Below are 116,252 nucleotides of genomic sequence, written 5' to 3'. Positions count from 1 at the left end.
TGCTCATCAGTCGTAATTTAATTAAAAAATGGAGGCATCCGGAGAACTACCTCAAGATACTGTGTGTGTATATGGTCAGTGTAATGTTTATCAATTCAATTGTGTGACAATTTAAATTTGAAAATAGAAAATTGAGTGTAAAACTCAATTAAACTCCAAACTTACCATTTGGTGTAATATAGAATAAAATACATTTTCATTCACATTTTATTTTTTTTTTTCTGCATCATAATTAGAATTTCTGGAAAAAAAAGAAAAATGAACTCTCTCAATTTTCTAAAGTTGCATTATACTATCAAATTTTGGTTACAATATGCAAAAAAAAAAAGATTTTTTTTCCCCAATCTCTTAGCAAAAGGCAGAAATGGAAAAACTAAAGATTGGAAAAACAGAACATCACCACAGACAATGAAATGAAGTTTTATACACAATTTTCTATGTTCAAATTTTGCCTGAAACGGTCAGAAAATTGATCAAACTGATCAAAGCACACTGACTGTATGAAGAGTGGTTTTTTTTGTCACTACCTGTGCACTTTTTAAGTTCTCACTGCCTTTTATAAAATGTCAGGGCCCTCAGAATTCTACCATTGAAGTGTGGGGCTACTTTGGGCTTGTTAATGGTGTAAACAGGTGTAAAAAGAGCTTTGAGTTCAGGACTTACTCTCCTAACACCTCTAACAAACTAACTACTTCTAATCTCTTTTCCTGCTCCCCCTCTTTTCCTTTCCTTTAGGTCCTGTCTAAAAATGTTTTTGTCTTGAACTTTTATGTCCTCTGTTGGTAATGTACATTATTATTTATAATTCGCTTTGGATAAAAGTGTCCGCTAAATGTAATGTGATGTGAAATAGTGATTTTTTTTTTGTATGGGGACTTCTGTGCCCTTATCGCTAGCATTGTAAGTCTGTTGGGAGCATTGGTTAAAAGCTCTGTATTTCAGAATGCTGGGGGTGAACGGAGGTGGGCTATTCAACAAAAGTTTTTACTTGTCATCATGTTTTACTAAACCCCAAATCCATTTCACACTGGAGTTTTCCTTTAAAAACCTTTCTGCATCAGAATGTTGAGATATGAGATATGCAAGGAGAAATGTTTATTGTACTGTAGACCACTAAAAGACAATAAGTCTGTGTTCACAATACAGGCTGAAGCGACTCAAATCTGATTTTTTGCTCAACGTGGTTCAGATCTTATTTTTTTAAGGCTGTGTGAATGTGCCAAATACGACTAGAGTCACTTTCATATGTGGTCCTAAATCAGATCCATGGACATCCGACATGAATGTGAACTGTCAAATCGGAATTCAAGTGTTTTTTTTTTCCTTTTACGCATGCGCTACATACTTTACTCTGGTACCACACATCTGTTGTTGCAGCTGTAGCTGCAAAAACAGCAAAAGCAAACCACCTGACCTTTTTTCACCTCCTCAACCTGAGCATGAACTTCAGACCAGCTGCTTACTCTCCACTCCAGCAAAAGATGCTCCACATATGAGCTGCCTATTTCCCTTTATAAAGCTACGAGTCAAGTCTCTCAAATATGAGTTTTTGTTGTTAGTGAAGAAGGTGACATTTATACACGTATTAATTTGCGCATGTGAGGCGTTTCAGGGGCGGATTCATTCACATTACACACAGATACAGATCACTTACATTTGTGAACGTGAACTGTCAGGATAGCCCAATCCTATCTGAGCAAAAAATTGTATTTGAGCAATGTGGTTTGTAATGTAAACGTAGCCTAAAACAATGCACATTATGTTTGACAGGCCGCATAGAAAGATTTTCTAATGTAATTTTTTCTTCATTCATGCCATTCCTCAGTAATACTGGTTGGCATCTGATTTTTATACATTCAGCAGATGATTACATACTATTCAGGCATATTATTCAGTAATTACAGGGATATCTGTGTACACCGTTTGAGGCTATTCTTCAGTTACAGGAGTGTTAATGACACCTTCAGCTTGCTGGTGGGCCAATGTTCAGTTGAAGCGTTAGTTAAGTAATCTTCAGAATGTAAAATGGTGTTTTGTAAGATGTTACACCCCAAACTGATTATGTGAAAAACGTACTTTTACTGGTCAAACTGTGGTTTTATCACAAGGAACTTTTACAACATGTTCTTCTGCACCTCTGACCTCTTCTCTCTCTGTGATGTAATAGAGGGGATTTTGTCTTCTGTATCTTCTGCCAAGCAAAAATATTTTTGTCCTTTTTTTTTCCACTCCCAGTTTCTTTAAAATGTTTCAAAAGTTCAGACGTTGTCCAGATTCCTCCTCACCCGCTTCATTTAACAGCTTTAAAACAAATCACAATCTGTTATTTATTAGCTTTTAAGGTACACTTGGCTCTGATTTATTTTTATTTTGTATTTTTTTGATGGACCAAAGGATGCTAATAAACTGATCAGAAAATTAAGAATGAACCAACCTAGGGGTGTTAAATTAAGGGTTCAGTCAGTGGGACGCTTTTGTATGGTTTCCATTTACACCCTGAAGAAATACTCGACCCTCACAATTATCATTGTATATCTCGCACCCTGGCATAGAATTATACAATTTTACACCACTCAAATTTGGAGGGCCCTGACCTTTAAAACAAGGCACTGAAAAAGACCCTGGGTGCAGCTATTTTTGCAGCTCTTTTGTTTAACGATGAGTGTTTAATTCTTGCTGCAGCTGAAGCAGCAGTGGCCAGTTCTGGACGCTCTTCTGAAGATGAGTCTGAGGTTGGAGATGAGCAAAGACAAGGTGAGATCTTTGTTCAAGTATTCAAGGGTGAGCTCCACTCTCGGACCCCCCTTACGTTGGTATGTTCCCAGTTGGCATTTCAATGTTGAATAAACGTTGAATCAACGTTAATCAACGTAGATATAGCAATGTTGTTTCAACATCATATGTTCAACCTTTAATAAACCATACCTGAATAAAATTAGAAAATCCTGTAGTTAACAAAAAATGTAACAATAAACTTACATCATTGTAGTAAAGCTGAGTATAAAGAAAGTTACCCACCACTACCAATCTGATTCAACATCTGATCTCTAAAACAGTAAAACAGTAAAACTATTAGAACATGAACATGATGTTAAGGCCCTGTCCCACTGCGATTGCATCTAAATATCCACTAAAGTACGTCCAAATTTCAATAGACGCAGTTTAGTGGATATTTAGTGGATATTTAGACGCAATCTGGACGTAGTTTAGTGGATATTTGGACGGCACCGTCCAAGTGGACGTAGTTTAGACGTTGCTGTCCACTTTAGGCGCAAAAGTGGTTTTGGTACCTCCCAAAATTTTCGGAATAGACAGCGACTAATATGGACGTAATTTAGTGGATATTTAGACGCAGTACGGACGTATTTTAAATTAAAAGGGCCTTTAAATTAAAAATCAGTTACTGCAAATAGAAGTAAAACACTGTTTCATTCCTCCATCAAACCATTTTTTTAAATTATATGGTGATGAAATGTAAAATGCTGATTCAAAAGGCAGAAGGTTGAGGACATTATGATGATTCAGCGTTAAAATTTCAACGTTAGCACAACCATTGAAGAATTGCTGCCTAAATGCAAGTTGTTTACCTTAAGTTTAAAGTAAGTTATTATTTGGGTTCAGTGCGTGTGCTATATCTACTAACACAGCAGAGCTGAAAGTGAAACTCCGTGCTGAGACTTAATAAATGATCCAACTAGTGATATTTCTCCTGCATATATCAACAATCATGTAAATAGCCTACCAATATCACTGTAGGCTCAAGTGCACACTAGTAATATGTTAAGCAATGAAGCAATTTATTATTCTTGTCTGGCAAAAAGCCTTAGCATTCCAGTGCAGTGCTGTGCTTAAAAGTGATTGTTAATGCTAAATAAACTGTGATCTAAATATCAAACATTTTTTGAATTTTTGCCATACATTTTGCCAGAGAGAGAGAGAGAGAGGTAGGTGGTGAAAAAAGAAAAACAATTAGCTATTTCTCTCCTATGCTTGTAGATGTGTTTGAGAGTAGTGAGGAGGCAGGATGCAGAGGAGTTGTTGTCAGAGGACACAGGACTGTGGCCAGACAAGCTAACTGCTCAGCAGAGAGAGACTCTAGTTTGCAGACTGGCCAGTGAAAGTGTAGACCTGACCAAAGTGGCACCCAAAGACAAGAAATGCAAAGCATTCCCCGACTATCTTATATCTTCAATATGTTAAGTTGGCTAATGGGCGTGAGATTTGATTTGGAATGTACAGTTGTCTCCTTTTCTCCTGTTCAAGAGTAAATGTTTTTAAATCAAAATTTAAAACTTAAAATATATATATATATAAGTGTCATTGTATCAAAACGTTAGTACACAAACCAGATGTAGCCTAATGTTTGCATAAAGTACGCATCAATACAGGTGGTGAATGAAAGAACCACTTATCAATATAATATGATCTGGTTGTAGCTTAAAACTTATTTATGCTCTTATTCCCAGGCTAACAGTGTCGGAAAGCGGGTTGTTTGGATGTTAGCATAGCCAGCTAGCTAACTCTCCTGCTGTCCTTCTTTCTCCGCCCTCCTCCGGCTTTTGGAGGTAGGCGGGCCTTCATAATCCTTGGAGATACCCTGGAGCATATAGCATTAGCTGAGGGAGGCGACCCTGACCCCGCCCCCAAACTGTCAAAACCACCCCTTTCTAAACAAGAGCGCAAAAAACTCACTCAAGCGAAAACAGCTGCAGCAGGTAATTTGCATGGCACGCGAGGAGAACTGTGAATTTGAGAGGAAAATAATCACCCGAGAGGAGAAAAATTAAGTTTGAGAGCGATATTCTGTTCAGCGCGCACACAAGTGCCCTTTTTTTTGCTTGTGACATTGGTGCTCACTAGAAGTTAATTTACACACGCAAAATGTTAAAACATTGTTTTCACCTGTTTATTTTTCGCCCCCGACTTTTGACATTGATAGCACATGCTTTGCGGAGACATTTGAGGGTTAAGGCTTATGTAAAAATGTTGTTAAATCTGTGGTTTCGTTAGTTATCCTTGACCTTTACCCTCATTACTGACAACACTCTGCACACAACACAAACTTGCCTCTGACCACAAGTTCTCATCCTATTGTCCTCTTTAGTCCAGCAGAGGACTGCAGAAACTGAGGGTGTGTACAGTAAAATTGCTTTCTAAGACTCGAGACTCTGTTCTTCCTCCACATTCTGTAAAGAAACGTCCCTTTGTGTGTGTGTGGCGGATCGGAAGCTGTAAAGTTCCTGAAATTGTCTGAACATGAATAGAATTCTTGTTACAAAACATAAATATGGAAATCCCTTAATAGCTGCAACCCAGACAGGTCACGAATCCCTCACTGCAGACGAGTGTGTGTGATCTAGCTGTGCAGTCTGGCTGAGGCAGGCAGGAGCTTGCACAGCCTGATCATCCAGATGTTTGTGTTACGGTGTTTGCAAGAAAGATTTAGATGTTTTATTACATCTGAAGAGTGAAGTTATGGCTCATATTCCCTCATTTACTTTTATGAGCTGTTGCTCAACAAACACTTCAGTGTAATTGTGTTTCTATTTCTCCACAAACTGAAGAATCTAAAGTCCTCATGAACATCTGCTTCAACTGAACAGGTTTAAACACAGGTAGGAGCTTAAAAGTTCTCCTGCTGAGACACACTGGAATATTTCACTCAGGGGATTTTTCAAACATCATACACTAGGTGACTTTAATTAGACTCTGAAAAGACTTTTAATAGACTAAAGTCTTTTTGCAAAGATTTTGCAAAGACTGGGAATCTTGGAGTGTCACTCTTTGCAAGACTGCAACTACAGTGTATCACAAAAGTGAGTACACGCCTCATATTTCTGCAGAAAGTATTTAAGTATATCTTTTTCATGGCGCAGCACTGACAAAATTACACTTTGAAGAGGTGAAAGAGTGAAGAGGGGAAAGAGCGCCATCTATCCACCCAGAGGAAACAAGGCCAATTATGCTCTCTCAGAGCTCCGGCAGCTGATGGCAAGCTGCATGACCGGGATTCAAACCAGCAATCATAGTGACAGAGTTTTAGACTGCTGAACCACTCAGAGCCTGATCCAAAACTGGTTTAAGTGCAAATACAACAAATCAAGACCAACAAAATTCAGGAGTACAAAACATATAGAAGTCTATAGAAAGTCTAAATCAGGTCTAAAACAAATGTACACATATCTATTCTGTGCACCTCAGGTTAGATGCCATATGTGTTGTAGTGCTGTAGTGTTTTTTAAAAATGAGGATGTGGAGAGATATATTTAGATTCAGACATAGCCCAAACTAGCCACCCTTAACCTTAATAACAGCTTCAGAGCCACGCAACATCCGGCAGCAGGAAACCACCTTCCTGCAGCTGATCTGCTTAACTTTTATCTGGAACTGATCATGTTATTAGCTTGCAGTCTGAAGTCATTAGTCATCTTGATTAAATTATATCGGCTGGGGAGAAGAGTTTCTATAATGTGTGGAAATATTTTACAGCATTGTTGTGATTGATATGATCAAATACATTATTTGTCTGACTGCCTTTAGCTTTGATTACGGCTTTTCACGTTCACTGTGGCATCGTTTCCACAAGCATCTGCAACGTCACATTTACTTCTCTCAAGAGCTGCATTAATCCCAAAGATTCTCAATGAGGTTAAGGTCTGGACTCTGTGGTGAATTCCTAATCCATGTGTGAAAATGATGATCTTGTGCTCCCTGAATCACTCTTTCACTATTCCAGCCCCATGAATCCTGACATCGTCATCTTGGAATATGCCTGTGCCATCAGGGTAGAAAAGTGTGAGGGACAATGCCCTTGGCCACAGCAGCATTTAAGGTGGAATGGTAAGTTTACTCAATCTGAGTGGCACGGATACTGTACATTTATCGTAATATTAAACACTATATGTACAAAAAACCATAGGGCTGCAGCTATCGATTATTTTAGTAATCGAGTACTCTACTGCCGAATCCATCCAAGAGTAATTAAAAAATACTAAAGAGAAAACAAGACATTTCACTTAATAATGAATGACCAATTGATTTCCTTATTTAGATAAGTTATATATTTTTAATTCACAACATACATTTCCAAATAAATAAAGGAATAATAATAGTTGAATAATTAGGACTTTAATAAATTAAGTTAAATGGTTTTCAACAAGAATTTCTTATAAGTATCAAAAATTTAGGGAATTAATCAATAAAAAAGGGCATAAACATTTGCATTATGTTGTGTATCTTAGCTTCTGTACAGCAGGCATGTTGGTAGTTCGTCTCACCAAGCCGGTGACATGTATTAGTTTATAAACTGCTCAGTGCTGTGTTCAGCATTAAATCGTGCTGTTGAGGGAGACAAGAGCGAATACACGCTGTCCAGCTTAAAATGCTCCATTATTATTGTCCTTTTTTCTCGTAAGCTGTCGCTCTTTCCCCTCAGCGCTTTAAAAAATACCCTCTTCTCAACTAAAACCTCCGCTGCCTCTCTTCTTCCTGTGCGCGGGTGACGTAACGCTGAGCGTGTTGTCACATTAAGAGCTCAAATTACCGCGCGCTCAGTTTTTTAATTAAATAAACGATTACTTGAGGCACAAAATTTTTTTTTAATCGAGTAACTCGAATTGTTCAAATAATCGTTTCACCCCAGCAAGAAATAATGAATTAATAATGTATAAACTATAGCAAACTTATTGTCTCAACTAATATTATTAATTTTCTTAATTAATTAAAAGTTGACCTAGCTAAATTATTTATGTTTGAAAAACTGCAAAATTGTAGTTGAAGCCTAATTGAGGCCAAGCCAACTATTCTGCACTACTGCACATGCTCAGTCGTGACCCTTTAGTTAAACGGGGTCTACTCAGCAATTCTACAGGGGTTTTGACCTGATGCTGCACTCTAAAAAACAGAAGTACGATATGAGTACTTTTTTGTACTCAAAGGTACACTCTTCATAATTGTACCCTCAATGGTACAATATTGGTCTTTACAGGGTCAGATTTGTTCCCTCTGAAGTACAATGTCTTTCCTGACAGCAATAAGTACAAATTTGTACCATTTAACAAGCCAAAAGGTACATTCAGTATTCTGCATCACTGTACTAATAAACAATATATATTTTAATTGCAATTTTTTTATTTGAAAGCCAGACAATTTTGGATCAAGTTTTTGAGCCATATTCAGTTGATGATGATGTTTATAATCTTTATAATCTTTACTGCCACAAAAAATATGGGTACAAAAAAGGACTTTCACTGAAATGTACTTTTTTGTACCTCAATATAAGGTACAGCCCCAGCGACAAGCTTTGTACTCTTTTAAGTACAAATCTGTACTTCCTTTTCTTAGTGTGTGGTCATGCTATTTGCATATTGGGTGTGTCCTCCCACCTCTCACTCACCATCAGTGTGTAGTCATTCTCCACGGCCTGCTGCTTCTGGGTTCAGCTGGTCATATCTGCATTACCACAAGCTTATATGGCTGACATTAAAACATATTTATAATTGCCATAAATTCTCAATTTCTAACTTAAACTAACAAAAAAATATATGTTGTGCTCATTACATGAGTTTGATTTATGTAAAACATGTGATTGACACAAGATAATTGTTTTAGTTGATCTTAAAGGATAATCAGCAGAACTTACAAAACACTTTTAATAGAACCTAAATGAGGCCAACCAACAACACTTGAATTTTTAAGCTGGTGAGACTTAAAATGTTATTTTTTTACGTATATAAAAAATGAATTAGCTTAACTTTTTTATTTTTACAGTGCTGAAAATGGCCAAATTGTGCCCAAACTCTCAATATTTTTTGGCCACCATTATTTTCAAGCACTGATTTAACTCTCTTGGCCATGGAGTTCACTAGAGCTTTACAGGTTGCCACTGGAAACTATTTCCACTCCTCCATTTTTGACTTTATATGAATCAGGACGTTGCTCTTCAGATTATATCATAATAGGTTTCTGGATAAATGTACCAATAGAATAAAATGTCTCATAATCAAGTCTTTTTGTATTAACTTTCATTGAGTTTTTGTTCTTTTCATGTATAATTGCTATTGTTAGTCACAACGCAGGCAGCGATGCATATCAAACAATTCATAATTTGATTCCTTTTTCTATTTAGATTAAACTGATCAAACATGCAGTTTCTCTTCATACAATTCTCTAATTATGCTCTCATATAATCGGTTAAATATTCAGCATATGCTCAGTATGACCAGTTTCATTCAATTTCCTATGAGCACTTTCATGTTGAAACTTCTGGATGTATAGTAGTGTTTTTATTGTGGCTTATTGTCATACGTAATTAACTGCAGGTTCTGTAGCTCTCGTGACTCGAACACACTCTCTCTCTGACTCTAACATCACCTCTGCTCTCTTGTTGACCTTCAGTCATTTCCTGTCATCAGCTTGAGCAACATGTTTGGAGATGATTTGGAGATGAACTGAACACCTTTTTTCTTATCTCGAAATAAAAAAATGCCATTGATTTTTATTTAATAGATCAAATTTAGAATAAAAAATAAATTATGATTACATTTCAGTATTTGCCTCATTTCATTATTAAGTTTAAAAGAAGAATTGTGTTTTTTGACTCATATAAAAAATATTAAGGGTCCTACAAGGCACGCCACAATGCTCATTGCTATCTTACACCCCACCGATGGTCTAGTTTTATTCCTTCAGCCTGCATTGTTTAAATAGCAAAGCCTTCACAGCGTGAATGCACAGGTCAGTTTCAGAAGAAGCACGGAAAAGTCATTAAGATGCCAATCTGCCAAAGTCAGAAGGCACCTACCTGGCTCTTAAAGGGAATGGTAAGTGACACACTGATTGGTTTATTTCACGTTACGCCCAAAACACATCTATAAACAATTAATAGAATTAGTTCATGACTTTTGCATGTTTTCAGCTACGCAAGGTGTACTTTTCCCGTAGTTACGATAGCAAAGACACACTGACACGCCCTTAATCAAGCTGTTTGGAGGGGTTGAAGGCTCGCCTATAGATTACTAAAAAAGGGCAGAAAAGTGTCTTCCATTCCTTAAAAGGAAAACAGTTTGATAAAGTAATGTCACTGATGTCAAAGGTTACTTTCTTAAAGAGGCAGTCATCCCAGTATGACCCATCCCTCCCTCACATCAAAGAAAAACTGTATAAAAAGTACAGAATATACTTTAAAGTGAAGGTTGGTGTTGCTTTGTATTTGTAATAATGCATTGTTACATAGTATTTCCATGAAATTTAAACAACTATACTGCAGACAAAAACGACATGTTTTATTGATATTGATCTGAAGCCATTTTCTAAAAGCATCTTAGCATTAAGAACATCTTAACATGGAGAGAGAATGCTCAGTGTGAATCTCACTCGACCAAAAACGTCACTAAAATCTGGAGGCTACAGATGTTCCGATTAAAACAGATAGATTTCTCATTGACTTTATTGATATTAGTGGAAAATCCTGTAATGAATGAGAATTATTTAAAGAATGAGAGTAAAGTGTGATCAAAACTTCCAGCACAGTGTGTAAAACAAGACCTGTGAAACCCAGTGGATGGAGAGAGCACTGCTGGGTGGTCGTGACCTCTACCTTTAACCCATCCATGCAGTGAACAGAGCCATTACACAGTAGTGAACACACACATACACACACACACACACACACACACACACACATACATACACACACACTCCCTATTCTTTCTACAGTTTCTCAATTTCATCAATTATTCATGCAAATATAGGCCAGGATAAAATGTATTGGCGTTTGGGTTGGGTTTCTATTTTTGGTGAGGATCTTGGACCGATTTTATGTGGTACACGGAGCTCTGGTATGTATTTTTACATTTTAATTATTTCACTAAAACTGTCACGCTGCCGCTGCCCCTTCGTACTATAGGTGTTGTGTCTCATAACGCTGGTAAAGCGACAATTAAAAGAAAAAACTAAAACGAACTGAAATTACAGATTGAATACCCTCATTTTCATGTTTGTTAATTTATTTAGAATTTATTTATATAAATGTGGTATATCATGATATATATCGTTATCGTGATATAAAAAATTCCATATCGTGATATATGATTTTTCCCATATCACCCAGCATTAGCTCAACGGTAGCAGTTTGCCAAGCCCGGGTATCGAACCTACGACCAGACCAGAGACGTTAAAACGACATCTTTTCTAGGTAATTTTTGCACGTCCAATTTTGGTCTCTCGAAGGTGCAGACTGTGATGCCAGATGACATATTTTTTCAGATGTCTTCCACACCTTTTCTACATAGAAAAGACGTCTGCAACGACCTAATTTGAACTAGAATTAGCCCTTATCTGAAGGTCTGGGGGACGTCAATATTGAACATGCGAAGACGTCGGAAAAAAGACGTCATCTGGCGTCACAGTCTGCACCTTCCGGATAAAGATTCAGGTTCAAATCTGCTGCTAAGTCAAACTATGCTACAGGAAGGTTTACTGGAACACAAAACAGCTTCACCACCTTCTGGTACTAGTTATGCACATTCGTTGCACACCATGTTTTATAATAAATTGCATTTTAATCCCCTCATTTTTTCTAAAACACTTCAATCTGCCAACAACCACTTAAAGCAATGGATAAATTACATTAATTACCCCTATCATACCACTGTGTTGATTGTAAATAGACTCCCCTGTTGTGTAAAAAATATGTATATTAAAACAGCACTTTTTAACTATGGGCAATGTTTAGCTATCCTTAGCTAGCTAGCTAGTTAGCTAGTTCACTAGCTAGCTGCTTGGGAAAAGAGTCAACGGCAGCAGGTGCGGGTGGTTTAAGACTTCAGAGCAAAAACTACTAACACTACAAACACACACATGATCATAAAATTAACCGACCTGGCAAAATGTACCTTACAGCTTGTGCAGACAAACCAAGTCTCCCTGAAGCTGCGGGAGTCTCCCGCATTTCGGTAGCGGCTCCCGGATGCCCGCGAGTCACATATAATCTCCCGGAATTCAGAACGAGTGCCCCAAAAGAGTGCACTGCACACAAACGCGCACACAGACGACAGACTTTTTTTCTCTAACCGCGTGTGGGAAGGAGAGAGAGGAAACAGAGAGGGTTCTTAGTTTTCTTAGTTTTTAGTGTGGGCGGGCAGTGTTTTTCCCCCCTCCCAGACGGGATTTGTTCAGTGAGTGAGAGAAAGCAGATCATGGCGGAGGCAATATTAATAATTATTGTAATATGATATGAAATGTTTTTGATGTTGTGCATTTTTTGTGATATTGTAACTGTCAATTTGGCAAATAAAGGCTCCCCCCCCCCCCAAAAAAAAGGGTAAGCAGAGGCAGGGCCTTCGAAAAAGAAAAAAGATAAAACTCATTTCACCTCTGGGGGGGGGGTGCAAGGTAGTGGTAGGGTAACCTCCCTGAAATCAACTTTTGCAACTTGGGATGTCTGGCTTGTGGCACACGAGTCCTGTCCTGAGCTGAGCAGAGCTGCGCTTCTGCAGCACCTAAAAATGCACATTTCTTGGTGTGTTGCCTCACAGATGAGAGTGGAGTTTGGGTTATGATGACCTGCGGTTACAGCAAATCAGAGTGGTGCTGTCTGGTTAAAATCAACCTAAAAATGTTCCACACAAATTTCCCAAAAAAAAAAAACAAAACATAAATAATACATAAATTCGTCAATTAATTAATTTGTAATAAACAATGCTTAATAATAAATAATATATATATTCATATTGATCAATTATATTGATAACTACAAGGTTGATATATTAATATAAAAATAATAACTATATTCTTTAATAATGTACGTCCCCAGGACGTCCAAAAAAGTTACCTGGTCCGACGTTTAAAATGTGACGTCTAATTAGGGACATAGTTAGACGTCCAAATAGCGGACCTAGTTTGCACGGTGTGTAGAAGTGCAGAATTGGTATTGGACCGACGGACGCAATATAGACATGATCTGCACGTCTATAAGATGTCTAATGTTTAGTGGGGACATGTACAAGGGTGTCAAAAGTATTCACATTCATTACGTTAAAAATACTTCTGTAGAAGTTGAAGTATCAACTCAAACTTTTTACTTAAGTAAAAGTATAAAAGTACTGCTTTTAATACTACTTAAAGTCTGAAAGTGTAACTGTAAAAATGACCTCATAAACAGAAGCCTAGGCCGCACTACAGGGACCTATAGTGCACTACCCCCCGATGACTAGTTAAAGTACTGAAATGGTGCTAAAAAAAAGAGTTCTTTTTGCATCCAACTATTCCGAAGCCACTCGCTGCAGCTGGAGACGCATAATTGGGGTCTTTCTTTCTACCAACTTTCCCACTGGTTCCCAGTTCGGAGCGCAACATTTCGCTCCACTTCTCTCCACTTCTCTCTAGTCTCTTCCATAAGGCTACATGCATCTGGAGTTTGACGTGACGTGCAGGCGGAATGTATCAAATACAAACCAATAAAGAGTCTGACATGTATAAAGTACTAGAAATCCAGACTCGAGTAAAAGTTAAAATACTCTGTCAAAAAAGTGTCTTGAGTATTAGTTGAAGTGTTCTTTAGGTAGAAGAACTAAAGTATTCAACATTTCTTGTACTTAAGTACTGCAAGTAGTGTATTCTAACATTTTCTACTCAAGTAATAAAAGAGAAAAAAAATACAAGTGTTGTATTGTGTTGTTTTTACAGAAAGAAGTCAAAACTTTGTATACATCATTGTCTATTATTTCAGATGTTTAAATAGTTAAAGGACACTCACGATTCCTTTTGCTGTAGCAACACTACAAGAACAGGAGTGTACATTCTTAAATTAACTCTCCAAATAAACTCACCTAAACTGTTAGGATATTTTAATAAATTCAGCATAAAAGGTCACTAGTTGGTCTATCACTATTGTAAAATCAACTAAAACGGTCAAAATCCAAGAGATTAGAGCCCCTTTATCAAACCCTGTAACAGAGATGCAGAGCCTCTCCCGCTCTGGCTTTAGTGATAATGTGGGTTTGGTATCAGTCCTAACATTTTTAGCATTTTAATGAGCGGGAGGGATTCCAGGATCAGAGGTTTAGGGGTGTTGAGCACATGCTGAATCAAATCAGACACACAAACTTTGATGTACAGGGGGCAGGTGGTTTAGTTTTTAAACATATTTTCAGCAGATAAGGAGATAAAACATTGTAAAACATTTATGTCAAAAAAAAACTCCTGATGCTTAATTATCTGGTCTAATTTAAACAGCTAAAAGTGGAAAGCGACTCAAAATTCAGGATCAGGTCATCTTCACACAATGAACAATAAAATATTATTTATTTTATTTTTTTTTTTACTTTTTTTTTCTTTCTGGAATCTGAATATGGTCCTTTATTTTGAAAACCAACCCAATAGACCACTGAAGTTGTGTCGTCATTTTGTAGTCGGCGCCATGTTGTTTATGCCCATATTTGGGATTCTGTGTCTAAGAGGTTCAGGCCTATAGGAAATTTGAATGGGCTTTTTAAAAACTTGCCTCTGTCACATTCTGTGTTAAATAAATACATTTTCCTCCTGAACAACACTGGATTCTCTGATTTTTTTTTTTTTTTCAAGCTTCCGGCACTCAGAGGGAGCACAATAGGCCCTGCTCCCTCCGGGTGGGTAGATGGCGCTCTCTCCCCACATCACTAAAGGGTGATGTCTGCAGCACAGGGCGTCTGTGAGCTGATGTACCGGAACTGAATCGCTGCGCTGTCCTCGAAGCGCGTTGGCTGCTCGGCAATGCAGCATCAGGAGCAGCTCGAAAAAAAGCGGTGGCTGGCTTCACATGTAGTCTTCACCCTCCTGGTGTGTAAATTGGGGGAAAAAATTGGAAAAATTAGAAATAAAATTATATAAAAAAAAGAGTAGTCATTAGAAAAATGCTACTAAATAAATATTATCATTGGCAGTTCCTGAGCCCCTAAAAGGACTGGCGACGCCCCTGGTAACAAGTAACGAGGCAGCACATAAAAAAAGTAAAAAGTATTAAACTCATAAAAAATATGTAGTGAAGTAAAAGAGGAAAGGGGGAGAAAAAATAATAATACTCCAGAAAAGTACAGATACAGCTTTTTAATACTTAAGCAGAGTAGTGAAGTAGTTCTAGTGCATAGCTTGTTTAAAGAGCTAGAGCTGCAGTTAGTGGCTAATGCTAATACTGCTCCGGCCTCCTCTGTAACGCTGCACTCCAACCTGACTGGTAAGATTTATACATACATAAGGTGCACCAGATTATAAGGCGCACTGTCGATTTTTGGGAAAATGACAAGATTTTAAGTGCATCTCATATAATTGTAAAAAAAAAGTATTTTACATCTTTGTTTTATATTTCCCAATAAACTTCAAAACAACTTCATATTAAAATGTGTTAAACTATATAAACAATACATTCTGTTGTCACAGCTTAGCCCATGTCTGTCTTGTGTTTCTCCCTCATTTGGTCCCTTGTGCTCCTGCCCTCTGTTTACCTGTCATGTGTTTCCCAGCCATGTGCTTCTGTTGTGTTTTGGTCCTGTCTCCGCCCTAGCCCCACCCTGTCATCAGTGATTTGGTGTTTCCAGTTTCCTGTTCCCTCCTCTTGTATATAAGCCCCTTTGTTTCAAGTCTTCCTGGTCTAGTCTTTTGTTGGTTTGGTTGCGGTCTGTAGTCTTGTCAGGTTAGTTTTGTGTCTCATGCTGCTTGTTGTTTGGTTCCTGTTTTCAGGTTTAGTCTTCTTTAGTTTTGTATTTAGTATAACTTTGGTTTATCGTGTTTGTTTGTTTGTTTATTAGTTTGTTTATTTAATAAATCTAAATATTCTGCGATTACGTCCATCCCCTCTTATCCGTAACAATGTAATACATTTCAGAGTGTTTAATGTATTTTGGAATAAAATGCAATCTAAAATAAAGATGTATTTCTCATTATTCTAAAGTGAGTCTACTTGTAAACACTGATCAGGTTCAGATGTGGACAGAAACATTTGGTTTACGTAAAAAAATGCATTTTGACAAATTTAATTTATTGATTATTATAACTTAAATATTCAAGTTTACAATAGTTTACTAATTTCATACACTGTGGCCAATCAAAGTGCTTTAAAAATACAGAGAAATACAGAGATCATTCAGAATCAAAATAATAACAATAACAATAATAAAATAAAATAAAAAGAAATATTATAGAACATATTCAACATTACTACATTAAATCAGGATAATCTTGACCACTGGGACTTACAGAGTGAAGAACGTTTATATTAATGTAGTATTGAGTTAAACTGCTTGAAGACTTTATAACGTTATCAGCTTGCTCCCTCTTTTCATTCCACTCATTTTTGACTGAAAGCTTGGAGGAGGAATGCAGGAGTCTGGATATGAGCCGAGATACTAACCTGAAAACGCCCTGAGCTTCTCAACACGGCCGGGGTGAGCTGCAGGTCCTCATCCTGCTCCAGGCTCCTGCTGACAGAATGAACCACATAGTGATCCTTATAGCACTTTTTAAACAGGGAGATCATACTTTAAAATGCCAATAAGACACTACCCACTAAACAAAGAGACGTTGAAACGACATCTTTTCCAGGTAATTTTTGCTTGTCCAATTTTGGTCTCCTAAAGGTGCAAACTGTGACGTCTTTTTTCTGACATCCCCCAGACCTTCTTCTACGTAGAAAAGATGTCTTAGGTCGTTGCAGACTTCTTTTCTACGTAAAAAAGACGTTGGCAACAACCTAATTTGGACTAGAATTAGCCCTTATCTGCTATACATATATATATGTATATATATATACAGATATTCTCAACATATTTAGTATATTATTATTATTATTGAACTGCCAATACTGACAGTATAATACTGGAGCAGTATAACAGTAAATTCCGTAAAGAGTGAACTCTGTAGCTCCAAAAAAGTTAACGTCCAATTAGGGTCATAGTTAAACGTCCAAATAGCGGACCTTGTTTGCACGGCGTGGAAAAGTGCAGAATTGGTATTGGACCGACGGACGCAATATAGACATGATCTGCTGTTTAGTGGGTAGTGTCATATCCCATGACTGTCTTCTTTCTGTGTCTTTAGTGCAGGGGTCACCAACCTTTTTTTAACTGAGAGCTACTTCTTGGGTACCAATTAATGCGAAGGGCTACCAGTTTGATACACACTTGTGAAATCACAAATTTGCTACCTTTAATTACATTTAATTATGTTATTATTAATTATTAATTATATGCATCTATGTGAAGACACTGATCATGTCAATGGTTTCTCACAACAATAATTTAACAAGGTAGGAAACAGATAAATATCAATATGCAAAATTTTATTTCTATAAATCTCTGCAAGTATTTACATTTTCAAATGATCACTTCTACAACATTTTCACTAGCCATTACCAATTTTTAACAAATCATGAACTACGGTGCACCATGTTTGTACAGATTAACCATTGTGTAACATACAAAAATCAACTTTCAGATTTTACTGAACTTATCACCAAATCTGCAGCATTTTTAAAACAAAATTACCATAGTACAAACACATTTAACAAACACATTTGTCACGATTTTTCAATAATTGAAAATGAAAATGAGAATGAGAACATCTGGTATCTGTTTGTTTGTCTGTTAGTGGGAAGCCTGGCATTGCATGCTGGTCACCAGTGTATTGTATTCTGGGGTGTAACTTGACACTGAAACTCTGAGTGAGTCTTGCAGATGTGCATCAGTGAGGCGTGTTCTGTGTTTGTTCTTGATGAAGTTCATGTCAGAAAAGGCTGATTCACAAAGATAGGTTGAACCAAACAGGCTGGCAACCTTCATAGCTGCCATGCGTACACCACTGTACTTTTCTGTGTCAACAAGGCACCAAAAGTTTGGTGCACCCTGATAGGCTTTGAGGTGGAGGTCATTTTGCAATGTCACAATTTCAATTTCCACCTGTCCAGCATCCAAGCTGAAAGTTGCACTTAGTTGCTCAGCAATGCATGTTGTGTCCACGTTCCTGAAAGGATTGGAAATGAATGACACACATGGCTCAAGCTGTTCAAGGTCACAAAACCGGTTCTCAAACTCTTGCTCAAGTCTGTTTATGATTTGAGAGTACTTTTCTGCAACTTTGTCAAAAGTCTCAGAAGCAGAAGCATTGTCTTTCATCACCATCTGCACAGAGGGGAAGTGCAGCACCTTTTTTCTCTGTAAATGTACAGAGAAAATGTTCAGCTGAGCTTTAAACGCATTTAAAGCACTTATCATGTCAGCAACAGCCCTACCTTTGCCTTGCAGCTCACAGTTCAAACGGTTCAGTTTCCCAGTAATGTCCGTCAAAAATGCAAGGTCAAGTGTCCACTCAGTGTCCTCCAGCAGCGAGGTGTCTTCTCCTTTGGATTGCAGGAACTCTGTGATTTCACCCAAAAGTGATAAAAAACGAAGCCCCCTGCTTAGCCATCGGATTTCTGTGTGTAGTAGCAGGTCACCATATTCAGCTGACAGCTCCTCCAATAGCACCTTGAATGTTCTGTGCTGTTTAGCTCTGGAGCGAATGCTGTTTATGATCTTCACGACGGGAGTCATCACATGTTCAAAGCCGATCACCTTTGCACATAACGCCTGCTGATGAATGATGCAGTGGTAATGCAAAAAGTTTGGGAATTCTGGGTCACCTTTACAGTGAGCGATGAATCCTGTATGTCGGCCAGTCATAGCAGGAGCCCCGTCAGTAGTCACTGATACCAGCTTTTCCAGCGGTACCTTTTTCTCCGCAAAAAACTCCTTCACCGCGTTAAAGATGTCAACTCCCCTCGTAGTTGTCTTTAGGGGTAGTAGTGTCAGAAGTTCTTCTTTTGTGGAGAAATCATCAAACACCATCCGGATAAAGATCATTAGCTGCGCTGTACTGCTACTGTCCACGGACTCGTCACACTGGATACTAAACCACCTGCACTTCGCCAGATCCCGGTCCAGCTGATCGGCCAAGTTCCCGGACAGAGCTGACACTCTTCTAACCATTGTTGTTGCCCCCAGTTGGACATCGGAGAGAGTGGAGATTACATCTATTCCATATTTCTTGTCTTCAAGCACGGTGTTTGCGATTATCATCATTGCTTCTTTGAAAACCTCCCCGTCTGAAAATGCCTTCTTTTTCTTGATCAAGAAATGTGTAGCTCTAAATGAGGCTTCGGTTGTTTTTTGTGAGTTTTTTACCGGTCTCGTGAAAAAAGACTGTTGTTTGCACAAAGCTGCCTTTAACTCGCGGGCCTTTTCCTCTCGTAGTGCGCTGCCCGGTGGGTAGTTAGCATCGTAACTTGTGTGACACGTCCTGAAATGTCTCTCCACGTTGTGCCGCTTTGCCGTCGCCACAGTCGCCCCGCAAATGAGACACACGCAGGAATCTTTTACAGTCGTAAAAAAGAACTCTTTCTCCCATTCATTGTGAAAATAATACGTTTTCATTCTTTTTTCTGCCATGTTGTCAGATGCAAATCATCTCCTCACATCTCCTCACCTCCTCACCTACTGCGCCTGCTAGCTGGTCCCCACGGTAACCGCGGGCTATCACTAATCAAATTAGGAACATTTTTTTTACGTTTTTTTTTTTTTTTTTGTAATTTTCCAATTTACACCAATGCAAGTGTGATTTAAAAAATAATAGCAAAAAAATATATAATTATGCAGCTCACTGGTAAGTGTCACTATAATGAGCTATTTTTAGAACAGGCCCGCGGGCGACTCATGAGGTCCTTTCGGGCGACCTGGCGCCCGCGGGCACCACGTTGGTGACCCCTGCTTTAGTGTGTGCTCACACAGAAGAGTCACCTTTTATCCACAGAAGAGAGGCTGAAAATAGCAGAATATAGATTTATAGAACTATAGATTACAATGAGGTTGATTAAAAAAAATAAAAATCTTAAACTTATAATTGACTACATCTGTAGATTCATTTTAATCCTAAATGTTACAAACACACCCACAGGATGAGAAAGTGTCAGTGTGTGAAAGAGAGGGAGAGGGAGAGAACAGAGAGGATTCTGATTGGCCTGTTCTCTGCATAGTCAGCCAATCATTTTTTAGTGTGGGCAGGCATTGTTTTTTTCCCTCCTGGACAGGATGCGTTCAGGAGCATCATGGCTGCCATCAAAACTCATTTCACCTCTGACTACTCTAAAGTATATCCTTCTCTGGTAAAAGTAAAAAATCTAAGAAAGTCTTGCCCATTGTACAGTTTATAATAGTGATTTCAACATTTACCACAGGGGACTAAATGATTGCAAAAGGCATGTTGAGGTGAGTTAATATGACTATATATAATATATAATAGCCAAAAGTTACTGTTCCATTATCCTTTGGTATCCTTTGGTGTGTGCACAATTTAATTTATTTACTTTTTTCTTTGGGGGAACCTACCCATAATTCATTTTTGCAACTTGGGACGTCTGCTAAAGGGATGGAATCACGGCATCCATGCTTACATACAGTCACTGATCTAAACCAGACTAAAACACAGACCCAGTTCTAAAGTATTCACTGTGGATTTATGCACCAGTTCTAAGCATACTCAGTTCTGACACTTATTAAATACTGTTTATTACAAACCACACGCTCGAACATTACTCAGCATTAATAATACGCAGTTGAGGCATACCTTCTTTTTCTTTACTAAGCAACAAAACATAAAAGAATAGAAGAGAGGAAATGACTGCAGTTCTGCAGTGCCTCTCTCTCTCTTTTGCTCACTCTCACTCTCGTGCTATCTCTATTTTGCTGAACGGAAGAATAGAATGCTGTTTCCTGTGAGAATTAGGTGAAGACTCAGACGGAGGAAGAAGAACCAACAGAGCAATGAAAAGCGTTGCAGTGTGGACTTAAGGTTGGGTTGGGTTGGGTAGTCGAGCTTAACGCCACATCAGCTCGTTGGCTATTTCGTGGCAGGATAGGTACTGTTTATTCACAAGGTTCTACGATCTAAGCCATCGCAAGGCAGACAGACACAGACAGACACACACACACATTCACTCACACACTCACACCTAAGGGGCAATTTCAATCAAGTTCCAATTAGCCTGAACGTGCCGTCTTTGGACTGTGGGAGGAAACCGGAGAACCCGGAGGAAACCCACGCAGACACGGGGAGAACGTGCAAACTCCACACAGAAAGACCCGGGTCGCCCCAGCCGGGAATCAAACCCAGGCCATATTGCTGTGAGGCGGAAGTGCTACCCACCGCGCCACCGTGCCGCCCAGGCTTAAGGTAAGTGTTTGGTTGATGTGCATTACGTGTGTATGTTTGAGTAAATCGGGTGCATTAAAAAAGGAGGTTAATTCTGCTTTTGCTGGAGAAATTGTCTCTACTGTCCAGGAAAAGGTTTTTTTATTAGATTTTGGAGCAAGAAGGGACAGACAACGGGGGACAGTGCAAAGACCGACAGAGGACAAGTAACAGAGGAAGTCTATATAACTAAACAGGAAACACACTGGGAGTGGAAACACCTGGGGAAGGGGTGGATCTACAAATGAGACATGAGGTAATGGAAAATCACAGGCAGAACACAGGGGCACGGGTCACGTGGGACAACACAGGCACGAGGACAGACAGGAAACAGGGCCAGGCGTGACAATATGTATGTATTAATGCTCTCAACCCACCCCCAAATTTGACATACAGTAACTGGTCAATCAAATGAATAGGGTAAACATGCGGTGAAGAACATTGGTATTTAAACTGTGGAAAATGACAACAATAAATCCATAATTTCTGCTATTTACTTACTTAGAGGTATTTTTTTCTCTGTAGCATAGTCGCTGTGAAGTGTGGAGAATAGTTTTGCAGTATATTGATTATCGCTGAATCGCAGTTTTGAGATATCACCGTTATCATTAATTTACCACAGCTGAAAGGTGCTTGAAAAACTTAGAAAATAGCCCTTTAAAGTGCTTGAAAAGTGCTTCAATTTTACCTTTTAAAAGGTGTATGAACCCTAAATAATGCATTTGCTATCCATTTGATCAGGGCCCCTGGAAAAAAAAACATTGCTTAGGGCCCCAGAACTTCCAAATCTGCCCCTGAGGGCATCTGTGACATAATCAGAATACACAGAGAAAGCGTTTTTCAAATTTACAGGAAAAATCTCAACATTTCCATATGTTAAAATAAACACACATAAACTCAGATATAAAGGTCTACAAAAGCTTTATAATCTAAAGAGAGAGAGAGAGAGAGAGAGAGATGAACAGGGTGGTTATCAAAGCATCTAAAGTAATTGGTTAAAACATTACTCAGCTAAATGTGATTGGTTAAGTTCAGTCAACAAAATTCTCCCTCCCTACCACGGTCACTATAGGTCGCTTTCTCAGACAGGAATTAAGCCTAGTCCTGGATTTTTCTTTCAATTGAGAATCTTTATTCAGGATTCCGTGTAGTTCTAGACTAGGCTTAATCCCTGTCTTGGAAACCAGCATTGAGAGTCCTAAATAAAGCTCCTCACGGTGACCTCACACCAGTCCTCTACCATGCTCTGTGTCTCCATATCTGGTATGATGGTTTGGAGCCAGGCATAAACAACTCCTGATGTGAATGACCATTTCAAGACTGCTGAAATCCATATACACAGAACAAACACGACCCAGACTTACCACAGCCTTACAGAGAAACACCACACAGACGTCTTCCTAAAAAAACAACTCCTTTACACATATCGTCACTGTCCAATGAACAAGTATCTGAAAATAAGCAACTTTACAGGAGAGAGATAAAACCTTATTTTCTTTAAATCAATGGAAGTCTAAAAAGAGTTTATTTCAAGTCGTTGTCAGGATTTTCTATTGGTCCATTCATCAGTAATTTTGACAAAAAATATGTAATACACTGAAAATCCTCAAAAATAGAGATATTTGTTTTTCATCGGAAAGAGACAATATGTTAAAATGTTTAAATTAATATCAGAACCAACAAATAAGAAAATAAAGGATGCAAAAAATGTAGAATACCTAAACAAGCTTTAGAATGCCTGGAAAGTGACAAACTGGGAACCTCAAACATTCTTTCAGAAGAAATGTATAAATATGTAACTGTTGTAACTGTTATGTCTTAATGCACTATATTTACACCTTTAAAATTGGTGAGCTGTTATGTTAAATTGCAATGGCGATGTTGGGAGAGTGCGGTGGTGTTGATACTAGAGAGCAGCTCGTCACCTCCAGACTTTGTGAGGTTGCAACAGAAACCAGGCTTCATGATTAGAGTCTGCTGATTAAAGCTTAACATAAATTAAAAAAGCACCCTTAAGTTTTTGTGGTAGGAAGCTAACCCTAGGGAAGTGAGCAAGCAGTGGCTAGGTGGGTTCTAGGCTACAATTTCTTCCTGCACACTAAACTGAGAGTTTAATGAGAAGGAAAATAGATTACAGCAGCACTATTATCTGGTGATAATAAATACAGAAAAAAAAATTCAGTGTTCTTGTTTTCAGTCTTAGGTGTTAACAAACCTATTCTATGCTATGCGATGTTACATAGATCCTGTGAGACATCTTAGTAATGTAAACCAGTATATGAATGCTGAGGTAGAGATCAATCTATTTGATGCTGAGGTAAAATAACAGGGTTATAAATGGGCTTGTAAAACTGCTTCTGAGCATTTTTCACCACAGCAAAGTCAATTACAAAGTCAACAACAAATTATACACTGAATAATTGCATTCTTTTGTAAAATATTTACCTCAAAATGACTGTAAAATCAAATCTTGAGAACACACTGTAAAAACTCCTCTTTTTTCCCATAATGTGATTTTTAGTTCAGCCGAAAAAAATATATCTAAATGGCATCATAAACTATAGCAAACTAATTGTCTCAACTAACACGTTTCTTGTTAAACGTTTCAAAAGTCTAAAATTCTAACTAAATAACAGAAAATATGTAATATAGTGTTGCGTCTACTACATGAGTTTGAATACTGTAAAATGTGTCATTTTATTAACGCAACTGATTTTTTTTTTAGTTAATTCTAAAGGATAGTCAGCAGAACTTACAATACACATTTCATAGAATTTAAATTAGGCCAATTAAAAATAAAAGTTTTTATATACAGTCATATGAAAAAGTTTGGGCACCCCTATTAATCTTAATCATTTTTAGTTCTAAATATTTGGGTGTTTGCAACAGCCATTTCTGCAAGCACGCCACAAAGTCGCCTGAGGTGTGCTTTTGTGCTTTTGCATACCTCAGGCGACTCTGTTTGTGGCTTGCTTGCAGAAATGGCTTCTTTCGCATCACTCTTCCATACAGCTTCTCCTTGTATTGTATTGTTGACCGATGCACAGTGACACCATCTGCAGCAAGATGATGCTGCAGCTCTTTGGAGGTGGTCTGTGGATTGTCCTTGACTGTTCTCACCATTCTTCTTCTCTGCCTTTCTGATATTTTTCTTAGCCTGCCACTTCTGGGCTTAACAAGAACTGTCCCTGTGCTCTTCCATTTCCTTACTATGTTCCTCACAGTGGAATCTGACAGGTTAAATCTCTGAGACAACTTTTATATCCTTCCCCTGAACAACTATGATGAACAATCTTTGCTTTTAGATCATTTGAGAGTTGTTTTGATGAGCCCATGATGCCACTCTTCAGAGGAGATTCAAATAGGAGAACAACTTGCAATTGGCCACCTTAAATACCTTTTCTCATGATTGGATACACCTGGCTATGAAGTTCAAAGCTCAATGAGGTTCCCAAACCAATTTTGTGCTTCAGTAAGTCAGTAAAAAGTAGTTAGGAGTATTTCTAGTTAGTTAAAAAATATATAGAGTGCTTTTAAGCTGTTTTAAAATGTGAGTTTTCTATTCCTTTTTACAGTGAATTTTCACTCCAGAACAGAAGTCGTATATTCTGATGTTACAATTTGATCGATATTAAACTTTTATTTTTCTGTTTTAGCAAAACTGAGCTAAACATTCCAATAATAACATGTTTTGGCACTTTATTGATTTCTATCAACATTCTCAGCAGGCTCCAATATTTTATGACTGTCTTCACTGTAATTATCACTTTATAAATGTAAACAGCTCTTCTATTGTTGGCAGGTTTCTTATTATTTTTTGTCATTAATAATTAGAATCTCTTCTCCCCGTGCTTTTCTACCCAGCATGCAGGACCTGGGGTAACCTGAGTTCAGTGACCAGCTTTAGCTGGTGTTTGTATTTAGTGTGAAAAGTAATCGAAACCCTTCAACCCATGTCTGCAGGGTGCTGCTTTCCTGCTAATTCTTTGGTTGTATCCTAGAGGGAATTTGGCTCGGCTGTTGTAATCTTGCTTTTTTTGGGTAATCATTAAATAAACTCATTCAGTCTGACGTGCTGGGTGCTTTAAGGGCTTTAAAGATGAATGAAGTTCAAATGTTTAGTAGTATAAACATGAATATCTGAGCCAAAAGTCATTCAACTTAACCCTTGTGTGGTGTTCGGGTCTGTGGGACCCGTTTTCATTTTTCTTCAAATGATACTAAAAAAATATTTTTTCTAACTCAAACTCATTGGCATTGGCATATTTTTTGTGAAAAACATACATCAAAACACATTTTCGATAAACACACACTGTACACCCCCCCCCCAACCCCCCCCTTTACACATTTATATTATATACAGTATGTTTGGCTAATAAACATTGCTTTATTTGTAAATTTGAAACTAAACAAATTTTCTACTCATATCTTGAGTTTAATTCATTTTCTTTTACATTTCATTAAAAAACTAATAAAAAAAAGAGTAGCACTTTTTGTAAGAAATAAAACATAAGAAAGGTAAAGGGCAAATATTAACCATGCAAGCTGTTTATATTGCTTGCAGTTTAGGTGAAGCAAGCATGTGTAAAGCATTTTAATGTAAAATTGCTTATTTTTGTTGAATTAAATACAAGTAACAAAGTAAATGAGTAACAAAAATATGAACACCACACAAGGGTTAATGGCTACACATAGAAGATGCACAAATATTGATGTTTTTTAATCTTTTAGAAGTCTTTTGTTAAATTTGCTAGAACAAACTGAAGGACTAGGGCAGAACTGGGTATTATATGGCGTGAGATTGTTGGTAGGGGTTCACATACTTGTTCCATCCTGCACTGTGAATATTAACATGCTGTGTTCAGTAAAAATATGCAAACATATAATTCTTTGTGTGGTATTAGTTTAAGCAGACTGTGTTTGTCTATTGTTGTGACTTAGATAAAAATCAGAACACATTTAATAATGACCAATTTATGCAGAAATCCAAGATACGTTTTCTTGCAACTGTACATCTATAATACCACTGACTAGCGGTGTGACGAGACACTAATATCACGAGACGAGACACAATACTTGGTTTACGAGACGAGATTTAAAAATAACATTTTAAAGAAAACGTCAAAAATGAAAAATGGCTTGAAAACTACAGTTTTGTTTGACAAAATCATATAACGCAAACTTAACAGACTGGTTTCTCTCACACATTGATTTTTATAAGAAATAGAAATAATAATAAAAAATAAAAATAAAACTTTTCTAGGTCTTATATAGAGCAAACAATAAGTGCAAACCACAACCAGTCATATTAAGACTATGGTTTGTGTTTTTTCTCCTAAATCTCTTGTAATTTAACTTTGCATAACCATAACCAGTGATATTAAGACTGTGCTTGAAGTGCAAACAGAGACAGAACATGTTTTTAAATGCAGTACAGAGCTAAGGGATTAGTACAACTGCCTATGAAACAGTCACGTGTAGGATTTACGTACAGTATTTATATATGGTTTGTGTCTTGTTGGTCACTCTGTTACCGTTTATTGTTTCCACTGGAGCCAAAATGCAGCCAGACACACAACTTAAAAGTAGCAGAAGCATCTTCTATGCCTGAATTTTCCTCTTCTGCTGAGAGCTGCTCTCACTGCTCAGCCACCACACTCGCTGCTATCGCTACTGAGTTGCCAGATCCCTTTATAAAGTTCACACTTAACTGTGTTTATTCCCACGAGACAGGTTTAATCTTGACGAGAAATATCGTCACGTTTTAATCTTGCGAAATCTCGTGCCACGAGATCTCGTCACACCCCTGACACAGCCACTGACAGTTGACTGTGGAATATTTAGTAGCATGGGGAATTTCACTATTGGACAGCACACTTCTATGCACTATTACTTGCTACAATGTTTTTTTGAGCAATACCCTAGAAAAGGGGTGTCCAAACTTTTTTTGTTGGGGGCCAGAAGGAGAAATATATTTGAAGTCATGGGCCACAGACTCTGTAATGAAACAAATAATGAAATATAACACTTTAAATAATACATTTTCCTGATTATTTCATTTACACACCATTTTACTTGACTAACTATCTTTATCTTTGACAGTGTTGTGTAAACTAAGATTTTTCAAATTGATGTTTCATTTCATGATGTCTCTTAATATTAAACTCCTTAATTACGGTAACTTTTAGACTCTTTGGCCCGTTTTTCTGCACTAGAAACACGCACTCTCTCCACTTTTAGACTCTTTGGCCCATTTTTCTGCGCTAGAAATGCGCACTCTCTCCGCTTTTAGACTCTTTGGCCTGTTTTTCTGCGCTAGAAACGCGCACTCTCTCTGCTTTTAGACTCTTTTGCCCCGTTTTTCTGCACTAGAAACGCGCACTCTCTCTGCTTTTAGACTCTTTGGCCAGTTTTTCTGCGCTAGAAATGCGCACTCTCTCCGCTTTTAGGCTCTTTGGCCCGTGTTTCTGCGCTAGAAATGCGCACCCTCTCCGCTTTTAGAGTCTTTGGCCCGTTTTTCTGCGCTAAAACTTTCTGACACCTAGCATTCAAACTTTGAATCTCACATTATAAAAACCTGCTTAACAGCGGGCCAACTTTCATTCTTTTTCTAAAATACCTCAGTTTGGACACCCCTGACCTAGAATAACCACTTTACGTTCCATAAAGAAGCATGTTTGTAAGTGGTAGGGCCACTGACACTGTTCTTGCACTGTTCTTGCATCACTTCACCTACTTTGTGTTCCTATCAAACGTCCTTCAGCTACTGCAGATGCGCTTTATCTTTCTGACCTCATAAAAGACAGGATGGCCTTGAGGCTAGCCGACAAAGTCTGTTTGAAAGAGTGGCACCACAGTACTTTGACCGCAGATGATATCAGTATTTGCATTGCTAAAACGGTCTTGGCTCAGTTATAAACGTTTGACCAGAATCAGACTGGATATAAGCTGATCAGTGTAAAGAGTGCTGGCTCAAGGATTCTCATTGTAAGAAGTGCAATAATATGTTAATTTGCATAGAAAGCTTATGTGCGCTTTTAATGATAGTCAGCCTGACATTTAACCTCTTAAACACGACCACAGACGTAATTTGATGGGGGACGGGGGGACATGTCCCCTGCACTTTTTCAAAAGCCAGTTTTGGTCCCCTGCAGTTTTATCACTATAGTTTTATCAATATAGTCATGCTATATTAAATAGAGACGGATCAGGCACTAGGACCCAGCAGAAAACGACCGCTCACAAGCTCATCTACTGGCTCTGCCTTTTCTTGCTAACGTGTCATTGGCCGCTGCGGCTGTCACTCCATCCGGTTCTAGACAGCGTGTGGACTTGCAAACTGTTTTGCAAGTTAGTTGTCCAGGAATCCGTGTTCTCCCGCAGCTGTAAGTTGTTAAAATGTTGTGCGTTTTTTTCTGCCTGGGTCATGTCAGCTAGACAGATTTAATATCAGAGGTGCGCAGCAGAATGTTTAAAAAATAAAAAAGGAAAATGAGCATAAGGGACTTCTTTAGACCTCAAAGTGTAAGTTACTCAAAGTTACATATTACAGCCAACCCTCTGGAAGTCCTTCCCCTCATCAATCAGACGCTCATACTCATTTCTCTCACTCCTCAAAAACAAGCTTAAAACCCCACACAACTGACATTTCAGACACTTTTCACTGTGTCTCTTAGTTTTATTGAAAGCTACATTTATTATTATTATTATAACTGTAGAACCTTAACAAAACAAAGACAGAAATGTGTATATTAAATGCCAAAGAAATATTTTGATTATTATTATTATTATTATTATTATTATTATTATTATTATTATTTATTTCCATGTATTATTTGTGTGGTTTTTGTTTAAAAACCCCAACAGCAAAAGTTTGTGGGAAAAATATAGTAAAAATATAGTAGTGGATTACAAATGTGATTTTATACATCCATATTTTTGGCAAATAATTTGCAATAATAATAATCAAACTGAGTTTTTTCCTCAGACTAAAACCATTTAGGCCACAACATCCTGCTGTATTTCATTCTATCACGGAGCCTAATGATGTATTTGTAATTTTTAGAAGCTATTTAATGATGTAAACACATTATCACGACTACTTAGAAGTTTAGAAGGTAGATTACTTTTTACTCATATAAAAAAAAATGGATATTCTCTGTGTTCCCCTTTCTCTCTCTCTTCCTCTCTCACACTTACACACACCCACACAGATTCAGATTGCAGATTATATGAAGCCATATTTCCTCTTTCACCCATTTAGCTCTTTAAAGAGGATTCCTTCTTCAATTTTCACATTTATATTAATGTATTTGGCTTATTTGAAAGTCAGCCGGTACTAAAACATAGTTAACAAATGCGTGAGCTGTGTGTTAAAATGTAAAAAGATACAATCAAACAAATATACATATTTGAATATAAATGAAATCCTATCCTATTGGGCAATTCTTAAGAATTTTTGTAAATGTGTCATAAGAAACTTCCTAAGAACAATCTACACCGGATTCACAACATGATCTAAGCAGCAAAATAGTTCACACCTGAGTTCTTAAGAATGGTTAATCCCATTTCTTCTTAACTGGAACCATGTGATGGTTTTTGTTTTTAAAATTCGCATAGGAACGCCCTGCAACTTTCCATTAAAGGGCACCCTATGAGAGAAGCGGAGGTGATGAATTGCTGAGATATTGGCACACAGGCCAAACCAAGGTAACACGGTAAAGCCAAACAGGTAAAGGGCTAGGCAAACACTGGTTTGGCAGAGCTAAACAAACAATGGAAAGTGCAGAGCAAAAGAGTAGTCAAAAAAAACAAAACAAACAAAAAAACAAAAATGTATCGGCCAAGATAGGAAACAACCAAAGGAAACGCTTAGTAGAAGAGGTCATAAACTAGATAGCTTGTTTTAGATAGCTCTGAACTTGATTGTTGTTGTAAGTTCAGAGAACAGAACAGACAGACTTGTAAGCGTCAGGACTGACAGATATTCTCATTCGTTCTGCCAACTCCTGCTAAAATTGCCAAATTCTAGAGACTGAAAAGCCCAAGGTGGAAAATATCTGCACAGGTAGGGGTGCAGGATTTGACTGTTGGGTATGGCTTTGTAGTGCTGGTACTAAAATGTTGCGTAACATGGTCTTAAAAGCCTTAACCTTGATATTAGGCATTCATAATGTTCTCCCTTCTCAAAGTGAATGAGGCCCACTGTGTTGATCTTACACGGATTCTTTTATTTTACTTTTAAATATCCATTATTAAATGTTTTATACTTAAGAAGGAAAAATGTGACTAATCACAACAAATTGTGCTACAAAATTGCTACAGTTAATTTGTCGCTTATCTGCTAGAGCTACAGTCCAAACAAGCTATGACATGCTTACAAGCACAAAAGTCATTATTTGAAAGTCCTCACATCTCTCTCATCTGCTGACTTGAAGGACAGTAGGTACAGATCCCTCCCTCAGACAAAGTCTGGTGGCTAATCCTGCTGTATACTGTTCACGGTTCTCAACCAAAATTACAAATTACAAATTACATTTCTTCAACTAGTGAGTGGGGCTCTGATGGGGGTTGATGGGTGAGGGAAGGTGCTAGGTTGGTTCTATGCAGGGAGCATGGCATATTACTACGATTACAAATCAAACAGCACCTGATTTTAACCTATTTTCCAGAAAAGTCACTGATGAAGAAGAAAATTACAACATACCCTGCTGTAAATTCCAGCTGACAACCCACTCATGCTGGTAGATGCTCCAGGTCACATGTGTCAAACACAAGGCCCGCGGGCCAAATGTGGCCCGCCACGTCTTTTTATGTGGCCCGCGAGAGCTTGTGCTTAGTGTCTATAATAAATAGGTCAGAAGCGTTCTTTGACCAAAAAATACATTTCCCACAATGCTTGTCGATTGTATTACCTGCAAAGTTACGGCTTACTGCCACTACACGGCAGTGTAGTCATTGATGTGGAAACCCTGCCGGAGGGAAGGTGTAACTTCGCGGGTGGAATTGAGACATGTTTATCCCGTAATATCCAGAAAAAGAAAAGTTGATGCAGACGGACGGCTGTGCTTCAAGACGAAAGACCGGTATGCATTTTGTGTTACTGACCAAAATAAACGCTTTTTAGAAGAGATATAAATTATGTGTAAATATTTATAAGACAATAGCTGATAAAATCTGTTTTAATGAGGTTAATAAACATCACTGTGACATCGCTAGTCGCAGTTTCACCTCAGCAAAGGACGAGGAGGTGAATCACTTATCTAACCAGCCTTTACTGATTTCTGCCCCCAATAACCCTTTCAATAACCTCCAATAGCCTTTAATAGTCTCCAGTAGCCTTCAACAGTCTAACCTTGCAGCCGTGGTGTGTTCTAAACTCCGTAGTTATAAACATCCTGAGGTTAGCAGCGCGCTAACTGACCTGTTTATAATGTAATCCGAGCAGTGACTCCGGGATGGCTGCTCTAAACTGCTGCTGTTAGCTGCTTGGGCTGAAATATGAACTGTAGAGAGCTGTATTATCCGGTTAGTGGGGTTATTTTATTTCATACACAGAAGAACTTAAAATCCTGTAGCCCGTGGCTGGGCTGTAGCTCTGACTCAGTAAAGACTGTGGGCTTGTGCTGCTGCAGCTCCCACTAGTGGTTGGATGAGGAAATGCTAAATCTGTCACAGCTCACAATTTTTGATTTTATATTTATTAAGCCTCTTTTCAGTATCAAACGTTTTGATCAAAGTTAATATAACTTGTATTTTATGTCATTTCTATTCACTTGTATAGTTTCGTTCTTGATTGATGGAGTTTTTGGATTTCATAACAGGATTTATGTTAATAGAGCAACAAGCAAACATTTTTTCCATGCAACTGTAATATTTGATTGAATAAATAATATATTGAGAGTTATTTAACATTAAGGAGTAATTACATTCATTTACATATATTACATTTGGTTACATTTTCTTATATTTATAAGTTACATCTGGCCCTCGGAGGACAGCCAATATGCCAATGTGGCCCTCGGCCAAAATGAGTTTGACACCCCTGCTCCAGGTGGTTTAAAAGCTGGTTGTGAAGTTATGAGAGTGAATAAGTGTGGACATACAGTACATACAGGATGTAAAGCGGGGGTCGGCAATTAAGTTTGGCCGGGGGCCAGACATTTTCCAAGCCATTACGTGGCGGGCCACAAAAAAATATCTGTTTTGGAAAATGAAGTGTAATAAGATAGAGTGCTAAAGACTAGTAGCTCTCCAGCCTAGAAGGTTTTTGAACCCAATTGCTTGTTTCAAAAACACATTCCAGTGGGCTCTGGAATGCATCTTGTTGTTTTAACTGTCCTTACATGCTAAAATTGCAAGAATGTTTTAAACTACTGTGACGGAAAGAGCCTTTGATTGTTGCTGAGCTTAGTAAAGACAACATGAAGGAAATGGAAAAATGCCCTGCTAAAAAAATTCAGCCGCTTATGCTGGTAGCTGGTCCAGTGGGTTTAAAAACATTCCATACAACTGTAAACTCGCTAATTAACCAACTCGCTTTCTTTACCAGCATTGTAAGCTGAAATATTGTCTTTTCAGTATAGTACTGATCTTTGATGCATCTTAAAAACTAAACCAAAAGACTTCTAGCAAGGATCAGATGTGGCGTTGAGTGAAATCCTTTTTTAAAGCTCTGTGAGGCTCTGCAGTTTGTTTGAAGGAGCTTGTGCTAGCACATACCATATGTTCTACAGCAGGGATGGGGAACTCCAGGCCTGGAGGACTGCATTTGTGCTTTATTAAAATAAGCTGCTACAAAAGGTTTTATGAGTAGAGTGGTACCATAAGCTGTCCATAAACTACACGACTTTGAAAAGACTCTGAAAAGTCTTTGAACAGACTGAAGTCTCACACCCTCTCACATCTAAAGCCTTATCACAGACTTTTTACTCACAGGCTGAGATTTTGCAAAGCCTGGGGATCACCAACTGCAAGACTGCAACTAGATTCTTGCTGAGATTATTTCCCATCATGCTTCTGGTGGAGTTTACATACAGTACATATTACATATTAAGTTACAAATAATATGTATATCAATACTGTAAATTATCAGAGACAAAATCACAACTTTTGTCCCTATCAACAGTTTATTTTTCTGCCACACTGTTAGTTCTTGATATTTTCTAAAAGATTACATTTTGTGTTCATCTCTGCCTATAAGCTTCATTACCCCCTTTTTTGCTACACCCTTGTATAGTAAAGAATCACAGTTTCACTGCTGTACATTTGCCGTTGTTTTAGATAAATTTAATGCATTAAAGAACACCATTCTTGCAAAATGTGTATTTATTTAACTTGTTTGTATTAAAAATATCGCTACACAATAAGACATAATAGTGCAAAATAAAATAATTTTAAATATAATGATTTTAAAGTGCTACCGTGTTTACAATACTGTACATATGAAAGTAAGAACCATATAAGACCTATTAACTGCGAAATGTGTTCTTTTTTAAATTGTTTATATGTGAACAGTCACGTGAAAAATCTGTCACGTTACTCCAACAAACGCAAGGTATACTCTTTTTTAATGCAGCTGATTTCAGGAAAGAATCTACCAAGAAAGAAACAACCAGCCACAGAACTGAAACTGAATATATCTGCTGGCATTTGAAGGATACATGAGGCATTGAATGCTTGCAGGATCCCTATGGCAACCAGAAATACTGCTGTATTCCCTGTCGGACCTTTTTTCCCTGTAGACGGGCATGCTGGTCTTTTAGAAAAGGCACAAACACCAGTAGAGCTTAACATGTGTATTTATTCCCATTGAAATAATACAGTTTGTTGTCAGAGCTTCTTTTTCACGTATTTATATTGTATTTATATTTATATTGTATCCTTCTGCTAAAATCAACTTTTTCTTGTTGTTTGTGAAATACTATAGCTCTAGTTTCTAAGCCTCCACTCTCTGCAGTAGCAGTAAAAGAAAAATACTTAGAAATACAAGAAATACTCGAGTCTGACATTAAGTGAAGTTTAAGGGTTAACTTTACCTACCACTCAGTGCTATATATTAACATCTAAGACTGTATCTTTAAAACATTTTGTCCTCTGAGTTTTAAAGCTGTAAAACTGATTGTGGGGAGAAGGAAGGCAGGCGTTCTCTGCTGCAGTGCTTTTAGCCAATCGGAGGCGATATATTTGCATGTTTGAATATTTATGAGCAAGAGCCAAAACCTGTATTTCTGCAGAGACCACTTACATGACACTCTGGCTGAAACTCCACCCTCTTACTAGGTCTGCCTAACAACAGAGTGATCTATATTCTGATTGGCTCAACGAGAGTACATTATAATATGCAGCCGATGGATTGGCAAGCGTGAGAAATACCATGTGTGGCGTGAGACTTGAGAACACACTTTTAAAATTATGGAATGAGGCTTTTAACCTAAGAAAATATCCTCTATTTCCATTTGATTGATCTGCTTGGAATATATTATAAAATGTTATGGTAGTTTATACTTTAGCCAATTACAAACAGAAGAAAAGCTTGGACTGCACAACTTTTTTTAAAATCCCAGATAACAAAAGTTATTATTTCTGGACTGAATACCAGATGCTGAACCAATGCTCCAGTATGAATCTAGTCCTGATTCTGGCCCAAATTCTTAGCAAACAGGGTTTGCAAGTATAATGTGTCTGTTGGCCCGAGACGCATGTGGCAATACCTCGTTTGCCAAGTATGATGGAACAATCAGCCAGGAATCAGGAGCCAATACCCCTTTTACCAAGTATAGTATTGGAATGTGCTTGAGCCGCAACACCTCGTTTTTTGAGAACAATTAAGCAATAATACACGAGAGGCAGTGCCAATATTACACATTATAGCACAAACCTCGAGTGTATTATTGCGATTACACCACAGTTCCATCATCGCTGTTTATTGAACGTTTTTTATTTTGTAGTTAAAGGGGACAAGAAAACACGATCCGTTTGGTTACAAACACTCTGCGAGTTAAAATAGTTCTATGTATTGCTGCTCTGTTTGTAGCTGCACTGTAAGAGCTTGCTAGGTTAGCGTGGTGGACTCTATTTTCAGTAATTTCAGTCAAAATTGTGGAAATCTAAGCTTACTGTAAATAAACTTAAGAACTTTACTCACCCGTTTTCAGGAGAAAAATCTGTGTGGATTAAAGTTCAGTGCTTGTTTGATTGAAAGAAAACGTTTTTTTTGAAGAATAAAAGTTTTGTTTACTTCGGCACCTCCCAGCGGCGAGACCTGTAGAATTACAAGGTTCCCCTATGTTCGTCCACCTTATATTCAGCTTAAAAAAAACATAAATTAACTGAAAATATATATAAACTTAAACTTTTGTTTCAATAATATCAACTCTTAACCTAATATTGGTGGCTGATAATTTGTGTAATAATGCGGATTTTTGAATCGCTGGACTGGTCTTTGCCTGCGCCACCTATTGGAGACATGGCGTTTCTGCACTGGGCCTATGGGATCCAGCGGCTCCTAGGGGTGTTTAATAATATTGAATCTGGTTTGTATTTGTTTTGTAAGTGCTGCATCGTGGCTAGGTTACCTGTATGTGGCGGAGTAATACATGGAGAGCTTTTGGTTGCAGTACATTACCAGCTGATAATGTCACTCATAAAACCAAGCCAATCTCAGCCAATCACATTGCAGGGTCGGAACTAACTGTGGTACCATATGACAATTGTCCTAAGCTGCTTGTGCCAACACCCCAGTTACATAGATTAATATGAGAGTCGGACCGATCCACAAATGCCAACGCTGTGTTTACTAAGTATAATATGGGAATCTGCCTAAACCGCATGTGCCAAGACCTAATTTTCTAAGAATAAAAAGACAATCATCCCAAACTGCATGTGCCAACAACCTGGACGCATAGTTTAATATGAGAATTGGCCCAAGCCACATGTGCTAACACCCCGTTTGCTGAATATAATGCAACAATTGGCCCAAGCTACATGTACGTTTTTACACTAATAACAGTCTTTGCAATGTCATACAAGGGCGTAGGAGCGGGTTTGATATTGGGGGGGGGGGGGGGGGGGGACACATTTGCTAATATAAATCAAATCAAGATTTTTGGCAGAAGTTAATATAAGCGTTAGATAACCCAAACCCTCCTAGTCTGTTAGTATCATGAGGACCAGATATATTCCATTAGTAAATCTAAGAGGCTAAGGGATTTTAACAGGTAAACTCAATAAATAAATATTTTTTAGCTGATCAGATGGATCCTGTGAAAAACACACAATTTTAGGGATCTGATCGTGGTTAAGAAACTGCTTTAAACTACCAACATAACGTTTTGTACTAAATTATGGCTACTACTTCCAGCTTCTAGCTATCTAGTTAGGCTAGCTAAAAGAATTCTCCTTTATTATAGTTTACAGTAATCCTGCAATCCTAGTCTACAAGTCACAATGACTATCACAAACTGTATTTTTTAAGCTCACAGTGGGTTTAATCTGTGGGTTTTGATTCGTATATTTTTAACCAGCTATCAGAAATAAGCTCCGTTAGCTTTCTTTTAGAAAAAATTGCGTATATCCAGATAAGTTTTAATGTCAGCTTGCTGCACCCCGCTGCTAAAAAAAATCTTAAAAACTTTTAAAAATCCCTACTCTCCTACGCTCCGCAAAAACAGTGAGCTGATTGGCTGTTTCTCCTGAGAGGCGGAACTTTCTCTCTGAACCAGCTCCGTGTTTGGCGCTAAGAGATTTCCCATTTACACAGCGTTCTGTCTCCTCATAAATAATACGGCTGAGCTGAGCAAAACGATTCGGTTCTGGCGACGGCCCTTTTCTGCGGTATAATTTTTGGGAGGGACAAATCCACCTGTTTCTGATATCAACCTGTTTTGTTGGCTGAGCTGCAGCAAAGCCTCCCAGGCAGTTAAAAGAAAACCTGTGGTGGATTTTCACTTTCTGGACCTGGATTACCCCCATTTGCTTACACACGATAGCTAGCTAGCTCAGCAACTGGTGTAAACAAAACTGTTCTAAACATACACCTACCTATCTCAATTGTACTTCGCTGGTGGTGTTTCATGAACAAATTCTAACCATTTATTCCATAGCTCTGAATTACTGGGAAAAGCATAAAACACTGATGTGATATTTGCACAAATAATACAGGAACATGAATAATACAGGGTGCTTTTTCTGATCAACTCATTTTTTTCTAACGTTTTACTAACTTCTGCAGAAAATACTGTATTGCAGGTTGAGGAAGAGTTTCATGTGCTATACAATTCAGGGAGACCTATTGTATTTCACACAAAAAAAACAAAACAAGAAAAAGTGTATTTTAGCAAAATATATTTTAGTATTTTAAGAAAAGGTAAATAAAAAGTGCTGTTGAGTTCCATGTTTTCATTGTCTTTAAAATTCTGAGCTGAAATAGAGTCCCTTCTGTTCTCCTACACTCTTAAAAACAGAGGTACAATATGAGTACTTTTTTGTACTCAAAGGTACACTCTTCATAATTGTACCCTCAAAGGTACAATATAGGTCTTTACAGGGTCAGATTTGTTCCCTCTGAAGTACAAAGTCATTTTTAACAGCAATAAGTACAAATTTGTACCATTTAACCTGCAGCCAAAGGGTACATTCAGTATTCTGTATCACTGTACTAATAAACAAGATATATTTTAATTGCATTGTTTATTTGAAAGCCAGACAATTGGATTATCAAGTTTTTGAGCCATATTTAATTGATGATAATGTTTATAATCTTTATAATCTTTACTGGCACAAAAACCATGGGTACAAAAAAGGACTTTCACTGAAAGGTACTTTTTTGTACCTCAATATAAGGTACAGCCCCAGCGACAAACTTTGTACTCTTTTAATTACAAATCTGTACTTCCTTTTCTTAGTGTATACACATGTGAAGGAACTGATTGGTGAGCCTTTAGTTGAGGTTTTATTGGTTGTGTCTGGTCTTAATAAATGGCCCATTCTTCCCAAAAAAGTCTTTTATTTTTTAGAGCTCGCCCTCCTTTATTCTTTTGCTGCGGTTTCTCACGTCATACCTCCCCTGCGTTTGTGCCACTTGCAAACAGCCTTTAAACGCTACTGATGCAAAACGAAAATACGTGTCCAGTATCGGTCATCAATAAGGCCATGACATAGTTGAATTGAAAGTGGAAATGGACCTGTTCTTGGCAGCTTTGCGACATTTAACACGTATTTCATCAGATTTCGTCATAGTGTCACACAATCCATTGACAAAGTTTCTTCCTCTGTTTCTAAAAGCAGCCATTGTGGCACGAGTTCAGACGGTAACTGCAGGACATATTTGAACTGAAACATCCTTATTTTTCTGAGTCAGTTCATCCTGGGTCTGCTGGAAATATGTTGTTGTCTTTGGGTTGATGTCAGACGCTCATGAATGCCAGATCATGAGCTAGGACTTGATGATGTGGCTTGAAGAAACTTGTGGTAGAAATTGATATGGGTACAGTCAAACACGTGGGGAGGGGGTATCAGATAACAAAGGGCTGTTTTCTGGTCTACGTTGGACACAAACCTCATTCAAATTTTATCCTGACACAGATGAGTGGCTTTAGAGAGAGCCTTCACCCATGAACTGCACAGGGTACATACAGGGTTACACTGCTCTAATGCAGCTCGTTGAAATGCCAGGCTTAGCATCACTGCGCAGGGGAAAAAGATACTTGTTGACAGTTTACTGGAGACACTTTATCCCTGAAGTCCTGTCTGTTTTAATAGACCACCCTTCACTATGTGCTCCTGCATGGCTCCTGCATGCCTGGTTTACACTACATTTCGTCAGGTGGATGTGCTGTAATCGCGGGTCTTTCAGTTGTTGTGGCTTTCAGACTGCATGAGTGATTTGTGTAACATGGTCACGAATTACACGATTTTTCATTTTGGAAAATTAGGACTTATCTGGCTGTTCTCTGGCTCTGAAAACACGATTTGTCATTAGACAATTTTTTTTTATGTGATACCATTGGCTGTGAGTTTTTGCTGCTGTTGGCTCACACTCACAGACTGGTCTAGATATTAAACCTGCTAGATGTTTGCCGGGGATCTGTGACTCACTGGCAATCACTTGATAACGGCTCATCATGTGTCTTTCAGCAGTTCACTTTAAACTAATAAACGAACGCAGAGTGAACATGGATTTCCGTCTAAGCAGAGTTTTTTATCAGCGACAAGTGAGAACTAGGCATAAGCAGTATAAGATGACCCTCCCTCTCCTCCATCCATCATTCAGGTAAATGTTGCCAACTCCTCAGTATAGAAAAAAGCTAGTGGTTGTCCTAAAAGTCACTAGAAGTCGCTAAGTGTAGAAAACACCCTAAATGTGTTAGAACTACAAAAGAACTCTGAACAAATGAACAACTTATGTTGCCTTTGAAATAGGCAATAAGTTTATTACTGTAACGCTTTGTATAAATCGTTTTACGTAAATTACAGAAATCAGTTTTTTTACCTTGTTGGTAAATGTTAGCATAAGAGTAGCAGTTAGCAGGAACTGCTATTCTACATTCAACTCTTCTTCTTTATCCGGGCTTGGGACCGGCAAAGTGACCTAAAAAGGCTCACGCTGAGGACAGTAACTGAAGAGCATGTGTGTTCATCTCAGAGTTTCCAAAATTTTCCAATAACATTACAAAAACTCGCTAGATTTGTCGCTAGTCGCTTTAAAAAAAGTCACCAGAGGGTCTGAAAAGTCGCTAAATATAGCGGTAAAGTCGCAAAGGTGTCATTGTAGGGAGACCACCAGTTACTTGTTTAGGGTCTTTCACCTTCTTGCTTCATGAAGCGTGGGTGGTCTTCTTAAGTGTGCCATCAGTCCTATTTAGTTCAGGGGTCACTGACCTTCAAGGATGATAAGTGGCTTCCTAATTTTAGAATGTGCCAGACAACGTTAGACAGATTCTGTAGCCATCTAAGTACAAGTCTGGTCTGTCGAAACACTTACTCAAATAGGAAAATATCTTTAGAAAAATGGGTGGCAAATGATGAAAAAATATTATTATTTGAGAATTTAGAGCACCAATGTTTTTTAAAGATTCCAAAAAATTAAGCTGGATTCAGTCTAGATTAGACAAAAATGTATTTAGGCTGGCAGGCTAAACATAGCCTAATAGCATCAGGAAACACTGATCCTGACTTTTCCCTCCCTTTGACCCAGAAGTGGTGCTGAAGTGGTGCACGAACTTCCCAGGAGGTCATTAGACGCTGTCTTGGACTCAAGACCATCTGTTTCAAGAGCTCACAAGAGCAACATTAATCTGAAGAGCTACAGAAAATGTAAACTTACAAATGTTTCTACTAAAATGGCCAATTGGTTTAGTAAAAGGAAAAGTAGTATAAATGTGCATTCAATAATTGTAAAAGCCAATGTAAAATAAATGTAAAGCCAATGGCAATGGAACCAGAAAACATTGCACACTGTACTAAAACAGATGATATGCGAGAACAAAGAAGAGAAAGGATTAATGAGGTACTGTAGATGTGGAGAGATGAATGGTGCTGTGAGGAAGAAGATAATAAATGAGCTGACAAAGCAGTACTACAGAACAAGGGGGCACCACAGGAACCAGAAAGCGGCCTTTGTGTGGCCCAGGCTCTGCTAACTTGGTGTGTCTATCAAAAGGTCATTTTTTTGGACCCATAGTCTCTGTACTGTTCCAAGACAACAGAATTTCCCAGCCGGCAGTGATGACGCAAACCTGACTCAGCAGCTTGTTAATTCCAAAGGGGCTGATCTTTTTGGCTAATTCAGAAGGTCCAGAGTCTATTGAGTTAGTGATGTCATTGCACTGACAAAGCATCGGAGTTATTATGTCTGCTGAATGCTGTAAAGGCATCCCTGATGACTTAAAACACAACCTTTAAAATAATAAACAAACTCTGAGACAAAAGTGATCCGAGCCAAATGTCATCAAGTAGCTGCCACATAGGAAATAACGAGTCACCTTTGTATTGTCTGGGGTCTGCAGTGTATTGTCTAGTATGTGGAAAGTGCAACCAAAGGTTCTTTATGTCAAACTACAAAACAGGGATTATACCACACATGGCTGCATCACACCCTGCTTCCTGTGTTTAATCATTACCTACCTTTGGACCAGTGTCCCACCAACGGTCAGTGTTCCAACTATTAAAAATATCTGGCTTTCAACCACAGATTAACTGGACAAATATGTTCCACTGTTGACCAACAGTACAAGGCCAGCAACATATGTAGAAACAACACTGGTATGTGTAAAGGACTTCTTCAAAGAGGTAAAATACAATTTCACGCTAACCTTTACATTTCAAAAAGGGGAAAAACAAGAAACAAAAGAAAAAATAACAGGGTAATTCTGCATTAACCTTCACAAAGGAGGAACTGGTACAGAAATGGAAGTGGAGTAATGAGGTGTAAGGAGATGGGAACTGAAATATTGTGGTGAGGGGATGGGGTGGAGTAATAGGGTTTTGAGGAGATGGGAGTTGAGATATTTAGATGTTAAGAAAATGTGGTAGACTAACTGGGTGTTGGGGAGATGAGAACTGAGGTATTAAGGTGTTAAGTTGATGGGGTGGTGTAATGGAATGTTGAAATGGGATGCATTAATGGAGTGTTGAGGAGATGGGGTAGAATAATGGGGCACTATGAGAAGATGGGGTGGAGAAATTGTGTGTTGAGAAGGTGGGAAATTTGATATTGAGGAGATGTTAAGGAATAGCATAGTGTTAAGAAGATTGGGTAGAATAATGGGGTGTTCAGGTGATGGGGTGGAGTAATGGGGTATTAAAGAGTTGTGGTGGAGCAATGGAGTGTTAAGATATGGTAGAGTAATAAGGTGTTGAGAAGATAAAGGGAAAGTAATGTGGGTAAGGAGTGGTAAACAGTTGCGGAGATGGGTTAGAATTATGAGGTTCTCAGTACACCTTTGCGTTTTTTTACAGGGTATTGAGGAGATATGGGTGCATTAATAGGATTTTAAGCCCTGTAAAATTGACATAAATATGGCAGTAAAGTAGTGTTGGCCTACATACAGAGGTTAAAATGTTTAAGGGGCTAAAAGGTCATTAAAAATCCAACCAGCATAAGACATTTAATCTCATTTGTTCATAACAACACACAGAATATCACTCTTATCACGCTAAAAGCCTGTAAAATGTGTCACAGGAAGCCCTTTGGCCTCTTTGGACACGGTGCACCGTAGCTTTCTTATCTTGAAAGCACAGCCTTTTGTACTCGTGCTTCTACTTCAGCTTAGCCTGAGGTGATTAACTGCTTCCTATCTGCCTGGAAACCACACCATATAGCTGGGTATTAGTGTACAGGACATAGGTATTCACTCCCAGGTTTGGGCTGCAGTCTTGCATGGTTGGGAGTTTCTTGCTCAAACACACCTGTGACAACCCCCTGAACTTCCATGTTTAACATGTGTGTTTAAGTAGGGAAATCATCTTGCAGGACTGAGACTCCTAGTCCTCCTATTTATGGATGTAACTGAATTGAACTTTCTATTTGACCTTTGGCCTTCGAGTTTCTTAGATACTAAAGTTGATGTATTCCATAAGGCCAGGTAAATGAGTTCCAATCGACAGGAATTCTGATCTGCACTCCTTTATTTGTTGTTTGTTGTTGTCTTCCAATGTTCCTCCCATTCATTTTCACACACACCTAAGCCATAGGGTTTCTGTGTTTCTACAGATTTTAAATTCAACAGCTATAGTGACCCACACTCCTCTATTGGTATTTTTTTCATTACTTGTTCCTTTCATTCACTATAATGTATTTCCTAAAATTCCCAAAGGCCTAAAATTCCTTTGTGTGTTCCACGGCCACCAAACTACATGCAGTCTTTTAGGAGCGATCGATAAGCTGTAATCCAGAGCTATTCTGACCTGCACTCATTTATTAGTAGTTTTTTATACCGCCTTACTCCCACTTTGGCTGGGCAGCCGTTTAGTGTTTATTTTGGAAAAATACCCCAAAAAAAAGTATAAATGTGCACACAAAATAATTTTACAATACATTTTATTATTAAGCATAGTGTCTTGTACATTGACCTAATTGCAAAAGTAAGATATGTAATTAAAAAAATAAACAAAAACTACGTAGAACAGAAAAAATAGTATTCATTACCTGTCCCCACTCTCTAACAATAAAGTTTACCATGAAAAATAATTATTAAAATCCTTCATTTGTTGTGTGACTCCAAATCCCATTTATCCTTCAAAATTTAAGTTAAAATACACGTTATTGTGCCGCTGGGTTTCACTCATTCCTGTTACCGTAACACATTACCCCATCTGGAAAATGTGGAACATTCTACAAGTCACATCTACAACAGGAAGTTACATCAGTTGGTTCTTCTGAATTTCATAAGAAGACCAAAATTGAGTTCCCTCATATGTTTTTCCGTATATTTGATCTTATTGTTACTATGACTGTTTTTGAGATCTAATGTTAAATCAGATTGTAGTGGTGGGTAACACTCTATATACTCAGCTTTAATAGTTAGTTAACAAGTGGCGTGCAGTGAATATAGTTGGTACCCCTTCTGCAACCACCCCCATACCCCCCACCCCACTGCCGGTCGACTGACACATAGATAAATATTACAATAACTACATATTCTCTGTCTTAACTTAGTTATATTAACTCAACAGCCCACAAATACAACAGCTACAAACTACAAAAGTATACAATAGACCCAACAATAAATGCTTAATTTGCCTACAAGTACAACCGTTCATTTGTATGTCTACAGTACACCAGGACAGCCTAAACATTAATTACACACAAAAACTCACCAGTCAGGCGGCCTGTTATAGTGCATTAGTTTCACATTGAAGGACAGCCTTTAAAAAGGCTTTTTAATATGATATGACACATATATATCTGTCTTATTTGCAGCCGCAATTCCATGATAGTTAGTTAACTATTGAATTAATCCAGCATGAGCTCCGTTTTTTTATTTTAGTTAATTTACAAAATATATGCTTACACTTACACTAGCTATGATATATATTTCCTGCTTAAAAATGATGTAATTATTTACATGCATTTATTACGCTGATTCAACCTTAACATCAACATTGATTTAACGTTGAAATGCCAGCTGAGTACATTAGCCAAACATTAGCTGCTAGGGTGGCTAACGTTATCTTGGTTAAGTAGATTAACCCCCGGTGAGTAACCGTCCCTCCGGGCTGTTTGTGGTGAGTGAACCCGGTGTAAGCACGGGTAACGGTGTTGGTAACAGTCCGGTCCATAACCATAATCTCCTGTTTCTGTGTTTTTTAAATCAGGCACACCACACCTCCTCCTCCTCTTGCTCCTCCCTTCACTCTGCAGAGCGAGAGAGCAGCGCTGTTGCCTCTCAGAGAAGCTTAGACCAGCACCGACACAACACCCAGCAGCTCTCCGGCTCCGCTACACCTCCACTAGTCTTCAGCATGTCCGCTCAGGAGCCGGGATTAGTGTATCTAATAACGGGAGGATGTGGATTTCTCGGGCAGCACCTGCTGCGAGTCCTGCTGGAAAAGGAGAGCAACCTGAAGGAGATCAGACTGTTCGATAAGCTCTCAGACCCCAGCCTGCAGAACCACAGCACAGGTGAGTGAGAGAGAACGACTGACACGAGAATACCTGCTGAATGTATGAGATTTAGATTTAGATCTTTCATAGAAGAGTCACTTTTGATTCAACACAACACATTTACTATACTGTAAAATGAACACTGTAAATGTAAAGTTTGCTTAATGTGTGCAGCATTGTAAATCATTTTTTTTTCTGTTGCATGGTTCATGTGAACCTTTGGTTTTATATGAAACCAGCCATATCCGTGTTATCAAAGTAATGTTTGAGAACCACTGGTTCCATAGAAAAAAAAGTGTATTAAAGTATTAAATATGTGAAGGTTTTACCATCTTTAAGGCTTCTTCAAACTTCACACAAACATGGTTCTTTATGGCACCAAAATGTATGGTTATCTTATGGCATTGCTCAAAGAACCATCTGCACTATTAGTTTAATTAAGAACAAGGTGTACTGTATGAGTGTAAACAGCCTCCACCTACCTTGTATATTCCGCACTTTTGCGAACACCCAAAAGAGCACTGTATATGTTAAATTGGCTTTATGTAGAATTTAAAGATTCTCCTTTACAATTTAAAACTGCCTCTTCTATGGCATCACTCACATGGGATGAGCAGTAGAGCTGAGTATGTTGGTTGCGCTCATTAAAAAAATTAAATAAAATCTCTTTCATTGCCCAAAAGCTTCTTAATATATTGATTTTGAATCCTCTAGTACCTTCGCCTGTTTGCCACCTGATTGGCAGCACCTGTGAGCATGAGCCTGTGGGTATAGACTTCTATTACATCGGCGCCAAAATTGCAGTACAGAACTATTGAAGCAAACTTTGGACCCAGGCATGCCTTGGCAGTTTATCTTTATTTGGGTTTGGGGAAAGGTTATGTACCTGTACATTGGATTTTCCATTAACCATTCCCTGAAATGAACTATTCTGCCTTGTCTGTTTTTTTTTTCACTTTTCTACTTGTAACATATCAATTAATATAAATATAACTATTAAGGTGTTCTTGTAATCTGATATCTGAAATGAATCTAAGGTATGTTCAGGTATGCTAAAAACCCAGACAGGATTACAGTATATGTTTTCTTTTTTGACTGTTTCATAAAAGTAGGCCACTCTGATCTTGTTGGCAAGTTTCGTGTTTGGTCTTTGGGGAAATACCTCCAGGTTTTGATCTCCAAGCACATTTAGGGCAGGTGAGTAGGGTTTGCAGGGTTTAGTTCTAGAGAACAAAGATGATATCAGCATCATATTAGTTTTTGCAGACATTTGAAATGCAATGGCAACATGTAAATATATATATGTTAATCTTTGTGGACACCGTTTCTAATGGCTAAGTTACTAACACTCTTATTGCTGAATGCAATCAAATTCTCTCAGCAGTGCTTCAAAATCTCGTCTTTTCTGGACAGTGGAGGCAGTTATTCCCTCCACAACGCACAATAAATGTTTTTAAATAACCTGGATTTCAAAAGAAACAATGAAAGAACAGGTTTCCCATTCACAACTATTCAGACTAGGAGACTGGGGGAAGATAAAAAAGGAAATTCAGTGCTATAAATACCAGAGAGAAGTGGATATTTAAAATCCACTACTAAGTCGTAAGCAGAAGTTTCCATATTCCTGTTCAAAATAATTTGGTTGTGCTGTTGGAAAATTTGTGACTTAACCATCTGTAGTAAACAGACTACTTATTTTAGGACGTACATGCTTGCTTTACTTGCTGAATTTTGCATATTGGAAGAAAAATCATGACATATGTGGAATTTCTGCTTTAGATCATATATACCATTCCTACCTTTTCTCTTGATCAGGCTGTTTAGAAGCTGAGTAGACCAAGTCTGGACTGGCTGTTGGAGGTCTTTGAGATGTAAATCACTGGTTTAAATGACTAGCAATTGGTACAGTCATGCCTGTTCTGTGAATCAGTTCTGCAGCACTTCTGCACTGTTGTTAAGTGATTTACTGCCCCAAGCCACATATTTAGCTAAGACCTTCTGGATCTGACCTGAGTGTGATCTAGTTGGAGAAATATGAAGCCTTGCAATGCTGAGGAACTACATCAGTTTATGTGTTTTTTTTATTATTGTTAAAGCTATAAATAATCAGATGGTTCTTTGAGTGAATTAAGACAGGAGTGGTTGCCATATTGTGTAAGCTGAGGAAAACCAGAGTAAACATATGGATACTGAACTGTTTCGGTTAAATATAGGGATTTTTAAGGTGTGCATTATGTTTTGGCACAGCTATTTTCTTGAGTAAAACTTGCACATTTCCCATTGACTCTTGGCACCATATGTTTGCATGGTGGGCTGCATAATGTAGAATTATTCCATTAGAAAAAATGGCATACGTTATTGTTTCAGTATTTAAAGGAAGTATAGAAAGTTAACTGTCCATAACTTACAGCATTAAATAAAAACAGCCACTTTTAATGGTCTCAACTATGTCAACCTGATTTAATTTTTTAAGGCATTTGCTTTACATTCTGTGGTGGCTCTTCAATGGCATCATTAAATGACCAGTTGAAGCAGCTTTATTTTTCAGAGTATAATACCACTTCATTTTCCAATATCAATACCACTATAAGAATATCAGGGTTCAACTGATATCAGTGTGTTTTATAATTAAATTTGAACTGGTTCAATGGTTCAATCCCCTGGACCAGCAGGAAATGGGGAGGGGGGAGTGAAGAGACAGTGCTTTCTCTTCGTGATGCCTTAAAGTGCTTCCTCTTCCCTTAACTGATGTGCAACTGAGCAAAGTACCTATTTCCCAATTGTTTTCTCTGCCCCAGGCCTCTAGTGTGAGTGTGGAGCTACTTTAAGCTTGTTAATGGTGATGCCTTTATGTCAGTGGTATGCCCCTATCACTAGCCTGTTGGGAGCATCGGCTAAAAGCGCTGTATTTCAGAATGCTGGGGGTGAATGGAGGTGGGCTATTAAACAAAAGTTCATACTCATTCATCATGACCTTTTCACTAGACATGTTTCACTAGACCCATTTCACTACAAGTCCATTTCACACTGGATTTGGAATGTGGGCTACCATATTCAGTCTACTGGAATGGCCTTTCCCAAACATCACACTTGTGGTTTTGCGTACACGTGCTCTCCGGAAAGTAATAAAGTGTGTCCCATTTCTCAAATGCTCAGAATGACTGAGTGTAAACCACACAAAAAACACAGGCTTTACTGAGTACCGCATAACAACCCCACAGTAGTTCCTATTTCCTATAATATGTTGCTAAAGTTTTTGCATGCAGTCTAGCACCTCAAGGCCATAACGAGCACTTACACACTTCTGATAAATACAGATTTTTTTAGTGTACACCTAAGCAAGCACAAACCGTAAGTGTGGCGTTTGGGACAGGCCCCAACACTTTATTACCCCAAAGGGAAAAACACACAGCTACAAACATGACTGAAGACAGTTGTGAGTGTGTTCTGTTTCAGACTATATTTAGTACAAGGACTGGAATTAAATTAGGGCAGCAGTTTCACTAAGGTGCCACAAAGGGTTCTTTAAGCGATGCCAGCGAAAACCATTGGTGTATATATGAGATACATGTGAAGAACCTTTTAAAGGTTTATTGAAATAAATGTTTATTTTATTTTATCCATAGATTGTTTAAACTCACAGTTTTTTTTACAATAGTACTTCTTTTTTCTTCATTTAAGCTATAGGTTCTATAGGATTCTATATTGATTAAAAAAGAAGGTTCTTAGATCACTGAATGAGTGTATTTGCTGTCACACAAAAAATAGTTGGTATTACTGCAGTTAAAGAACATTGTAAACTCTAAATAAGTGTAAAATTTTATGAAATGTCGTATTGCAAAAGTAAAATCTTAGTGACTGCCAGTGTGTGTTACAGTAATCTCAAAAGAGTAATACAATATTACAAGTGTACATTTAAAATATCTTTTTATAATACTTAATTTGGAAAAAAGACAGTAGTATAAGGATTCCAATATATGAATTGTGGAGAACATTATTAACAGGTTTTCCTGTGGTAATGAGATTTTGGTTCCTTAAATTGAAAAAATGTTGCTGAAGTCAAACAAAATAGTAACATTGTTTATGTAAAAGGTTACTTTTTTATAGTTTAGCTTTGTCCCCAAACTCGGCGTCACTTTTCAGAAAGAACTGTATGAGCAAGGAACCACAAACAATGCACATATGAGACATTTGGGAGGATCGACTGTCAGGAAGGATGTTCATCCCAAAAGGAAATGAATTATTTCCATGCTTGTTTAGTCAGTGTCGCCTTGATCATTTGACATGGGCAGGGTTGGTATTGTATATCATTATTGAGGCAGAAGGTCATTTCCAAGCAATAACTAACAGAAATGAGTTTCATCCCATCTGCGTCACATTTGCTGGCACCGGACGTCCCATACCTCTAGCATCCCGTTTCACACAGTGAGCTCAGTTTCCATCAGAGCTGTTAAATAATGAAGTACAAATACTTTGTTTCCTTACCTAAATATAAGAAATGTTAGAAATGTTGGTTATCTGTACTTTGCTGAAGTAATTATTTTTCAGATGTCTTTTTACTTCTACTCTTTTAACAAACTTATCTGAACTTTCTTCTCCTTACATTTTAAAAACAGCCTTGTTTCTCCTATTTTATTTCAGCTTGTTTTCATTCTGGCTTCTCATTGCTCAAAAAAAAAACCCCTATCCAGACAAATCTCTCCATCCAGATAGAATGAATTTGATTGTAGTTGAATGAGAAGTATAAACATGTACCATTCTGACACCCTATTGGTTTATATAACATCCATTAGTGCTGGGCTGTATGAGCAGAAATGTATATCGCTGTATTTTTCAAGATTCTGATGGTTTCACAGTTTATCACTGATTTTATTTTTTGCATGATTGAAGTATATATAATACATATAAAACACTAAGGCTTTGATTACTATTGGGTTTACTTTGTCTCACAAAATGTAACAATATATGAGACAGTATGAGACAATATATCAGACTTTATGAGCAGAAAAACAGCTGAAGAATGTAAACAATAGACCTTAAAAAGAGATACCACATCAACTTTAACACAGGCTTCTTTACAAAACTAAATAAATTAAATCGTTTTATAAACATTATAATTAGACCTAAAATACTTAATGTTTAAGTATTTAAAAGAGATATTTTTCAAAAGCTCTACTGCACAAGTAAGACACGTTTATCAATTAATAATATGTTACTATTAAAGCCCTTACAGGCATAACAGTGTTACAATCAGCCAAAATTAACTTCTTTCTCCAGTTAATAAATACATTCATTTCAGTATGTATTAGCGTTATCCTTCAAGCTACAATAGTAATATATTTAAAAGGGCTTTAGTTACTGCTCTTAAAGCTTTTTTTCTGAAGTTACCTCGTATCCAGAGTTTTGGGGAGTTTCTCTCTTGTGCTTATTAAATATTCTGCACTCAGCGCCGATTCTGGGCTCGTCTGGGGAATTATTCTTAAAGATAAAAACACTCCATATTTTATTATATTATTTTAGTTGGATAAAAACACTCATAGGGTGAGGGACAGCAGCAGGAACTCCTTGTTATGCGTGTTATGCTAACTGGCTAGCGTTAACTATTATTCTGTGTCTGCTTCTTTGACAGCAGTGTTCTGGCCAGTGCTCTGCAGCGCCTCTAGTGGTATGGCGGTATGTAAAAAATGCATACCGGTTCTAAATTTCCATACAATATACTGTATAAACCGTTATACCACCCAGAAAATGGCATTTTTTCTCCTTACATTATTTTACATTTATAGCTTAAGTAGTTTTTAATCCAACACTTGTTGATACTTCAACTTCTACATATGTAATTTGAACCCTAGTATCTATACTTCTACTTAAGTAATGAATGTAAATACTTTTCACACCTTTTGGCAAGACTTTGTGCTAAAGCCTATACTTTGGGAAAGAGCTTATGTAACTGAAAGACATGAACCGTGTTTCAGACTTTAAACTGAACTACACCTTGTACACACTACATGCGTCTGTGCTAGTTGTCTACCTGCACATTAAGATGAAGCTGGCTTCTTATTAGGCAGCTTCTTACTGTATGTTAATAATATGTTTCACCCTAAATGGTGTATCAGCTACATTATGATTATGTTAGTACATCACTAATACTGCTGCACTGTTTGAGGTGAAAAGGATATAAGCACTTGCTGTGCGTTCATGTTTATCTCGTGTCTCTTAGCTAATGTGAGGCACATTCAGATCAGTGCAAAAGCTTTAAAGTCGTGTAGTGTTTCCCAGCCTTTACACGCCAGCTAAATCTGGCATTTTTTGCTAAATTAAATTAGGAGTGCTCTAGCAGGAAGACCCAAGCATTAGTCACATTTGAGATTTGAGGCATTTTAGGCAAACCAGACCTGTCATTGTGCTTTATCTGGTATAATGTTTTGGGACAAAAAAAACAAGACATAAAGGTATGTAGTCGTAGTCCAATGAAAAACATGTGTCTCCAGAACAGCAACTTTACAGGAGAGATAAAAGAGATCAAACCTTCTTACCTAAACCCAGACTAGCACTGCTCGCTGACCGCGTTAAGCACTATCTCTTTTGCCATTCAGACGCTAGTGTTCTCGGCCTGTGGCCTGCTGCTAACCCCTGGAAAGAAATCTGTGTAGATTTAACATCCAGTGCTTGTATTACTTTAATAGATTTTTTTAGTTTAATTCAGCGAGTATAATATACATATTATACATGTTTATGTATATATCTGCTGTTGGTAGTCTTATCGGTAAGGCAATATATTAATATATTATCTGAATGCGTTCTTTAGAAGGCGTGACCACAAACATTTGGACACAAATAGATGTGAAGATGTCTGTCACCCTATGTGTCATCTGACACATTAAAATGAAAATATGCAGATTTCTTTTTTAGCTTCTGTTGATAAAACTTTTTGCAACTGTCGGTCACTTGGTGAATTTGTGAACTTTGAACTGTTTGGAGCACTATAAGCTTTATGGAGCGTAATTGTGTAAGCTGTATCTGAAGAAATCTTGGAGTGGAGGTCAGCATTTAATGCTTCTAATTTATGCCCTACTTTCTGATGGCCTACTTTGACTTTAAGACCGGTGATCCTCTGGTTTTAGTGTCATAAATGCTCAGCCATGGTCTCGGAGATCTGACAGCCGGCAGAACTGAGATATATTTTTTTAAGGGTTTTTGTCACATGAAGGCTTTGGGTTCTAGGATCAGGTGTTTTAGATTAGAGTGAGGCACCACTGCTTTACGTCTTAAGTTCAGTAGTGCAGTGTTTTCCAGCAGTGCTGTGTCTGACACTGTACCCTGTTCACTATCCCTCACAAGTAAAAATCCAGATCAATACACAGTGCACTATTGTAGGGAACAGATTTTGACATGGTTGTGAAAAAAGCTGCAATTTAAGATTTTTTTGATAGTTGACTAATCTGATGATATTAATCTGATTTAGTATTTTTTTCAATTTGTAAATTAGTCAACTATTATTTCTGCCATACTAAAAAAAACGCACACAAAAAGTTGAACGTGACATTTAAGTGCCTAGAACAGGGGTCGGCAATAGGTGGAACATCTGGTCTGTGAGGTTTTTTAAACTATAATGGCGAGCTTTTGTTTACATCCCCCCTTATCTCTCTGTCGTGCTCAGCACGACTTTAGTTTACGCCCGTTTTCATTTTTTGCCTGTTCTTGGGCCTTATCTCCTTATAAGGGCGATTTTTCTTAGCAGAGTTTCAGTTCTCTAGTCGGGGCAGCGGTAGTGTATTGGACCTCGACCCTGACCACGCAGGTTCGATCCCGAGTGAGGAGCGGTGTATTTATTTATTTATTTATTTATTTGTTCCTTTCTTCTTGCGTTTACCGGCTTTGAATTCAACTGTTCTGCAAATGGGTTCAACAACCCTCTGGGCTGGAGAGCTACTAGTCTGTAGCACTCCATCCCATTACACTCAATTTTCCAAAACAGATTTTTTTTTTGGTGGCCTGCCACGTAATGGCTTGGAAAATATCTGGCCTACGTTCAAACTTAATTGCAGACTCCTGGCCTAGAAGATATTTAAGTGTGGAAAGTACTGATATGTAATGAGTTAATATATAATCTGTTGTGTTTGGGCACTTTTGGAGACTCAGACCAAGGTGAGTGTAAATTGTGTGAGTGAGCCCATTACCCCTCTTTCATTGAATTTCTGTCGCCAGCACTTTGTGTAGTGCAGTGCTAAAATTTGGAGTCAACACTTTTTTATAATCAACATTGTCGATTATATTGCTTATCTTTGCAGACACCATATTATAAGGAATGGGTCATTATTGCGAGAGAGCAGACTGCATTGTTCTAGCAGGAAGGCAACAAATCTGTACAGGAACTGGGCCCTCTATAAATTAGATTACAATTTAAGTCCTATGTAAAAGGCTTAGCCCTTAGGTAAACCCAAGCACCGGTCACATTTGATCTAGGTAATGCAGAACTTTCAGATGCAGTAATGCAGACTTTGGAGAATTTCTATTGGTCCTTTCATTAAAAAAATTGCTACAAAGTGTAAGGGACAGTTTTTGTGATTAAATTATGTAGTAAACTAAAAATAGACATCAACAAATATGGAGATTTAAATTCCCAGAAGATGTGGGAAATGAGGAAAGTACTGATACTTAATGAGTGAATATATAATCTGTTGGATTTGGGCACATTTGGAGACCCAGACCAAGTTGAGTGTAAACTATGTTCCTGTTTCCCCTTTCCCATTGCATTTCTGTCCCCAGCACTTTTGTTGTGCAGTGTTGTTACAAATTAACAATTAGCAATTTGTTGACACTAATTTTAGTTAACAGATTTTTATAATCAACATTGTCGATTATATCTGCTAATCGTTGCAGCCTTAGTTGTGAAGGATATCAGACACTACATTATGTGGTACAGGTCATTGTGTTCTTCTTTCTTCTTTCTTAGAGAAGCTAATATTGAAACTTCAAACCAAAGAACACAATGAATAATAAATATTCCCTTGTTTGTACTCTACGTATCTGTAGTGCATTGTGGGATTGTTATAGAACTGCACCAAAAATTCTGCATTGGTTTTAGACACCACCCCAAAATGCCAAAGCCTAGTGTGCACGATTTCAGACACAGCTCAGGACTTCTCAGCTACATAGACATTTGATAAAACTTGATCCCAAATGTATCAGATTTTCCTTGACCTTGGGTTTATGCTACATGGATAGCTGAGAAGTTAAGTATTTCTTGTTTTGTAGAATGTCCCATTGGATTGCATTGAATTGTGTTGTTTTGGTGTTATTCCTGCTATAAAACAGCCTTTTTCAGCTCCTGTTTGAGACTCACTTCCCATAACTGCACTGATTCATCCTTTAGTTGTGTCTGTCTGTTAAAAAGATCTGTAGCCCTTAGTCACTCACTACTGATCAAGATTACAGTCCAGCAGGTGATAAGTGATCTGACCTTTCCTGGTAAGTTGCACCAGGTGTGCTGCAAGACAGGGTGGAAGTTCCCATCCTTAGACCAAAAGCAGTAAAAATAGCCAAAGAGCAGTAAAGATCCATGATCTCTCTGCTGGACTTTAGTGCTTTTTGTTAGCTTTGTGTTAAGATTTTCCCATTCTACCTTAAATGCCATTTAAGGTGGGACAAGAAATGTAGCTAGCTAGCTAGCCGCTGAGACATATTACTTTTTTATTGCTTGTTATTGAGAAAAAGGCCATAATACATTGAATTAAGGGGAACATTATCAAGGGGAATACAACGGTTATTATAATTTTAACCAACAAAAGCAGGATAAACTATTTTAACGCTTACTTTCAAAAGACAAAATGGATGAGCAGATGTCCAAATATTTTTATTTGTCTAGACAATGAGAGAGACAAACATAAATAATAGACATTTAATACCACTATCATGGTTTTAGCCCTGTTTGTTTTGTCTATGTTATAAATCACAGTTTTTTTTTGTCTGAAAAAAATTGTGCTCCTAAGCCCTATCCGGAATTAGTTTCTCAGGGGGTCCTGAGGTAATTTTCTCTTTTATGGGGGGGTCCTCTGTGATTTTATTTTTGTGCGGAACGACCATATGTGTAAAAATTACAGGCTGAATTATCTAGTGTTTTTCTCTGAACTTCGTGGTCATCCGATAATTTTTGTCCCGTCTGGACGCACATCTCTGAATTTCGTCACCTCACGATGAATAAAACAGCTATTTGTCCACTGCTACGCACCATAATTAAACTTTTTGTTTCCATGGAGATCCATGTAAACACAACAGCGAGTGGAAATGGAGGAGCTACTGAATGTGATGTCATGTGACCAAGCAACCCAAAAAAACTCACCGGTTCTCCTGTTTTTTTCAGTTGCAGTCTGGATGCAAGATATTCATCACTGAGTAGAAGTGTGAAATATTTTTCACAGACGTTCCCCTGAGAGATTAATCCCGTTCGGAGAGGGCTATAGCCTAAAGACACATTTAGCTACTGATTATTTGGCTCAGAAACAGGGGAGGAAATGTGCATTGTTTAGGGGTCCCTGTGGACTGGGTTGGGTTATATTGATTTAATATGTTTTGTATACATGGAAATGAGATACGTATGTAGGACTATATACTGACTATACTGAGGATTATATGCTGAGGGCCCGTGGAGAGCATGATAAATGCGAACATGGTTAATGGGGCCAGATGAGTTCCACATGGGTTCACAGCAACTTAACTGGGGAAGTTTCAGTGGAAAGCTTTAATGGAAAGCTTGAGACAGTGGAATACTGCACTCTTTAGTTCAGTGTTTTGTGTTTCGTTGGGACGTTTTGGAGAGTTTCTGTGGAGACGGGGTAGAAGCATGTCATTTTCTTAATTCGCAGAATATGAGGGGGAAGAGTGTTTTACAGAAAATAACATCACTGGTTGTGGGTTTAGTCTTTTGGCCGTCATATTTGTGAATTTTGCAGTCATTTTGCAATCTGTTGTAGCATTTTAACACCTTTTCTGTCAATTTTGTCTGCCAGAAAAAGTTTGGCGTTACAGAAGTTTATCATAAGGCATGACCTGTTACAATAACGACTGTATAAGATAAATTATTTTCTCCTTTTTAGAGAACATTTTATGACCCTGATATATTGATAGTATAATAACGTACTAGTACAGTTACACATAGGCATGCATTGAATTTTGGCAGCTGAAGTTATTAGATTGAAAATGCAAAAAAAAAAAAAAACATTTCAGTGTTTGGCTGAATAAATGATGATTAAAATAATTTAGAACAAACAATGACTCATTTATTGAAAGTCATATTGCAGTGATTTCCTCTCCTTTCCAGCCTAATTTATTGTAACTCGTGGTTAGATTACCACTACTTGGGTACATTTGTGAGTGATTAAAATTACACTATTCTGTTAAATGTGTAACTTAAAATGGCGAGTAGAATAGCAATTCTGAGGTAAATATGTGACTAGAATAGGCCTGCTAAGATAAATGTATGATTAGAATAGCAGTCCTGAGGTTAATGGGTGATTAGAATAACAATTCTGAAGTAAATATGTGATTAGAATAGGTCTGATGAGATAAATGTATGATTTAGAATAGCAGTCCTGAGGTTAATGGGTGATTAGAATAGCAATTCTGAGGTAAAATGTGATTAGAATAGGTCTGCTGAGGTGAATATGTGATAAGAATAGCAGTCTTCAGGTGAATGAGTGATTAGAATAGCAATTCTGAGGTAAAAATGTGATTAGAATAGGTCTGCTGAAGTGAATATGTGATAAGAATAGCAGTATTGAGGGGAATGGGTGATTAGAATAGCACTGCTGATGTAAATGTGTGACTAGAAGCTACCTTTTGTTACTGGTGTAGTAAGTAGAATGATGCTTGTTACAGGGAAAGCCTGTAATGGACGGGGTTCACACAGTGCAGTTCCTGTGAACGCACAAACAGTTGTGTCCCTGTGGCCTTTAATAACAGTCCACATCAAGTAAACATGTTGCTCAATCACTTGAGGAAAGACACAACAGGCAGGAGCAAACATCCCCATCCTGTATACACACCCATACGAGCACGCCTACAGCAGTGGAGCATCGTGTTGAGGTGAAGGTTGTGGTGAATTTAAGAATTTCTGAAACCGGCGCAAGCATTGTGCTTACAGTAAAAAAGCTTTATGAAAATAACAGGGGGAAAAACACAACCACACAAGTCCCAAGTATGAATGCAGCACCTGCCCACTCATGTATGTAAAAAGTAACAGAAATAAATGCAGCGTGGGCTTGCGTAGGCCGGAGCACAATAGACCTGGCTTGCTCTGTAGGTACGGCACTAGAGCTATCACAATAAACCTTCTTAATGGGCCTACAAGGTTAAGTTTAGTTAGATATTAATTAGTTATTTTAGAAACATGTTTTTTATCATTTTATTTCTAATTTGTATCCCATTTTCTCCCCAATGTACACAGCCAATTACCCAACCCACTCATTAGGACTCCCCCTATTACAAGTGTTGCCCCAATACCAGGAGGGTGAAGATTAGCACATGCCTCCTCTGATACATATGAAGTCAGCCACTGCCTCTTTTCAAACATTGCTGAGTAGCATCACAGCGCACTCGGAGGAAATCGCAGTGACTCGGTTCCGATACATCAGCTCACAGATGCCTTGTGCTGATCAACATCACCCTTTGGAGTGATGTGGGGAGAGAGCGCCATCTACCTCCAGTAGCCGATGGCAAGCTACATGAACAGGATTCGAACCAACAAACTCCTGATCATAGTGGCAGCGCCTAAATTTCCTTCGGGATAAATAAAGTATCCATCCATCCATCCATCCCCATCCATCCATCCCCATCCATCCATCCCCATCCATCCATCCATCCATCCATCCCCATCCATCCATCCATCCATCCCCATCCATCCATCCATCCAAACAAACAAACAAACCCCCAGAAACATGATTTATTGTATTAAAAAAACAGCCATTATCTTCTCATTTAGCTTGGGGTGAAGGATGTAGAAAACATGTACTATTGCAGTACTTTAAGACCGCTTTACAGTACATAATTTGTCATTTCTATTTTTTAGCAATGTCACAAGTACACAAATGTAATCCACCCACGAACAGTAAAAGCTAATTTAATTGTCTATTATATTTATTCTAGCAAGAAACAGGAGCAATCAAGCAATCGAGGTGCCATCCCAGGTGGTTGCTGTAGTGTCTCAGATGGTTGTTATGTTGTAGCTCTGGAAGGAATAAAGAAAGAGAATAATATAAATCAACTAATAATATAATTGTGCATTGCTTTGCTTGCTTAATCAAGGGTATAAAAAACATTTTTTTCTTGCTTTTGTTGAATTAACTCTCTCAGAAAAGGCTTTCTACTGGATTTTCTATGAGGATTTGATTGCATTCAGCTATAGAGGCATCAGTATGGTCAAAATGTTGAACGATTGCCACTCCACCTCATCCCAAACTCCCATTAGTCCCAAAAGGATTGAATAATTCCAGAGAACACAGTTCCACTTTATACCCCTCTAACAATAGTGCTAACAATAGTTTCCTGTTTATCTGCTCTAGTCCTTTCTTGTTGATTATACTATGAGGCCAGCTATGGGTCCAAATAGGACATAAACAAATTGGACAAAATAATTTCTGTTTTAATCTGTGATCTCTCTCTCTCTCTCTTCCTTTCTGTCTCTCAGAGCGGGTCAAGGTGGTGGTCATTCAGGGAGACATAACTGATTCCCAGTGTGTTCTGGATGCCTGCAGAGGAGCTGACCTGGTCATTCATGCTGCCAGCTTGGTGGATGTCTGGCACAGAGTGCCGGAGAAGACCATCCATGCCGTTAATGTAGGAGGTAAGAGGAGTTCAGATTGTTTATATAGCTAAGAAACCACTGAAGTAACAAACTAAGAAACTAAAAACTATACATCTCTGGAAAAAATAAGAGACCACCAATCAAGAGGAAGATGGATGATCACAAGCCACCAAACCAAACTGAACTGCTTGTGTAGTGTTGCACCAGGAGTGCCATAAAGTTATCCAAAAGCAGTGTGTAAGACTGGTGGAGGAGAACATGCCAATGTGCAGGAAAACTGTGATTTAAAAAACAGGGTTATTCCACCAAATATTGATTTCTGAACTCTTAAAACTTTATAAATATGAACTTGTTTTCTTTGTATTATTTGAGGTCTGAACTCTCTGCACCGTTTCTCCTTTTCTGCAAATTAAAGCTCTAAATGACAATATTTTATTTGGGTATTGGAAGACATGTTGTGCATAGTTTATAGACAAAAACAACAATGTTCATTTTGCTCAAACATATAAAAAGCAAAATCAGAGAAACTGATTCAGAAACTAAAGCAATCTCTTAATTTTTTCCAGTGTTGTAAATTTAAAAGAAAATATTACCAGACTTTTTTTATGATGCCTGTCAAAGCTATCAGACATTTCTGTAATTCTTTTATGAAAGGAGGTTATTCATCACTAACCTCAGCCCACATTGTGGCGTCATTTTCACAAGAAGCTCAACTTCTGTTTCAGTGGATTATAAGGATGTGTTTGTCACCGCTCCCATCCCATCTGCATTCTTGAACATTTTTTAGTTCACTTTGTGTCACCATCACTTGTTTTTACATCTGGTAAAAACAATGTGATGTCTGGTGTTTGAACCACAATTTCCTAGACAGAAATAAAAAAATGATCTTTTAAATAAAAAAGAACAAACATCAGTACCACACACAGTTGGTGACTCGTGTAGACGACAAAGATTTGAACATTTACCAATTTTGTCTTACTTAGAAGACCATAGTATACATCATTATAAGAGCGTTACCCAAATAATTTTTCTGCAAAATCCTGTATTATTACTCTACCGCCTCAGTCTACATACATTTTCACCTCAGATGATGCGTCTGTATCTTTCAGCTTGTCCAAAAATGCATGTGTACAGCATAACATCAATTTCCAAATTCCATTCCAGAGGTCATGACACATAATAATGACACTAAGTCATATCATAAGTATGTTTTCACCAGAAGGAACAAAAAAAAAAAAGAAGAGAGATTCCATTTCGTTTCATTTTGCCTGTCAAAGAACTTTCTGGAATGCATGTAATATTTTATGCCATTCGGGAAAGAGGTTATTTGGCACTAACCTCAGCCCACATTGTTTCACCATTTTCACAAAAACACTTAAACTGTCTGTTAGGAATTCAGCTACTGTTCCAGTGGATTATAGTGATGTTTGCCACCGTTCCCTTACTGCCTGCATTCTGAAACACTTTTTAGTGGGTGACAGTTTTAGTGTCCTTTGTTTTGCTGGGGACCGCAATCACACACACTGTATCTTCTGTTGTGTGTGTGTGTGTGTGTGTGTGTGTGGTGTTTGAACCACAATGAGGAATAGCAAAAAACTGTAGCCAGAAATGGATAAGCAGTCTTTTAAAGAAAAAGGAACAATCATTGTTACATTGCAATATAAGGTAACTCTCTGCTCATTTTAGCTGGCACAAAGGAATTACAGACAAAAAACGATTCTTCATACAGTTTTTTTTTTTTTTTTTTAAACTATACATCTTTTAATTAATACAGTCTGGCCTTGGGCACTTTATTATGAAGCCCAAATGGTGGATAACTGGCGCTGCTAACTGTCTACGGAGGTGAATTTTTTGCCGATTTTTGATATCAAAACGATGTTTGTACATTACTCTAAAATCATCAGTTATCCATTTTGTTACAGTGACCAGAGCTGTAGCGCTAATTCAGAGGGCACCATGGAAGGTGATTAATTGGAATAAATTTTTTTTTATGCCTTATATTTATTCGGTTTATTTGTTTCTTTTTTCTGTGAATAATTAACATGTTAATTAAATTTTATTTATTGTTAATTATCACATATTTAAGTGGTATAATTTTAGTATTTTAATTTGATGCAATAATAAAAAAAACATTGTGTGGTGTGCTGTTTTGTGCTGATAAACTGAACAGTGCTTGGGAGTTATGGAGTAACCGGCCAGTGTGTGCACCTCCTTTAGTAACAGCAGATCCATGGCATGGTGCAGTGTGTTGTGCGTTCAGTGTGCAACCATTTTCAGCTTGTCAACAAATCCATGTGAATAGCATGACCTCATATTCATGACGTGAGTTTTATAATATACTGTATGTAGAAAGTAAATATTTTTCTTGTAGATAGTTAATAAGAAAAGGGTTGATAAGAGAAGGTATTTGTACCTTTATTTTCATGACTGACACGCATGACAAATTCACAGGAACATGCAGTGATGTTCAGGTTTCTGAGCATATATTTGTGTGGCTTCCACTGAAGAAGGTTGGAACAGGACAGCTGTGTTCTGTACCTGATTATAATGAAAAAAATTGCTCTTTTGCCAAGCGCATGCCGGAGATTATCACTGACGCTGCGCTGCTATAATCCAACAGGCCACGTCAGCGTCAGCCAGATGGCCAGCGGGAAGCCATCTGCTCTGCGTTTATTCTGTTTACTTTAGAACAAAGCAGAACACAGATAGGTGTCATTGGTTTCCTCACATCTCTTTGATCGTAAAGAGCCCACATTGTTTATCCAACATTAATTACAATTTTACTGTTGTTTTTTTCTCTTAACATCCTCCGGCTGGATGACTTCCACCAGAGCATCTCTCTCCCTGGCCTCTTTCCTTACACCTTTCTGTTTGTTTCTGTGTTTAATTATGATGTGGTGCCTGTCTGAGGAGTTTAAATGAGTAGAATCTGTTTATTTGAGTGTTTTTTACAAGAACAATAAGTCTGTTAAGTAAATTTAAGAAGTGATTGATATGACTGATAAAACTCCTAAGTAATGCAAACATGTTACACTAATGAGAACTTGTAAAAAAAATTACAGCAGCAGTCCTTAAGATTTTAGTTTTAAATTTAAGGCAGAAGTATTTCCAAGTGAGTTAAAATGGTATCGGTGTGCCTCTGCTACTATTCCACTCTAACAGAGTGGTCTGGTAGACTATCCTGGATGTTTTTTGGCCATGACAGCTTTTGCTGGTTACCTGAGCAACTCTGGAACTGCTAATGGTGCTGATACAAGAGCTACTGCAAACATGGAGATAACAGAACTGCAAACTCAGTCTTCAACTGCTCATTTACACTTTGCTAAACCAAAGAAACATTAGAATTAGAAATGAAGAGAGCCAGCAAATCTAAAGATAGCTCACTGTAATTGCCAAATGCATGTTTTGAAAGTACTCTTCCCCATGCTCAGTGCTATTTCACATTCTCAATAGAGGGATCACTAAATACCTGAATGGTATGGACTTACTTTAAGGAAATACATTTTTTTTTATTCACAGTTTGACCTTTAGTGCCACAGCCCACAAACTTAATATTGTTTAGATGGAAAACCCCTAAAATCACCTGTTTTTTTGTAATGAGCATGAAGAGGTTTAGCGGTTTATAGCACTGCTATTATGATCAGGATATTGTTGGTTTGAATCCCAGTCATGCAGCTTGCCATCAGCTGCCAGAGCCAAAATAGTCCCTGCATGCTCTCTCCTGGTGGGTTGATGGTGCTTTCTCCCCACATGACTCTTAGAGCACAAGGCGTCTGTGAGCGTCTGATGTATTGTAACTCAGCAATGCTACATCAACAGCACTTTGAAAAGAGGCAGTGGCTGACTTCACGTGTCAGAAGAGGCATGTGCTAGTCTTCACCCTCTTTGTGTTGTGTTAAACACTTTAAAAAAGGCTGTTAAAGCTTTATTTACTGTTGTATGAAAGAATGAGGACAGAAAAAAACAGAAGGAACTGGATGGTAAAATAGTGACGCTTATTTGGCCAGAATGACAACAAGCTCATAAATCTCTGCTCTTTTATAGCCTCCATCCAAACCCTTCTCATAACTCTTCCTCAGTTTATCCACCCATCTTCCCTGCTGGATCCCTATCTCTCATCACTCTTTCCTCCTCCTTCTCTGGACCAGTCAGTGCATTTCCTTTCAAATGACGCACAACAGCTGCTCCGGTAATCAGCTGCCCTGAACGTTCAGAGCATCCAGCCTTGAAATGATTCAGGTGCTTCTACTCATCCTGCTATCACTGCTTTGAACTGATTAATCACAGGCTAATCACAGCTCAGCTACAGGTTTACATTCTTGTTTCGACTAAGATCATGTGGGACAAACAAACAACCCTGAAGGCTTGTAGAAACACTGTGATGATTTAAAAGGTATTTTTTGTGATGTGATGATTTAGAAGGGTGTTTTTTTGTTGAGAGTTTAAATGTGTCTTTATTCTGGTAATGTCCCATAAATAAATATTTTCCAGAAATTATCTGTAAACAAATGTTCCAGTAAGTTGCCTTAAATATCCTGGAATATGTTCTTCAGTAGCACAACAACCTCATGCTCTCTGTGTAATCTTTTTCCATCTCTGCAATCATCTTTTTCTGTCGCTTTTCCATCACACCTATTGTTCACAGCTGCCTCACTAAAGAATGGGCAACAAAATAAATAAATAAAGCTTTCCAAAAGCTGTTATCACCTTTGCCAGCGTACACCCTCCTGTTGTGGGGAATGTTTTTTTTTACACATGTTATTTTAATGTACTTGTAGAAGGATGCTTGAATACAAAAAAACTGTGGAAAAAAAGAAGTGCATTTAATCTAAATCAACTGCAAATAATTTTTTTTGTTTGTACTAAAATACAAAAATATATATATACAGCACTTGAAAACCACTTCAGTTTCTCTGATTTTGCTATATATAGGTAAACGTTTGAGTAAAATGAACATTTCTCCCAAATTCTAAATAAAAATATTTTCATTTAGAGCATTTATTTGCAGAAAATGAGAAATGGCTAAATTAACAAAAAAAAAGATGCAGAGCTTTCAGACCTCAAGTTCATATTCATACAGTTTTAAGAGTTCAGAAATCAATATTTGATGGAATTCAATTCAATTCAATTTTATTTATATAGCGCTTTTTACAACAAAGGTTGTCACAAAGCCGCTTTACAGGAAAAACAGGTCCACACCTCTTATGAGCAGCACCACAGAGATGCCAATTTTATGGTGACACAGTGGCAAGGAAAAACTCCCTTTAAGAGGAAGAAACCTTGGAAGGAACCAAGACTCAGTCAGAGGAACCCATCCTACTCGGGTTGACCCCCTCAGTACAAACAAACAACAAATAACAGAACAAAAACAGTACAGAGAATTAATGTGAACTATGGCTAATATAACAGGTACTAATTTATGAATATAAGAATGTGATGGGCACAAACTATAGAGCTATGGCTATAGTTAATAACCCTGGTTTTTAATGAACCCTGGTTTTCATGCATCTTGGCATGTTCTCCTTCACCAGTCTTACACACTGCTTTTAAATATCTTTGTCACTCCTGGTGCAAAACTCCAAGCAGTTCAGCTTGGTTTGATGGCTTGTGATCATTCATCTTCCTCTTGATTATTTTCCAAAAGTTTTTATTTTGGTAAAATCAAAGAAACTCATAATTTTAATTAATAAGGTGGTCTCTTATTTTTTCATGTATTGGGTAAAGTTTTTGATTAAATGTATATTAACTGGACTAGAGACCATATTTATAATTAAAAATAAGCTTTTTACTCACTTTAGAGTGGTTAAATTCAAGTTGGGTCATCTTGACCCAGAATAATTATATACCGTGCAGTTAATAATAACAGGAGGGTTAAGCCTAGGATCATTAGGCTTTTGTTATATTGCATTGCTATTTGACCAATTCTGGTGGTGTCAAACTGCAAAATAATATTATGTACAAAATTATATATTGTATTGTAGTAAATTTACATAATCAGATTTTACAGGGATATAAGCACTGTTACTTAAACAGTATGTTTGTTTTGTTAATAGAATAGAATAGAATTGTAAGTTTATATATCACTTTTGAGACGAGATGAGACAGAGACAGAGAGTTTGTTGTCTCAATGGTGATCTTAACACCAAGACTGAACTCAAGACCCACAATAGTACTCAAGGATTCAAGGAGACTTTATTATCATTTGCACAAAATTGTTATCTCACGGTCAGGTTCCAACCAAAAGAGCAATTATTATGTAAGATAAAAAAATAAAATGAGGATAAAATATAAAATAAAGAATAAAATGGTTAGCAAAATAGACGTAATATAAATAGGAATGTAGTGAAAGTGGCAGCAACATGAAATCAAGGCACTTTTACTATAGCAGCATGGATAAGTATGAATGAAGAACAGTACCATAATAAAGTGTTTCTCAGTCTGGTCATTTTACACTTGATGCTCCACAGCCTCCTGCTTGAGGATAGCCAGACAAAAAGTGAGTGTGTTGGGTAGGTGGGATCCTTCCTGATGCAGTTATCCTTTTTTAGGACCGACAAAGTATCATGCATGTGGTATTAATGATATAGCTCCTAACACGCTGTATATAAATAGATAAATAAATATAAAATAAGAAATGTTAGAAAATTCAAGTCAAACTGCTTACTTACATTTTTTTAAGTAAGCAAAAATTTTAGCCATCTGATTGAGGTCACGGAGAGGTCAAAGCCGGCAAAGGTCTATAAAACTAACTAAATTAACTGCCTTTGAAATACGAGCACAGCGAAACACTTGTAGAAGTATGCGTGTTTCAACATCAACTGCTCAGAGGATGTTGCAGGAAACTGGCCTTACTGGAAGAATTGCTGCAAATAAACCACTGTTAAGCTAGAGCTGAAGGAGAAGTGTGTAATGAATGAGACTGACGGACAGGGTGTAGGTTGTGTAAGTTGTGTAAGATATTGTGACTTCTCCAGATTCAGCAATTATATTTAGGTACCAGGCTGTTTACTCTTCATAGTCAAAATACTATAAATTTAACAGAAGAACACAATAGTGCGTTAATTGCTTCATTTTACGGACTATAAGGCTTACCGTATCATTAGGCACACTATCAATAAACGCTATTTTCTGGTCTATTTTCATACGTAAGGCACACCGGATTATAAGGCGCAGTTTAAGATAAAACAGTAAGAAACAAGGGCGTTGCAATGTTTCCCTTCTAATTCAGCAGGTCTTGCTTCTTCAGAAGATAAGTGCAGAGAAGACCATCAAGCTTAGGGTTCCTTACACAATCAATAACAGGACATATATAGTACCAGTTAAACATTTAAACACACCTTTTTATTCAATGTTTTTCTTCATTTATTTAATGTATTTTCTACATTATAGATTAATATTAAAGGGAAAGGGACACATATGGAATTACGTAGTAAACTGTAAAAAAAAAAAAAGTGTTTATCCTCCACAATTTCCTGACCTAAACCTGATCAACTCAGATGGTGAATTGAGGTGGTTTGGGATGAGCTGGAGCTTCACAGCGTGAAGGAAAAGCAGCAACTATTGTTCAGCACCTCCAGGAACTCCTTTAAGATGCTGAGAAAATTATCCCAAGTGACTCTCCCTCATGAAGACACTGAGATACAATACCAAGAGTGAGCAGATCTGTCCTCAAAGATAAATGTGCTACTTAAAAGAATCTATAGTATAGCATAAAACATATTTTGGTTTGTTTAACACTTTTGTGTGAAGAATAATTCCACGTGTTCCTGTATATATTTAATACAGTCTTCAATATTCAATTTACAATGTAAAAAAAATCACAAAAAAAGAGAGAGAAAAAAGAGAAAGTGTGTTCAACATCTGACTGGTACTTTATAGAAATATTTAAATACTACAAAATGTATCTGCAGACTGCAGTCCAAAATATACTTCACATATAGTAGTGATTACAGTATTAGAGTGTGATTTTAGCGCTTGAAACTTGACCCAGAAAATTATATATATATATTTGTTTCAGTTGGTGTCAAGCTGCAATGTAATATTATACACAATTTAATATATTATATTGTGCTACATTAACATAGTCTGATTTGATGACGACACAAGCAGTCTGTTATTCATTTTTTGTTAATGCCAAAAAAAAAAAAATTAATCAGTGGAAAAATAATCAGTAACTGGAAATTACATATGCTCTTTTTTGTTTATATAGTGGTTAAATAATGACTTTCCCAGTAAAGACATATCTATTAGCGTCTGAAACTTTATGGCTAGAATATTATGCATTGATTTAAAACCCACCTCAGAGTTGGGCAAGAATGTGCTGGTGACGAAACATAGGCCGTTAAACTGCGATTGATATGACTTGAACAGAAGCTGTGAAATACGTTTCAGCAGAAAAGCTGGAAAGATGTGCTGAAAGATCTCTGGTGAAAGCTGCAACTGAATGCTTTGTGGTTCAGGAGCTGTTGCTAAGACCAGGGTTCTGTTTTTTTACAGACCCACTACATTACTACCCACTACATACCAGTAATCAAAACCTTATGTGTTTTGACCGTATTCCCCTTATTAAGAACAAAATTATTGTATTCCATGTTTTTTATTTCTTGACAATTCTATTTTTGTTGAATGGCAGAAATGTGCCAGTAATGTTTTTGTTTTTACGTTACTCCAAACACATGGAGACCATTTTCGACCAGTCTTTTGCTTATTATTGAATTATTAACGCTAACTTTAACTGAGGCAAGCGAGACCTGCAGTTCTTTAAATGTTGTTCTGGGTTCTTTTGTGACCTCCTGGATGAGTTGTCCATGTCCTTTTGGAATAATTTGGATCGGCCGGCCACTCCTGGGAAGGTTCACCAGTGTTCCATGTTTTCTCCCTTTTTTAATGATAGCTCTCACTGTGGTCCAAGACTAAGAAATGATTTTGTTATCTTTTCCTGATAGATGTCAATGACTCATCTGTTTTAAAATTTCTTCAGCTTGGGGCATAATGTGTTGCTTTTCGAGATATTTTATCTGCTTCATGTTGTCAAACAGGTTCTATTTAGGTGGTTTCTTGATTCTACAGGTCTGGTAGTAATCAGCTAATCAGTAATCATTAAATCATCATTTAAAAAGTGCTTTATATATTTACTCAGCCACCATATTTGCCTAACATCAAAGTAAAAAAATTGAAAAATGTTAGTATGACAAAAATGCAAAAATAAAAGAAATCTGTAAGGGGGAAAATACTTTCTCACACCTCTCAATTTTGTATATATATAATACTCTGTAATTCATGACTAGTTCACTTTGAGATTGTCCTTTTCAGTTAAAGCAGAAAAGGATTTCATGCTGCTTTTCTCTCTTTTTCTCGTCCACAGGTACAGAAAACGTTATAAACGCCTGTGTGGAGCTGGGTATTCAGCACTTGGTCTATACCAGCAGTATGGAGGTGGTGGGACCCAATGTAAAAGGAGACCACTTTGTCAGGTATGCTCTATTTTATTTTATTTTTTCAGTCTTCAGCTGCTCTGGCAGTCGTTTTCCCCTGTCCCCTATTTCACCTGTCTGCAGTATTAGTTCTGAAGTGCTTTTAAGGAGTCTTAATACCAGAGTGTGTTTAGAAAACACTTGCTTTGTTCTATCATCACTTTAATCAGGATAAAAGAAAGGACCGCCAAAGATGACTGCTCTTTTTTTTGGGATTAAACTGGATAGGAGGATATAAAGGTTGGTTTGTTGATGTGAAAAAAGGGTATAGAGAGTGTCTTTAGATGGGTCTTCTGAGAACATTCCTCTCATATCTTTAAACATCTGTAGCTCAGCAGCAGGGGTCCACAGCTCCAGTCCTGGAGAGCTTGAATGCTTTTGCTGCCAGAACGGCTGAAGCAACATATTCAGGGCTCAATCGTGGTTCGATGAACCGAAGCAGTTATTCTGATAAATTTCAAATCAGAGAGGAAATTCTTAACTCAGGCCTTATCTGCTTTCCACAGGATAATGTGTCTCTGTATCTAAGATTCAAAATCATTTCTGCAATAGATCTCACATGTCTGTCTTGTTTTTATAGTACAAGCATACCAGAAAAGAGATTTGTGACATTTGATTTTTTATTTGATTTTTCTAGGATTAGGCCTGGACAATGTTTTAATGTGTTAAAATAGTGTATCATGATATTTGATTAGAATTCCTCACCACACAATATTTATTGTAATATTTTTACTTGCAAATGCATCAGTAGTGTCAGATTCTTGAAAACCTTTAAATATTTAAGAATGTCTCGATTAATTTTTTTTTGCCTTTGAGTCAATTGATTTTAAGTATCTGCCAATACAGAGTCTAGATCCGATACTTTGGCAGTGCAGTTGTCACGCTGTCCAGACACACGACAGACACACATGGATACCAAACACACAGTTTATTAATTAGAGGGTCAGTAACAAAATGGCAGCAATAGTAAACAACATACCAGGGAGAAAGCAGGCAAAATCGGTCACACATGGGAGATCCAAACAAAAGAAGGGTTGGCAAAAAGAGAAGTCAAAAACAGAAAAAATGCAAGGTAGAAGAGCTAGGAACTAGATTTAATACCAGGCAGAAACGGGGGGTATTCATACAAACAGGACAGGTGTGGGTAATCAGAAGCTCAGCGAGTTAGAACGCCGCAGCATCACGTGATTAGCAGAGTCCGGAGGGTCTGGTGTAGTAGGCAAAATTTAATCATATTTATATTAGTGGCGCCCCTCTTCTGACATCCCACTATCTGCATCTCACCACTATCAGAGGCACTCTGTTGCTGCTGCAGCTCAGCCAATCCGCTCTCCCTCTGCCCTGCCTCTAAACCCATACATCACCCATTGCCCCTCCCAAAATACCACACCCATTTTTTTTTTTTTTTTTTTTTTTTACACATTTGAGCTAAGGGAGGAGTCAGCTAAAATCAGGGGGTTTAGTTAGCCTTTAATAACTGTGATTTAATATGCAAACTTCAAAGGACGATGATGCGTGAAATGGTGAAGTCAGAGCCCACCTGGCTGGTGGGAACGGCAAGAGAAACTTAAGATTAATTAAGACAGTTGTGCTTTTCAAGCCTTGAAGGGCATACTTTTCCTGTTGTTATGATAGCAAAGACTGACAAACACTGACACCCCCTTAATTAAGCTGCTAATTGAGCCCATAATTTGAAACTGGCAGTTGTTCTTCAAAATTTCATGATGAATGGAACATGTAGGAGTACTCCAAAATGACGTAGGGGAAAAAACTGTTTACACTGACTTTCACTGAAAGTTGAAAAGGGGTTTTTCTCCTGTAAATTTGCTGTTGCAGCTTTCCCATTTATATTCTTGTCATTCTTGTCATTACCAGCACCACCACTGACCATAAACCCTTTTTTTATTACCAAATCCAGTAGGTCTGGTAGTTTGCTTGAAGAAAAAAGGAAACTTGTACTGAAGTACAATGCGTTTTAGTGACATTTTTAGGGGGAATGCTGTGGCCGGAGGCACTGGCAATAGAAAGGGTCTATCCCGCATAGTGCTGGACGATATGGCCAAAATTTATATCACGATATATTCCTTAAATTTCGGTCGATACGATATAATTTCGATATTGATATAAATACTTTGAAGGCCTCAGAAAACTGCTAAGAAGCCCTGCAATCCCTGCAGCACTGCAAATTTAAATTATTATATAACTGTGTATTTGCACTTTTTGTATTGCTGGCATCAGATACCCTCATTATATGCACATCTATCTATCTATCTATCTATCTATCTCTCTATCTATCTATCTATCTATCTCTATCTATCTATCTCTATCTATCTATCTCTATCTATCTATCTAATGGAAATCTGTACCTACTACTGTCTGAAAATTTAATTTAAGACTTTGAAACCTCCTTTCACAAAAACTTTAATACTTTAGAAATAAAAGTAGTCAAAATAAATGAATGCTCAATATTATTTGCATATAGCAAAATAATAACATGACATCCCTGTCAAACATAAGCCTATATAACTATTACCAATAAAAATAACTTTAAATTACAACAGAGGCAGAGCTTCTTATTCTTTGTGAACAAATTTAACAGATTAAAACAAGTGTTTCAACTAGGATATAGAATACAATAAGCCTTTATATACATAAAAGCAACAAGATTTTCCCGTCAAATAAACAAACCTACAGGCTTTATCAACTATGAATAACTTAGTTACAACATAAGCTATAAAAGTGCTTCAGTCAGTATAAGAAAAATATTGTATGTAGTGGAGTTGCTTGAAGTGGTGGAACAGATTAGATGTATTAACATTACCGCTGCTGGTCGGCTGCACTCTCCGGCACAATTTGCAGCAAAGCGGACGCGGCCGGCCCGCGGGCCTCGAGGATCCGGGGCCGACTGAATCGAGTCTACCTTAGTCTTGGATCCGCTCGTCCCGGCTCCGTTTGGCTCCAGCGCGAGACATATGTGCTGAGTAGCGAAGCGGACCCGAGCCTAGCCATTTTAACCTAGCCTTGCCTAGCCTAGCCTATTTGGCTACGTGCCTGTGTGGTTACGTCATCACGCACTGACGTAGCCCAGCTACGGGGGCTGAATGTGTTGAGCTCTGGGGCAAGCTGACGCCAGTAAAAAACGCCTGTCCGTGATTCTAATACATATCGATATACCACAAAACTGATATCACCGTTATTGAAACATTTCTTATTGCGATAAATACCGATATCGAATTATTGTCCAGGCCTAATCCCGCATGTAAAAGACCTTCCTGCACTTTGTCTTTTTCTTTTGTAGAAGTTCACCACAAAGCTTTTCGTCGTACTCTGAGCTGAAAGAATGAAGCAGCGTAATGGAGAAAACCTGTTCCAACAGATGGGAAGCAGTCTGTGGAAAAAACAATGGCACTCTGATATTATTTTAGCTGCATACCTCGCTGTTGATTATCCCCTGAAGTTAACGTGTTTAATCCTGCGGCTAAAATCCCAGTGTTTCTTCTACAATACATCACTGTCCAAGCTCTGATTATCACAAAAACATGTCTAGTTCAGGTTCAGGTTCAATACAAAAGCAGAATTTTATGAAAACAAAAACAGAAATGAATATTGAAAACAGACAGGTGGCCACTATCAGGCATTCATTCATCTATAGTGGTAATTTTAGGATCAGAGTTTTAGAGGTGCTAACCCAGCCACATCCTTAAAGGTCTCATTCCATCGTTTTTTCATTTATTTTAAAACGTCTAGTTGTGGTCTCTAGTAAGAGTGAATGCCTTGCGAGCTGTTTTTTGTAAAAAAAAATAAAAATAAAATAAAATAAATGTGATCCAGTATAACGCTGCTTTAGTCCGGTGGAGGAGTGGGGCTGGAAGAAACGATAGGATATTGGCTATTGCTCATAAATATTCATACATGACTAACAGCACTGCGAGATGGACAACAGTTAGACACATTGTAAAATTAAGATATTTTTACACTAATAACAGTCTTTGCAATGTCATATGTTTCTTTACAACATGTGTAATGCGCTGCTAAGTGCAGTTCAGCCATTGACCTAAACATGAAATCCACTGGAGATCCTATGTAAACCTAGTTACTAACACACCGAGGTGGGTAGTTCAGGTCCAGAAAGAAAAAATCCTAATGCTGTTAGTTCCTGTCTGACGAGATGGCGTTGCTTGGCCGGTGAGACGGCAGCTTCAGCTCTGCCTGTGGGCGGTCGCGAGCCAAGGGGGCAAGGCCATGAATACTAATACACGGGTTGACGTAGACACAGGTGCTTTTCCTAAAGCACACTCTTGCTTTTTTCTGCTGGAGAAAATGGAGGTTAAGAAACATGTTTCATGTGCAGCATTCATTTATTGTGAAAAAGTGTGATTCAGGGAGCATGAGATCATCATTTTCACACATGGATTGTTCACCACAGAGTCCAGACCTTACCGCCATTGAGAATCTTTGGGATGTGCTGGAGAAGGCTTTGTGCAGTGGTCAGACTCTACCATCATCAACTCAGATCTTGGTGAAAAATTAATTGCAACACTGGATTGAAATAAATCTTGTGACGTTGCACAAGCTTATTGAAACAAAACCACAGTGAATGCGTCACACAATTAAAGCTAAAGGAGGTCCAGCCAATTATTACAGTGTTTTTTTTTGTTTTTTTTTTTTGGGGCCAGGCAGGGTATATTGAGATATTATTTTAGGACCATATCACCCATCTCTTGTGTAAAAAAAATTATGATCAGAATCTTTGAATTATGTAATTCAAACTTAAGAAAGTTCCTTTTGTTACTTTAAAAGGTTGGCATTATTATTGGAGTTGCACTTCTTCTTCAGTGACTGTGTTAAAAATAGGACTCCCACACCTCAGCAGTATTCATTGCTCAGTGATGGTGCCTATTATTAAACAGTGTCATCAGAACTGGAAATAATCCAGAATTAGCACAGTGTCTGACTTGCCATAAGGAAGGACTTGGATAACGAAACAGGGCTGACTAAAACTCATATCTCAATCTGTTTTAGAAAATGGCAATATTTGATACAGTACCATATGATGTAAAATTTGTTTAGCTGCAAGCTTCCATTCTGAACAACCAGCAGCAAACTTGATTCCACCTGTTTAATTAGTTGGTTTGTTTATTTGACAGTTGATCACATAAGATTCTGGTTCGGCTGGATTTAAAACCTGCAGCTACACCTTCCCAATATGAACAGGTTTAACACCTGATTATCATTTTTAAATAATTAGAAAATTGCTTTCTTGTAAGTATTTCACTGACTCCGCAAACTACACTTGATTATGTTGTTTAAGATTAAAAAAAAAATTATAACGATTTTCCTAAAAGTATTTTGCACAAGACAGTACTCTATTAAGTGTCATCCTTTCAAAAAGCTAAAACCTTTACATTTCCATGTATTTACAAAACATATCTTATTATGCTGTTAAATACTCCCTTCAGAAAGTAGCACAAACTGACTCTTATAAGCAAAGAAAAAGGAGTGGGAGGCCCTGATGCACAACTGTGCAAGAAGATAAATCTTATATTGTACAGTTTGAATAAAAGCCTCACGGGTTGTCAACTGACAGCTGCACTAAATGGAACCCTTTAAACATTACTGCCAGTTTCAAAGGTGAAGAGGTGACTTTAGGATTCTAAACTTGATTCAGAGCTTTATTTGTGCAAAATGCGTCAGCCATATATATAAAAAAAGGAATCAGACAGAATTCTGACTGTAATGGTGTAGCCAGCACAGTCTCTGGATCTGAATCCTGTTGTTGCGGGAGCAGCAGGAGAAAGACTTCATGAAGCCAAACCATGTAGTAGGAGATGGTCCAGGAAGCACTGGCTGAAATCACATCAGATAACCTCAAAAAAAAATGAGAGCTGCAATTCTTAAGGTCTGCCAGGCTGTAATTGCTGCAAAATGTGGCTTTTTGATAAAGGCAAAAGTTGAAGTCCAGAATTTCCAGTTACATCAATATTTATTTCATATACAATCGTGTTTGAAAGTTTGTGAACCCTTTATAATTTTCTAGATTTTTGCATAAATATGAGCTAAAACATCATTTGATTTTCACACAAGACCTAAACATAGTTAAAAGAGAACCCAGTTAAACAAATTAGAGGAATATGGTACAATCCTACCTATTTGTGAGTTGATTTGAAGGTGAAATAAGATTCAGGTGTTTTCAGTTATGTAAAGAACAGGGATCTAACAAAGTCTGCTCTTTACAACACATGTTTGTGGACGTGTATCATAACACGAACAAAGGAGAATTCTGAGGAACTTAGAAAAAGAGTTGTTGTTGCTCATCAAGCTCTAAAGAGTTTGGACTCCACCAATTCATAGTGAAACAGATAGTGTGCAAATGTAGGAAATTCAAGAGCGCTCTTACCCTCCTCAGGAGTGATCGACCAACAAAGATCACTCTAAGAGCGAGGCATGTAATAGTTGGCGAGGTCACAATAGACCCCAGGGCAACTTCTAAGCAACTGAAGACCTCTCTTACATTGGCTTATAGGGCTGCAAGGTAAAAACCACTGCACTGCTCCCCAAAGAGAACACTGCTGCTCATCTGCAGTTTCCTAAAGATCATGTAGACAAGTCAGAAATCTATTGGGTTATTTTGGAGATGGATCAGACCAAAATAGAACTTTTCGGTTTAAATGAAAAGCATTAAATTTGGATAAAGAAAATCGCTGCATTTCAGCATAAGATCCTTATCCCTTATCTTTGAAGCATGGTGGTGGTAGTATTATGGTTTGGGCCTGTTTTGCTCTATATAGACCAGGGTGTCTTGCCTTTATTGCTGGAACAATGAATTCTGAATTATATCAGATAATTCGAAAGGAGAATGTCAGGAGATCTGTCCATGAACTGAAGAGAATCTCAAGAGAAAGTGAGTCACAAGTTGTTCTACAAGTGCTGGGCGGTATAGCGGTTCATACATACGGCATACCGAAGGCGAAAATAGAACCGTATGCATTTCTCTCATACCGCCATACCACTAGAGGCGCTACGGAGCGCTGTGTTGAACAGAACAGTCAGAGAAGCACACGCAGCTGTGTGGAGAAAAACAAGTACCCCTCGCTGCAGAACCACAAGTCCAGGGGGTGGGGCTGGATCTGATCCAAGGGGTGGAGCCTGACCTCCTTTCATTGGTTTTAAGTCATTGCATTTCAATTCGTCGTTAAACTTAACACGTGTCGCTTACGTTTCCCGACCAGGACTTATTTTATCTTATCAAATAAATCCTGGAACCCAACCTTAAGACTTTTACCGTTTATAGATCAAAATGTTATTTGCTACGTAGCACATTTAAATCACACAATACAGATTTAAAAGAAGGAACATGTCTGTGATTACAAACATAATAAAATGCTGTACATTTCCTATATAAATATTAACTATTTCATTTTTTATCTTTAATAAAAAGGGCCTAAAGACAAAATAAAAAATAAATAATTAAAATAAAGGATGCCAATGAGTGTCTTATCTACTAGCTACCATGTTCATTTATTATTACAGATATTAATACACAATCAAAACGGCGAACAAAAAACAGAGTTCTATAAAAAGAGTGTAACGATGTATAATTTTCACGTTCGTGATTGTTTACTTGACTCCGAAAGGCGAGTGAGTAAAACCGGATGGGGAAGAGTCCGATCTGCTTCAGACCAATGAAAACACGATGTAGGAAGAGTTGGATCAGATCCAGCCCCACCCCCTGGACTTGTGGTTCTGCAGCGAGGGGTATCTCGAGAAAAACGCTGGCCTACAGAGATATCAGAACAGCTCTTGCTGCCATTTCTGCTATATGACTGTTTTTCCCAGAGTAAAATAGAGCAGTAACTACAGCCTTTTAAATATATTAATACTGTAGTTTAAAGGATTATTTGAATGTATTTGTTAACTGGAGAAAGAAGGGAATTGATATTAAACTTGTGTTTTACTTGTGCAATACAGCTTTGGAGAAATATCTTTTTGAATACTTACATTTTAAGTAATTTAGGTCCATTTATATTGTTTATGGAACTTTTTAAAAATATTTAGCTGTGATAAAGTTGGTGTATCTCTTTTTAATGTCTATTATTTACATTCTTCATCTGTTTTTGTGATGATAAGGTCTGATTTCTTTATATATTGTTTAATTTTGTGGGACAAAGTAAACCCAATAGTAATCAAAGCCTTAATTTAAAGCCTTGGTTTTTACAGTAACTCAAAGCTATATTAAAGCCCAGTCATGCAAGAAAAAATAAAAATAAAAATACCGTGAAATCGTCAGATCTTGAAAAATACTGTGATATGCATTTTTGGCCATACGGCCCAGCACTATGTTCTTCTAAAGAATATTCAAGAAGAAGAATAGAGTTCTGATCTTAATCCTGTCGAAATGTTGTGGAAGGATCTGAAGTGAATACTTAATGTGAGGGAATAAATTAGTAAATTATAATGAGACGAATGACGTGGTTAAATATCTATTTCGCCTCCATCTGTTCTTGTGTCCCTCAGGCAAGAGTAGCATGAAATCAGAATGTGGAATGCTCTGAGCTCTGAGCCAGTGTGCCAATACATTCATACTGGTGCTTGTGCAATTCTGGAGCTGTTAAACCGATGTATACGTGCACACACACACACACACACACACACACAGCTGCAAGCCCATAGGGATAGAAGGTCAACAGCAGCGTTCTCTCTTCTTTCCTCCTGCCACGTGTTGGAGTTATTAGGAAATGTCCATAGAGAGAGAAATTGAGGGGGTGAGTGGGTGGGATGGGCGGATTTTGTGCAGGCCATTGTGTTTGTGTTTGTGTTTTTTGTGCAGTGGGGGTCTTTTCTTGGGTGTAGTCCTACAAGACATGGCAAATCTACATTTCTCATTTATTCACCCCATACAAAGAAAAAACAATAGCCCCCACACTTTGCCAGTCCCTGTAGACCCCCCGCAGTGTATTACACCAACAGGCTATCATTTGTTATCCTTTAATTTCACTGTTTCAGATTCTGGGAAACATGTGTTTTTAAGATTGTGAAACAAATCTTTGTTTCTGTCGTACCTGCAGGCCTGCGGAAGTGCCTGCAGAAACCTCACATCAAAGCATATTTCTCTGACTGCTCGTGCACACTGTCTGAAAAATGTCTGCGTTCATCTCCACCATGTGCAAAACCTCTGATCACGCTGACTGACCAGGACTCTCTCTCTTTTTCTTTTTTTTTTTAAATTTACTCCAGGCTGTTCCACTTCAGTCAGCACTGGGAGTTATAAAGCGTTTTCCTTTAGGGCTCATATTGAGCAGAATTTCCTAAAGTATTTGGAAGAAAAAACTTTAATTCACTGCTCAGTTCCAGCAGTCTGTTTAGGAAAAAATAAATACATCTGTAAAACAGCTTGAGCTGAACAAAAGACCTGCGTCCAGAACAGACAAAAACTTTCTTAAAGGTGTCCTTCTGCTTTCTATCCTACTTTTTCTTGTTCTTTGTGAAATACTATAGGTCTCTCTGAGCTGTATATGCATGCTGCATATGAAACTGTTTCTCAGCCTCTACTGTCTGCAGTAGCTAGTAAAAAAAAAAAATATTCTGAAAAATGAGTCGATCAGAAAAAGCACCCGTGTCAATGTCAACTCGTGAATTAGTATTCATGGCCTCACCCACCTTGGCTCGAGACCCATCTCAGGCAAAGATGAAGCTGCTGTCTCGTCAGATTGGAACTAATAGTGCTAGGAACAGCACGGCAAGTTCGTTACAGTGTTATTTGCGCAAATAACACATCAGTGTTTTATGGTTTGCCCAAATGGTCAGAATTTGTCTATGTAGCACCACCAGCAAAGTACAAGATAGGAAGATAGTAAGGTGTACGTTTAGAACAGTTCTGTTTACACTAGTTAAAAGAACTAGAACTTTGTTCCAACTGCCTGGGTGGATTTTTACTTTCAGGGCCTGGACTAGGTTTACATAGGATCTCCAGTGGATTTTGCGTTTAACCGACACTCTAAGACTAGGTCAGTGGCTAAACTGCACTTAGCAGGGCTTTGCACATGTTGTAAAGTAACATATGACATTGCAAATACTGTTATTAGTGTTTAAAACATTTTTAACTGTTGTCCAAGAGCCAAATTCTATGATCAAGTTCAAAGAGTTTATTGACGTCTGCACAGTAAGGAAACAAGTTTCCTTGTGCAAGGAAACTCCTTCTTGGCTTTCTATGCCACAAACAGAAAAATATAAAAATACAAACTAAATACTAAATAAATACTAAATTGGTGTTAAATGTACGTCAGGATTGCAATATGTGATATACATGATAACAGTAATGTGTGATATGTATATTATTTTCCAAGTAAGAACATGATCATCTAGTGTGATTTATACTACAGTGTAGAAATGAGAATTATGATTTAAGATTGTTTCATTTTCTAAGATGTTATTTTTTTTTTTCAGTGCACAGAAATAACTCTGGGTCGGAGCTAATTTATTTAAATGGCAAAAATGAATGGTTTTTAAAAAAAATCGTTGCTGTGGTAAACTATGGTAAATGTTTTTAAAAGAATGTTTTTGTCTGTATGTTCAGTGGGCCCTTTATATTTTGAGGCCTATGAAAAGTCTAAATATGAAAGTTACAGGAAATATAAAATAAGAAGTACAAAACAATCCAACGAGCTTTGCCCAGTGTAGTAGTTAAGAGGCGCCATTCCCATTTTAACAGCTTGGACCCATATTTCAGACCTGGGTATGATGTGAAATTCCAGAACATCACATGACCGTGTGAGCTCTGTGTGAACTCCGTATGCTTCCATAGCGAAGGCCTTTTTTTTGTTTAAAGAATTATTGCACACTTTCTGAAAATCCTATACACTTAATTTCACTTTTTTAAATATCACTGTGTTCGTCTGCTATTTTATTTATTTAACTGAAATTGCTGATCCGAACAACCAATGATTCTTAAAGGAAAATCATGAAAATGATCAGGAGTGCCTAATTTTTTTCATACCACTGCATATAAAGAAGTATGTGTTATCTACTCTAAAAAGGGTGGTATTTTACAGTAAATCAGAATTAAAAACTAAACAGGAATTTAAACATCCGGTCTTGGAGAAAAAGAAAACAAGGGGCATAACAGCTGTAATGGGCTTTATCTTATCTTCCCTGTCCAACCACATCTTCTTCCAGGCCTTATATGGAAAGTAACACTCCTAATGGCTTTTCCATTTCTTCTCTTTCCTACAGAGGAGATGAGGATACCCCTTATAAAATTTTCCATGAGATGCCGTACCCCAAGAGCAAAGCTGAAGCAGAGAAACTGGTGCTGGAAGCCAATGGCACAAAGGTAAAGAACTCGTCATGGGACACGGAAGCCCGCACTCAGTGAGAAGCAAGAGTTTTGCTGCTTAAATCTCTTTATTCTAAGGCGGACATGTTTCGGCTCATGCCGTCCTCAACACCCTATACATTTAATGCAAACACATGATCTCAAATACTCACATGACACGTCACATGACCCTCACATGATCCTCCAAACCCTGTCTGACAATATCACACCAAAAGTATCAAAATTTTATATTTTAACATTTTAAAAAACAAGTAAGATTAAGTTCATCATTCTTCCCTCTTGGTGACATACTACTACCCAAAGTATAAATCCAAAGAGCTTCCCTTTTTAAAATCTTTTTATTCACATCTCCACCTCTTCTACCAAGTAGAACTAGTTCAATTCCAATGCATCTCAGGTCTTTATGGAACATTATGGATTAACTCCATAAAATGTTTAGCTACTGGTGAATTTGATGATGAAGTCCTTCCTCCTGATGCAGCTTTTATGTTCTGTTTTTTTAGAGGTCTTGTTGTCTCACAATGTCCATGTTCTATGGGATATGTAGGTAAAAGATAAATAACATCCTTAGAATTGCACGTGATACGACTTTTTATCGAATAGGTAAAGAACACAGGCACTGAAATACAAAATACACAATGAACATTCAGCTGTGGAACACAAACATCAAAGCAGCCCATATTGTTTACCTCACAGCACAGTATACCATTATCCTGCATTATCTCACTCATACAGCTTACATATATACAGTGTTACATGTCTATACATGCTCACATATGTCTAAGTCTCTCCAATTAAATGCAGATAGCTCTGTCTCTGACAAAGCATTTTATGGTGAATCCGATGGCAAGATGTCTACAGGGCGGCTTGCTCACTTTTTCCATCTCACATTGGCCTCTAGAATCTTAGGAATCTTGACAATCTGCTCCATCTCTTTTCTTTTTGTTTCAGTGGAAGCAGTGAAACTGCACAAGAACTGAAACAACAAAGCTTAATTAGAAAACCTGGTGGTCCTTTAGAAAATGCTTCTTTTCCAGTGTAACATACCAGCATGAGCCACAAAAGACACAAAAGCAAAACAAAACTACATTTTAAACTGAAAATGGTTGAACTGTCTGACCTGCAAATACATAGGCCAGACATCATTTACACAGTAAATTCAGAATACAGTAATCACCTCCTTGTTTTTGCACTCATTGTCTATTTTATCTCGTCCGCTGATCATACACTAGTGCATCTCAAAAAATAGAATATAATTAAAAAGTAACTTTATTTCAGTAATTCAGTTCAAAATGTGAAACTTATATAGTATATAGATGTACTGGAAACATTCCTCAGAGAGTCTGGTCCATATTGACATGATGGCATCACACAGTTGCTGCAGATTTGTTGGCAGCTCATCCATGATGTGAATCTACCGTTCCACCACATCCCAAAGGTATGTGGTGTATTGGATTGAGATCTGGTGACTCTCCCGAGTTGTTTGACACCAAACATGTCAGGAAAAAGTTTGCAAAAGTAGGTTTTGTATAATATGCAAATTTGCAAACAAATACAGTAATCCCTGCTCTTGTAGTGGTCTCTCCTGTAAGACCCTGACCATTAAGTTAAAGGAGGGTAGTAATAAATTCTGTAACTATAGAATTTCAAAGTCTTTCTATGTGCTCACTGGAGCTAAAAAGATTCTACAGAAAGTGTAGAAGTGTAGAAACAAGGAGCTGGTCATAATATTCTGACTGGTTGGAGAACATTGTCTGTAACGTCAATGAAAACTGACAATAAAATGACAAAGTTATAATTTAAGCACCGTTTTGGGAATAATGTTATGTAACTAGTCATTTGGCTGCAGCACCGCACCCATCCTGTGACAGATTTGGGCTCAACCCTTGAAAGACTGATTAATTTATCTCTCTTGTTTTCTTTTCTATCTCTCTCTCTCTCAATCTCTCTCTCAATCTCTCTCTCTCAATCTCTCTCTCTCAATCTCTCTCTCTTTCTCTCTCAATCTCTCTCTCTCTCTCTCTCTCTCTCTCTCTCTCTTTCTCAATCTCTCTGTAGTTAAATGGGGGTGGAATCCTGTACACATGTGCCCTGCGACCAACGGGTATCTATGGGGAAAACCACCAGTTGATGAAGGATTTCTACCAGATGGGGGTCCGCACTGGGGGCTGGCTGATTAGAGGAGTGCCCCAGGATACCGAGCATGGACGTGTGTATGCAGGTAAATAAATATGCAGAAAGGCTTTTTTCTGACTCCCTGACAAAGATACTCAATGCTTAGACTGTTGCACCACTCGGAAGCCCATCCTTACACTTTTAGTCGGCATGCCTTGTGTTTGCGTTGTTTAAATAGCATTTAAAGACGCTAGATGCTAGTGAATATATCCTCGACGACTGGCGTGAAACCTGACAAGAGTCAACAATCAGATGTTCATTGCTATCTTGGCAACGTAGACGTTCCCCGCTTGTTACACACACAAGGACATGCAACAGTGCGCAAACCCAACTTTTACATCAACAATAAACAGAATATAAAATGAAATAAAATAACATTACTGTTCCTATAAATGAGCTACTCGCGTACCTTCACAGCGTGAACGAGACGGTCATTTTCTCTCTCTGCTGAGTTGGGCAGAAGTGCTGAGCTGTTAAAAAAGCAATTTGCCAAAGTCAAAGCACACCTGGCTCTTAAAGGGAATGGCAAGTGACACGCTGATTCATTTTTTTTTCCGTAGTATTATGTTATGCCCAAAACACACCCATGATAAATTAAGAAAATTAGTACACAGCTTTTGTGTGTTTTGAAGCACGCAAGGTGTACTTTTCCCATCGTTACGACAGCAAAGACACATTGACACGCCCTAAATCAAATCTGGGCAGTGCATAGTTGACAGCTTGCTTATAGATAGTTTAAATAGGGCCCTTCATGTTTTTGAAAATCAATACAGTATTGCAAGAAAATATCGCAATACATTGGTTGTATCAGTATTTTCGTACACCCCTACTTAGAGGTTAGTACAGAAAGACTAAAATGAGAGAAGTCAGCACCTAACCCTTATAAGTTGTACACACTGCAAAGTAAAGACACATCATCTTCTTTACACTCGCCCTGCCAATGCTTTCACTTCAGTACAGAGGAGCTCCAGTGTTGATTTAAGAGGGAACTCTTGGCTCTCTCAACCGCAGAAAGAGCCAATTTGGACTTTGTTCTGTAAATATTTGATATCTACTCCAGTTATTTATCACTGGAAAGTTTTATCATCACAATAGACAGTAATGGCTTTTAAATGCATGTTTATTTAATTACTTGTTTAAGTAGCTCTGTCTGCTCTCATAATCAGATAATTATATTTTGATCTGGTGTGTTTATCTGGAGCTTCAAAGCAGAATGTACTAGTTGGACTGGCAAGAAAAAAGGCATTTCTGTGGGGCTCACTGACGCTGACTTGCATTATGCTTTTTTTGGATTACAAAAAAAAGCTCTCTTTTGTAAAATACATTTATATGTCTATATGATTGTGGACACCCTCTCTAATAAATGCATTTAATTATATTAAGTTTCACCCATTGCTGACACATACATGTCTCATGTAAAGATAGTATGTAGAAGTATTGCCAACAGAATAAGACTCACTTGAGCAGATTATCATGGATCTATTGGCTAGATTAATAATGCCTGGCATGAGCTAAAAGGGTATAAAGCCCCACAGCAGTGAGGTGGGGTGGTGATCATCCAACATCTTGACTTCACCTAGCATTTTTTTTGGGACCTCTGGACAATAGAAATAATTATAAAAAAAGTATAAAAAATACTCTACTTATTCAATACTAAGTAAATAAACAGGTGTCCTGATACTTTTGTCTCTATAGTATATATTTTTATCAGCTCTACTATCCAGTTAATTAGGGTTGCCAGGTCCAACAAAAATATCCCGTCCAAAGTCAGTCTCAAACACGCCCTTCAGAAGCACAAAATATTTGTCTGTCACACATTTGAAGCAAATGACAGAACAACTATAAGTGTAAGGGATTTATTATCAGTATTGCTATTTAGCTTAAACATTAGTGTTTTATTAGTTCTTTTATAACAGTTTTATATCCTGGTCAAGAACATTTATTAGTAACATAATTAGCAAAAAAGAAACTTGTCCCTATATATATATATATATATATATATATATATATATATATATATATATATATATATATATATATATATATATATATATATAGGTGGGCGATATGGCCCTGAAATAATATCACGATATTTTAAGATAAAATTATCTGAGTTCTAACAGAAGTCAATGATCCAGAATGTCATGATGCTAAAGATGCACTCCAAATATCTCCATATATCCAGAAAGTAAAATCTACTTTATATAGTAGATATATAATGGGAAATGAGAATAGTGTTAATTTTTTCTTTTGCTAAAAACAGTAAAAAAGTAGTACCCTGGTGTGATGATAGGGGTGGGTGATATGGCACGATATTTCAGGGTAAAATATCGTTCACGATATTCAAAAATGTTGACGATATTATCGTGTACGATTCGATAAGGCACACTACTAATACATACATATATATATATATATATATATATATATATATATATATATATATATATATATAGGCCATAATCACCTAGCACTACATTAAACATTACATTAATATCTCTTTTTATTTCTAAATCTGCGTTTCTGTGTCTGATTTTATTTTTCTAGGTAACGTGGCCTGGATGCACTTGTTGGCGGCGCGAGCCCTGCGCGAGCATCCCGAGACGCTGGGGGGTGAAGTGTACTTCTGTTACGACGACTCTCCTTACAAGAGCTACGAGGACTTCAACATGCAGTTCCTGTCGGCCTTCAACTTCCGCTCGGTTCGCGTCCCGCTGTGGTTTCTTTGGTTCCAGGCCTATGTCAACGACATGCTCCACTGGGTCCTGAAGCCTGTCTGCAACTTCACACCTCTGCTGAACCGCTACACGCTGGCCGTGGCCTCCACGTCCTTCACCGTCAGCTCGGACAAGGCCCTGCGGCATTTCCAGTACCGACCGCTGTACGACTGGGAGCAGTGCCGCGCCCGCACTCAGAAATGGGTGGACACTTTTCCTCTGGGCACAAGCGCCAAGGAGGCATAATGATACAGTGCAGGACTTCAGGGGGGGAAGCAGAGTTCTGGCTGAGGAGAGAGAGATGATAAATGAACTTTTTTAGATGAATTAAAGTGAATAACTAGAAGTGATGGACTGGAAAGAGAATGAGGTTAAAGTTTGACATATGATGATGATGATGTCATCGTTCCACTATAATAGCATAGCACAAAAGGCATGGAGCACACCACCAATAATTTAGCACTAGTTCCTGTGGGTGCTTTGCTTGGCAGTAGTGCCTAAATCCATCTGTCAGAGGGTGGACGTTTCCTGGAGACCCGCCTTAAAGAAGGCGAAAGGGAAAACAGAACAGAATCATGACGTTATTTAAAAATGACGTGCAAACAATTGTGGGAGTTTGATTTAGAGATGGATTTGGAGTTAAATGGAGGACCAAAAGTGATGGATGACTGAAAGAAGAGACTGGGAGTTTGATCTGCAGTATTTTAGAGGTATTCAAACTTTAGGACATGACCCCTAGTGGGGCGCAATGGAATTGCAAGGAGAGGGGGTGAAGTTGAGGCGTGATACAAAAAAATACTTTAAAAAAATTAAAGACTTAAAAATGTATTTTTATAATAAAATAGATAGAAATTAGTGTCACGTGAGTAATTTAGCATCATGTGTTGTCAATTTGCGATGGGTAAAAATGGAACGTAAGTAAGTTAAATAAACAGATGTGAAGGAGAAAGAGAAAGAGCTAAAAGAGAAAGAGAGAGAAAAAAGTTGGCCAGTTGGCCAGAAAGAAAAGTTCTGTTCTGTAAGTTCTCAAAATAGTGCTTAGTGGACTCTGGGATTAAAAACAATTTGAATGCTTTTTACATATACAGTATATATATATATATGATACCAGCTGATACCTCTCATTATTCTTTAAGTGTTGTAGACTTTTAGATTTATGTCATAACATAATGACATAATGACATCATTTAGCAGACTGGGATGACTCAGCCTATCTGTTCAGACTGCCAAATCTGTCCAAATCCGACCGCTGACGTATTTAGATGATATCCAGATTTTATTTTTATTTGTTTTTGATAGTCTAGACTAGCTAGAAACCACATAAGATCTGATTTTTTTAAATTGGGTTGCAAATATTATATTTGCGATGTCCAGACATGCAAATCGGAACTGATCTCTTGCAAATGACAGTGCAATCGCAACAGATTTAAAATCAAACTCAACCAATCAGATTTGCAGTCTCTGATGATCCTGACCAATAGTGTATAACCCATTCCTGCAGTATTAGAACTTTTCTGTTGTATTGACACCTCAGTTGGTGAACTGATACCAAAAATTATTATAATTTGTTTTTCAAATGACTGTAGAAAAACATGAACAGCACTAATTCATTGCTATCTTAAACCCTGCGAACAGTCTAATTTCAAGCCTTCTAGCTTCTTCTCTGGTCGCCAAATTCTGGTTGTTCATTGTTGCATTGTTGTAGCATCAGCTGCATTAACAGACACTCTGTACTGTAAGTTCTTTACAGTTTTTCCGTTAGGTCCTTCATTAGGATTGGTTGTCAGTCACTCAGCTAATTTTATTGTAGTGAGACATATTTTTTTTCTGGTGTGAACCTGAATTTAAATATAAAAAAGTTATTTTTTCTTCTTTTGATTGTTACGGCTGCAAACTGATATTCTGACCGCAGCTTGAAGCATAAACTGGACTTCGCTTCTGCCCCTTTTGGATTTGCTGTAAACTCAGTGATGGTCTTAGGGAAGGGGGAGGGTTGGCTTCTTCTCTGGTCTCTACTGCACCAATTTCTGGAGCCACTTTTTTTGGTTCGTTTTGTAATTTTGTGGCATCAGTCGCATTAACAGACACTCTGTAATTAAGTTCTCTACAGTTTTTCCATCCTTCATTTAGATAATGGCGTAAAATTCATTCAGTGATCTAATTAGTTGTTAGCCACTCAGCTGACGTTATCGTAGTTAGACATACTTTTTTATTTTTTTAGAGATTCTTTTCTCTAAATATTTTTAGTATAAATACTGTTTCGTTTTTTCTTCTTTTACTGACAGTCTTAGAGCAGCTTGAAGGATAAACTGGACCAAAGTATATTGTAGGTTTGTCTCAGAAGCAAGCAGAGGTAAACCCAGTTCTCTGTTATTTGATGGAAACGTAAATGGTTTAGTGATAAAATACATGAACTTCACTTTCTGGACAAACTGGGTATCCAGTGCAAAAATCCACTTTCTTTCTGCTCCTTTCGATTTGCTGGAACTCAGTAATAGTCTGGGAAAGGGGGAGGGGCTAACAAATGAGTTTTTGAGCAAATCTGGCTTCTTCTCTGGTCTGCGATTTTAACAACATGGCGGCCACTTTTGGGCTCATTTCTATAGATCCATAGGACTAGTGTTCTTGCTTTTCTACAGTCATATTTTTCTACAGTCTTCAAGATTGAATGCCTTTTTTGTGTCCACTCACTTCTGTTTTCTGTAGATGAATAAGCAATAAATAACTGGTGTTATATGCCCAATAATCTACAGTATGCAGTATATAAGTATCACTTTGGTGATATTAGCACATCTGATTCATTCTCTTCTATTTCAGAAGGGACACGGCATTGCTGGCATTTACTATAGATTATATAATGTTGTCTTGTTAATTATTATTTTTTGAATGTATGTTAAATTCATTTTATTGTCCACATAACAAGGGATGTAACACAATTAACATTGTATTTATTATTTTTCTATACTATTCTGCACTTTAATTAAAGTAAGGTAATTGTATGATATTTATTTATACTATGAAATAATTTGATATCATTAAAAGCATTATTCTAATTTCCGATGCTTGCTTGTTTTTGGAAAAGGAATTCATGAGACTTATGGATGTATAGTGGCATGCAAAAATTTGGATTATGTTTGTAGTGCAAGGTGATTTACCCTTTGTAGCACCGAGTCGTCCAGCGGTCTAAACTGCTGCCACTATGATTGGGAGATCGCTGGGTCGAATCCCTGTCATGCAGCTTGCCATAAGCTGCCCTTTCACTCCTAGGGTGATGTCGATCAGTAAAAGGAGTCGGTGAGCTGATGTATCAGAACCAAGTCGCTGCATTTTCTTCCGAGTGTGCTGTGATGCTATTTGGTAATGCTACATCAGCAGCAGTTGGAAAAGAGGCGGTGCCTGACTTCACATGTATCGGAGGAGGCATGTGCAAGTCTTCACCGTCCTTGTGTTGTGGCATCACCTGTGATGGGGGATAAACGGCTGAATCAAAATCAGCTCAATCAGCTTAATCTGAATATACAGTATTGTGCAAATATTTTAATGTCCCACAACTGTGGGAATTTCAGTAAAGAAAAAGCTTCTTATCTGTGAAGTAAGTGTTTATTAGTAACACACCCCTGTAAATAGAGTTACAGGGGTTACACAATGAAACTGAAACACCTAGTTTTAGACCACAACAATTTATTGTCCTGACGGACAGTTCTGGTGGAAACAGGAGAGTTGAGGTGCACATTTGAATTCTGCCGTGATTTGAGCAGCCGTGGTTTTATGTTTTTTTTGGAGACAATCCGGATTAGCACCCAAACATCCCTTTCAGACAGCTTCCTCTTACAGCGTCCACAGTTAATCCTGTTGGATATGGTTCGTCTTTCTTGGTGGTATGCTGATGTTACCCTGGATATCGTGGTTCTTGATACATCACAAAGACTTGCTGCTTTGGTCACAGATGCTCCAGCAAGATGTACACCAACAATTTGTCCTCTTTTGAACTCTGGTATGTCACCCATATTGTTGTTTGCATTGCAATATTTTAAGCAAAACTGTGCTCTTACCCTGCTAATTGAACCTTCACACTCTGCTCTTACTGGTGCAATGTGCAGTTAATGAAGATTTGCCACCAGGCTGCTCCAATTTAGCCATGAAACCTCCCACACTAAAATGAGAGGTGTTTCAGTTTCATTGTCCAAACCCTGTATTTCTAGTTTTCATCATATTAACACCTGGTTTGGTAGATTGGTAAATTTGGTAAATCAGGTGAGCTGCTGACAGAACTGATCTTATACACACATGCTGGCTGAGGAGCATCCATGAGAAATCTGGAACTACACTTTGTTCTTCAGTTTGGCTCACAGAATATAACATACTTTGTTAAAAATGAGAATTCCTTGTTACAATTCACTGCATGTATGTTTATTTGCATCTGTTCAAATCGTATGTGGTGCTTTCAGGTAAAACCACTCATATTGCTGAGATAAATGAGTTGGTGAAATTTGCGTTGGTGCCTAAAACTTTTGTACAGTACTGTATGTTCTAGTCATCAGGAGTGCTAAAGTTCAGTTCAGTAGCCTAGCTAGCTGCTGGTTAACTAGTTAACTTTAGGGTTTATTGGATGTCTTCAGAAAAAGAGGGGACGGTACAGAAATTAATTATTATTGTCCATTTCTTAATTCCACTGTAATGGAGAACTGAAATTATCAGCTTTGTTTAGTTTTTATTTAATTTTATTTTTCTGTTCCACCCTAAATGTTGCAGCCCCAGCTCTCTTGTGCACCATTTAAGGTGGAATGGAAAAGTTAGCTAGCTAGCAACTGAGACAAAACTAGCCATCTTTTTTATCCTTGTCATACTAAGGAATTCGGTCATTAAACATTTGAAACTACACATTATACTAAGGCAATATAGAGCTGATTGTCACTTTTAACAAGGAAAATACTTACAGGGGTTGGACAATGAAACTGAAACACCTGTCATTTTAGTGTGGGAGGTTTCATTGCTAAATTGGAGCAGCCTGGTGGCCAATCTTCATTAATTCCTCATTGCACCAGTAAGAGCAGAGTGTGAAGGTTCAATTAGCAGGGTAAGAGCACAGTTCTGCTCAAAATCTTGCAATGCACACAACATTATGGGTGACGCACCAGAGTTCAAAAGAGGACAAATTGTTGGTGCACGTCTTGCTGGCGCATCTGTGACCAAGACAGCAAGTCTTTGTGATGTTTCAAGAGCCACGGTATCCAGGGTAATGTCAGCATACCACCAAGAAGGACGAACCACATCCAACAGGATTAACTGTGGACGCAAGAGGAAGCTGTCTGAAAGGGATGTTCGGGTGCTAACCCGGATTGTATCCAAAAAACATAAAACCACGGCTGCCCAAATCACGGCAGAATTCGATGTGCACCTGAACTCTCCTGTTTCCACCAGAACTGTTCGTCGGGACAATAAATTATTGTGGTCTAAAAGCAGGTGTTTCAGTTTCATTGTCCAATCCTTGCACATTTGTGGGTTTCTTTGGTCACATGTGCTGCAATCTTACCAGTGATTTTCATATTTCATGTGGTAGGGCCTTTATCTACAGCATATCTTATAAACAGCTACTCAATGACTTCATATCAGATAAACATTCCCCAGATGAGTGATCCAGAATAGCCATGCCAGCCATTCTTCTCCAGGATCTGCAAATCAAATGCGTGGAATGCTGTGAGGGACGAAGCGCTCCGCTGCACTGATTTGATTTCTGGAAAATTGGGTGATGCTAATGTTTGGAACAAAGCCAATGTTTGTGTTTTCAGGTGCTGAAACAAGTGTTGCATTGTTGATTTGTGACACGAAGCCCCTTGAGTTATGATCCTCTACACCCTAGTGAGCAGACGTGGCTGCTGACAGCTGGATGAACTCATTCTCCTGCATTCTGTTTGATTTCCAGAATCCACAAGCAGAACCCCATGATCGTGAATCACTCTCTCCTTCTCTCTCTCTCTTCATGTGGAAACACCCAGTCTCTGCTTGCCACAGGAATGCAGAATTAACTCGCTGCTTGGATGCCACGATTGTAACGTAACGTTGGAAACGTTTTTCCAAAATTCAGCTCAGAAGCGAAGCAGTCAGTTGTTAGGCGGCAGAAACAAAACATACCAAAACCAAATTACTGATTAAGAGAGAAGATGTCTGAGATGTGTCTGGATACTGTGTTTGTTAGCAAATAATATACAGTTACTCAAGATAGAACAATTTAAACATAAGCCAGATGTTACAGATCATTTTTAATACAACATACAGTAAGTACCACATAAACATTTAGGTGTCTCTTATCTGGGGTGCTGTTAACTTGCGTTTTCTGAGGCTGTTAACAATGTTGAACTTATCCTGTACAATAGTACAATACTCTTGGTCTTCTTTTTCTAGGGTGGTCCTGATGAGTGCCAATTTCATCATATTGTTTTTTGATGGTCATTGCGACTGCACTTGAGGATACTTTTAAAATTCTAGAAATGTTTCTGATTGTTTAAGACCTTAATTTTTTCGGTAGTATTTTTTTCTTTAATTTGTTGAGTTGAGTAATTCTTGCCATAATATGGATTAGAACATTACTCAAATAGAGCTATTCACTGTATACCAGTTCAGCACAGTTGTTAACTGAAAGCCCTTCTAGACTCTACCTCAGATGTGTAAAGTGTAAAGCTGTCATCTAAACAAGAGGTGCTACTTTGAAGAATCTAAAAAATAAAACACATTTTGGTTTGTTTATTTTTTACCATAAGTATTAATCTAAAATGCAGAAAATGTTTAAAAACAAACAAAAAAAAACATCACACACTGAACTCACTCCTGTTCACGATCACATGACACTGCACACTACCAACTCACCTGATTATTGATTTCACCTTTTACACACACTATATACTGTATACCCACTCATTTCACTTACTCTCCGCTGAGTATTGACGGGTTATCCTCATACAGCGTGTTTTCCCTGCCTATGTTAACTCTCTTATGTCCAAACTTATGTTTTTGTATACACCGACACTGATTTTGCCTGCCCTCTGATATTGCCTTGCTGTGTATGACCCTTAGACTATATTACGATTATGGTATGTTTACTCTCTCCTGCTGCTGTTTACCGCTGTTGACCCTGTTGACTTAATTAAATAAAGTATATTTTGATTTTCATCTGCGCGTGTCAGTCATGACAGTCCAAACTATTGACTGGTACTGTATGTGTGCACTTATCATCAAAGAAACAGTTGAAAGAGTTGTTTCACCCAGAGGACGAAAGCTAAATATTACCAGGAACAATAAATGATTCATATATTAATTAAAACTGTTATGGGTAACTCTTGGCAATATTAATTGAGCTATACATACAGAAGATGGTTTGTAACGCATGTGCAAACCAACCTACCAACACCAGGTGAAGAGTAAATTCCTAATGACATAATAATAATCCTCCCATGCAGCTTACATATACTCACACAGTTCATGCAAATTGTGTGGTAGGGGTGAAATGTTAATAATTGGTCCAATAGCATCCCACTTATTTTCATTCAGGGATAGGTAGAGAGGAAACACTGTTTTAGTTCAGAACCTCAGACAGTAAACAGTAGGATTAGCCAGCAGACTTTGTCTGACTGAGGGATCTGTACCTACTGTCTGTGGCAAGTCAGCAGAAGTTTTCAAAGTTTTTGAGTTTAGTGTTTCTATCACAGTTAATCATGAACTTGTTTGTGTTTTGCCATTTAACACAAGCTAACACTAACATGTGGTAAATGCTCAGCATAAACATGAGGCATGGCCACCAACAGCTTATTGCCATAAAGTTGACCAAGCCCTTGAACGGCTCATTCTGAAAGGAACTGAAACTAGCAAGAATAAAGTTGGTGAGATCTTTGTATGTGAGAGTGATTTTGTGTAAAGAACTTCATGAACATGTTTTGTATAGATCATATAATATGTCCCCTTTAAGATCTTGTCACTGAATCTAATAACAACCTCATTGCAATGCAATTAAAGGTCTGCTTTCGCTAAAATATTTTTTTTTTCTGTTTCTTTGTAAAATACAATAGGTCTCTGAGTTTATATGTAAGCTGCATATGAAACTGTTCTTTAACCCTCATTGTCTGCAGTAGCTAAGAAAAAAGAGTCACTCAGGAAAGGCTGTGTCTACATCAACCCGTGAGTTCATGGCCTCGCACACCTTGGCTTGGGACAGCCCACAGACAGAGCTAAAGCCAGGCTGAAGTATAGCCGACACTGTCTCATTAGCCAAGGAGGAGCTTACAGCTTCTGTTTACAGCAGCTAGTTAGCATTAGCCTTTCTTGTGTAAATAACTATAGGTTTAAATCGGATCTCCAGTTGATTCTGCATTTGACAGAGACCTTAAATATACACTAGGGAAGCATGTTTTAAGAAGGTAGCACAACTATAATGTTTCTTTCTGAAAACATTTTGTTCTTTGAGTTTTAGACCTGTAATATTTACTGTGTAGACTGAAAGGCTTAAACCCTGTCTGGGAAATATGATCCACAGAGTTTAGGGGGTTAAACCACCTTTGGTCCAAAAGTCCTTGTATCTGTACTTTTAACAGATGTTTAGAAAAGGGAACTGTCAAATTATTATTTAAGCCAATCCTGCTCTTCATATCAAGGACAACCTCGCAACTTCTGACAGTCCGTGTACATTTGCACGTCTGCAGACCTGACGACAGCCCTGTGTAAAAGTCAGGCCAACTTCTAAGTTCAAAATGAAACTTCACAGGAAAACAGCAGAATCATGATCACTATCTAATCATAACAAAGCCTAGTCATATCATTTGTGCTGCCAAAACACCTGCAGACCATCCAGACATGAACTCCACAAGACCTTCGAACCATGCTCTGTGTTACCTGGCATCACTTTAAGTGTGCTTTTGTGTTTTCACATGGGTCTCAACTGCTCCTATAAAGACTCTTGGATTGGAAAAAATCCATCCATTTGTTTTCTGTCAGTTAGTTGAAAGATTTTGGTGTCAGAAATCATTATATGCTTCTATGAGCCGTTGGATGCTTTCTTATCGTGGCGTCACAATGACAAAAAAATGTGCATAGAACCAACCTGGTACCACCCGTCACCCGTCAACCCCCGCCAGAACCCCACCGACAGGATCAGTTAAAGACCCGCTGCAATTTCGGGTCTCCTGGTTTTACAAGCACCGTGCTTCTACTGAGGGAGGGACCTGTACCTACTGTCAGTGGTGAGTCAGCAGATGAGGGAGAATACAAGTGCATTTCAAAACATTTAAATATCATTGAAAAGTTACTTTATTTCAGTCAATGAAACACACAAATCAGTGTCTCAGAAAATCAGAATATTATATGAGACCAATTTGTACTTTTGGCAGTGTGGGCAATATGCCAAGTCCTGCTGGAAAATGAAATCCGCATCTCCATAAAAGTTGTCAGCAGAGGGAAGCATGAAGTGCTGTAAGATTTTGAGGGAAAACAATGCACTGGACTTGCACTAGACTTAATATAACACAGTGGATCAACACCAGCAGATGACATGTCTCTCCAAACCATCACTGATTGTAGATACTTCACACTAGACCTCAAGCAGCTTGGACTGTGTGTTTCTCCACTCTTCCTCCAGACTCTGCTTCCTTAATTTCCAAATGAAATGCAAAATTTACTGATGATCAGTGATGGTTTGGAGAGACATGTCATCTGCTGGTGTTGATCCACTGTGTTCTATCAAGTCCAAAATCAGTGCAGTGTTTTCCCAGAAAATCTTACACTTACCACTTCATGCTTCCCTGCTTTATTCCTGTTTATGGGTAAAGATGCATTATTATAAACAGGAACACAATAGCCTCTCTTCCACTTTCAGAACTCGTCTGTTGAGAAGAGAAACAAAATGCTAGTAGGAACCAAATGTTTAGAGAACAGAACCTGGGGCCTTCCAAACATGTGAAATGTATTCCCTTTCATTAGTTAAGTAGAAGTATAGATACTAGGGTTTAAAATACTGCTGTAGAAGTTGACGTATTAACTCAAGCTTTTTACTCAAGTAAAAGTAATGTAAGGGGGAAAAAATGCCACATGTAGTGGCAAATCCTTTAGTTAAGGTGAAGCAGTGGCGTGCACAGACATTTTGGGGGGCAAGTGCTCAGGGGAAAAAAGGGCACTTTTTAGCACACGTGAAACACTTCATTATAAAAAAAATTACACGCACATGTTGCATGTAATTTGACTTTTATTTGTAACGTTCTCTAAACTTGAGTTTTCAATGGAAAACTGTCACACCACCAACTGATAAAATACATATGGTGCTGTATGAGACATATTACTGCACAACAAAATGATTTCACGTTGGGTTTAGAGGGCAAACGGTAGGATTTTACTTGATGTGTATGTTACCTGGCTGGTGGGACACGTGGGAGAAGAAGCCTATCTGTTGCCGTGCGTGCTGTGCTGAAGACTCGCTAAACTGAACTGCTGCTGCAGCGCGTGCGACCAACCGCGCGGGGTCACGTGACAGAGGAAGAGAGAGGTCGGGTGTGTGCGAGCTGATTTCAGGACATTCTGCTTTCACTTGTTTTTAATCGCTGAGGTTTTCAAAAGATAATTTCAAACCGGCCTCAGTAAAGTCTGAGTAATAATAATAATATATATATTTTTTTTTTAAAATGAAGTTTCAAAAGGACACTTTGGTTGATAAAGGGCAGAGTTGGTGGTGTTTTAGCACCACCTGATGTCTATGTCTATGTCCGTTTCTCTTAAAGAGACAGTACCCATTTATATTGAGACTGCAGTACCACACAATGAACTAACACATAGGAAAAACTTATTTACGTACATTAAACCTAAATATTATCAAAACATAATAAAATAAGAAAAAATAGAAAAAAAGTACGGCTGTCAACTTTAAAGCCTTGGAATCAGTAATGTATTATTATTTTTGACCCCAACTTCAGCCGTAATATGCCCTGACCCTGCCCAACACGCATATTTTTTTTTTCTAGAGAGGTTCGCTTGTGGTGAGAACTTGATCTGGCCTCGATCTCACCCAGCTTTTTTTTTTTAAACTGAGCTAAACTGCTGATAAGGCGCAGTTTAATCTGATATACAGTATATTAGCCAGATAATACACTGCTATTAACAAATTCAGTCTCTGCTGCTCCATGCTGTTCACTGCTCACATCTGCGTTGCACGTCCCAATGAAAACGTTGTGTTTTAAAGCACAGAAGCAGATTTTTAGTGTTTTCCACGTTTCCACTAGAGCAATTATCAAACAAAAACGCTGACCACGGTAAGAAAACCGTGTGCTTCCACAACTTATGGCTCCTAACAAACTCTCCCCACGCACTCGCTAATCACTGCTTTCCCCCAAAATAGCGTTTCTCTTAAAGAGACAGTACCCATTTATATTGAGACTGCAGTACCACACAATGAACTAACACATAGGAAAAACGTATTTACTCATTTTTGCACTGATCATCTTCATACTAGGCTACACACGTCTGCTATGTTCTTGCTCGATTGTGGGCGGGGCGTGACGTGTGCAGGTGTGATGAATAATCACGTATAAACCAATAGGGTGTCAGTATGGTATATGTTTAAACTTCTCATCCAACCACAATCAAATTTACTCTGGAAAGGGATTTTTTTTTTTTTTTAATGATGAGAAGCCGGGAATGGAAACAAGGAGTAACAAGGCTATTTTTAAAATGTAAGGTGTAGAAAGTTCTGATTATCATGCGTAAATGGAAAAAGACGTCTAAAAAAGAAATATTCTAGGTAAGTAAGTATAGATAACCAACATTTCTACTTAAGTAAGGAAACAACGTTTTTTTGTGCTTTATCACTTGACATGCATTGTAAAGTGGATAAACTGATAATACTCAGCAACAAGTGAAGAGGGGCGAGGGGTTTATATAGGCCAGTGAGCAGGTGTTTAGAATTCAGGTGATTTGCTTTCTGGAGGTGCCGTGTACAGTGTCATGTGATCGTGAGAGTCATTGTGTGCAACCTGGGTATCGTAGTCCGGAGACTGTAGATTGCAGAGTGTAGAGCTGACTCTGGGGACCTTGGTTCCCTGTGTGGGAGATTGGTCGAAAAAATTGTTCAGCTATTTGTTCAGTTTAGAATCTCGCTTCACTGCATCAAAATTGATCTCAACTATACTCTCTCTGTTGCTGTGTTGCTTGCTGCTAAATCACAGCTACAAATCACATCCTCACGTAGTAAAATCTAATGTTTAAATCAGTTCCAAGTACTTTCAGTCCCACTGCATTAAGAACAGAGGTTTTTCCACCAACCTGTTTAAATGGAATGATAAAAGAAAGTTTGGAAATTGGTCATGCAAAAATAATTTACAGCCTTTTATGGCACATAAATCAACTCATGAAAGTATTAAAATTAGGAAAAGGGAAAAAATATCCATGTGGTATATGAGCCCTTTATGACTTGGTTTTTGGCTGAACCGTTAACGAGCACATTGGTTTTATTTCTGTGGAAAAGTAATTCCCTGCACATTGCGGTTGGAAAAAACTTGTTTAAATGTGTTTTTTCCACTGTTTTTGGAAGGACTACTGGAAAAGAGGTACTGAAAGTGAAAGGGGGAAGAGTGGGGAACCCTCCTGGCTTCAGCCTAAGGGTTTCCCAAATACAACCGCCTCTGCCTCCATGGATACTCAAAACAGACTGAGTCAGAACGACTCTGACTCATATAGATTGAAATGTGCATTAAACTTAGCTGTCAGTGGCACCATGGGCTTTGTCATGCACTAGTATTATGTAACTAACCGTTAAGAGAAACAGTGGAACTCCACCCATTCAAAACACTGCAGCTTGTTTTAATGCTTTGTTGTTAATATACAGATACAGTAACAACAGCAAAACCAAACTTACTGCCCCAACATCAATCTGATCTTTACCATCTGCATCTGTACTATGCGGTCATTTTCCACAAACAGTGATTATCCTTCACTGAGACTAGAATAGAAAGGCCATTGATTAGAGATCCCACTTACAGCATCTGCCAACCGGATTCTGTTACAGTCAAATGAAAAGGTTTGGGCACCCCTATTAATCTTAATAATTTTAGTTCTAAATATTTGGGTGTTTGCAACAGCCATTTCAGTTTGATATATCTAATCTGATGGACACAGTTATATTTTAGGATTGAAATTAGGTCTATTGTACTAACAGAAAATGTGCAATATGCATTAAACCAAAATTTGACCGGTGCAAAAGTATGGGCACCCTTATCTTGTCTCAGAGATTTAACCTGTCAGTTTCCACTGTGAGGACCATAGTAAGGAAATGGAAGAGCACACTTGTTAAGCCCAGAAGTGGCAGGCCAAGAAAAATATCAGAAAGGCAGAGAAGAAGAATGGTGAGAACAGTCAAGGACAATCCACAGACCACCTCCAAAGAGCTGCAGCATCATCTTGCTGCAGATGGTGTCACTGTGCATCGGTCAACAATACAGCACACTTTGCACAAGGAGAAGCTGCATGGGAGAGTGATGCGAAAGAAGCCATTTCTGCAAGCACGCCACAAACAGAGTCGCCTGAGGTGTGCAAAAGCACAAAAGCACACCTCAGGCAACTCTGTTTGTATTTAAGGTTGCAATTGGCCACCTTAAACACCCTAAAATGATAAGGGTGCCCATACTTTTGCACCGGTCAAATTGGTTTTATGCATATTGCACATTTTCCGTTAGTACAATAAACCTCATTTCAATCCTGAAATATTACTGTGTCCATCAGTTGTTAGATATATCAAACTGAAATGGCTGTTCCCCAACACCCAAATATTTAGAACTAGAAAATGATTAAGATTAATAGGGGTGCCCAAACTTTTTCATATGACTGTATAAAGGTGCTGTGAGTGGGTATCGACTTTTATATATATTTTTTTACCTTTTACAGACTTTCTTGCACACAAATCAACTCAAAAACATATTAAAATAAGAAAAAAAGGGGAAAAAGTACAGCTGTCAACTTCAATGGCGTGGAATCAGAAACGTGTTATTCTTTTTTGAACCCTGATTAATTACATCACCATGTTTGACCCCCAACTTCAGCCGTAATCTGTCCTGACCCTGCCTAACATGCATATTTATTTTCTAGGGAGGTTCCCTTGTGGTGAGAGCTTGATCTGGTCTCGATCTGACCCAGCTATCAAATATTACTTTTTTTAAAACCGAGCTAAACTGCTGATAAGGTTCAGTTTAATCTGATATACAGTATATTAGCCAGATAATATACTGCTATTAACAAATGCTGTCTCTGCTGCTCCATGCTGTTTACACACTAAGAGCGCTGTATGTGCTGCATTCACTGCTCACATCTGCGTTGCATGTCCTATTGAAGACATTGTGTTTGAAAATACATTTTCAGCATTCTGTGTTGAAGCAGCTTCATGCTGCACAGATATACTCGCTGGAACACAGATTATTCTCGCTTTATTTACTTTCTTGCTCCCGCGCCAAACAGCTCTGACCAATCAGCGGAGAAAATGTGCTTGGTTTATTAGTGTGGATTTTGGTGTGTTTAGGTTTGTGCCTGTGTGAAACCAAACCAAACAGAGGGAGAAACACTCTAAGTAAATAAACTTGTTAACTGATCTGGACCATAGGTGTGAAAACGGTCTTTAATACTCAGCAAATTAAGTTCTAATAAAAAAAAAACCCTTACAACCAAGCTGAGATGTTTACAATAAATAAAAAAAATAAAAAAGGTTTCTCTATCCAATTTGTCATGCAATCTTTATTTGAGCGCTCCATGTTGGCTTTATTCTTTATTCCAGAGCCCTAAAACATACAATACTAGTATTTTAAATGACACCACTAATACAAATACAATCATTACAATCATTCTCTTTACATACTCTTTACATTTAAATGTCCTTTATAAAAAAAACGTATTCGTCTTAAAAAGAACAAGAACAGTTAGTCACAAAAAATTTATGTGATTAATCTGATTACATTTTTGAATCGACTGACGCCACTGGAAAAAGTCAAGTGTCATGATGAGGCAAGTCTCAGACATGCGTAGATACAAATAAACAGGTTTATTGTCAAAAGGGGCAATACAAGGGGTAGTTAAAATGAGCAGGGTCAAAACTAGAGAACAGCAGCAAGAGAGAGTGGACATACCATAGGACTAGTAACAGTCCGAGAGTCATATACAGCCAAGAAGGTATCAGGGCCGAAAAAAAAAACAAGGTCATACAAGAAATGGAAATAACAGGCAAGAAAATAAACGCATCGTAAAGTGTATAAACTGACAGTACTCAGCTACGAGTGAAGAGGAGTGAGGGGTTTATATAGACCAGTAAGCAGGTGTTTAGAACTTAGGTGATTTGCTTCCTGGAGCTGCCGTGTGCAGTGTCATGTGATCGTGAGAGTCAGTGTGTGGTGCTTCCTGGGTATCGTAGTCCAGAGCCTGGAGATCGCAGGTAGAGCTGAGTGTGGCAGAGACAGGATCAGGATATGGGCTCTTTGGCCAAACCATTAATGAGCACTTTGGAAGTTACATGTTGGTTTCATTTCAGTGGAAATGTAATTCCCTGAACACTGTGTTTGGAAAAAAAAAACGTATTTAAATGTGTTTTCCTATGACTTTAGAAGGACAACTGGAAAAGAAGTACTGAGAGTGAAAGGGGGAAGAGTGAGTAACCATGCTGGCTTCAGCCTGAGGGAGTCCCCAAAACATCAACCGCCTCTGCCTCCATGGATACTAAAACTGAATCAGAGTGACTCTGACTCATAAAATGTGTAATGTGCAATAAACCTAGCTGTTAGTGGCACCATGGGCCTGGTAATGCACTGGTATTATGTAATTAACCATTATAGATCTCAAGTGGAACATAGTGGAAATCCACTCATTCAAAACACAATGTTTCAATGCTTTGTTGCTTTGCTGCTAATGTACAGATACAGTAACAACAGCAAAACTGAACTCACTGCCCCAACATCAATCTGCTCTAGTCAATCTGTATCTGTACTGTAGGGTCGGTTACCACAAATAGTCATTATCCTGCACTTAGGCAAGAATAGAAAGGCCTTTGATTGGAGGAGATCCACTTACAGCATCTGCCAACTGGATTCTATTATAAGTGTGTGTTGTGAGTGGATACAGACAAATTACTGTTTGTGGTACCTTACCGAACAGGTGCAGCACTGCAGTGAATGCACTGTCATGGTGGTGGTGTATGAGGTGTTAGTATGTGTTGTGTTGTGCTGATTGTACAAGTTGATCAGATACAGCAGTGCTGCTGGAGTTATTAAACACTGTGTTATAAAACACTCCCTTCACTGTATTAGACACTCCCACCTACAGCTGCTCCAACATGAAGATATAAATTTAGAGACAGAAGCTCTGAGATCTGTTGCTGCACAGTTGTATTGGTCATCCTCTAGTCCTTCACCAGTAGGCACAGAATGCTGCATAAAACTAAATAACTATTAAACTACATAAAGTAATTGCTCCTATATTGTGACGGGACTGTGTGCAATGAAAACAACCCTAAAATAAAAAAATAAAGAAAAGGATTGACTAAAATCTATAAACCCAAAAAACCCAAGAAACAATATTCTATTGTATTGTATTCCCCTCCCTTTATACAATACATGATATTCACCAATCAGCAATAATACTGAAACTAGAATATCAGCCATTTTTTTTAGTTTATTTCTAATTTTACCTCATTTTCTCCCAAATTTACAAGGCTAATTACCCAACCCATTCCTTAGGATTCCACCTATCACTAGTGATGCCACAGCACCAGGAGGGTGAAGACTAGCACATGCCTCCTCCGACACATGTGAAGTCAGCCACGGCTTCTTTTCCAACTGCTGCTGATGTAGCATTACAGAGTTGCATCACAGCACACTTGGAGGAAAGCGCAGCGGTTATCGGTTCCGATACATCAGCTCACAGAGGCCCTTTGGAGTGATGTGGGGAAAGAGCGCCATCTACCCACCCAGAGAGAGCAAGGCTAATTGTGCTCTCTCAGGGTTCTGGTAGCTGATTGCAAGCCACATGAACAGGATTCGAACTGGCGATCTCCTAATCATAGTGGGACCTGCTGGACCACTATGAATATCTGTCATAATACTGAAAACTAGAATATCTGGTTCCAGTGTGACCTGAATAGACCAGTTTAGATCCAGCAACTAACGGATACTGGGCTTTACTGTTTTTGTCAGCAAGGATAGGAAGCTCTTTTTCTAGACAGTAGGCATTTAATTGCAGAAGAAACACTAAAAATGAATACAAATTAAACTATCAGTTTGGCATGCAGTTGTGTCTCAGGCAGATACGATATGTGCTGTGAAACAGAATAAATAGACCTGCAGGTCTTGGGTAGTGCATCTCTTGGGGAGAGATCGTTAACTGCTAGACATGCCTCTTGGATGCACTGGAACCATATCATCTTTAACAATGATTCCAGGTTCTGTTCGGGATCTGACAATGATCAGGTTTAAGTATGGAGGTCTTGTTGTGAATGCTTGTTTGTGTGAGCAACAAGCTGCCCCAACTGTGGTGTTATGATTTGGGGGGCCATCCCATACAACAGTCAATCACCTTTATGTGCAGGACATCCTGTGACCATGTGTTCCTTCTCATGGCATGGCTACCAACAGATAGGGTTCACAGGTCCAACAGGGCAGGGCACTGGATTCAAGAGTAGAGTTGTCCCCATTGAAGTTTTCTGTTCGTTCTAATATTGTAATCAGTCTAAAGTGTGAAAATGAATTATTTCTCCCAGAAAAGTATTACAATTACACACGTTTTATAATATGTGTGTTTATTTCCTTTGTTTGTTTTGAGCAAAACACAAAATGCAGAGAAAAAAGGGTGTGATAAACAGAGGTGGAAAAAGTACTGAAAATTTGTAATTAAGTAAAAGTACCTTTACTTTGCTAAATTTCTACTAAAGTAAAAGTACCCATCTAAAAATCTACTTGAGTAAAAGTAAAAAAGTACTCAATTTAAAATGTACTTTGAGTAAAAGTTACATAGTTACTTTTAATTATTTGATGTAAAAAAGTACAACAAATCATAAATGAAATCGTTTTTAATTAACTATTATTCCACATAATAATTTGGACCTTTTCAGGCAGTATTTGTTCAGACCACCCCATAAAACATTTTTAAGAACAAGTGGCATAGGATTCTATGATCCATTTTTTTTCTTTACTGTTAGAGGTTATGGTCATAAAGGTGACTGTATTTTTATAGTTTTACAGTTCATTATTGTTTTTAACTTGCCATTGCTGTGCTTTAACTGCTATTTACATGTTTTTTTAACATTCAAGCAGATTGTTTAATGTTAAAAATACTCATCACCACATGCTTTCGCAGGTTTGATGTGAAAGTTTTGAAAGCTGACAGCTCTGTCTGGTGGGGCAGACACATTTTGCATTGCATGAGGACGTCATTGCCTCATTATTCCACGCGAGCATGCGTGAGCCGGCGCATCCGTGACAATTGTTATTATTATTTTTTTATTCAGACAATAGTTTTTTTTCCAGCATTTTAATTTTTACTCAGTAACGGGGAGTTTTCCAATGTAGTGAAGTAAATTACTTGTGTCAAAATGTACTTGAGTAAAAGTAAAATAACCTATTTTCAAAACTACTTTAAAAATGACAAATTACTCATAAAATCTACTCAATTACAGTAATGTGAGTAAATGTAATTCATTACTTTCCACCTCTGGTGATAAATAACTTTGATTCAAGCATGCGATGCTTGTTTAAACTCACCTGTGGTAAGTAACAAGATAAAAAGGAAAGACGTTTACTCAATCTTTAAATTGTGTGTCTGTGTGTGCCACTCTAAACATGTAGAACAGAAAGAGGAGAAGAGAACTTTTCAAGGACTTGAGAACCAAAATTGTGGAAAAATATCAACAATCTCCAGGTTAGAGGTCCATCTCCAGAGATCTTTATGTTCCTTTGTTCATGTTGCCCAACATAATCAAGGGGTTTAAAACCTATTGCACTGTAGCAATATCTCCCTGGACGTGGACAGAAGAGAATAACTGATGAAAGGTTGCAATGCAGGATAGTCTGGATGCTGGATAAGCAGCTCCGGTCAAGTTCCGAAGAAATTCAAGCTGTCCTGCAGGCTCAGGGTGCATCAGTGTCTGTGTGAACTATCTGTCCACATTTGAATGAAATGAAACACTACAGCATGAAACCCAGGAGGACCCTTCAAATATGAAAGACCTGGAGAAGTTTTTAAAAGAAGAGTGGTCTAAAATTCCAGTTGAGAGGTGTAAGAAGCTCGTTGGTGGTTAAAGGATGCGGTTGATTTTATGATGATGGTGTTTTTTGGGGGTATGTAAAAATAAGAAGCGAGAAAAAGAATACACAGAAAGCTGTCATTAGAAACATCACAGTAACACGTGTTTGTGCTGTTTCGAAAGCAGACTGTGGTTGGGTTGTAGAGAAGTGATGGCGGGCAAAATAAGCGAGGGATTACTGAGAATCTAAAATGTGGTTGATTGTAAATACTGAGTACACACAGACTAAGTCAGCCCTCTCGTTACCAACCAACACAAACACTCCATAACAGTTACTTTCAGTTAAGGCCTTTATGTAATTTGGCTTTATGTAATTAATTATAGTGTCACATCTGTGACAAACACACACACACACTCCACCCAGAAATCAGTTGTTCCACCGCTGCACATGGAGCAGGCACATGAGGTTTACCCAGGCGTGGGTTAGGACACATGTAGTGTAGAACCTCCTCCCAGCATGAGCTGTGGAACAGAGGAGCTGTGCTCTCTAGAGTAATGACGGAGCTCCATCCAATACTTTTGGGATGACCTTCAGGAAACCCCAATAAATCATCATCATCATAACCTGGCTCTCATAGAATAGAATGTGGTCAGATTCTCCATATAGCAACGTTCCATCATCCAGCGTAATGCCTTTCAAGCAGAAAACAACCATAGAAAAATATCCTCAATTTAGAAGAAACCCTGTAGGATCAGTTGCTTCTATTCAGTACCTTCTAGTACCTTCTGCAACTTCTGAAAATGAAAACCCAGAAAACAGAGAACGTTATGAGAACGTTTAGTACATTTAAAAAAAAAAAAGGTTCCCAGGTTCCAGGAAGGTAACAGTAGCCTGTAAAGTTATAGAAATAATGTTTTAGTAATGTTCTGAAAACATGTGACATAAAAATGGTTTTGCGTCAAAATGTTGTTAGAGATCATTTCTCAAATTTTAACATTATGAAAATGTTAAGAGCAACTTTCCCAAAAATAAAAGTGACATTGCAGTGATTTAAACACAGCGTTCAAAAGCATTGAATGAAAACATACTAAGAACAATCAGAAATCTTGACAGCTTGAAAACATTCTAAGAATGTTTAGATTAACATCTGGAAACTACCAACCAAAAATTGTTAGGAATACACTCAAATGCAAAGCTAAATGTAACCTGGCTCTAGTAGATGAACATGATCTAGCGTAGTGGCTTTCAAGAAGAAAACAACCTGTTACTGCAGAAGGTCCATGGAAATATCCTCAATTCTGAAGAAACCCTGAAGGATCAGTGGTTTCTATTCAGTACCTTCTAGTACCTTCATGCAACTATTGTAAATGAAAACCCAGAAAACAGAGATCGTTATAAGAACATTTAGTAACATTTTTTTAAAAGGTTACAAGGTTCCAGGAAGGTAACTGTAGCCTGTAACGTTACAGAAATAATGTTTCAGGAATGTTCTGCAAATAACGAAAATAACGCTTTGTAATAAGGTAGAACCCACAATACTCGGAACAGGTGTGTGCGGGGTGTGCTCTTTTATACTGCAGGTAATCAGTATTCGGGACTTCCTGGAGGAGGCAGGTAATCAGTGTCACATGATCATGTGTGTGTGTGTGTGTGTGATGTCAGCGGGTGGTGCGTTCTGGGTAGTGTAGTTGTTAGGCTGAGTGTGGGAGGAACAGGAGCACTTTCAGCACCAGACATGACACTTTGGGTCTTGGGTAGTGTACCTCTTGGTGGGAGATCACTGACACAAACATGCTTCTAACAACCCACTCGAAGGCTCATTAATGAATTCCATAAGATTCTCCTGTGACATGAAGAGGCGGGGGAACCGTGGGTCCGCCCCACAACACGTTGCACCTGAACACACTTGACAGCGAGCGACACACTTTGGAACACAATGTGCCTATAGATAAATGCAGTCAGATTTTAGAGTATGGTGCAGGAATTGTCCACAATTAAAGATGTTCCCTTGCAGATACCACCACAGTAACACTGTGTGAATGGTAACATCATATACAGCTCTGGAAAAGAGATTACTTCAGTTTCTGAATCAGTTTCTCTGATTTTGCTATTTATAGGTTTATGTTTGAGTAAAATCAACATTGCTGTTTTATTCCATAAACTACGGACGACATTTCTCCCAAATTACAAATAAAAATATTGTCATTTAGAGCATTTATGTGTAGAAATTGAGAAATGGTCAGAATAATGAAAAAGTGCTTCTAGACCTCAAATAATACAAGAATGAATATCATATTCATTTAGAAACCATAACAATGTTTGAGTTAAAAAAATTATATTTGGTAAAATAACCTGAACCCCATTAAAAACCTTTGGAATGTAATCAGAAGGAGGATGGATGATCACAAGCCATCAAACAAAGGTGAACTGTTTGAATTTTTGCAGCAGGAGTGGCATAAAATTATCCAAAAGCAGTGTGAAAGACTGGTGGAGAGCATGCCGAGACACATAAAATGCCCTGATTTAAAATCAGGGTTATTTCTCCAAATATTGAGTTCTGTACTTTTCCTGAGTTAAAAAAAATATTTTGTTTCTAAATGAATATGAACTTGTTTTTAAGCATATTTAAGATATAAAAGCTCTGAATATTTTTCATTATTTTGATCATTTCTCATTTTCTGCAAAAAAAAAAAAAGGATATAAATGACAATATTTTTATTTGGAATTTGAGAGAAATGTTGTCCGTAGTTTATAGAATAAAACAACAATGTTCATTTTACTCAAACATAAACCTATATGTTAGTTTATTTACACTATTCCCATTTAAGCAATTATTCCTATAGTCAAATTAACTACAAAATTATCCTCAGAGATAACACAGCACAGGGCGCCCTCTGGTGGTTGGAAATTAGAATTTTACTTTAAGCCTATAAAAAACTATTTAGTTTAAGGAATTCAACCATTTACATGCACAAATAAAAAAAAACACTTAATAAACTTACAACATTTAAAAAAAGTAAATGTAAAATATATTTACAGCTTAAAGTCTCAATTTTTGAAATAAGAAAATACATTTCTTGAGGGAATTGAAGAATGGTTGTGCAGTTTAAATGATGATAATGATGATGATCAGGCAGCATTTATTGTGGAGTAAAAAGATAGAGGTAGAGAGATCAGTGATAGTGTGCCTGCTAGAATGCCCCTTTTTTCAATAACAATTATGAAAATGGTTGCGCATATAGATTAAGACATTTTGATAATCATTAAAAACAAGCTGACTTGAATCCCAGTCAAAAGTTTCTACAGCCAGTCCAGACAGAAACATGAGCCAGGTAAAAAATTCCATTTAATTTTATGTTTAAAACCAGTTTGTTTACTTACTGTAGAGAGCAAATATTTTGTTTTTGGACTAATTGGGTCCTTCTGATCCCAAAGGGCAAAGCTAATTTTTGAGGACATTGAAGATATTTCTTCTATTCCTCTTTAATAGCTTTAAATAGCTAGAAAAATGAAAAATGCACACAATGAAGTTAAAATTTGAGATCTTATTGGTTGATTAAGCCTAAAAAAAAGGCCAAAAACATGAATAAAAGTTTACTGCTGCTTATGAGGCCTTAGCTTTACTCATACTCAACATTTAGAATTATACCAGGATGTGAGTATACAGTTCCTGTACCATTCCTCCAACCCAGAAGATGTATCATCAGAAAAGGCTTTTTATAGTCTAGTCACAGTGTCTCTTTTTATAGACCTGTGTATGTGGTCACTACATTACTGTTTTATCTACTAAACTGAACAAATGTATAGCTAACAACATCAACAGCAGCCACCTTGAAATGAAATTGTTAGCTCATTCATATTATTCTTAATATGATTATGCAATTTGTCCTGCAGGTTTTTAAGATATCAGCATTGTTGAATTGTGCGATCTGGACTTGGATGTACTTGGATCTCAGGGCAGACCCTTCGAGAAAAAATCTACTGTTGAATTGACTTACATTTGTTTATATTCGTCATTTTATTTTCATTAATTGTTACTCTCATTCACTCCTATTCTTCTTCAATGTTTGCACACATCCAAGCCATAGAGCAGGGGTCACTAATAGGCGGACCGCGGTCCGGGTCCGGTCCCAGACGTTGTCCAATCCGGACCCAAACCGATAAACTACTGAGAAGGATTTAATTCTGACCGTGTTTATTGCGTCCACGCCGAACGCGACGCGAGCGACAAAGCAGCCGGAAGTCATTCATTTTCAATGAGAGCCAGCGACACTGGGCGACAGGCAGCGACGCGGCGCGACGCGATGCGAAGCGGGCGGTTTGAGCGACGCGAGAGAGTTGACCAGAACTTAACTTTATGCAAATGAGCAGCGACGCGCGGCGGCGACTACCAATCAGAAACAGATTCTCATATGTTCGGCCTGAAATCGCTGCTCTGATTTTCGGTTCCTACTGAAGATTTATTCCGCCAGCAAAACGGAGAGAACAGAACTGAACTGAACTGAGCTGAGGAAAAATACTCCACTACACCAGCAGCTACCCCACTATAGTACTATCCTTACAGAATTACCTTTTTTAATAGAAAACTATATATTAAAACTGAGGAAATTATTTATTAAATTAACAGATTTATGACAACTAAAGAATATTTTTTTTAAATTAACAGAACCTTTTATTGAAACAAAGGGAATTATTTATTAAAGTTAACATAACGATTTATTACAACTGAAGAAAGTATTTAACACATTTAACGTAACGATTTATTCAAACTGAGGTATGGAATTTGGAACGATTTAGTTAAATCTGAGAGAATTATTTATTACATTTTACAGAAAGATTTATTAAAACTGAGGGAATTATTTATTAAATTAAGAGAAAGACTGTTTATTAAATCAAGAGGATTATTTAATATATTTAAGTAAACATATTAATTACATCCAAGGAATAATTTATTACATTAAGTTAACAATACTATACAACAATACTACTAACAACACTATTTTAAATTATGGACAAATATATTTATATTATATAATATATTGTAAGAGAATGATTTACTACATTAAGGAAAATAATGTATTATATTTAAGTAAACCCATTTATTGTAATATGAAATAATTATGTTAAATAATTGTACTTAATAATAGTTATAAAATATATAAAGATTTATTGTTTGTGAAACGTCTGTACGACTGTTTATGGTTTAGGAATTGTGTAGATAGGCTGCACCAGCGACAGCTCGTTCTAAGCGGCAGAACTTTTCTGGTCTTTATGGTTTACGTGGTTTACTGCGCAGTACACTTACTGACCAATCAAGTGTGCTGTAAGATCACCAAACGCTCTCCTCTACCAATCAGATTTGTGCAGACGCGAGCGCGCGGAGCCACACAGGTGAAGCAGGCGGTGAGAAGTGGGAGAATAAAGTGAGAAAAGCTAATACAGATGGTGCGCACCAGAAAAAAACATTAAAATACTACATTTATAAAACATACTAACAGTAATGTAACCGAGCGGTGTTACTTGGAGAAATTAAAGAGAAACAACCGAGACAAGAGTCCAAAATATTCCACTTTACTCCACCTGATCCCCACTAAACATTAGACGTCTTATGGACGTGCAGATCATGTCTATATTGCGTCGGTCGGTCCAAGACCAATTCTGTACGTCTACACGACGTGCAAACTAGGTCCGCTATTTGGACGTCTAACTATGACCCCACTTGGACGTCAATATGCAGTTAAACATTTGAACGTCGGACTAGGTCACTTTTTTGGACGTCATGGGGACGTCTAATACAGGTGCAGGAAATTAACATTATTTAAGAATATATTTATTTTTAAATGTATGTCAAAATTGTTGTTATCAATATTGTTAATCACTATGAATATAGATTATTTATGATTAAGCATCATTTATTTCTAATTATTTATTTGAGTATTATATTTTTTATCTATTTAATTAATTAACGAATGTAGGTATTTATTTACGTATGTTTTTATTTTTATTTGGAAATGCAATTTATGTGGAAAATTGTTAAGTTGATTTCAACCAGTCAACGCCACTCTGATTTGCTGAGACCGCACGTCATCATAAACTCCACTCTGATATGCCGAGGCAAAACACGCTAAACATTTTTTGGCTGCTGCAGTAGCTCAGCTCAGCTCAGCTCATTCAGTTCAGCTCAGCTCCGCTCCGGACCGGACTCAGCTGCCAAGCTATAAGGTAAGACGATATGTATAATAAGTTAATGTATTTGTAGTGTTAGTTGTTTTAGCTCTGTGGTCTTAACCTGAACCTGCTGGCGTTGCCTCTCTTCCCAGGCAGTTAGCTAACTAGCTAGCTAGCTAACGATAGCTAAACAGTGGCCATAGTTAAAATGGAATTGGAATTACTTTTGAGAACGACCGTAATGCAAATAATATTTACTGTAACCGAAGCTTTAACGTAGAAGCATTGTCCGGTCATTAAGTCAATGCACTAACCAGAGCTAGGCTGATAAGCCAATCTAAGCTAAATCAAAGAACCGTCTTTGGCTAAATTCGCTAAGCTAGCGTTAAGTTATATAAGTTTGTGGCACCCACAATTAACCTAGGCAACTGGGGGCAATATCAAGTGCATTTTGAATAGCCTGAAGAAGTAAGTTTATGTTAATATTACATAAATAAGGCAATTTAAAATAGTTTGTTGTGGGAAAACATTTATTAAAATAGCTTAATATGATGTGTGAGAATTAAAACGGCACGATAATTCTGGTCAGGTGTTAAATGTGTATTCCCGCCTTTAGCTTAGCGTTAGCTAAGCCATAGCATGAAGAAGTAAGTTTATGTTAATATTACATAAATAAGGCAATTTAAAATAGTTTGTTGTGGGAAAAAAAATATTAAAATAGCTTAATATGATGTGTGAGAATTAAAACGGCACGATAATTCTCGTCAGGTGTTAAATGTGTATTCCCGCCTTTAGCTTAGCGTTAGCTTATCGTTAGCTTAGCATTAGCTAAGCCATAGCATGAAGAAGTAAGTTTATGTGAATATTACATAAATAAGGCAATTTAAAATAGTTTGTTGTGGGAAAAAATTAATTAAAATAGCTTAATATGATGTGTGAGAATTAAAACGGCACGATAATTCTCGTCAGGTGTTAAATGTGTATTCCCGCCGTTAGCTTAGCGTTAGCTAAGCCATAGTGTGAAGAAGTAAGTTTATGTGAATATTACATAAATAAGGCAATTTAAAATAGTTTGTTGTGGGACAAAAATAAATGGCCATCTTCAACATTTTCTGAGATTTCTAATTTGTCTTTTTCTACTTGTGCAGATGGAGTCATGAAATGTGACGGGACAGCCACCGAGGACTTCATACTTCGGAGCATCTCAAACATGCACCACAAAGACGTGGAGGACACACCGCTGTCTCTCAGGACCTAGAATCTTGATGAAAGTATAATGATGTTAAGGGAAGGTGTAGTGGAAAGGTGTGATAGTGTTGAGGGAAGGTGTAATAGTGATGAGGGAAGGGGTAATGTTAAAGGTGTAATAGTGTTAAGGGAAGGTATAATATTGTTAAGGGAAGGTGTAATGCAGGGGTCTCAAACTCATTTTTGCCGAGGGCCACATTGACATATTGGCTGTCCTCTGAGGGCCAGATGTAACTTACAAATATAAGAAAATGTAACCAGATGTAATATAAAATGAATGTAATTACTCCTTAATGTTAAATAACTCTCAATATACTATTTATCCAATCAAATATTACAGTTGCATGGAAAAATGTTTGCTTGTTGCTGTATTAACATAAATCCTTTTAATTTGTCATGTTATGAAATCCAAAAACTCCATCAATCAAGAACCAAACTAGTCAAGTGAATAGAAATTACATCAAGTACAAGTTATATTAACTTTGATCAAAACGTTTGATACTGAAATAAGGCTTAATAAATATAAAATCAAAAATTGTGAGCTGTGACAGATTTAGCATTTCCTCAGATTTAGCAGTTCCTCATCCAACCACTAGTCGGAGCTGCAGCTGCAGCTCCACAAGCCCGCAGTCTTTGCTTAGTCAGAGCTACAGCCCAGCCACGGGCTACAGGACTCAGCTGAGCCTGTCTGGAGCGTTTTGAAATTTTTTAAGTTCTTCTGTGTATGAAATAAAATAACCCCACTAACCGGATAATACAGCTCTCTACAGTTCATCTTTCAGCACAAGCAGCTAACAGCAGCAGTTTAGAGCAGCGTCACGGAGGCACTGCTGGGATTACATTATAAACAGGTCAGTTAGCGCTGCTAACCTCAGGATGTTTATAACTACGGAGTTTAGTGAACACACCACGGCAGCAAGGTTAGACTGTTGAAGGCTACTGAAGACTACTAAAGCAGGCGACGCAGCGTAAGCAAAAAAAAAACAAAAACCACACACACACACACCAAAATACAAGTTAAGATAAAATATGAAAACGAACATAATAAAGCATAAATAATTAAATTGAATTGCGGGCCAGATGTATGTTTATTTTGTTAACCCGTGAGGGGCCGTATGAAACCGCGTGGGCCGGTACTTTGAGACCCCTGGTGTAATGTAAAGGTGTAATAGTGTTGAGGGAAGGTATAATATTGTTAAGGGAAGGTGTAAGTTTTGAGGGAAGGTGTAATAGTGTTGAGGGAAGGTGTAATGTTAAAGGTGTAATAGTGTTAAGGGAAGGTATAATATTGTTAAGGGAAGGTGTAATGTAAAGGTGTAATAGTTTTAAGGGAAGGTAAATGTTTAGTGAAATTGTTATGGTGTGAATCTAAGGTGTATGTTATGTTGATGTAAAATAAAGGCATTAACCCCAAATGAGATTTACTCATTATTTTTAATATTATATTAATGTTTCCCCAAACAGAAAGGGTCAATTTAAAATCAACAGTGGTAAGATGGGGGTAATTAATTTATCCCTTGCTTTTACTGGTTCTTTGGTTGACATGTTTTGGAAAAAGTGAGAGGGTTGAAATGCAATTTATTTGTAAAGCATATTGTGTATAACTAACGTGCATAACTAGTTCCAGAAGGTTGTGAACCTGTTCCAGTAATTGTTTGGCTTAGCTTTGTATGCGTTTCCAGTGATCTGCTGAAGCTGGAACAATGGAACAGTTGCCACCGTCTGAAATGGCACTACAGTTATGTAGGGAGCCTCAAAGTAGCTGGTCTATAAAAACGAATACATGTAAATTTCACGTAGAAAAGACGTCCACAACGACTTAATTTAAACTAGAATTAGCCCTTATCCGGAGGTCTGGGGGACGTCAATACTGGACGTGAAAAAAGACGTCGTCTGGCGTCACAGTCTGCACCTTCAGGAGACCAAAATTGGACGTGCAAAAATGACCTAGAAAAGACGTCGTTTCAACGTCTCTTTGTTTAGTGGGTCAGAACTCCTCAGCAAGAAAAAAAACTCCCTTACTCGCAGGCGCACTCTCTCTTTACTCCCAAAATAACCCCACCTCAAAACTAAGGCAGCCCCCAGGGGACAAAAAGCATTGGCAACTCCCACATCAGTTTTACCCACAACATAATAAAGTATGCTACAGTAATAATATTAAATAAAATAAAACTACTGTTTTTTTTTTAAAGCTGATATTTTGGCCAAGTTCAGCAAACATTTCTCCATATATTGTACGATTTATCATTCATGTAATTATTATCATGACAGGCAGGCCTAAATCTAATATAAATAAAATCAAATAGAATAAATATAGCATTTTGAAACAAAGTGAACATACAGATTCACATTATTAGACTATTAGACTATTAGTATGTTAAATTATTGAGGGTGTTTCCATTTATTTTATGGTAGGTTGATAATGTAATTATTGTGACAGGCCTATTTAAAACAATAAATATTGGTGAAATATACTAGTATGTGTAATTTGTTTTGTATTTCAGTTGTTGATAAAACACTGACAGAACTACTATAGGCTTCTTCAGTAAACAGAATAAAACACTGAATTATAACACAAGTTAACATTGGCGACGGACCAAACTGAATTCTAATTAAATATCCCTGCCATAGAGTCTCTGTGTTCCAACAGCCACCAAAGCAAACATGTACAACCTGAGCTCTAATGCACAGCTATGTTGATCTGTACGTATCTATTTGTCATTTTCTTATTCCTCATTCCTCCAATTCACTTCCATTAATTTGCACCTGTGGCAAAGACCTAGATACTGGTGGATGTGTGAATTATAACTGCCAAATTGAATAAATGGAAAAAAAACTAACTTTACTTATAAATAAATCTAGAATATAATTAAAAAGTTTTTATTCAGTCTAAAATAATGTTCTTTTCTAGTTTCTTTTTCTGCCAACTGAAATGTGGACCAAAAAAAAAAAACTAACCGAAAGAGAAAATTTGATTTAAAAAAGACAATTATAGATTTTTCAATTAAATCTAGAATATATGCATGTAAAATCATAGTCCAAGGTATTAGTAGACAAGCTCAATGATCTGCAATTAGAAAGAAAATTCTATACTACAAATTATTATACAGTGATTTTGTAAGCAAATATAAAAATATTGATTGGGCTAATAAATCAAATAAAGATATATATGGTAAGATTATAAATAAAACTTATGGGCAAAGAGTTGATTTCAAAAACTTAAAACATGCTACAAGTCAGGAATGCATTATTAACCTCCTAAACTAAAAACTTTGAGAAAAAAGAGATATTTCATGGCTATGTGCATACTGCCAGTTAGAGCAGTAGTAGAATAAAACAGCTGTGTAAAGACTACTGTATGTCCCGTGTCTAACTCTAATGCCGTGTCTAAATCTAATCCTTAGATTATTTTTTTATTAGGGTTTTATAGGTCAAAGTATGGGGATTAGTGCAACATAAAGTAGGTCTAAAAATAGAAATGAATTCAAACTCTATCTTCTATTCTTTTTTTTTTTTGAGAAAGTAACTATAGCCCTATCCGGACGGGATTAGTATCTCAGGGGGACGTCTGCAAAAAATATTTCACACTTCTACTCAGTGATAAAACTCCTGCATCTGGCCAGCAATTAAAAAAACAGGAGGACCAGTGAGTTTTTTAGCTCTCTCGGTCACATGACATCGCGTTCAGTGGCTCCTCCATTTCCACTACCTTGCGAAGGAGTGGACAAATAGCTATTTTATTGAACACAAGGTGACGAAACAGGACTGAACTTACAGGACAACCACGAAGTTCAGCTAAAAACAGTAGGGAATTCAGCCTGTAATTTTCTCAGAGGACGTCTGAGAAAACCACATACATGGTCGTTCCGGACGGATCTAAAATCACAGAGGACCCCCCCATAAAAGAGAAAATGACCCCAGGACCCCCTGAGATAATTATTTCCATCCGTATAGGGCTTGAGAAAGAAAATCATTTGATAATGCTTTATAATTTTATGTGGTATGTAAAATGTTTGGTGAAAGCAAAATTATGGAAAACTTGAAGCAGAATGACTACTGATCATGTTTCACTATTGATCAAGTGAAAGTGTTATTAAGATCATCAATACTGAACTGAAATGACAGACGACTTTAAATATATTTTTAAAGACTCCAAATAAACCCCCTCCTTTGTTTAGATGAATTGTATTATGTGGGTTTTTATTTGTATTTGTGATTAATTCATTTTTAATTACGTTTATAAATAAAAAAAGCACAGACCTAGACTTCATCTATCTGGCAGCCACCAGACTGCATATATTCCTTTAAATCTCTAATCCACAGCCATACTGACCTGCACTCATCTCTTTGCTATTTTTTCATTTTTTATTCCCCCGATTCAGCTGTGCAGCCATTCAGTTTGTCTAGTGATTTTAGCCCTGATGTTAATTGGTTCTGAAAGAGAAATGAAGTTGTTCTGTTTTGTAACACAAGGGGGCAGCAGGTTCAAACGCTGATCAAGGTCTAATTTAAGAACTGCCTCTAAGCCTGGTTTAGTGTTTAGTTCTGCAGTAGGAGACAGTGTGTGTAAATGAGAGACAGTCAGTACAGAGTGTGTTTAAAAACTGACTGTAAACTCAGAGCTGTGGTCAGGGTTGCCAGATCCAACAAAAATATCCACCCCAAAGTCTAAGGGCGTTTTCACAACTGTAGTTTCTTACTTTGGTCCAATCAGTTAAAAAGTTAGTTTACTTGGAGTTTTTTCTGACTCAGTTTGGTTTGTTTGCGCACAGATAAAACCTCAAACAAAACGTGCACCAATAAACCATGTGAGCGCATTGTCTCCTCTGATTGGCCAGAGCTATCTGGCACAGGAGCAAGAAAGGAAATATAGCAAGAAGGTTCTGTGTTCCAGACCAGAGCGAATAGTTGTGCAACGTGAATCTGCTTTAACATTCAAAGTTCACCGCTGTGCTTTTTAACACATTGATGATTTCAATGGGATGAGCAGCGTAGATTTGCCAGTAGTAAACAGAGTTGTGCAGCTGCGAGCAGTGAACGCTGCACAGACCACATTCTGTGTGAAAACAGCTTAGCATGGAGCAGTGTTCATTTTGGCAGCTGATTTTGATTTAGTTTTTGTCAAAAATTTATAATAGTTTTAGTCACATTTTAGTCTCATGGTTTTTACTAGTTTTATTGACGAAAACAAATAACATTTTAGTCTAGTTGTAGTGTAATGAATTTTAGTCAAATAAAAAGTATAT

General features: G+C 37.7%; 1 protein-coding gene across 1 annotated transcript; it reads left to right on the top strand.

Annotated features, from left to right (window-relative positions):
* Positions 1–44,622: 44,622 nt before the first annotated feature.
* hsd3b7 (hydroxy-delta-5-steroid dehydrogenase, 3 beta- and steroid delta-isomerase) lies at positions 44,623–87,405 on the top strand. The gene is made up of 6 exons (XM_049467617.1): positions 44,623–44,875; positions 58,539–58,694; positions 68,020–68,128; positions 79,358–79,457; positions 81,519–81,681; positions 84,183–87,405. The coding sequence occupies exons 1-6, from the start codon at positions 44,716–44,718 to the stop codon at positions 84,596–84,598; spliced, it is 1,104 nt and encodes a 367-aa protein (XP_049323574.1). The 5' UTR covers positions 44,623–44,715; the 3' UTR covers positions 84,599–87,405.
* The last annotated feature ends 28,847 nt before the right edge of the window (positions 87,406–116,252 follow it).

The sequence above is a fragment of the Astyanax mexicanus genome, chromosome 19 (genome assembly GCF_023375975.1).
Source record: "Astyanax mexicanus isolate ESR-SI-001 chromosome 19, AstMex3_surface, whole genome shotgun sequence".
Lineage (NCBI taxonomy): Eukaryota > Metazoa > Chordata > Actinopteri > Characiformes > Acestrorhamphidae > Astyanax > Astyanax mexicanus.
The sequence above is the reverse complement of the archived record's forward strand: the minus strand, read 5'-3'. Positions and strand labels throughout refer to the sequence as shown.

Excerpts from the sequence above, each read along its gene's own strand:
- hsd3b7 (XM_049467617.1), top strand. The coding sequence starts at position 44,716 with ATGTCCGCTCAGGAGCCGGGATTAGTGTATCTAATAACGGGAGGATGT. Across the intron at positions 44,876-58,538 it reads CCTGCAGAACCACAGCACAG|AGCGGGTCAAGGTGGTGGTC; the intron begins GTGAGTGAGAGA and ends TCTGTCTCTCAG. Across the intron at positions 58,695-68,019 it reads CCATGCCGTTAATGTAGGAG|GTACAGAAAACGTTATAAAC; the intron begins GTAAGAGGAGTT and ends TCTCGTCCACAG.